Source organism: Apodemus sylvaticus, chromosome 23 (genome assembly GCF_947179515.1).
Source record: "Apodemus sylvaticus chromosome 23, mApoSyl1.1, whole genome shotgun sequence".
NCBI classification, from domain to species: Eukaryota; Metazoa; Chordata; class Mammalia; order Rodentia; family Muridae; genus Apodemus; species Apodemus sylvaticus.
Window position 1 is genome coordinate 12507546 of NC_067494.1, and position 144179 is coordinate 12651724.

General features: G+C 41.8%; 1 protein-coding gene across 7 annotated transcripts; it reads right to left on the bottom strand.

Annotated features, from left to right (window-relative positions):
- Positions 1–3677: 3677 nt before the first annotated feature.
- On the bottom strand, positions 3678–119753 carry Ahi1 (Abelson helper integration site 1). 7 transcript variants are annotated; one of them, XM_052169201.1, is made up of 24 exons: positions 119630–119753; positions 113976–114420; positions 112018–112157; positions 111369–111588; positions 109300–109492; positions 108993–109088; positions 106854–107039; positions 105258–105410; positions 104072–104204; positions 101114–101237; positions 99256–99485; positions 97807–97913; positions 94835–94953; positions 92548–92678; positions 90957–91097; positions 79526–79725; positions 72804–72830; positions 62848–62968; positions 42329–42375; positions 31266–31428; positions 27995–28092; positions 14290–14345; positions 10019–10103; positions 3678–5108 (listed from the first exon to the last, which is right to left on the bottom strand). In XM_052169201.1, exons 2-24 carry the CDS (start codon positions 114284–114286, stop codon positions 5106–5108), a joined length of 3084 nt encoding a protein of 1027 aa, XP_052025161.1. In that variant the 5' UTR covers positions 114287–114420; positions 119630–119753; the 3' UTR covers positions 3678–5105. The 7 variants fall into 7 exon arrangements, 6 of the variants coding, with proteins under 6 accessions (XP_052025161.1, XP_052025162.1, XP_052025167.1 ...); XM_052169202.1 differs by lacking the exon at positions 72804–72830; XR_007975198.1 differs by lacking the exons at positions 3678–5108; positions 10019–10103 and adding an exon at positions 16579–16734.
- Between the last annotated feature and the right edge of the window lie 24426 nt (positions 119754–144179).

The following is a 144179-nucleotide window of genomic DNA, read 5'->3' on the forward strand; positions in this document are numbered from 1 at the left end:
TTATATTTCGAGGCATGCTGCCTCACTCAATCTGGAGCATGTCAGCTCCTCTGACCAGCCAGCAAGTCTGTGGGATCTACCCGATGGGGTGCTGGGGTCTTTGGTGTGTGTGTGTGTGTGTGTGTGTGTGTGAGTGTCTACATTCAGGCTTTTGAAGCAAGCCCTTCACCTACTGAGCCATCTCCACTTTTGGGCTCATTCCTAACAACCATCATGATACCACAGGTATCAAATCAGGCAGAGACCATTCTTGAACCCTGTTAGAAAATGGAGAGGATCTCATTGTTAGGATCCATTGTAACAATAAAAAACAAAAAAACAACACACTTCTGGGTAGTTTCACATTTCAGAAGAGAGTGTTATACAAATAGAGGTGGCTATGTGAACCTTATAACCAAATAGCGGTGGTTATGTGAACCTCTTAGAAAGGAGCTTTCTAAGAGGCTTTCAAACCTGATTTCAAATCTCCCATAAGATAATCGCAGTTGGAAGCATATTTATAGGAAGGGTTGTATGAATGGCACCGCTTCCCTGCTAGGGAGCTATCCCTCTCAGGAAGATTGACACACACAGCCAAAAGGAAACCAGGTTCATTTCTTGAGTCCAGATCCTTTCTAAATTCCAGATATTTTTGAGACTGAAAGGGGGCAAAATGATCCCGGATACGGGGTACACCGAAGTCATGTTTGGGAAGAAAAACTACCTTCCCTTGGCCTGCGTGTGGGTCAGCGACCACTGTAGTGTTTTAACAGTCTGTTGCAAGCTCTGCGAATGTTTCAGTTTGCCAGACCTGTCACGATAAATTAATTACAGGATGTTGCAGAAATGGCCTGGCTCCAGCAGCATCTTGCATGGTTTAATATAGACTCATTTCCCCATTTCAATGTATTTGTGGTTAGATAAATCCTCAGAAATTTACAGCTGCTATAGACTAGTTTATTATGGAGTCTGCCTGCACACATGATAAGTGGAGTACGAATTTGATGTTCTTAAAGTGCGTACATTTGACTGACATCTCTTTACCACAGGAGATACTTAGCTGCATCAACACAGAGCCCTCAACATCATATTCTGTGCCGCAGTCGGGGTTGGGTAGCAGCGCCACGGCCTAGTCGTCCCTCACTTACCTTACATTAGTTCAGAAAAAATTATGTGAGGCGTTTATATTTGTCCACATCCCTGTGAACAAATTTAGCACCCGCAAAAAAAGCCAACTGATTCTCTGCTAAAAACACCAAAAACTGAACTGAATCTACCAGGCTTTTCTCCAGGGAACCTGCTTCCCTCAGTCTTCTGCCTTGTTTTGTTTTGAAGCTTCAGTTGCTTTCTCTCTTCCTAGATGGTGTCTTGCTGCTTAGCCCCTTCCCACTCTTACTATTAAGTAATCCATCTCCATCCCAAGAAGATCTGAGAAATCGCCCCTTGATTGGCGGTTGTGAGTTTACACCCATAAGAATGTCACTCTTACCATATCTGTGTATGATGAGCCCTCTCCGTTCTGGAGAAGAACCAAATGATAAATCAAGAAATGACTTAGACTGCGCCAGCACTGCTGATCATTACTTGTGACTTTTACACGGAAGTATGCTAGGAGTTAAGCCATTTGGACCTAAGCAATGAGAGTTGGGAAGGGAATTACAAATTATGACACACACGTCTCCTTTTTTAGACTGGAGAAATAAAACTGTAGATTTTTGTTAGTGAACAGCTCTTCAACTTTTTGAGACAAGGTTAGAAAAGGGGGGTTGATTGCTCTCAGCCTGCCCTTAGATGTGAAGGGGATCCAAGACACAGTCTTTGCGTTTACAAAACAAGTGTTTTTTTATGTTCTCCAGTTCCCGCCTTAGCTTAAAGATTTCCCTATTCAGCTTAATAACTAGAGCGGAAGGAGAGATGAATGAAGGGCCTCATTACTGACTTTACTTCCTGTGCGCTCCTGCCTAGTTAGCCCATTGTTAGCCCTAAGTGATGCTGACCTCTGTTCTCCCTCAGATAATTGGGTCCATCCACAGACGGAGTTCTTGAGTCAAAGCGGCCCTGTGATTGACACTGCACTTGATGTTTGTATTATCTGGGACATGTCGGCTCTCTGTCTCATGAATACAATGTTACTGTACACGTAATTAGTTTGATTCTGCAGACCCTGTTTCTTCAGGAGGTCTAAGAACTGTGGTATGGAGTGAATTCCTAAGAATCATTATAGGACATACAAATGGCCAGTTTTAGAAACAGTTTTCACTTTGACATATACAAATTTCTAGACCTGGGTGGAGCGTGGTTTTAGTCACTCTTATGTATGTAGGGATTTACCACCTTTAAGCTCTGACTGGCTTTGTCCTTACAGCATGTGAGGATTTGTGATGGACTCCACTTCTTCGCTTTACAGCCAGCGTGGGCACGTGGACAAGCAACCCTAACTTTCAGAGCCTTGCCATGCTTACATGTAGAGCAGGGAAGTTTTGAGTAGCTCAAAGATCTGATGCAAAAATAAATGGGGCTTGCATAAAAAATAGAGATCTGGGAAATGTTTTCTGTAATCAAGCTCAATTGGGTAAAAATTGCTAATATAATGTTGATTAAAAATGTGTGTACTATTTCATTAACATGTGGGGACTTCAGATGGAAATTAATTAAAATATATAAAAAATCACTAATTTTTGCTAGCATTTTTATATTGTCCTTACCTTCTTAAAAATATTTAACATATGACAGAAGGATCGTATTTACCTATAACATGGTGACTTCTGGACACAGTTGTACTGAAATTCCTGAAGAGATGTCACAAATAAAATTTTACAATAACTTATACTTAAAGTCAAGAACATGATTTTTATGTGCCAGAAACCACGCATACAATTTTGTATGTAGCAAGTGTTAGCCCTTTAAAATACCAATTTCAGCTAAAAATGTACATTTTATGTCAGAACTTTGCATTTGTGTTACAAGATTTCATGACTGAAATCAAGTGGGTGTTTCAGCTGTACATAGGCGCATCCACACATGAGATCATGTATCAAACTGTTCATCTGAATAGTGTGATAGCATCCACTAATTTCATAATAATGTTAAAGAACAAATGATTACTAAAAAAACCCATCATCCAAGTGGACGTGGTGTCTTAGGTCCTGCAGGAGTGTAGTCAGGACCTATTTCTCCAGGGTATGCTAAAGACACTTCTCAGTATGTTCCTGAATGTAAGCTTAGACCTACACTCTCCTGGTACAAAGACACATCTGTGCCTCTTGTCTTCAGGAGGCGCAATACAGAAATAGACTTCTAACATTTCATGTGAACAGGAAGATCTAAGCAACAGCTCAGCTCCAATACGCTTTTACGGTCGCTTTGATTTGAATTTTGATTTGTTGAAATTCTTTTTGATGAATTTAAAACCAAAAATCAGAGAACTAATATCTACCTCAAATCATGTGACCTGGGTGAATGAGGGGCGGCTAAAGGGGGTTCCCTGTAACTCCAGGCTCAGAGGCACAGATGGGGGGGCCCTTGTTGGTAAGTGAGCTCTGGCTTTGCTGGGGGACCCTGCCTCGGGTGAAGTGGAAGAATGACGTCAACACAGGGCCCACACTCAGGCATGTGAACGCACACCACGCAAGCATTCACACAGCACACATGCACTCACACAGCACACACAGAAAAAAAAAACAACCCAGGAGCCGAAGTGGCAGGAACACACCTTTATTTTTTAATTGTTTCAAGAAGCACACTCACAAGACAGAAGGGAAGCAAGTTCAGGGTGACTGAGCAGCCAGCCCCAGTCACTGGGAGCGTGGACACGCAACCACAGCAAGGCCACTGGCATGGGCAGCAGAGCCTTCGGGGCTGAGGGCTGCGGGCTCAGCAATTTGCAGTGCCACCCTGTATGTGGTGGGAATCTCCTCAAAACAACAGTTCTCCAAAGGTCCCCCAGCAGGGTCATGTTTCCCACCATAAGCTTGTACAACACGTGCAGGGAGGAGGGCGACTGATCTGTCCTAGAAGCTATTTCACACTGGGCATCTGGGCACGGTTACCCCTCAGTGCTCGACACAGGGTTTCTCACTTCTTATTTCAAGGAGATCAATCGTTTACTTCAGCAAATAAGTTTTTCTAACTTTACCACACAACAGTTTGACCTTGTTGGGGTTAAATGCTTTACTGACAGACTTAATCATGCGGTTGAAGAAAGGGAGGAGTCAGAAAATCAAGATGGAGGAGTTTCACTGTTCTATCCAACTGTAACATACAGCCATATGGGAATGGCATGGTTATTCTAAAAATGAAGAAATAAATAATGCTGTGTAATAATTTAAAAACAAATATTCAGAATAAAATAAATAAAGACTTTATATCCATAAATTACTTATATTCTTAAATATGAACTCTGTTTAAAAAATAAAAATAAATTTCCTACACTGTTGTCAGTCCAGCCCAAATCATTCTTAGCTTAGGTGTTTTGTGTTACACATATAATTCACTCAAGGGCAACACGAACATTTAGTTCTTAAAAGCAAACTGTCTCTTTTACTGCTTTTGTTACTGGAGGTGTTTGAATACCAATACCCAGAAGCTACTTGGGTTTTACACACGGTTAACTTCAAAAGCAGAGTCTCTGCGTTCTGAGCAGAGCGTCACAGCCACAGGTACACGGGATGACGGCTTATGGCGCAGTCACGTCATGGCCATAGCCACATGGGATAATGGCTTACAGCACAAGCACACGGGATGATGACTTGCGGCAGAGCCACGTCACAGCCACACTGGGCGATGACTTAGAGACTGGCTAACACTGTGCACATGTTATTCACATTTACTGAGTAGCAGTTCTGGGGTTTTCTTTATTGGCTTCTCCAGCAGCAGCAATAGAATCTTGATGCAGTTACTAATAGCACAAGTACAATACTTTGACCAATAACACTCACAACGGTTTATAACAATTAAGCCCAAAGGCCACAGTGATTTTTTCTTTTTAGAGCTAACTTCACTTCACATTCTTCATAAGGTCAATAAATACTGCCTTCTTTTCACCCAAAGTCTAAAGAGAAATCCGTCTGGGGTAGATTTCGTGTCACGTGCACGCATCAGCCGCGTCTTCTTTCTTCTCCAGCTTTTTACTAGGGAGAAAGCACACAAGGTAATGAGTGAGGTTTCCCAGCACTGCCAGAGCAGCTATGAACTAAGAGACTCAGCGACACCCCACACACACTAGATGAAAGTGCTATGCTATAGCACTTTAATTATTAATTATTAATAATATATTAATCTCTCTTGCGGGGGGCATTCTTGTGGCGGGCATTTCAGTTTCATCATTATAAAGAAAGACACAGGCCATCTTCATCGTGATTCTCTCATCTGCTCCACGGCTGGGTCTAAATTTCAAACTGGGCTAATTACATTTTTCAAACTACATGAGCCAAGCGAGCCAAGGTGAGCCGTGCTTCCGACCCGCCGTGGACACCATCGTCAACGGCCGGCACTGCTGACCATGCATCTAGACAGAATCCTGGGATACAACAAATGAAATTATTACTCAAAATCAGGGCCAACATACAGATGTTGCTTTCTTACAATCCACAGTGGGCACAGACAGTCTGTGTGTGACAGACAGTGGGGTTGACCACTCAAGTGCCACAGCTGACTCTGTGGGCTTACACCTCTGGATTCCTCTAACCAGAGGTCAGAGCTCTGGACTGTCCTTAGAAGCAACCTGTAGCCTTGGGACAATGGCCATAGTTAGGTCAAGCCACCACCTTTGAGCAAAGCAATGGCTGACACACTGGCCAGCAGAGCAGAGGCCAGCCATGCCCCTCGGGCTTCCCTGGGAAGGCAAGCACTTGTGTTTTCCAGAACAGGCCTTACCTTAAGTATGTGGTTGCTATTACTCTTTTCCATATGAGAAAAAATTTACATCCAAGGGAAAATTCTGTTGTTAGTTCAGGTTTTCTGAATTTAAATTTGTTAAGTGCAATTATACAGATAAACTCCTGTTGTGTGCAGAATTGCAGAAACTGGTCCAAATGAAACTCATGAAAGCAACTGGTTAAGTGTGAAATGCAACAGACACAATGTGTTAAAATACTAGAGCAATAGTGGGAGGCGGAAAAAGTCATTTCTGGTATTATGTGTAACAAGTAAGAGGTAGAGGTAACACTTCCGGCCCAATTAGGGACGGCTAAGAGGGAAGGGTACAGTAGAGGCTCAGATGCATGAGTACGAGTCAAACAGAGACCCTAAAGCCTGCGAAACACATAGGAGAAGAGAGGTTAGCACAACACGGCAGACAGAAGGGGAGAACGCACGGTGGTGGCACGGGGAGGAAGACAGAAAGGGAAGGGCAACAGGCCACAGCTGGGAATCGGTGACGGCTCTGCAGGTGCACAAGATGGAGGCCAAGCTGTGAGAAGTAAACAGAGAAGCCAGGAGAAGCTCCAGAGCGGAGACCCCGAGGGAGGAAGTCGAGAGGAAGCAGAAGCAGCAGGGACCGTCTCTGAAGGAAACGATTCAGATGGCCGAGGGGACGGAACAGTGCAGGTACACTCAAGACTGCTTGTGAGCGGGAGGCAGGGTTAGGATGACAGGGACAGATGGACAGTCAAGACACAGAACGGGTCTGAGGGGTCAAAGGCAGCTGAGGCAGCCCAGCTTGGCTGAGAGCAGGGAAACATCCCCGAGTCCAAGCCCCCTCCTCTGAGGCATGCTCACAGAGCAGGCCCACAGCTAACAGGACAGCGGCCATAAGACAAAAAGAAAGGGAAATCTATACAGCGAGATTATGCAAATGAATATGAAACCTGATGTGTGTGTAAAGCAGACACTGAGGCGCAGGCTAGGCCTTCTGTCAGAAGGAACTGAACCCCATACAGGTTTGTTTCTGTGCTGAGCCCCGGCCTAAGTGCTGGGGTGCAGAAAAGGCCAGTGTGCTGTGCGGCCTGTAAGCACTGCGAGCACTTGCTATCCATCCAGGCAGAGCCCTCAACATGGAGGAGAAAAACACCCCACTTAGGGAGCTTTGTCTTAGGAGGCCTTGAGCCTTGGGTTCTTGTGTAGAGAGAACAGAATGTGCTAAACTTTTGAAATTATGTTCATTTTGAAGGGCATATTGAAGTAGTGTGAAAAAAGTAGAGTAGAAAAAAATCAGGAAATAAAGGGATACAAATGAAAAATAATTACCACAGCCTCAACACTTAGTGAACCCACACCTGCTGATGCACGCTGTTCAGGGGCACACAGAGATAGTGAACCCACACCTGCTGATGCACGCTGTTCATGGGCACACAGAGATAGTGAACTCACACCTGCTGATGCACGCTGTTCAGGGGCACACAGAGATAGTGAACCCACACCTGCTGATGCACGCTGTTCAGGGGCACACAGAGATAGTGAACTCACACCTGCTGATGCACGCTGTTCAGGGGCACACACATGCTGACTATTTATACCTGTCTTCTAGATTTACCAATTACATATTTCCACTCACATACAATATGACAGAAACATATGACAACAATTTGTCCTATGAATACCGAGTATCTGACAATCAATTATTTCAGTGTTTCACATTTAATAAATTCCTTTTAGAAGAACATCCATTGAAACAACAGTCCCCAACTGTCCTGTCACAGGTGAGCTTAACCAAATCAGCTGAACCAGCATATTGAGCCAGAGATAATTTAACCAATGCTTTCCTCATAAAGACTGAATTAATATTTCCTCTGAAACAGCTACTTGAAGACACAGTTTCTTAAGACTCTCCCGTCTCCTGGAATATCCCCTACTGCCCGTAAAGGTCATATTTGGGTTTGAGATGGAGACCCCTAGTTGGTCCAGGACAGCTCTGACCCTGGGGTTCCACCACTCTTCCAGCCTTGGACACGAGCAGCATGACAGACAATCTTCACCACATGTAAGAGTTTTGGAAACTGTACACTCACACGCTCTCTTTCTGGAAATAAGAACAAACTTACTAGCAAGCGAGCGTCCATGAAGAACGAGTGGATTGTGCGCAGGCACAAGAGCTTAACCTGCTTCTCTGTATTCTTATACAAATTATATTTCCTACATTTGGAAACTTGTCATTTTGTCCCGAAAAAGAAACTAATTTTGCTTTTTTATTTTTTAAACTTTTCATTTCATGATTTTGATCACTGTTAAACATTTTTCGTAACATCTCTTAGATGTTCTTCACCAGTTTTCTTAGTGGTTTGTTTCTTTCTCTGATGACCTCCTGGAGCTTTCTACACACTACAGGTACAAATCCTTTAGGGAGAAGTCTACGCTACAGGTACAAATCCTCTAGGGAGAAGTCTACGCTACAGGTACAAATCCTCTGTGGAGAAGTCTACACGCTACAGGAAAAAATCCTCTAGGGAGAAGTCTACACGCTATAGGTACAAATCCTCTAGGGAGAAGTCTACACGCTATAGGTACAAATCCTCTAGGGAGAAGTCTACACGCTATAGGTACAAATCCTCTAGGGAGAAGTCTACACGCTACAGGTACAAATCCTCTAGGGAGAAGTCTACACGCTACAGGTACAAATCCTCTAGGGAGAAGTCTATACACTACAGGTACAAATCCTCTAGGGAGAAGTCTATATGCTACAGGTACAAATCCTCTAGGGAGAAGTCTACACACTACAGGTACAAATCCTCTAGGGAGAAGTCTATACACTACAGGTACAAATCCTCTAGGGAGAAGTCTATATGCTACAGGTACAAATCCTCGAGGGAACATTCTTCTCCAGCCCAGCTATTATTTAAAAACTTTATTGGTCTATAGATTCTTTTTTAAAACAAATTTATCTTTATTTTATGGGTATGAGCATTTTGCCTGTACGCATGTACATACATACCTACATATGTATTTGTATGCATGTTCATATGTATGCATGCATGCATGTACACCGTGTAGTGTCCAAGGAAGAGAGACGAGGGCACTGGTCCTGGCCCTGGCCCTGGCCTTACAGACAGCGGCTCTCTGCCGTGTCTGCTGGGAACTGGCAGCAGGCGCTCTAGCTGTCGGGCCATCTCCCCCGCACCAATGTTTCCATCTCTGACACGCATGAATTTAAAGTTTCCATTCAAGAAATCCAAACATGCGTTTCAAAATGGTTCCTAGCTGGACACAGCAGCATGAAGCTACAGTCCTAGGTTCTTAGATGCTAAGGCAGAACTGCTTGAGCCCAAGAGTCTGAGGTCAGTCTAGGAAACAGGACCTGCCCTTCCCCTAAAAATCAAACCATCAGGATGACACAGCAAAAACCTAGAGAAAAACTTGAAATGTTTTCTAATTCTAACATCATCATTGTATAAAAAGCCCTTCCCAGGATTATTTAATTACTCATCTAGGTTCTTCTATACAGGTAGATTAACTTAATTTTTTTTCATTAAAAACACTATGGAAACTCAATTCTAGCATGTACCAAGTGTATGCAGGTGGGTACAGTTAGGGCTGGAACACTGAACAGTTTGTTTCAATAATTTCTACGTACAGAGAAGACAAGGTGCCCGGCAGGCCTCCCTCCCTTTCTTACGCCTGCCCTCTACCACCATGCCCCCAAGGGCCTATCTCAGAGGCAAGCACGATCCGCTATATATGACCCAGTTTATAGCATAAATCAGGCTTGTTTCCTCGGGACGCGGGCCCTTCCCACCCCTGGACGGCCTTTTAAGAGATGTCCACCTCTCGGTCCGCGGGTGTTCTTATCATTCTCGCTGTGTAAAGATCTCCACGGAGTTTTCTGATAGTTAGCGTACGGTCTGTTTCTCTGTTCACAGCCCAGGATTTGATTGAGAGAGAAAGACTATTCTGGTGGTCTTTTTCCTTCAGGCTGATGACAGTTTGACTTAACACTACTAGGCCTGCGTACCAAAGCTTCCCGCAGGCCACTAATAGCTCCTTGGCTGCGGTTCCCAAGGCGCCCCTTGCTGGTGCTCACACCAGAGGCCTCTGAGGCACCTGCCACTGCTGACCAGGATGCCTGACATCCTTCCTTCTCGCTGACTTCCTGCTGCCCTTCCCTTACCTCTATCAGGGTGACCTTTTTCTTCGGCTCCATAGCCACTCTGTGTCCTCGGTCCTCGATGTTTGGATCTCTGCCCTTCTCAGAGCTACAAGGAGGAGAGAGGACAAGTGAGAAGCGGGAGGCCAGAGGCTGGAGTGGGTCTAGGGAAGGGACAGGGATGGACACAGATGACAGGGAGGGGGAGGAAACCGCTGCGCAGAGCTCCATGTGGGGCTGTCCGGAGGAGAGGACGGTTCCTCCACCATGGGCACAGTGCAGGGACAGGAACTACACACAGTCTGCCTGTTTCTGAAAAACATTTAGGTGCATAAGGAAAGCCAGACAGTTTTATCAGCACAGAGGGCAAACATATTTTGCAGGGTTTTTCTTAACGACAGAGAAAGGAGGAGGCTCCTAAGTGAGTTTTCACACAGCAACTCCAGAAGGCAATGGGAACGCAATGAAAACAGCAGGACATATGCTGTGGTTTGTTATAGCACAACGTTACATGTAAGGAAAAAGAATACAGAAACACGAAGAGAGAAACCCAGGAACTAAGGATGAGTCTTTTCCCTAGAGCATGCATGATGGCAAGGATACCCTGAACGAGCTGTAAAGATGCAGGAATGACAAAGAGGGCGCACGCACTGCACAGGCACACGCCCGGTCAAGCTCTGGCTCTCACGTGAGCATCTGGACACAGGGGCTTTTAGGGAGGGTGAAGAAGTTCACATAATTTTATCCAGATAGAACCATACTGGTGCTTTAGAAGGAAAAGCTGTGAGCACCTGGTCCCTTGGGAGTGTGCGCACACGCGTGCGCGCACACACACACACACACACACACACACACACACACACACACACGGAGGGCATATGAAGCCAGAGCGGCAAGGCAGGAAGGAAGGCTGTATTTGGAAGACATGATATACCTATATTAAGTTTACTTCGCAAAGTGTTACAAATACACATGTATACACAAAACCAGACTTATAAAAATCTATGTATGTATATATGTGTATGTATCTCTGTGTGTTAATGTGTGTGTTGGCGTGTATGTAGTTATAGGAGCATGTGAACCCCAGAGGACAGCCTTGGGTGGCAGGCTGGCTAGTTTCATGTCAACTAGACACAGGCTAACGTCATCTGGCAGGAGAGAACCTCAATCGAAAAATGCCTCCATAAGATGGAGCTGCAGGCGAGCCAGCACGGCATTTTCTATTAGTGACTGATGGGGGGGACCCGTCTATTGTGGTGGGGCTACACTGCGTTGGCGTCCTGAATTCTATATGGAATCAGGCTGCCTCCAGGTTCCTGCCCTGCTTGAGCTCCTGTCCTGACTTCCTCCGATGGTGAACTGTGATGTGGAAGTGTAAGCCCAACAAACCCCTCCTCCCTAGTCGCTTTGGCCATGGTGTCTTCACAGCCACAGTAGTCACCCTGACAGGACAGGTGTCATGCTCAGGAACGTCTTCTTTGAGATGACAGTCTTTCACTGACCTGGTGCACACCACGTAGGCTGGACTGGCTGACCAGCAAACCCCAAGAACTTTCCCTCTCCACCTCACTGGGACGGGATTCCAGGCACATGCTACCATGCCTAGCACTGACTGGGGGCTCAAGCTCATGCTTCTGAGATAAGTACTCACCGAGGTATCCCCAGCCCCAGTTCGGACCTTTTCTCATTAACCTCATTGCTACCATACTTTCCTTAGGAATGGCCCAATCCATTTTGAATAATTTTAATATTATCTTAGCAAGTCTCTCTGGTTTCATCTTTCCCTACTAATGTGATCTTTCCCATGTTATGTGAGATGTTAGACACCAGAGCTGCTCCCTCTGTCTGATGACGTCCTTTCCCCTTACTAGAAGACTGTCACGCTTACGACTTACCCTGGTCTCATTCTCCCTCAGTGGCTTTCCCACAGACTCCAGCAGTTCCCTCAGGGCTGCACAGGGGAGCAGGCATGCTTCTGCACACACCCCTGCCTCAGGCCTCTGCATTTGTCCCTCTCAGCACTCAATTCCCTTTAGCCTTCTATTCTTCTCTGCAAGATCATCTCTGACAACTCAACTTAAGCCACAACAGACCCACGGTCGTGGCTCCTGTCTATAATGCCATCTTTTAGGTGGATAAAACAGGAGGATTACCCATGAGTTCAAGCCCAGCCTAGACCATAGAACATGACAGTTGCAAATAAAAACACTAACAACTCGAAACAAAGCTAAAAATCTGCAACAATTACAGCTATTTGTAGCTTCCGCCCATACTTATTCCTATCCACAGTGTAGCACACTCTGACACAGAAGTCTTACACATGAGAAAATAAAATGCTAACTCTTTGAGATGAGGATTTTTCTGGGTTTACTGTTGTATTCCCAGTGCCTAGGACATGAGGACATGCTGGGGCCTGACAGCTCTGTAAGTAGACAGTGATCTGCATTGTGTCTGCATTGACACACTTGCTACACTCGGCGGCACACACCATGTGCCGCTATCAGTGCACATCAGTGCCTAGAATAGCCCTTCCTGCAGAAAACAACCACCGGCATTTTCTCCTTTAGGGCTGACTCTGCCCTGGAAAGACAGCCACAGCGGGCAGAACAGAAGTAAGTTCTTGCTACAGACCAATGTTTGTGCTGGCTCACGTGAACCAAAAGGCACACGCAGCAAGCTGTGTCTCTTGGTCCCACCTTCCAATCCAATCCTCAAGGCTCCACTCTCTGAATGCTCAGCTGAGGGCTCAGTGGAAGCCTGCCCTGCCCCCTCTCCCTGCCCCCTACCCCAGGCCAGCTAGCTCCTCCCCTCTTGCGATGACCACCCTCTTCTCTTCATTTTGGATCTCATATGTAATCTGTATTATGAGTAACTAAAGTAACAGCCTAGAAGAGAGTTCTGAGAAACAGAACATTTTAGGAGAGAAAGGTGGGCTATAAACTGACTCCTTCGGGAGGGAGCAGAAAGACACTGTGGCCCACAACGATGCTGTGTTTATTACAAACATGCAGTCAGTTTCCAAGTATTTAAAAAGAATCCGACAGCACAGCAGATCACTGTGCCTTAGCCATGCAGGTTTGTAAGACTGTCTGCATTTGTGAAGAAAAGCGTAACTTCTCCTTTTCTTCTTTTTTACATCTATTTTTGAAGCAGCTTCCCTGCCTTCTGTCAAGTTTCCCTCCCTCCCTGCCCTGTGTCTGCTTGTCAGCCTGTGCTGCGAGCCCCTGCCGCCCTTCTTCCCTTTCCCCACTGTCCTCCGTGAAGCTGCTGAGAGAGATCTACAGTGTGACCGCCCTGGGCTTTCCTTTCAAACCCCAAGGACATTGTCTTTGACTTCTGTTCAAATCCATCCTTAAATTATTTTATTAATGAGGCTGAGGCCCCCAAGAGGGGCCCTGACTTCTCCTGTATTATTTGAAAATCACTCAGAAACCTCCCCTCACCCCCAATTCTGGTGACAATATCTCCCACGGCAACTGTGGTAGTGACTGTAGCTGAGAAAGGACAGGCGAGCCCAGTGGTGAGAGTCTGGAGACTGAGGTCTAATTTAGGCACTGACACCATGGCTCTATAGCGCCTGGCTAAACAGAGGAGGTATAGACAGAATTATAAGCTATCTTCCAGATGATGATTCCGTGACCTTTAAAGTCTATACATCTCTCATCTGTGGAGTAAAATATTGTCTTGTAGCATACTGCATGGTTTGATTTGGTAATCCTCATCATCTGAATGAGAACTTTAGAAGTGGAAGGGGTGAATTACTCTTCAGACTGTGGGAGCATGTAGTTTATCTTAACTTGACACCACACAACAGAAGGAAGCCCAGCAGGGGAGGTCTGTGTGTACACTTGCAGGACACGAAGGTGCTGGCACCCGCCAGTGCTGTTCGTGGATGATGTGTTTATGCTTTGCCGGTGACACAGAGCACATACGTTCCCTGGGGACATCTGGAGAACTGGCTGTTTCCCTGTAAAGCCTCAGAGTAGATGTTTCATAATTTAGTTTTACCTAACCATGCACTTGTATTCAGTTAATGTTATTTCAAAACATTATTCAAACAAAGTAAATGAAAGATAAAAACAAGTCTTCTGATGTTTAGTGTGTTGATACTTTATATAAAAGTATTTCTCTGGCTTCTTACACAGTCCTAGAGTCTTACAAAAATCAGCAATATGACATTTAATTTTTAGTGTGATCATTATGTTCTGAGAAAGGGATACAGATAATCAGAAAACAGAGGAAAACACAACACTGCTCTTTATCATTGCAAATTATCCCAAATGAGAAGTACTTACCGCCCTGCGGACTGTGAGCCCAGTCTGGAATCCAGGAACCGGTCCCTGAGCGACTGCTGTGGAGGAGAGAAAACCAAAGAGTAAATCAAACAGGAAAGAGGACTACAGAAGCATCATCCTCAGAGTCCCTGCCAGCTCTGAATGAAGACAGAAACCAATGTTTACGCTCCTCTTGAACTTGCACGTCTATCCCAGTAACTTACTCAGTCCCACGGAAACCAGGAGCTAGTGTACCGCATGGTACACACCTTCCAGGTCAGCTTTCAGAGACCGGCCCGGAAAAAAAAATAACTTCCCAAACAAACAGAATCATTAACAAGAACAAAAATCTCACAAAGAAAAACAAAGGGAGAGGTTGTGTGAGCCGACGTGTGCGGTCTGCTACTTAAGCTCACGCCTTTCCTCACTGATTTCCCCTCATCTTGTCAGCCCATCCATGTTTTTTAAGTGAGGCTCAACTGAATTGAATGCAGGATTCTGAGGCTGAGCCCTGTGAATTCTTTACACATTGGCTCAGTAAATCTTGCTTTGTTAATGGTGCCCTGAGAAAAGGATTGAATATGCACTTGCGGAGGAGGTACCAACTCATATTCCAAGTGCTAGGCACTTCTAGAATTGGGAGCATTCGCTCCAACCCAAAGTTCAGTGAGGAAATGGGCTTTCCTGTGACACAGTACTTTATAAATCCACCCAGTACTGCCATGAAACAGACTGAATCAAAAATAAATAAATAAATAAATAAATAAAGTTACAGCAAAGATCCATTTGCTGGGCAGTGGTGGCGCACGCCTGTAATCCCAGCACTCTGGGAGGCAGAGGCAGGTGGATTTCTGAGTTCGAGGCCAGCCTGGTCTATACAGAGAAACCCTGTCTCAAAAAAAAAAAAAAAAAAAAAAAAAAAAAAAAAAAACCAAATCCGAAAAACCAAAAAAAAAAAAAAAAAAATCAAAAAAAAGATCCATTTGACACTTGAAATAAGATAATAATTACTGAATAATATCCAGGTGAAAGACATCTGTACAGTTATTTAAATTAAAGTCCAAAGACAAAACAAAAAACCCAAACTAGATGAAAGAAAAGGACACATCTTTTCTTTCAGCCTTGCTCGAGAACCACTGTGTTCCTGCCTTCTCTCCACTGACACTCAGTTTGTCTCCACATTCTTCCTTCATAATCAGGTTTCTGGAGATTGCGACTCGGCAAGCCTTGTCACCAAGTATCTTCCAACAGGCAGTGCTTCTTATAAAAGACTCAGTTACACCTCACTGAGAAAAAAGTACCCACTCACAGTCAGTTTCAATTCTAAGACTAGTTCAAATAAATTGTTAAGTCACTAGCCTGTCCTCACCCCTTAGCAACAGAAAGGATGGAGGCCAAAGCCAGCGTCAATCTTCACAATTCCCCTCGCTTCCCCATGAGCACATGGGCTCCAAACACACCAACTCAATTAAATGGGAGGTTTGAATTTTAAAAATTCTTTACAAGGTTTAAGTGTAATTTCTAACTCTTTGTCTAAGAAAGGCCAGCATTTTACAAAAAAAAAAAAAAAGAAAAAAAAAGAAAAGAAAAAAGAAAAAAAAGTATGCTTCTAAAACACGGCAAAACCACTGCAGACACCCAGCTCTGATCTGATTCCCATCACCTGCATCTATTCTGCAGCTGGCCAGAGAAAAAAAGCCATCTCCCTGTTAGGCCGGGGGCGCCCTGTGCCTTAGGTCTTAGGAGTCCTGCTCATCAGAGTCTGCTCCCAGGAATGGGTACTAGGATGATACCCTCAGGTTTATGTCTGTAGACATCAGATAGAGTGAGGGCGACAGTAATAGTCAGAACACAGTGTGTGCAGTGAGTCAAAAAGAAATTTAATACAAGATAGGAACCAGATTAAATATTGTCATGTTTCCCGTTGTGTTCTTCCGTACCCACCACGGGGGGCGTCGTTCTTTTATAACGTCCACTGGCATACCCCGTTCTTTTTCCCATGATGCACTGCGGCTTGGGCTATGTTCAAGGCCGTCATGGTATTGCACTGATCGTAAGAACTCTTACTTGGGACTCACGCTTCCCTCTAAAACCTTTACTCACTCAATCCTTGGTCTCAGCAGCAGCAGCCATATGGGAAGTGCTCATGGAGGCAGTAGGAAGGGGAAGAAGGAGGTGTCTCTGTCAGCTGTTTTAGTTTATCTTTCAACAAAAGCCCCCACGACTGGAAAGCAGTCAGCCCACAAGAGCCCCCCACCACAGCGAGGCCAAGGAGCAGGCGGCCCTTCCTTCCCTCCTTTCCACACACACCTCTCAGTTGTTTTGTGACTTCGTGTCCTCTTCAGGCACCCTTGGTTTGGAGAGGAGGGATGGAGAGAGGAGGATGAGCAAAGCAAGGATGAGAGTGGCAGGGCGAGCCTACGGACGCCTCAGCCTCGGGTGATGCTCAGCTAGGATGCAATGATGCTTACACAGGAAATGAATGATAAATAGAGTGATTATGTGGAGCTTTACCAGGAAGAAAACGACTTCAAACAGCTTTGCAAAAGAGAACCGGGCATGCAAACCACTCACCGGAATAGACCCTTGTGAAAACTTGAGGAATGGACGTAAAATCATATGGCTATTCAATCAGTATGCATTGTAACCAGATAAGGCAGACGTGTGAGACAGTATAGCTTTATTTTACATGCTGTTATGCCCCCACTGATACAGTTACCACCTCAAACGGTTCATTTCTACTTTGTGCCAATTTTTTTCTTTTAGGACATAGATACAAAAGAGGGGTGGCTGGTTCTGTTATTACCGTGTGTGGCCCACCTCTCCTGAGGCTTTGCTAACCAGAACTGGGCTCAGCGTAAGCGCACACGCTCCCACAGCACCGCACTGATTTCTACAGATGAGGAAATGGAGGCCCAGAGTCACCAAGGACACAGGAGCAGCTGGAGGCCTACGCCAGGTTTTCTAAAACCGACTTCACAGTCAAAGTAATTTTCAGTAGGATTTTGTTTGAAGCATCAAGTGCGAACATGCATATAAAGTAGAATCATTGTGGGTAAAAACTAGGTTTGTATGGTGTGGTACACCCCTGCCAATGGTGTAGATCCCAGAGTTTTAAACTGTAGGTCATAGCCCTGTAACTAAATGTGGATTTTATATATATACATATATTTTTCTTTTATATATATAAACATATATTTATAAAATAAATAATATAATATAAAATAAATATATATAAAAGAATATAAAAATATATTCATTCATATATATATGTATATATACATATATTTACATACATATATATGTATGTGTATACATATATGTGTATGTGTATATATATATACATATATATATATATCAATCAGAAAAAAGGGAACAGGAAAAGGTTCAGTTGTGGAATGGCAAAAACTAAACTAAAAGTCAAATGGGAGCCGAGTCTGAGGCCTTCCTGTCGGTGTACACTGTGCTGTGCCTGCGCACTCCTGAGTGCCGTTCCGTGCACCCTCTACCAAGCAGCCTTGGTGCTAAGACCCATAGCATACACACTCTGTATGCTACACTGTTCACTGTTTTTGCCACACAGTGCCAGGAAATGTCTGAGCATGGCTCAGGTATGCAGTGATTGTGTCATAAATTGTGTTTTTACTATATACATACACATTTTTTTCTCACTTGTAAAACCAAAACATTTCCATTATGGAATGAAAAGAAGCAAACAACATCTTCTTTGTGTTGGTTTTTAGCGTGTGACAAGTTATTCTGTCTTTGGGATGTTGTGCTAAAAGGTTGGCTTTTAAAAGTTGCTGTTGGAATTTCATAAAAAAAATAATAAAGTTAACTGAAGCTGTTTGGGATTAGGACAGATTTGCCAATCATGTTTGACATGGCCTCAATAGTTCTGCTGCCATGCCAAGGGCTGATATGGGGACTTATTCTAACAGAGGAGACCTGTCCACTCCCCTCTGGCTGTGTCAAGGGCTGATGTGGGGACTTATTCTAACAGAGGAGACCTGTCCACTTCCCTCTGGCTACCAAGCCATTACCCTTTTACTTGTAAAGTCAGAATGTCTACTGAGTTCACAGGAGTCAAGTCTGAAGCCAACCTCCATACAAGGGCCTCTCACCCCACAGATGGTCCTTAGGACAAGGAACTCTACCAGCCAGGGATGGGTCTCACCCCCTTTCCTAGTCTTTTCTCTTAAACAAATAACTCAGGGCATCTTTAGGATTCTCCTTCCATCTACAGACTTAAACAAGAAGCTGTGAACCACAACACAGGCAAGGGAAGAGACCTGCGATCTCTCGTCTCACAGTTATTTACACACATCTGGTTTTGGTTTCCTGGATATTTACATACTGTCAGATGGCCACAGGCACCTAGATATCCTTCTCCTCTCTGTTTTGGCCAAAGTGTAAATAAATCAACGTTCCTTTACCAATGTCCATGTCCTGATTTCTCTGGCATGCAGGGAAACAGGTAGTGGGTTATGGACCTAAGTACTCTGTAGCCCTCCAGTCTCACCCGAGATTCTAGAGTGAGCTTTTGTTGATGGTTTATTTGCTATAGTTAGGGTACAAAAATGCTTCCCACTGGAGGATTAATATGATGATTGACACAAAATTTAATGGCATCATTGTGATCAGTATGGCAGAGTCTTGGCAGAGGATGGCCATCTGGGCCACTCCTTGGAAGGGTATGCCCCATTTCTAGCACCTTTCTCATTCCGTCTTTGCTTCCATGCCTGCCAGGAGGTGAGCAGCTCTGATCTATCATGGCTTCCCTGTCAGAATGCTCCACTGTACCACAGGCCCCCAAACACTGGAAGCTGCAGATCGCTGACTGAAACCCAGGAACTGTGAGCCAGGATACATCTTTCATCCTTTAAAATACTTTCTTTCAGGGATTTTGACACAACAGAATCTAACTCAGCCTGAGTTCAGAGGTATGCATCTCTGGCCCAAGGCTAAGCCCAGGGTCTACTACCTCGCACCTCCACCTCTGCCTTAGAATGGGATTGCCATTTGCCTTTCTTACTCTTCTTCTGGTGTAGTTGTTGGGGACCAGGCCCAGGGCTAGCCAATGCTTTACCCCTGAGCTCCTCCAGCCAGAGAGCGAGCTTTTGAAATAGGCTTCCGGGATTCTGCTGACTTATTTGTCTTTTTCCCTTTATCTCTTCCTCCTACCATGATGCTGTGCTGGGCCATGTTAGGGCCATCACAGGCTGGTTCTCCTGTCTCAAAGGCATTTCCCAGTGATAATGTCTGGTTTTCACAAATGACCCTACAGTTTCCTGTCACTCTCTTTTATTGCTTATGTTTAATTCTGTGACGTTATGACTAATGTCACTTCCATTCTTTAGGCTATAATGCAGCAACTATTTCTGATTTATTGGTCATCGCCATTCATACTCCACTCCCCTGCAGTATCTGAGAAAAGAACAGGCTTTCTCAAAAGTATTAAATGGGAAGATGCCACAGCAGGTGTGCGAGTGAGAACAGGAGGCCTCAAGGAGGGCCCAAGGACCAGGAGCATCAAAGCACAACGTAACCAAAGACTTTTAAGGAAAGTATATAAGGAAATACTGGTCTCTCAAAATAGCCACAGAAAGGATGAACTTACAGAACTACAGAGAGAACCAGAATGAAAACTTGAGAGATGCATGTTTCCTTGCAGAAAGCAGGAGCCAGAATCACCTTGGAGGAGTAGAGTGGCAGGTTGAGAAATGCAGTATTGTTTTCTTTGATGAGGTGTTAGGGAATGTGGTAATGAGTCAAAAGGAACCAACAAAAAGATGTCAAGACACTGTGCCCCACTGAGGCAGGTGGCCGTAGCCTGGCACTCCACAACAATGAATAAACACAGAACAGACATGGCTAAAATGGACAAGTGGTTTACTCCAGGGTTGGAGCCCGATGAGACAAACTACAGACTCCAAGTGCTATTTATTTACGCTAAATAATGGTGCTTGTGTGAACTGACTGCCTGGGGACTAAGTGACTTGGCATGGGCAGCACAGACATGGATTGTCGGCAAGCCAGATGGTAGAAACACCAAAGTAGCCCTCCACTGAAAATCACATATCAAGTACTTGTGTGTGCAAGTGTGCACACAGCTGTGAGGATGTGTGTGTATTACAGAGTGAGTGTGGAGATCTGAGGACGAGTTGTGGGAACCAGCTGCCTGCTTTGACTCTGTGGGACCCAGGGACTGAGCTCAGGGAGTCAGGCTCGGCAGAAACTGCCTTTATCAGCAGAGCCATCTTGTCCCACTCACCGCCTCCCCTTGTCAATTCCTGCAAACAGAAGGGTGACTGCGTCTCTTCTTCCTCTTTTGAGCATGAGCTATTTCCTAATCTCCCATCATGAGGGGACAATTCTTCCCAAGTCAGGTCACAGGGGCTATCAGGAAATTCTCTTCATTAAGCTATGAAGCTTGTAGGTGGTGGCTGCTTAGACAGACCTACCAGAACAGGGAAACAAGCCAGGAAACAGAGAAGGCTCACTCCGTGCCAAACGTCTAAGGCACGGTGTTGTTCCAATATGCTGAGAAAAACATTTTATAAATAAAAAAATAAAAAAGACCCTTAAATAAGAAAAGGCTCATTCCCCTTTATGTCTCCTAAAAAACAAAACAAAACTACTCAAAACTGTCAAAATCAGTACAACCCATTGATTGCATCACTGTGATCGCTAAGTAATCACCATACATGAGCATGTAGTCAATTTTCCATGGTTTCTGCTAAAACTGACATGACTTCCTCAAGCACAGGAAACAAGCAGCAGTTGACAGGGTTAAGAGACATTTTATAAAGCAGGTCTGGGGGCTTACGGGATAGAGGGTTGGCTGGGTCCAGGCCAGATACCAAAGTTCCCCCTTCATAAGGTTTAAACAACAACAACAATGACAATCACAATGACAACAACAATGACAACAACCACCACCAGACCCCGACAATGTACAGCATATCTTCAGGAGAATGCATTGTCATCCTGAAATGCCTACAGTGTTGAGGGTGAGAATCTTTTCCATAGAAAGGCTCTCAGATAAGCACACAGTAGTCAGGTGCCAGAGCGCTTCTAAGGAATGGCCAGGGTGCTTGTAAGAAAGACAGTGTGGATACTAATTATAATCATCCTGACACTATCTAAGGCCATTTCCGACAGACTGACTGGCAGGGAGTTCCTGAAATCATATCTTTCCACTTTAGATCTCTGACAGGTTTTCAGAGAAATGTTACTGATGTTCGGATTACCCCTGAAGACATCACTTTGAAGAGTATGCTGTGCCCCTCTGCCTTGTCAGAGTCCTGGGCCCTGTGCACCACAGACAGCAGCGGAGAAGAGCGTGACATCATTTTCTATACTTCCGTATAGTCACTGGGATAAATGCCCTAGACATACTTTGTGTGTCCCACTTTAAAAAAAGTTTTCACTGGGCATCTGTAATATGCTATAACCTGAGTTTCTAGTGGGAGTTCAGCACAATGAAGGGGAATGTGGAAAATGCCAAGTTCAGGCTCACATTAGGAGTTGCTGAATGGGGAAAAATTCACATTCTTTTTAAATATAAATGTAATTAGTGGAATTAAGAAACGCATCAGGGAGTGAGTATTTCCTAGACCTACTTTTGGGGTCAAACTACAGAGGGACTATCTCATGGACTCTTTATCCCAGAGCTCCTAGCAACTGTCTCAAGCCTACCCTTGGTTACATAATCTGAAACAGGCCGCAGCATGCATGGTTTCATCCTGTGGAGGCCAGAGGCTCCTGGATCCATTGGAGAGAAAAGGGCAGGCTGAGGTAAAGAAGCCGACATGGTGGGGCTCAGGTGCAGAGGAGATGCAGCTGCGGACTGCCTTGTTACAGGACAGGAGAAGGCCCTGCTCCTCCTCTGCAGCTCTGCCTGCCCCTGAGGCTGGGGCTGGGGCTGCTCCTGTGTGTATGGCTGGCCCAGTGTGGAGGGTGGAGTCAGGGTCTACTCTGGTTCTGCCGTCCCATCATCGGGGTTCCGTGTATCTGCACTATGGAAGTGCTGCTTATGCACTAGCAGGTACTCTGGCACTATGGAATGACTGCATTTTTTTTACAGTATTGTTGGAGTCAGCATCACAAGTGGTGGAGATGCCAAGGAAAACATCAGTCCTGGATGCACTGCACTTCCCCATGGAGTTCAGGAACAAATATATATATATATGCCATGAGGGAAAATTTCAGCCCAAGTTTATGAATTTCCTATCATATTTTTAGTTAGTTCTTTCAAGATAAAAGATATAAAATATTCTTGAAACTTTGGAGCAGGTTCTGTAGAGATACACCATTACATTTTCTCTCTCAGAATTACTAAAGTAAAAGCAAAATGGTATTATTCTTTAGTAATATAAAGGAGGCAATAATTAAAACTGTATTTTCAATAATTTAGTGTTCCAGAATTCTATGTATTTAGATACCATATCAAAAATTACTACTGTAAAAGTATCTTTGTTGGGTACTTGACATAAAAACCAAATATTATTCTTATGGTTTAAGAATAATAATTCCAATTTAGCCTGGTATAGGACCAAAATGTTTATTTGCTATATAAAGTGATTTTTGAAAATAATGTCATATAGCACAATTATAAGCTTCTCAGAAGACTAAGAGATACAAATAAAAATTGAGAGCACTACTGGTTTTATAAGAAGCGGATAGGATTTCTAGTGTAAAATTGTGTGTGTGTGTCTATGTGTATGGTGTGTGTGTAGTGTGTGTGGTGTGCAGTATGTATGTGTGACTGATGTGGGTGTGAGTGTGTGTGAGTGAGTGTGTGTGTGTGTAGAGTAACTACCATGGAATTATCTGTTGCACTGCGATTCTCTGGTCTTACTTTGGACTATACCAAAAAAAAAAAAAAAAAAAAAAAAAAAAAAAACCCTAGATGTCACTGAATATCTCTATATCTCTATATCTCTATATCTCTATCTATCTATCTATCTATCTATCTATCTATCTATCTATCTATCTATCTGTCTGTCTGTCTGTCTGTCTATCTATCTATCTATCTATCTATCTATCTATCTATCTATCTATCTATCTATCTATCTAGACTGTGCACTCTGGTTTAGAACCTGGACATTTTTAATTAAGCCAGATTGCTCTTTCTGACTCTACAAGCCAGGAAAACACTGAAAATAAGCTACAGGAAGATAAGCTACAATGTATATTTTTAGAATTATTTTGGAGCAGCAAAACTAATGATTATTATTTGTCTAGTGAGTTTTTACAAGTCATGCCCAAAGTGTGACAGTGTATTTTCAGAGGTAGCCAGCCAGGTATTTCTGTGTATAGTGATTGTGATTGTGCTGTATTTTCAGAGGTAGCCTGGTATTTCTGTGTATAGTTTCACTAACTTTGGCAGCTATACAAAAAGAAATCTGTACTGTCAATGCTGAACCACTCAGAGAAGATAAATGGTCCTTTCCAATTCTGAGTACTGTTTTTTAAATTTCTAAAGAGAAATGAAAGCTAAGCATTTACCAGAAATCAACAACAGCACAACACAGCACTGTATGAATTAAGAATATTCTGAGTGTTTTAGTAATTCTAAAGGTTTAAAAATAGAATTTTCCATATTAATAGAAAATATGTCCAATACTTACTAGTTGGAGAAAAAAGAACGTTAAGTTTAATGCAGTTTCATTAAGTTAAATCAACACGAATGAAGTCGTGCATGCTCACGGGCAGAGAGCACTTTAGGAGACCGTGAAAAATTTAGGATTAACAGGATTACAAGTGTACAAGACTTATTTTTAATCCTATATTATTTTTATAAGAATAGGGACATATTACTTTTATAGTGTAACTAATTAAAAATGTCTAAAAACAAATGAAAAATAAGAGCAAGGTGTCAGAATCATTTTTCCAAAGCTTCTGAGTTTCTTTACTCCCAGACGGCCCCCTCTCTTTTGGGCCAGATGCGAATTGGCAGCACATCCTGGTGCTGAGTCCTAGGTGAGCCTGGGAGCGCGCCCATCGCCATGTGGGCAACAAGTGCGGCTGGGGCTCTGGCCAGCGGCCACGGCCACCGCCATCTCCATCTCCACACGCCCCGGGAAGGGCTGGGAGGAGGAGCAGCTGCCAAGCCGTAGGAAGGCACACTGGTGCTTTTTATTGTATAGTTTCAACAGAAGTGAACTTAACACAGGAAAGCCTTTCAGGTTTCTTTGCCCCTTTCCTTAAAAGCAGAGAATAAAGCAGAGTGTGCTGGTATATGGCTGCAGTCCCAGCCACAGGAGGCTGAGCAGGGAGAATCCTTCAACCCAGCAGTTCATGGCCAGTCTGGGCAATACAGCAAGTCCACCGTCTCAAAACCAGAAACAAAACCCAAATTAAAATTTGCAGAATGCAGTTCTTGCACACTCCATGTGAGGAAGCACAGCGAAATGAACATTAAACAGAGCCATAAAAACAAACAAAACCACAGTTCCGTATGGGTCTGCTTCCTTCATGAGCATGCTGCAGCAGCCAGGCAAGAGTCACAGCCCCACTCCTGCTCCCGTGCCACAGTGCCAGGAGCCACAGTGCCAGGAGCACAGACCTCCCACAAACCAGTCACCGCTCCTGTTCTGTCAAAGGCTTATCTTATATCTGATGAGGAGGAAAGGCTTGCATAGGAAATTAAGTCTTGGATGCATTTTATGGTGTGTTTATAACACCGAATCTTCATGGACCAAGCCTTATGCTTTTTGATAAAGAACTAATTAAGATATACAGCTAACCAGGTGTGCTGGAAGCTCTGTTGTGCATTTCTCAAGGTTGATCAGCCTCCAGAATCAGAGCATTCAAGGCATTTCAGTGCCTGGGGCGACATCATGTTTATCAGGAACTCCCTTTTTATATCAGCACAGTTCATTTCATACACACTCTCTCCCCAGGAATCATCATAGTGTCTAATACTCATGCGACAAATTCCTCAGAGGGGATATATATATATATATATATGTATATATGTATATACATATATATACATACATACATATAACACATATATCACATATACATATGTAATATATGATTTATGTGTGTATATGAGTATATATGTGTGTATATATGTATATATATATGTATATGCATACATATACACACATACACATACCTAATTTTTCAAAAAGCTGGAAAATGAACTAGTGTCTTATATAGCTAGAAAAATACTCTACCACTGAATTACATCCCTGATCCCTTGTAGGGCTTTAGTCTACACACAGATTCATATCTGACAGACCGCCTTAACTTTACAGTCTGATCTGCACCCCACCATCTCTATAGGGTGCTCCATTTCCTGTCCCAAGCAGATCCGTACCCCATGCAGTACTTGCCCCATGTGTCAGTGTTGCTGGTCATCCTTGCTTCTGCAGGGATCCAATCCAAGGCTCTGTATGCTGGACAAGTGTTCTCCAACTAAAAGCTACATCCTCAGCCTGATTATATTTTTAAAAGTTTTAATTTGCATACTGTATGTTTCCTTGGGCTCTATCAGAATTAGGGTTTGGATGCTAGCGTGGTGAGCCTGGTGTGAACACACTCTCGGCTAAGCTGGTTGTCTTAGAGCTAGTATGATGAACATCTACTGGGAGGTAGATGTTATTTGTTATAATAGCCCTGAACTAAGACAAGCATTTACTTGATTTCATAAGTCTAATGTCGAATAGCAAAATGGGTTTCTTCCTGTGGCCTTGCGGCGAACCTGGCTTTCTAAGTCTGCCAGCTTCTCCTCTTCTCTCTTTTCTTGCATCTGGTAAATCCTGCAGGAACTCTCTCACTCTTTATTTCTAGACTGGCTTTATCAATGTTTCTGCGCCCCCCCCGCCCCGCCCCCTCCATTTGAAAGGGACGCTGCTCTCAGTGTGACCGTGGCTTATTCTGTTAGTCAGTTCTCTCTTGTGTCGCAGAAGGCTAGAGCTGTGAGAAGCCAGGAGCATCCTGCCCTGTCCTTAGGGCTGATATAACACAATCTGCAGACATTGCCAAACGGGAGGTGAAATCACTATCACTGAGAAGTCCCGGCCTAGGCCAGGATTCAGCTATAATCAAACGCCCCTTCTGCATCTTTCATAATCTATCGTGTCCTGAATTTGCCTCCACAGCTTATCAGTCTGTGTCTCTTCAGTAGTTGAAAAATAACCCGATACCTGGTTTTCCTCCAGCAACTGTTCCCTCCTGAAACTCCCTTCTCTGAAGTGGCACTCTGAGAGTGGCTTACACTTGCTTGTTACTTTGATCCCAGTGCAAATCTATCAGAGTCCTCCCGACTACCAAATGCTCAGTAGCACCAAATACTCCAACTGCCCGCCTAGCGGATGTGTACCACCCTCACCCTGTAGCTCAGTATCCAAGGGCAGCTATGAGGGTAGTCTAATACAGGACTGTAAACTTATTTAAATAAAACATTAGAGGTTTGTTTGTGTTTTCTTTTTGTAACCTGACTGCATGGGTTTCAGCAGGAATTCTGTAGACAGCAAGGTAGTGTCACAATGTCAAACAGCTGGACATGCCTTCACCTGAGCTGTGGGCATGTCCTTTGTCTGGGGTTCCAGTCTTTGACTCCCTTAGTATTAGTGTCAGTAGCAAACTGAAATAGCCAAACTGAGCTAATCAGCCCTTACTGCCCACCCTGCCTCACCTCTGTTCCCCACTCTTCCTACCTCATCTATTTGGTAGTTCTTGTCGCCTGCTTACTTACATAGTAACCCAGCGACCTCAGCATTATCCTCGGTTCTAACGCCACTAATTCACTGAGTCAGGGAACTGAACTAAAGGTCTGGCTTGCCTCCCAACCTTCTAGTTCAGTCTTATGTATTTCATTTCTGTGCATCCCTCTGTAGTTGCCTCGACTTTACCCCATGCTAGCCCTATGATTATCTTTCTAACATGGAAACCCTTTCATATCACTTTCCAGATCACCTCCTCCAAGAATTTCTTGTCTGGAGGATAAAATCTCAGCATGTTAGCAAAGGGCACTAGGCTGCTTGTAGCCCCGTGTCTGCGTTTCTTCTCTAACTTTTCCCCTTTAGCCTCTATTCCCCAGACACAATCATAATATACCACACCTTATCCAAGCTCCCTCCTGTCTTTGGGAATGTTTTATCCTAACTTCATGTAGCACGGTTTTTTAAATCCTAGATTTGAATGCATGGCCTTAAGCGCTCCCCCCGCCTCCCCCCCGCCCCCCGCAACTATTCCTGACCTCGCCAGGACAGAATAAAAGGCAATACCCATATGAATTCCCACTCTCAGAAGAAAGATCCTGATCACTATTTCTAATGACACAGGCTTTAAAAGGTGATGGCGTTTCTCTGACTAATAATGTCTTCAGTTACTGTCGGGTGAATGGAACGGCCTTGCAGAGACAGAGCATCTGTGTCCTGTGGACTCCTGGGACCTCTGGCATCAACGGGTACCTTCTAGATGCAGCCATAAAGCAGATAGCAGCTGCTACAGTCACAGCTCCACTTCTGGGCTGTGCCATCACAGGCTGTGGGTTGGGGGTTTAGGATTTTACCCTCTCTGAGCCTCCTTGGTTTCCTTATCTGGAAATGGCTGTAATGTTCACTTTATGTGTTTCTCATTGGTGCCCAGACCAAAAGAAGTAACAATGTAAACAATGGAAGATCATAAGCATGAAAAATAAAGATTATACAGACTGAAAAATCAAAGCGCCATACACACAGCCCCCGTTCTTGACGGTACATACCTTTTGAGAAGCTGGAGGCTTTCCTGGTTTAGTTTTCTCCTTGGGAGTTAAAGGAGGGGACCGATCCTTCACCTTTGGGGGTCTGTCCCGATACAGTGCTGGAATTAAAGAACGAATTCAGTTACTTAAACCCAGGAGCAGTTCTTCCATCCAAGAACAAGCTACAACAGAGGGCAGACACAGATGTGTAGAGCCACTGACATTCTTTGATGTAACAGCAGGGAATATGGCACTCATTGCGAAGGCGGGTTGTAGTCTGACCCACTGGTTATGACTGGAAAGCATCAGCTGTGAAGATTTTAGACACACAGAAGGCATCACTCCCTTACTGCGCGGCCACATAGATGCTTACCTTGGGGGCTCTCAGTACACAGTCACAGGAACCTAATGTGGGCGAGGCAATGCTAGGTAGCATCACCATCACTCTTCTCAAGGGACTCTTGTCTGCCCAGCGCAGACGTTCTCAACCCTCCTGTGCTGTGACCTTTAATACAGTTGCTCACAATGTGGTGACCCACAACTCTGATGGTATTATGTTACTACTTCATAAGGGTGATTTTGCTGCTGTTATGAATTGTAACCAAGTGTCTGTGTCTTCTGAAGATCTTAGGGGATGAGAGCAACAGGTTGAGAAGCTTTGGCCTATGAAAGGCAGCTAATAACAAGGAAGGTGATCTGGGGACTGAAGTCCTGATGGAGGAAGGGGCCTCAGGCCCTAAGCAACATGTGGGACTGTGCCTGGGAGGGTAACTGGGGAACAGAATAAAAGAACATGGAGTTAGGATTATATCTAAAACCCCTTTAATCTATGATGATAATCTACATTTGAATCTACACGAAGTACATGTATATAAAAGGCCACATGGGAATCTTCAAGGTCTAAAATGAAAATCTATTTTAATTAAGAATAATTTGGAATTGAGAAATTCCAATGATGTATTTAATTGAAATTGTACAAGGTTCTGAGACATCCGTGCATATGGATATGGGCTGGTGTTACTCTTAGGTTTCTGTCTATCATAAAGGGTGTCCACTGTGACTAAAGAAACGGACAGCACTTTCTTTCTAGAGGCTCATAGCGCAGAATCAGACTATAGCAAGAGACTACTGTCTTTGTTTATTTTGCTGGTCCAGCTGAACACTGGGAACAGACTCTGTTCACATATAAACTCCCTTACATTTGCTTCACATACGTGGCTTTAGATGAAGAGCAAGGACAATTCCTCACACTATTTTTAGAATGGAATATGTTGCTCAGAGTCATTTTAATGCTAAAATGCAGGTGAACTTTTGTTAAATTCAGGGAACCAGCAGAATAAAGGGAGAGACAAGAACCCGCTGCACTTGAGGCCCTCTGTTTGTCCTCACCCACACAAGGCTCTCACAACACGGGCTGAGTCCAGACAGCGCTGACTCCTCTAGGACACAGTAAGAAATGGCGACTCAGATGGTCCTGACTTAAGGAAGGAATTCTGTAAATTCCATTGACCCCTGCAGGAGGGCTACTAGATGAGGAAAGTAAGTTTTCTTAGATTTTAACTCACTGTATATCAAGTGTTGTAGCCTCTAAAGGAGGCAAGTCTACGGGCCATTTCTGCAGGACGTGATCTTTCTATACTGTCAAGTAAAAGCAGCTCTGTCATGCTTTCACTGTATCCCTGGGAGCAGGCTGGAACTCTAGTCCCTCCCAGAAACCCTCCAGCAGGAGCCACTGTATGGAGGCCCAGCTGTGGCCTGAACCAGAGCTGGCTCAGGGAGCAGCTGAGGGGCTTTTCGATGTTGATGCCAGTCAGGAAGTTACAAGGGAGCCTGAGAGGACTTTAAAGCAGTCTTAGGTCTACCTGGGAGTTACCTTTCCTAAAACAACTTCCTTTCACACTGCCTAAAGCCTTCTCCAGTATGCATTTTCTTTAGCCAAAAAAATGCACCTTGAGGAGAGTTTACAAGCTACTAGTTTCTTAGAGAATTCACCAACCAAGGACAATTAGAAAACTAAAAATTGTGTTATAGGAGAGCGAAGTGGGTACTTTTTGCACTCCTTGGAACTTTTAAGGGGCAGAGTTTTGCTGAGGCCACAGACACCTGAGGGGAGCTCCAGCAGGACAGACACCAGAGCAGAGCTTTGGGGGACCAGGGGGAGTAAGGGGACAGTGAAGGGAGTCCTGCATCTCGGTGCAGCCTAGCATGGCGATGACAGTGAAGGGAGTCCTGCATCTCGGTGCAGCCTAGCATGGCCATCAAGGAGGGCATTCTTCCTCCTCCTTCTAATTTCTTAAAAAAATACTCTTACTCTTAAATTCTGGAACAAAAGTCAGGAATAGTACATTTGTTCAGTCATAATGTTTTAAACAGGGCTTCAAAGATTGCATGACAATCAATTATTTGGAATAAATAATTGTTTTCGGAAACAAAAGGCATTAAATATTCAAAACAGTGTTCCTACTGAATGAAACAGTGGTTCATTTTAAATCAGACCCACGTCAATGTCTGTGTAAGAAGCTTGGCTGATCAGCTCAATGTCCTTACTGCAAAGGCGAAGCAGTCCCACAGGTCAGTATAAGCTGGGCGCGGGCTGGAGGTTCCCTAGCTAGACAGCTGGGCTTTCCCAGCAGGCCACCAGGCCACCAGAGGCCAATTGGGACAAGTTCTGAAGAGCAGCACTGTGTGCCCTCCTCCAGGACAGTTCACCTCACCCTCAGGCTCTCTGGGTAGCTCTAGTTTCAGCTCTCAAATGGAAGGTCTGCCTCATTAGAACCTGTCTGTGCTGTGCTCTCTTCTTTTCATTTAATGAACTTATTAGGAAGCAGCCCCTATGACCCCTGTGCAGCGGAACGGCCAGAGCTGAGGTGTGCACAGGGAGAGTGGGAGCTGGGGGAGCTGGGGTTCTTATGATGCCAGGCAACCAGCAGTCTCTGTGGCAGGAGCAGAGCTGATGGACTGCAGTACGTGCGTGTGTGCGTGCGTGCGTGCGTGCATGCGTGCAGGAGGTGGGAGGGTACAGGGCCTGGAGGAAGCCGCAGCTGCTGCAGGCTCCCCAGCCAGGCCAGGGGCAGTCAGCAGACATTCCAATCTCAGAGCTGACCAGTGCATCACCTTTCCAGTTTTTCCCATGAGGAGGAGGAAAACTGTTCCAGGCTAAACGTAAGCAATGATCACATAGACAATACATATTAAATATTAAATACATATTAAATATTAAAGGGTAGTGAGCGATCAAATCTTGGGCCGAGTTATATCATCTCAGTGTACCAGGAAGACAGCGTGCACTTACTTTCGCTGGCCACGTGATTAGCTGGAAAGAACCCTTCCTGCCCCTTTCCTAAGCTGCCGTACCACCAGTCCTCATTATCTTTGAAAAACACTCGGATGATGTCTCCACGGTGGATGCTTAGTTCATCTGCTCGGATGGCCGTGTAGTCATAAAGAGCCACTACCTACGAGGGAGATAAGACCACCACAGCTTTATCACAACCGTGCCACAGAAAAAGCCCCAGCACTCACTTCCTCTTGCAGAAGAGCAGCTGAAACCAAAGCAGGACTTTGGCAAGTCTGAGGCTGTCTCAGGGGTTGCTAATAGGACCAGGGGTAGTGGGAACACAGCAGGAGAAGCGAGATAAAAGACTGCGGCATTGAGAAATGGCGAAGAACACTCACACACCAAGATTAGCTTCAAAATACCAGATGGTAGACTTTGAAAGTGTGAAGCAAACTAACAAACAAAACAAAACCCATAACACACCATTCCCTTAAGCACTTTATAATACTCCTTTAGGTCCAGGTCTCTGTGCTAAGCAGATGCATCTGAAAGAAAAAAATGCAGGTTATCAATGTTACAAAGGAAAAGCTCAATGAGACGACTCGATCATATAATTCTGTCATCATCGCTGAGTTTACTGCTCAAGTCTCTTTTTTGAGAGAAACTTTTCTTGAAAAACAGCTTTTGATATTTTTATACCAACAACCTAAATCTCCTGGCTTACCTTTAAAGGCTGACCTTTGCTAGCCGGGAATTAAGAGGAAAAGTCCTACAACCACCCTCTCCTTTGTTTTATCACACTACTCCTTATATTTGATTTGTTTTTCTTTAAAGGAAAAAATAAACACAAGTCAAAGACAGTGCTGCTGCCTGGCAGAGGTGTAAGATGGCCTCCATGGCATCTCGAGGGAGCTCAGGCCACCCAGATCTGGGGCACTGTATAAAGCGGGGCATAGTGACATGGATGTATGTGCACGGCATGGATGTGCACAACATGAGCTTACTTGACCATTTTTCCTAAACAAGGCTTCAAAGTATATACGTTACATAACTGTATCATGAAAACATCGCACAGCAGCCCTTTGTAACTAGGTTGATGGATTTGTTCACTGAATAACTAGTTAAATCCTAATGCGCACGGTGTTCCACCAGTGGTGGTTAACAAAATCATTTCTAGAAGAGGTACCTCATGTAGGCTCTGTAGAATAGAGAATAATTAAAAAGTTAGCTAGACAAAGCCTATGGCTGTGAGTCTCGGCCCGATTCTCTATCGAGTGTTTAAGTTCAGGAAGGAGGACCCCCAAGTAGATCACTACGGTGAAGTCCAGCATCGTGAGCGCCAGCCAAAAGCAAGGAAAGCTGAAGCTGGGGTCTGATGACATGTGTCACAGGACTACAGAAGGACAGCTGGGACTAAGTCTTAGGTACATGTGTCATTTACAAAGTCTCACATCAGGTTTATGTCATCATGTGAACCACTCACAATTAGAATTCACAAACTGATAATATGTATGCTACATTAACACATATCATTAATACATTATTACTATATCAATAACTGACATTAATATATCAATAACTAATACTAATAGATATATTAATAGTGGATATTTAGCTTTCACTAAATTGTCATAAGCATCCATTGATGAAAGAGTCTCTTGAGAGACAGGGCTCATAAGATGGGCCTGGATTGAGACTGCCCACTCTACCTCTAATGGTAGAGCGGGCAGCCTCAAGCCCACTGTTTCTGTATATAAACAAGGTGGATTTTACAAAGCCTTTCATTTCCCAGACCTTACATTACCAACCTGAACACAGCAGCATATCTTTAACATTTGTTATAGAAAGATTTCATAACTACTCTTTCAGCTGAAGAACCAAATCACATTGCAGAAAACAATTCTACCCTACATACACATGGGACACACACACACACACACACACACACACACACACACAGTGTCCTACATGCACGTGGGACACACACACACACACACACACACACACAAACACACACAGTGTCCTACATGCACGTGGGGGACATAAATGTAGTGTCCTGCATACAAGCAGGACACACACACACACACACAGTGTCCTACATCCTACATGCACGCATTGTGGTTATTTGCCAAGTGGAGTGTTACAGAAGACAGAACCTTCCAAACAGACTGTGTATACGGAAGCCTGCTGGAACAAGAGAATGGGTCAGATGCTGTTCACTGGGGACAAACCTCTTATTGGGATTTTGCCTACTGTTGTTTGTTTGATTGGTTTTTGTTGTTGTTGCTATTGTTGTTTGTAGTTTTGCTTGTTTATATACAGATGGTCTTTGACCTGTATATTGAACTATCATTAACTGGAAAGTGCATTTAATATAGCCGATGTATCTAGTAGCATGGCTTATCCTGACATACTACAAATATACCTTAAGAATTCTTATTAAGCCTACACTTGGAAAAATTTATTTAACATTAGTCTATTCACAATAATGTATTGAATATTGCATACAATTAATTGAATATTATGCTAGAAAACAGAATATCTATATGGGTACCATTCTGTACCACCCTGAGTGAGGACTGTGAATATTTGAAACAGAATTTTGTCTCTTCTCAGAGCCAAGTTGATTGAACTTTAGAATTTTACTACATGTTTCAAGTAATTATTCCAAATAAAGAACATTCATAGACTTAAGAGTAACTTAGAGCCATTAATATACAAGGTAATGATTTGGCCTTATTTGTGGTCACCTACAAGTTGTAAAATCTTCTGTTTGACGGGTGTAATTTTTACAGCAGAAAAGCCCTTAATAAAACATAACAATGAGAGCCCCCTTAGGAGTTTACCATTTTGGGAATTCTCTAACAAGCAAGTGGAAATGGAGGCTAATGAATTTTACTTTGCAGTTCAAAAATAAAGCGCTTCATTTGTGAAAGTTTCTTTTTACTCAATGACTAAAGCTATCCTATGGACTTCTCTGTCCATCCAAATCAATGTTTTGAAACCTAATGTGAAAAGTTAAAATCATCAGATGCAGTCTGTGGAAAGTAACTGGGCATGAATGCAAAGGCTGCCCCAGTCTGTGATACTACCGGGCCATGGAGCGTCTAACAAGGGAAATGCAATAGCGGTTTCCCTCGAAATGAATTCTGGGATACTAGTCTCTTTTCTCATCTCTTTGCTTCCCAGCTGCATTGATGTGAGTGGCTCAGCTCAGACACACACACACACACACACACACACACACACACACACATACACACAAATGTATAAGAGACTAAATTTTATGCAATGGAAAGCATATCAAAATGAAGCTATTATCAAAAATTATAGTTATAGCTCAAATAATTGCTATGAGATAAAGTTGCTTATGATAAGCAAAGTAACAGTAGCCTTGCTTCTGTCCAGGAAGTAAATACGAGAGGTTAGATGGTACAATACAGCGGGCAGAGAAAGCAACATGTGTGGGACACCAGGAAACTACACACGCCTAACGATCTCCAAGAGTTTATCTGCAGGGACGAACTGGCTCTTAGTCTGGGATGGAAAAAGGAGCGAATGGGAAGGCCCGAGAAACAGGAGTATTGAGCAAGACTTACTTTAGTTTTGTTCTGCAGGTTCTCAAATGAGAACACCCTAAATATCAATTATGAAGATTTTTTTTCTTGAGTAGAAGGCAAACAATAGTTAAGATCAGAATACCAAGGAAGAGTGCAGGCGGCCAATCCCCTCTCCCTCACTGGAGATACTCATAACTACCTTCTCATTCCCCCACGCATCTTCAAACAGCTGTCTGTGGCATGTGGGGAGCAGAGCTACGGGGCAGCAGGTGTCTGCAATTTCCTTTCTCAAGGTCACAGGTGACTGTGCCTATGCACTAGAAAAACCACAGCTTCTGGGCCCCGTTCTTCCCACCAAACCCCAAGATCCCCTTCTCACATCCAGGTTACTCTGACTTGGTGTCTCTCACCCCTCAGCTACTGCAAAACTCAAGGCCACTTTTCCTAGGAAATCACCTAGATTATATCCACTAATCTCAAATCATCATCTGCTTGAAACTTCTTGGTGGGTTGACAGAAGGCTTTACGAGAAATATTTCAGAAAATGGCTCTTAAGGGAGCTTCCCAAGAAGGTGCTTGAACTGGGCTACGTTCCAAATCCTCACAACCCTTCTCCAGTGTGGCGATTTCTGTTCAGTGTTCATGGTGCTCAGTGGCCTTGCTTGCTACCACAGCTCCCCGCCTACCTCAGAAGTGTTACAGTGATGTTATGCAGGCCAGAAAAGATGACAGACACTATGTGACAGATTTTAAAAAGATTTTCAAATGTTCTGCAGGATTAACTGCTGTTGTTATCTGAGTAACTCATGATTTTCATAAAATCTGCCTTGTGCTATGGAGTGCCATAGGAATTTAGTTATTTATTGATGAAGATGGATTCTGCTTTTTAGAGTCAATGTTACTGGCTTTATAATGGCGGCTATAATGCATTGCCATGTTAAAGTGTTTCTAGGTGATCTTAAAACACTGCTTCAATATCTCCTTTGGCAAATAATGATGTTAATGAGAATACCCTTATTTTATAAAATTATGATAGAAAAATGAAATACCTTAAAAGAAACACCGTATACAGTGTTTGGTACACAGGAAGTGCCCAGTATGTTGGAGATAAGCATTGTTATTCAACTTTTCAAAAACTCTCCAAATCATAGAGGAATATTATTTCAAGTAAAATATTTCTGTAGAACCACCCACCCAAAGTCATAAAGATGAACTTATATATGGATCTGTTAACTCCAACTACATATTTTAAATAATCATGCTTTATTTACATGTTTGGTAAAAACATGCTCTAAATTCCTAGGGAAGCCTGCCTCCTATAACTGAAGTGTCAGCAGTCGGAGACATGGTGACCAGAAAGCTTTCTGATGTCCAGTGTCCAATACAATCACAGAATTAGCTATTCTATTTTTAAAGGAGCTTGTCATGATCTCGAAGCATCTAGCGAATCTACTGTGTGTAGCGTGTGTAAAATCTACCAAAGTGTGCCATGTCCTTACGGCCATGCGGCCATCTCTGCTGCTGACAAGGGTGGCAGGGTAAACAGCACCCAAAACATCGGAACCTGGTCAGCTCGCATTTGCCAAAAGGAAAAAGAAAAAAGCGAACCTACTGTCTGAGCATCAGCCCTGGCAGACACTACAGTACTAACGTGATAGGCCTTATTTATTTACTTCCCCAGGCTGGGGAACAAATCACGAATACTAGGTTCTATCACTAAAGCTGGGTCCTCTGTCTGTCTCTATTTGATACCCTTTGATTACATTTATCCTAAAATAAATATTTCATGTTAATTGTTTTCCTTTCATGTCCTTTCTTCAAGACAGGGTTTCTCTGTGGAGCCCTGGACTCCAACTCACAGAGATCCTCTTGCCTCTGCTTCTGAAGTGCTGGGGTTAAAGGTGTGCACCACAACTTCCAGGCAATCTGTTTCCTTTCTAAAGAGCGTTCTCTTCACTTTAACAACATGGTCTACTCTTGTTTGGTTTCTGTTGTAGAATATTTTGATACTTCTTTTTAAAAGATCAAATTTAATTTTGCATTTTATAAAAGATAAATTTTAACTAACCACTAAATACTGTTTCAAAAGATAAGCAATTACAATTTTGTTAAACATAAAATAAAACTGCAAATGCCATTCAATAATAACCTCAAACAAAAGACTGAAATACGCTAAGTTGCCCAAAACCAAAGCAGTAGCCACCGCCTGTTTCATGTCTTCCTAATGTTTTGAACAGAATTCATAAAGCGACACTGTGAAACGTGCCAACTCCACAGAGATGCACAAAGCAGACTTAGAGCCAATATCAAGGACAGAACAATTAAAATGTAAAGCTAAGTAGGTAAAAAAAGCAGGCGAATGACATTCAGCAGGGGCAAACAACAACTCTGCCATCCTGTCTCTCTCCTTTGGACTTATACCGCGGCTGTGAGGCTGTGAGCTGGAGTTGTCTCACACTCACACCCTTCCTACTCCCAGCCGGCTGCTTTGATTTCAAAGCTGTGCAAGTGTGACCCTCTCAGAATGGTGTGCTCTCAAACACTTACCCTCAGTGCAGTGCTTTATGTGATTGGTTAGCCTAGACCCAATGACCTTTAGACTCATTTCCACAGCACTTTCCCCATCCCCACCAGACCATGTGTGTGAAGCACACATGCTTCCTCCTGTAATCTCTGCTCGCACTGCTACCCTGCTCTAGAACATCTCTTACTTATTAAATTCTCTCTCTCTCCCCCTTGCAAGATCTAGTTTAGCACATACTTACTTTAACCAGAGTTTGCAAGTGACTCAGTCCTGGGAGTTCTCACAGCATTCAGGCCTGTTCTGTGCTCTGCCTGTGTGCACACTGCCCTGGTGCCATGGGGCTCTCCAGGCATTGCTCTGAGCCCAGCTGGAGTCTAGTATTGACACCGCCGTACACGGGTCACCTCTCTTATGGGTGTAAGAAACAGTCAATGGCATGCTCCTAGCTTACGACGTGTGTTTGTTTGTTTGGTTTTTGGTATTTGAACAGTGCTTGCCATGCTGATACTTTAGAATTCAGTTCATGCCACTGTTAACTTTACAGTGCTCCAGAGCCAGGAAAATTTTAGAATGAGTGTGATAGACTAAAAACAGTAAAGCACAATAAAGAGAGAAATCTTCGAAAACCGTAAATGTCAATGAAGTGACAATGGGAAAATTCACACAGGTTTTATAATTCACAATGTTCAGAGGAGAGAGTGAAGGTACTTAATGAAAATGGTCACGATGTACAGCCATCCATGGTTTTAAAAGAGATCCTATTTTCATGTGTATTTGATTTTCAACAGAAACTTTAGCAGAGCTGCTTTGAATTGCGACTTCATTGATAGATGAAAACAGGAGTTTTATAACAAGTTATAAAAGCTTATGGTTTCCACGCCCCCCCTCCACCCTGCAATTACCTAAGGAAGGGATCAGCCACAGGTCCCAGTTTATGAGTTTTTCAGGGCATGTTCGCCTCAGTTTACATACTATGAATTCCTGGAAAATGCTATTCATTGGAGAAGATAACGTGTGCCTTTTGAATCAATACATTTCACTTAAATCGTACTTTTATCTAGAAATAATACATTGCATGTGAAACAGTTGTATTTTGCATAAGTATACAAATAAGGACTATTGCACAAAGTGCAATAATACAATATGTAGGAATTTTGTCTACATAAAGGGCTAAAGAATGATATCAATATAGCAATAGTGACTTAAAATGTTGCAGAATAAGAGAGATCATAAAAATCCCAGAGACACAATAAAATTTACTTTGTGTGATGCAATCAGTAGATTTACAAAAAAATTTAGTGTTTGTGGCCAAGCAACACCACTGTCATCTTAAATATTTCAAAAATAACAAAATAAGTAAAAAATATTATGGTTTATCACAAAAATCTATTGGTTAAGCCAATAAAAATTCAACGCTAAACTAAAGGAGTGTAAGAACAACAACTGAGTTAAGATGTAAATGTCAAGTCAAGTTGGGATATTTTAAATCCTGCTGATGAAAGGGCCACTGTGAACAAATGTGACACAAATGGAAAGTATTTCTCAAGAGCAGAAGACCAAGGAGACAGACTGCTCTGTCGGAACATGCTGTGACAGATGCGTGAACACAAACTTCTTAGAAAATATAAGCTGTAATTTTATATACTACTCCAAATCCGGATGTTAGAAGAAAACGTGTTCTCAGTAATAGGATGACTGAACACATTAAGAGCAATGCATCTTAGTAATTGTTACAGATTTGAAAAGCAGAACTTTGCAAAACTTTAAGTCATTAATCAGAATAGGTCAACTAATATTTGCATTTTGCATTATCATTTTATTGAGGAGATTAAAAATAAACCTTCAGTCGTCAAGAAGCATGAACATCTGGCATAGCTCACTATGTTTTAATGTCTTCTGTAAAGGTAATACTCGGCCACAAAATATACAATGCTATGCATATGATAACATATTAAAAAGCAGGTATAGTTCACTGTGTTCCTGAGGAACATTTACTTACACTAGTAGGTGTTTCTTTTTGATTTGCAAATAAGCCCTTCTTTTAAAGCAAATAAAGGACTCACGCCTCTGCTGACTTAACTATTAACTAACTTTTACATCTGCCACTTGGAGTTCAGACAAAGGCCTCTGAAAGACCTGAGGCTGATGATTTATCCTTAACTTGCCACCGGCTCTCAGTAGGCGGGAGACTAATCTTTAAGGGGCAAGAATTCTTTTCATATGATCTACTAATGTAACCAACTTGCTCCTTGTTGCTTTTCAGGACAGTGTTTAAGTGAATACTGTTCATGAGAGCAGTCAACAAGAAGAAAGTTACAGTGTTAATCATCACATCAGACCTAGGATACTAGGTACAAATGAAATAAAATTTATGATGGACAAGCAGGCCTAACAGGTTAGTTATACAAACAAATGTTAGGCTAGCTGCTAGGAGGCAGAAGTGATCACTTTCTATCACATCTTTAAAAGTGAAAAGGTTGTTATACTCCCAAACAAAACTGACTAGGCAAAGTCAACTGAGGGACAGTTTAGATATGCACACCTAAGTCATTCATCTCCGTTCTGTTTCTTCATCTCTTGACAAACTAACCTGGAAATGCACTCTTAGGTGTGTACAAAACTAAGAACTCAGCACGAACAGTGGCTGAGCACTTGCCTAGCCTGTGCGGCCACAGAGTCAACCCTGAGTTCTAGAACAAGAAAAAACACCAGGTCAGCACACAAAATAAAAAGGGAGGTCTGAGTCACTTCGATGGAAGGCATCACGCCATTCCTTCAGCCATAGCCTTCAATTTGTATTAAAGGCAGTGCAGAAACGGGGTGCTATGTGTGCCGGAGACAGACAACCCCCACCCCACACAAAGAAGGGACATGTAACTAATAAAGACAGACAAGTAAGCAAGCTGGGAAGGGGCTGGTAATGCAGAGAAAGGGGCAAGTGGTCTGCTCTTCAGACTACTCTGTAGTTACTTATGTGACTCAACAATAAAAGCAAACAAGAAGCAAAGTCTCCCCGTAACACACATTTAACCGAAAGCTCTATGTAGAATTCCAGCTGAGGAAACACATCCTTTCAGGGTCAGAGCCTGAGAACACTCAGCGCCTCACAGGGGCATCCAGCGCTCTGCAGGGCACTGGCTGGAGCACGACCAGTGAGAAGAAGGAGTGACAGGTAGGCATCATGGCTCTGATGCTTTCAGCCAAGGTCAAGAAGTCACTTAGGGCCGGCCTAGCACCCGCCGCTCTCAAATCTTGGGTGATCTCTTTTTATTTATTTTGACTTAGGCACAAAAGAGTGGCCTAATGCACTGGCTTGCTTCAGGCCAGAGGAATACAAGATTTGGATTTACAAATATTTCATCTTGATTAAAGATGACTGAAGATTAAAGGACTAATTGATTACTTCATATTTTGTATAATATGCTGGTCTCTTAAACAACGTTAAGCGCTCAAGGACAAAGGTTATGCAGAACTATGTTTCTGTGAAAATCAGAGTTAATCTGTCCCCAGGACCCCTGGGTATCAGGTAATGAACAGATCTGTGATCCTGTGGGGAAGTACCAACACCATCTGCAGGCTGAAGGACTGCAGGAGTGGGCGAAACATCCCTTAGTCTGTAGCAGAGGAGCATCACAGGAGCTGGTCCTATCTTAGAAAACCTTCGAAAGGCAAGCTGCGGGTTTGGGAAGTCTCCGTACAGAGCGGGCATGTGAAAGTGTATTGACTACACAGGGTAAACATGGCGCAACTACTCAGGAGCTTCCGTTTCACGACCATCCAGGAGAGAAGACGCCTAAGACAACAGCATGAGAACATCAGAGTGTTCTGGGGTCATGGTCAGGTTACTGTCCCATGAATACCACAACTGCTCCTGAGCTCCCGTGGATTAGGCTCTGAGAGTCAACCAGTTAATAGCATGGACTGAAGCAGAAATGAGAACACTGGTGCTGGAGGAATGCTTTAAGGTTAAAATAACAGTATGCACATCATCTAAGGACTGAGTACTTTATTCAGATACATTAAAATAACAAATTTCCCAAATTAAGCTTCTAATTTTACCAATGAATAAAATGTACACAACACTGTGGCTAGTTTCAGCATACATACTAAAGGAGGCTGGAACAGTCCTACAGTTGAATACCTTTAATGATTATATTGGTGACTGCCATCTCATATACACCATATCTTAACTCATAAAATACATTACTCAAGTAAAAAACTGAAGTCAATTTTCTAGGAAGCAACTATTAAGAAAATATTAAAATACAGTTCAATATTGTCTTTATTTCATTTAGACTCATTTCTCACAATAGAAATGGTGAGTTATGTGAGGAGCTTGGAAATTATGTAAGGGCCAAGAAAATTACGTTCAAGGGAAAACAGAGGTAGTACAGATTACATCTTATGAAAATCTCAACTGGAAACTAGTTAGTTAGGTATATTTCATATCAGCACATTATAAAACTAAAAGGAATGCCATTTTATGTATGTTACTGTAGTAAATACTATAATTAAATGCCTTTTGTTGTCTAGTACTAATAGAAAAGGGATAAAAGGTAAAATTTCACTTCACTTCCATAATAATAAAGCACAATAACCTTTAAGAGAAGTGACGAATTAAGGGTATCCATTCTAAACAACACCATTCCAGAAAATAATTCATTTTAAGTACAAATATTATATACTTACTTTATTAAAAGTATAAATTATTTTAGGTTAAAAAATGAATAAGTGGCTGTAAGAGATTGTCGCTTATTTTCCTATGTTTTGGCAAAAATTAGTTTTGTTTGTTTTTAAATGGAAGACATGAAGTTGATTTTCTTGTAGGGCTATAACTTTGGAATAGAGAAGTTAAGAGTTTTCAACATGGCGCTTTATGTTGTCAGCCAGTACTATGCTCTATGTTCTTAGTAGTTTTAACAACTGAGAAAGAGAGAGAGAGAGAGAGAGAGAGAGAGAGAGAGAGAGAGAGAGAGAGAGAGAATGCATCTTACCATTGGTGGTGGATCAACACGACGCCCTCTTTCCATTAAATATGCTGCTGTGGGAGGGAAAGAACCACATTTGGTTATTATGGCCATTTTTTAAAACATTACATCAACATGATATGCCTCGTAGAGTTTATAAGAAAGAAGCGCTCTTTAATGGCAGGGGTCTACCAAACTGTCACCAATTCTTTGACCAGGAAGAGCTGGTGAGTTCAGCTAAGATACCCAGTTTAGGGTTCGCTAGGCCAGTTCTCCCATCGAGTGGCATCTAGCAATGGTTTAAGATGTATTTTGAGTCTCCTCTCAGCACAAAAGTTCGACCATTCTTCCCACAAAGGTTTATTTCTGACTAGAGGTCACTGGATTTAAGCTGTGAAAGAACCATGCTCCCTTATTCTCTCAAAAGAATAAACAAATCCCTTTGACCTCTCCAACATATCCTACTGTGATATGTTCTATTGCTTATTCAGTCACCATCCAATGACAGAAAGTAGGTTCTGAGTCTCCTCTTTACCATGGTAACAATGGGGACTAATCCTGAGACACATCCTTTTACCGCATGTGGATTTACATATTTGTTCCTAGTGTTCTTTATTGCATTTCGTTGTGACGAACACTCTGTAAAGTACATGCTATCTGCATCTGGTAAGACACTAGCTCAAAGTCAGGCTCAGACTTAACGTGAACACAGGTGCTGGTCTCATTCTCTCTCTAATGTCCGTACATTGCAGACTAACGTGGGCTGGACTACTGCAACAGTTAACTAGAATGGGTTGGTTCGGATATCGCTAATGGCTGGCACACAGGCTTTGGAGATAAGAGCTATAAAGTCTACTAGTAGCAATTAGCAAAACTCCCACTTTAAGCAAAAGGCTATGTACATAGACTATGTAAGTCTTTATTTGACTCTCCTTAAAGAAAATGGATGAAATGAAGAAAACCTACAGCTTTATATCACTTTCAAATAATATCTTTAAAATAATGCATCTTATAGTCAAGAATACAGCTTCACTTCCTTTAAACTTTTTTTTTCCTTAAGAGCTTGGTATGGTGACACACACCACTGATCCAGTCCCAGGATGCTGAGTATGGCTGCATTAGCCCTCCACAGGTCGAACTACAAAACGGACGCAGCCCCAACCATTCAGTGAACCCCAGGTATGAAACAAGCCTTCAAACAATACGAAAGCAACATTTTGGTACCTATTGTTTGCAATATCATAAGAAGCACTATATAGCTTTGGTACAACCAAGGCTAATACTTTTTGAATAGCTAGTTAGGAGTCAGATAAAAGATAAACTAGTATAATAAAATAGAAATGTTCTGTAGTGAAAAAAAATATGGAGCAAATGAAGCAGGTTTTTTTCCCTTACATATAAAGTCTTTAATTTTGAGAAAAAGATATTCATTCACAGATTAATCTTACTTCTGAGTGAAAAAAGACATAAAAAACCTGCAAAATATTTAAACAATTTTGGTTCTTGTCAATTTCTGCAATGTCTATCACTGTCACCTCTTCTAACTTCTGTAGCTGCGACCCATGAGGAGAGTGCATGGCCCATCTGCTTTCAAATGAAAGTGGTATTGTTTAGTCAGAAATAAAATGTAATTTAAAATGATAAAAACAAAACTTTCCCCCAATTTATATCATTAGAGTTTGAAAACCAATTACAGTAATAATAAAAAAATAAACCTTCTAGATTTCAGTTTTCAATTTCAAGAGTAGAAAATGTTAAAAACTACATTTTCTGGCAAGTGTGCACATGCGTCTGTGTGTGTGTGCGCGCACATGCGTGTATGTGTGTGTGCACCCACGCATGTGTAAGGCCAGATGTTGGCATTTGTCAGTTTCCTCCATTGCTTGCTACCTTATATAGAGCAGGGTCGTTCACTTTAAGCTGGAGTTTACAGACTACCAATGACTAACGCAGCTTGCTCTATGACCTGCCTCTACTGCTTGGGTTCTGAGGTCACTAGCAGGGTGACGTACTCCTCTGGCATAAGCTTGGGTGCTGGAAATCTGCACCAGAGTTCTTGGTGGCTTGCGCCACGAGTTCTCTAACCCCACTTCTCAGACCCCCAAAAAACAAATTTTAGAAATAGATTACATAAATAAGCTTAGCTTTACATTTCAATTGAGTATAGAAATAACAGTTTGAAAAAACAGTAGTACAAATTTGTTGAAGACTGAAGTTAAAAACATACACAAAGAAATGGTCATAGAGGAAATCTGAATCAGCTTCCTCTTCTGAGTAGATCTAGCTTTAAAGGTCTACATTTCAACCGGCTTTATATTTATCAGCATACAACAACTGACCACACACACATGGTTTACTGTGCTACATATGACCTTACCCGTCAATTTGGCTAAGCCATGGTATCCAGATACTTAGTCAAACATTATTCTTGACGTTTCTTTGAAGGTATTTTATTGGATAGTAGCAATATTTAAGTTAGAGGAACCAGAGTAAGGTAAGCTACTCCCACTGTGTAAGTGGGCCTCAAGTAATCGTTTGAAGGCCTAAGAGCATTATTGACCTTTCCGGAGAGGAAGAAATACCGCCAACAGATTTCCACCAGACTACAGAGCAGGCACAGTAGGTTGAGAATAAATGACTTATGGTTTGGAACTTGCTGTGATGGTTTGAATGAAAATGGCCCCACAGGTTCACAGGGAGGTGTGGCCTTGTTGGAGGATGTGTGTCATTAGGAGTGGGCTTTGAGGTCTCAGCTCAAGCCAGGCCCAGTGTTATTTGTTCTTTGTGTTGTGTGCCAATCCAGATGTGGGCCTCTCAGCTGCCACTCCAGCACCACGTCTACCTGCGGCCGCCACGCTTCCCTGTGATGATAATGATCTGAACCTCTGCACGCTAGGCCAGATCCAATGAAACCTTTTCCTTTTTAAGAGTCGCCTTGTATTCTATATGTCACACTCTGTACTAATATGATATATTCTAGTCTTTACAATCTATACCTATATAAAATATTCTATAAGTCATACTCTATACCAATACAATATATTCTAATCTTCACAATCTATGCAAATATAATATATTCTAATACATCAGATAATTACTAAAAATGAGGGCATCCAATTTAGATGAGCACAGGTAACTGTGATGTGGGTATACCCAGGTATAGGGAAATCTCTTCTCCTTTTTTTCTTTTTGTCCTTTGCATTAGGCCTATCTCTTAAAAAATATTTTATTTATTTATGGGGGAACCTCTTCTAAACAAGGCTTTTTTTCAATTTCAAAGTTAAATGGAAAAGTAGAGAAAATATTTGTAACCTTTGTTTTTGATAAATCACAAGTTCATGTTATAAAAAGCCAAAGCAGACAAATATGAATGTAATTTAAACTTGAAGTGGCAGTTTCACTATAAAGTCATTTTTAGAATCCTTCCTGCCTCGCTATGTTTCTGCAGTGAAAGGGCCTAAAAGTACTTTCTCACCAACAGCAGCCAGTGTGCTGAGTGCTACAATGTAGTTTCTGAATTCCATTATCCATTTGTAGCATCAAAACTATTTTTTAAAAACGGAAAGATCTGTGGGGCAGGAGAGAGTGAGCCTTGAGGATCACAAGCAAGGGAACGCTCAGAGGCCAAGTGGTAGGACACACCAGCAGGCACAGCTCTCTAGCCACTCCTGTCTGACACGGACCCGAGTCATAGCTGGAGTAGCCAGACAAGTGGAAGGAAAGGTTGAAGTATCTTTATTATGGATGATCTCATTCTATATGTAAACTATCCTAAAGATGGAGCCTGCAAATGTCTACAACTGATAAACACATCCAGCAATGCAAGAGAAAGCAAAATTAGCACACAAAAGTCAATAGTTTTCATATATGCAAAGGACAAACAGCAGGAAAGAAATCAAGGGGCAACACTATTCACAATGCTTCAACAACAGGAACAGCAGCCACCACCATCATCATCACCGCCACCATCATCATCATCAACAACAAAAATGCAGACAAAATCTAACCAAAGAAGTGACAGATTTATATAGTGAAAATTTTAAGACACAGAAGAAAGCAATTGAAGATAATATCAGAAGATCAGTCCATGCTCATGGACTGATAGGATAGGATTAGTACTGTGAAAATGGGCATCCTTCCAGAAGCATTCTACAGATTCAGTGTAATCCTCATCAATATTCCAATCGAATTCTCCACATAAACTAAAACTCTTCCATTGGCACCTACAAAGGCCACCACCCTGGTTCTCAGAGAGGAGGAACTGGACTGTGCTTGAACTCATGGGAGCAGAGTCTTCTAAACAGGACCCTGTCGGTCCAGGAGCTACAACCAACAACTAACAAGCAGGGCCGCTGAAATCAAAATGTCTATGTGGCCAAGGATACCATTATTCAATTACAGACTCAGACTACAGATCCACTGAAAATCTTTACCAGCAACACAGAGGGTTAGTAAAATATAAAATGAACTTGGGGGCGGGGGGGGGGGGGGCAGAGAAGAACACCCCATTAAAAAATGCAACACAGATCTAAACAGTGTTTTCAAAAAATGAGATACAAACCACCGAGAAACACTGAAAAGTGTTCATCGTCCTTAGACATCAGGGAATTACAAATGAAAACTTTTTTCAGATTTTTATCTCACCAAAGTCAGAATGGCAAAGGAGGAGGGGGGATGATGAAGAAGAGGTGGGAAGGAGGAAGAGGAGAAGGAGGAGGAGGAAGAGGAGGAGGAGGAAGAGGAGAAGGAGGAAGAGGAGGAGGAGGAAGAGGAGAAGGAGGAGAAGGAGGAAGAGGAGGAAGAGGAGGAGGAGGAGGCTTGGGTGTGGGAAGAGAACACTCACTGCTGCTGAGAGTGTAAATCATGTGAAGGTCTCTCGTACGTCTACCTAGGATGCAGTTAATCTTTCCTGGGAACACACCTACACACTCCATCTCCTCTGAGACACACCTTCTCACCCATGCCTCCTGCTGCTTTACCCACAAGAGCCAGGGAACTGAAACAGCCTGAACATGGTATATTTACACAACAGAACCCCACTCAGCTATTAAGAGGAACAAAATGGGAACATTTTAAGTCAATGGATAAAAATTGTGCACATTTCAGGTAAACGGGAGAAGCTTGAGACAACTGTCCCGAGAGCTGTGCCCCAGAAAGACAAGCATCACATTTTCTCTTATCTGTGGATATTAGCTTCGAAACTTCAAATGTGTGTGTAATTCAGAATATCCATTGAGACCAGAAAATTCCTAAGGGGCCCTGAGGGAGGGGCCTTCGAGGAAAAGGAGAGCGAGTCCACTGTTATAAAGGGCAGAGGACGGTAAGGGACAGGAAGAGTTATACTGGAGTTTGGGAATGTGGTGTAGGGAGGACGGAGGGTGGAAAAGGGCTTGTAACACCAAAGACTTCAAAAAATACATATGCAAATCCTCGACTGTACAAGCTTACAGGAGCACATGTGTGTGTGCACACGTGCGTGGGGTGGTGGTGGTGGTGGTGGTGATGGGGGTGGGGAGGAGAGAGGAGAGACAATGAGTTCAGCATGACCCTACCAGCTATCCCAGTGTAACACACAGGAAGCCCAGAGCTGGAACCAGTCATTTCTTCTGAAGCTGCTGCCCAGCAAGGTCCTCTAGACCCCTAACATGACGGACCATTGCCATTGTTCCTGGTTACCCTCTAGAGTCTCTGGTGAGACTCGATTGCTCAAGACACCACATATTTGTGTCACAGACGTGAACTAAAGCTGGTACTGACACGGAAGCTCCCTTCTTACCAACAGGTTTTCACAGTGCTGGAAGGTGATAAGGAGCTGCCAGAGACACCTGGAATCACCAGTCACGTCCAGCTGTGAAGACCGGGCTACACTGACTCTGGCAAGACATGTCCACCACAACAGTGGCACAAACGTCCTGGGAATTAAGTTTCTCTTCACAGGAATATACCCATTCCTGGCACCACTGTCAGACTAAGAACCTAGACAGATCATAGGCCCTAGGGGAGAAGCTACTACTATTACAGTGCTAAAAGGACAGAGTCTTACACCGGCTCCTAATGACTTCTCATTCCACCCATAGACCAAGCATCTCTGAACCATCGCAGAGCAGCTTATATTTGCAGTGGGTGGCTGTGGTGACAAATGAGAATGGTCCCACAGTCTCATTTGCTTGAATACCTGGTTTCCAGTTGATGAACTGTTCAGGAAGTCTTAGGAGGTGTGGCCTTATTGGAGGAGGTGTGTCACAGGGGATGGGGGACAGGCTTTGAGGTTCTATAAGTCCATGTCAAAATTCTCAGGGTTTGTCTCTCTGCCTTGCAGTTGTGTCTCGAGACATGTGCTCTCAACCGCTGCCCCAGTGCCATGCCTGCCTGCTGCCATGTTCCCACCACGGTGGTCATGGACTCTAACTGTGCTCAGCCCTAAAGTGGGAGGGAATGGCTACATTTTACATTCCTTTCACCAGGAAAACTGAGGAAAGTTACCCACGGACGCTGACCCTCCTCAGCAAGCCTACTGGGAAAAGAACATTCACACGACCAGAGAAGGCAGCAGCTGAAGCAGGAGCACTGTATTCTCATAACAGAGAGATCTGATGTCCACCTCCCTCACCAAAGACTAAACTTACCAGCAGCAGTAGTGGGACATCCTGACAACACATGACACTTGATAAGATGTGTACAAGTGATTATCACTCATACTATGGCCACAAGTTTTGCCTGAATGAAACCACAATGAAACAGATAAATTTAAAACACTGACATTTTATAAAACAATTAGCCCAGGCACTTTTTCTTTCTAGGTTAACTGAAACTGACACTAATTCAATTGGTATGAATAATGTAACCACCAATAAAAATAAGAATTTTGGACGGGTGCTGGAAATATAAAGCTTATTTAAGGCATAATTAGGGATATTTAAATGTGAATATTCTTTAGATGGTTTTCTATTATCTTTATGACTTTTCATATATGATAATGGTACTGTATAAAGTACATTTACACAGTAAAGTCATTAGTTTTATCAAATGTATGGTGAAGTTTCCAGAAAGAAGAGTTGATACCTTAAACTTATTTTAGTTTTAGTCTCAACATTGGATTTATCAACCACAGGCCTATAATGACAAACATGTTGAATATGCATGGATGAGTAATTGTTATAGTATATATTCATATTTACATTCTGATTGATTTGCTAAGAAGTAATATTTGGGGCTTGTGATATGGTTCAGTGGTTATGATCCCTGACTGATCATCCAGAAAACAGGTTTAATTTCCAGAACCCACAGGACACTCAACTGTGTGTAACTGGAGTTCCATGGACTTTGATGCCCTCTCCTGGACTCCATGGGCAATGCACACACACGGTGCACAGACATATACATATGCAGGCAAGACATTCATACCCGAAACATACAAAATAAAATGAAAAAAGTAATTCCTACTGAGGAGTGGTAATTTTTACCCAGTCAGAGAGATGAAGATCTTATAATCATCAGCTTTTCCCTTCATAATTAGTAAAACTGTATCTGAAGGATGGAGAGGCTGGCCTGCTGCCTGACGACCCCGGCTGCCCCAGAGGCTTTGATTCTCAGCACCACAGCATGGCTCACAATCGCCTGCAACTCCAGCTCCACGGATCAAACGCCCTCTGAAAGCATGGCACACATATGTAGGGCAGACAAAGCATTCACAACAAAATAAAAACAAACACCGTTGGAGGGACAAATTATTCATATTCAAATAAATTGGAAGGATTGCTGAGTCTGAGGACAGCTCATTATAATACATCAAGACTGTCTCAAATACACACACACACACACATACACACACACACACACACACACACACACACACACACACACACGAGATAGGCATCTACCACTAATCCTATGAATATATAAAGTCAGTAGATATTTTACTATTTTTTTAAATTACTGCCCAAATAATTTAATTATGCTAATAGTTAATTACACATTGATCTAATTTCTATGTAGAAAACAAAACAAAACTAGGGGCATCGATTTCCAACATTTGCTAAATCTCCTCTACATCTGCATGAAGAGGCTCAAGTTTGCCTATGCTAGTACATGCTAGCACATGCCATAGATATCAATCTAGGACAGTTAGGTGTGCGTCTAACAAAACATACTACATGTGTTACATTGGCAAGGCCAAAAGTGAATGAATGCATGTGCATGCTCTCTCTCACACACACATTCACATGTACACACACATGTATGCACACGTGCATATACAGAGCATGTGTGCACAAAGCACTCCTGCCTTGGCTCTTGTTTGGAGACCCTATTATCTTCCTTATGTAAAACTCTGCTCAAGTCTTAGATTCTTTGTGGCACGTTCCTTGGCTAATCTATTTAAATACCGACTGTTGGGTCAGCGAGAGCTTGTGGGGTTCAGGCACTGGCTACACAAACCTGGGGACCCGAGTTCAATGCCCAGAATCCCTGTAAATTTGTTGTCTGACCACCACACCCCCACCCCCAACCATGCACACAAACACATTCAATAATAAAGTTAAGAATATCAATAAGAGTAGCGCCCATCCCTACTCTGCATGTGACTCTACCCCTCCCACTCTACTCTGCATGTGACTCTACCCCTCCCACTCTACTCTGCATGTGACTCTACCCCTCCCACTCTAGTTCGGATCTTAAATTTGTCCACACACACCGTGGACTGAAAGCTTGAGGGATGGCTGAGGAGGAGGGCCCAGTGGTGTGCCAGTGGTGACTGTGGGAAGGCCCGATAGGGTTCGAGGCCTTTCTGCTTCCTGGATACTTCAAGGGAGCACTTGTACTCTACTACCTACCACATACCGTGTTAGTGTGCTGTGTCACGGGTCCAAAGCCAGGGGCCAGTGGGTCACAGCCTCTGAGAACGGAGTCAAGGTAAACCTTTGTTCGTTATCTACTGGTATCTCAAAGCAGTTTGTCACCTAGTGAGGTGCTGACTAGGTCATCTTCTCCTCATCACTTGTCACTTAATCTGTGCTTAGTTTTTAGTCACTGTCTTCTTCATCAGAAGACCAACACACAGAGAACATCTATCTACGCAGGATTAGCTACAACACACAGAGAACATCTATCTACGCAGGATTAGCTACAACACACAGAGAACATCTATCTACGCAGGATTAGCTACAACACACAGAGAACATCTATCTACGCAGGATTAGCTACAACACTCATGGCCCCTTCATTCTGTTACCTGGCAGCTCCTGTCCAGTTCCCCACTGCTGGGTGGCTCTGACTTCTGCTGGGCTGGGCGAGCCCGGGGGCTGACGGTCATGTCTGTTCTCTGTGCCATGTGCTGGGCTGAGCCTCTGCACAGAGCAGCCCCCTCCTAAGCACGGCCTAGTTATTTGCATGGAATCATTTTTAGGCATAAGAAAAGTATTTATTTTTACAAAGCGAGGAACAGTTTTCATTAGAGTATTTCTGCCAAAAATGCTTATCAATCTATTTTCAAAAAAGGTAAGAACTGTTCAAAAGCATTCTTAGGTTCACTTCTTTCGAAATGTTTTTCAGAGAGCCAAGCACACCACACTGAGCACACAGCCGACCCGCTGGACGTTTCTAACAGAGCCTTCGCCAGGACTTTAAAATGCTGACAGGCGCCTCGTGCACTCAGTTGTCAGTTTCTGAATGTGTCATCGCCGTGGCTCTGAGACGGGCAGGCAAGGTGCTGACTAAGAACAACATAAAGAGGGATTCTTTACATTTCATTCAGTTTTCATTCAAGGAAAAAGCTTCCTGAAAATGCACACTTTGAATTCTGGAAGGTACAAATCAACACTTTCTTGATCTTGAGGTGCCTGTCGTTACCAGAAGGCCTGGCTCCTAAACCTCATTTCCATTTTTAGTTGTCTACTTTCAATAAGTGATGGATATTCATTTTCAGAAAACATTACCAGTAACTTTTAAGGTATCATAGATACTCACTACTCACACCAAACTGACTAAACCACAATATGCAAAAGCTCTGAAGTTCTCTCAGGGAAGCCCTGGGACTATTTCAGTACAGACACTCTCCTCGGCCTGAGGGGAGTGAATGAGAAAGTGGAGGCAGCTCGTTCCCTACCAAAGCTTGTAGTAGACACAACGTGGGATGCTTCAAACCAAGCTTTATTCTGTAACAGATTTAATGAAGAATTACCCCAAGTCATAGGAATTTATAAAGGAAACAAGAATTATTATTTATGCCATACAGATTACATTTCATTTTCTTTTTGTTAAGGAAGGAGACATGAAGACCTGCTTACTGAGTTACAGAGGTGCCCACTCTAAATAGGATCAGAATGGTTGTTACAAACACTGGTGTGAACTGTGGGAAATGCTGTCTGCACACAGCTGGGAGGGGAAGGTTCATGCACGGGCTCTAGCTGGAGATACATTGTGGGAGCTGGGCGCAGTGAGAGAGTGACCAGAGGACGCACTGAGGCTGTACTCACTTTCTCTAGAATACACACAGTAGGTTTATCATCAGAAAAGAAAGTAAAGAAAAATTTGGTCTAGATTTAAGTACTTTGAAATGAATTCTAATATTACTTTATATGCCCGATTATGTGAAAATATGCAAAGTTGTCAACCTCAGCTTAAAACTATGAAGACAGTAAATGCAGTCGGTTGACAGAAAGCATAGTGAGACAGTGACAGTCTTGTTCTCCTGTCAACAGTTTACCAGCACCGCCTCTCCTCACCCCACCCCACCCCCTCACCTCCACCTTGAGTGAACCACAGCCCCTGTCTTCCTCCCTGGAGGCCCAGCGCTAACTTACAGACACAGGGTACTCTGGCCATGCCATGATTATCACTTTTCTGCTTTGGAATGGCAGAACAGAGAAAGTTTTGTCACCTAAATGTTTCAGTCAGTGCTCCGCCAAACTCGCTTTTGAAATAATGCCCAGGTACCATTTGAGAATTAAGACTTTAATAGAAGAGATTTCTGGAGTGTAAGTCACTGAACACAGGGGTTTGTTTCTCCTTTCTAAAATCTAGTGGAAAATCAGAGAACTTGAAAACAAGGCTCACTCAGAATAATTCTGAATACAGTTATGCAATGTACTTTTGTAACTTCTACTGTATTGGAAGCCACAGATATTTTGGCATTTAAATATTTGTTACTTGTATGAACACTACAAGTAAACATTACTTTTCATCACTAATGTGAAAATGGTTACTCAAGGCCATAGCATATATATTTTCTTTGCTAACCACTACTAGACTCTCATGCTCTGACCTAACAGAGAAGTAAGAGACAAACACAATTTCTGTGAAAGTCACTGGCCAGAGCCCAGGCTAGTCTCAAACGCCCTGGGTAGCCAATCTTCAACTCCTGATCCTCCCGCCTCAGCCTCCTGAGTGTAGAATTCACACACTTTATTTTAGTAATAGTGTCAAAGTCATATTGATAAAAGATCCTAAACTCTTAACTAAGGAAATCTGTTATTGAGAGCGTTACTCACATCTAATTAAAAACCAACAATTCTTTACCCAATGATTTCCTTGGGATCAGATACAGACTTAAGCAGAAGTAGACAGAAGAGAACTGAACTCTACACGGTACCCACAGGCCATGCACAGTTTTAAAATTAAGGTTCCTAAGTCACACGAGTGACATTTCATACACTTAACAGTCACATGAGGCTCAGGGGCTACAATAATGGACTGTGCACAACTGAGGCTCAGGGAAGATGCCTAGGATAAGGATAGGACATCAGACAGTCACTGCTACCTGGGTTTTCTTTAAAGTCATGCGGTTACCAAAGATGTCAGCATATAAGAAAAGCTGAAGCTGTGGAGGAATAGTCTATTAAGACATGTCAGTAACCAGGAAGCATCTAACACAAGGAAAGAAAGAGGACTGACTCACAAGATAAGGAAAAAGCCAAGAGAGTGTGGTGTCCCGGAAACCGTGCATTAGGAAGTAACCAGATACATTCAAAGCTGGTGATCTGTCAAGTAAGATAAGGAGAAGAACTGGCCACTGGCATCAGCAGCACCAGGGCCACTGGTGAGCTTGAAAAGAATATATTAGAAATGCTAAACTTTCATACAATAGAAAATGACTAGAAACATCTGGAACAGACATACCTTGGGAGTGTGTGAGGTTGTCTGTGTGGGTGCCCTCCTTGCTATGTTTAAAGCTATGAACATAACCAGCACATCTGGTGGAAGTCAAACTGAAAGAACTCTGGGATAAATAAAGATTTGAATGTAAAAAAAAATTAAGCCAAAATAGGCTGCAAGCCCTAAATAACAGGGGTTTGCCCAGCACTAACACAGGCCAGGAGAAGAAGAAAAAGAAGAAGCAGTCTCTAAAAGAAACACTGTTGAGCGAAGGCTGCTGGTGTACAGCCCCCGTCCCAGCTGTTTCAGCCTGGCAAGGATCCTGACATATTCTCCTGTTTATCCTCAATATGAACTGCATGTTGTCTGTCCTAGGCACACATGTAAAGTTGTAGCAAGTACTCATGGGCAAATGAATTAGTGAGAGCACAGTTATCCACACAATAGAAGAGGAAAGTCATACAAGCAGTCCTTCATCTTTAAGAGATTTATAGCAAATAAAGAAAAGCCATTGGCATAAAGAGAAACACAGAAGCGAATAAAAACAACGGAAGACAGGGAGCCTCTGAACATAAACTCTGGAAGACTTAGAAGATGTAATGGCACCCACAGCACAGGACTGTGAGAAGTTATCAGAGAGCATGGGGCCCACCAGCTGAGATGCAGAGCACAGGAGGAGAGGACTCTGAGGAAGACTAACAACAGAAAGGCTGGGAGATGTTGAAGGTGAACCGAAAGTCCATAGCGTGAGTCCCAGAAGCGCTGAGGGCCTGACACTGCTCACAGCAACACTGTCACACTCAGGGAAATCAGTATCCCGTTGCACAGCTGTGAGACCCAACATCACCTGTCAGATTAGATGATCTATTTATTCCCACCACACACATAATTGCTCTGTTCTACCTGTCCTAGTCTTCCAGTTTTACATTTTAACTTCCTGTTCAAGATGTTATAGGCAGATAATTCCACAAATCTTCAGAATATAAATATATAAATAGGACAAACTGAGAAATAATTAACCATCAACTAGAAAGCTTCACATAAGATAGGTACCAGAGTATCACGAAGTTTGAATTCACTACTCCTTATATATCCTAGTATTTTGGAACCCTCAACCAGAGATCAGCATGGTTCCTACCTCTGTGTTCTCAGCCAGGGTTCCCAGCAAGATTGTTGAGGACAATCCAGGCAGGCTGGGGCGCCAGGGATGCTGTCATGCTCTGTGGGATGTTTCCCGGTGTCCTGATCAGCTACCCCTCATGCTGATAGCATCCCCAAACAGCTCCAGAGAGCTTTAAATGTCCTGGGGCAAGATAGCTGACCTCCTGCTGAGAATCACTAATATTTAGTTTTCTAGTCCTCTTTCTCTGTTTTAGTAGAGAAGTTCAAAAGCAGAGTTCTAAGACATATGTGATAAAAAATATATGTTGCAATTATGTATACTTCTAAAAAATTGAATTCACACTTTTATGTAGGGTTACAAAGTTTTCATATTCATTAGTCAATTAGACCTTATTTAAAGTTTTCCTACAGCTTAAAACTTTTAGTCACATTCTTTTATTGTTTGGCTGCATACTACTGGGCAAATACTGCACCATACTTTGAAAGTTCTTGAAGAGAAGAAACACCGCCATACAAAGAAGTGGCTGAGACAGAAGAGTTTAGAGTAAATTTCCTATTCTGAAGAGATGGGAAGGTTCAAAGTTGTAAGGCTGAAACCATATGTACCCTACAACATTGGATAAAATGACTTTTCTTAGAACATAACTGGCTAGGAAACAATGGGCAGAGCCAACACTCATTTGAATCTGCTGACTTAGATAAGAAAGGTTAGCATTCATAATCTAAAACACCGGGATGAATTTAACGATTCATGGGAATTACCATGCATAGGTTGGCAAAAAATGTTATTAAGTCTAAGAAATGACATATACAATATATTTTAAATTATCAGCAGTTAAAATAATTAATGAATTCTAATACCATTATCAAAATTAATCACTATTATAAATGGAGGCTAAATCTGAATACTTAACTGGTAGATTAACACCAATCCCTGGATACTTACTTAAATGCTTTTGTGGGAAGTGAAACAGTAACTCACATTCTTAGCATACAGCTCAAGCTCAAGTTTCAGAGATTCCAAATACAAAGGAAAATCTACCAAGTGAAGCCTCGGGACTTAGGGAAGGGAATGCAATGACCCATTGGAGGACAAATCTAAGCACCTAAGATCAGTGATCAGAAAAAGCCACGTATGAAATCTGTCATTCTTAGGCCTCCCTCTAGTGCTGTCTGCTGATCAGAAACAGGAAAAGAACAATGTGAACATTAGCTTTGGAGGCGTTTCTTGATCTCTGCTAGATTTGAGAGATGACAGAATTTAAACAGTTAAATTCACTTAATTATTAGATTAGACGGCATGACCAGCTGTCTTACACATCCCGATTTCATTTTTATAACTTAAAAAATACTGCTAGTTATTTATGAGCTGCTATTGTTATATTAATGCTAGAGAATTAAAATAGTATCCCCTACATTTACGCAATCATTTTATGGTTGATTTCACCTTGCGTGCTACAATAGTGGATCTCAGAATCATCACTGAGCAGCAAGGAAGCCAGGTTTGCTAGGCTCTGCTTCCTGCACGGACATCTTCACATGCTGTCCCAGGGTTTCTCAGAGTTAAGCTCTTCTCTTTTAATATGCACTAACTTTAAAAAAACTCATTTCAGAAATCACTGAATATTTAAACATTTCTTGTCTTTTTCTAACAACAACAAAAAAACCTGCTGATTCTCTGGAGGTAAGCTCCAAAATCTAATTATTTCAAGGCATGGAGGATCAGCCCCGGGGCCTCAAGCATGTCACCCCGCCAGCCATGCATGGTCAGCTACCACGTCACCCCAGATTTTTAGGTTTTTTTATTAATGGTTGCATTTTTATTATTATTTACCCTTTTATTGATTCTTCATGAATTTATCATCATGCACCCCAATCCACTCACCTCTCTGTCCACTGATATCTGCCTTCCATCCTTGCAACTCACCCCCCAAACCAAAACTAAAAGGGAAGAAGTTGTACCGTGTCTGTGTGCCCTACAGATGTGTGCCTTTTGTCCACACATCTTTACTTGCAAACATTTATCACTGTCTGGTTCGAGGCCCCTGGCTGCTGCTACACTATCAATCCTGGATCCTCACCAGCCTTCTCTCTGATATCTTGTTGCCCCGTGTCTTGGAGATCCTGCAGCTTTGGAGCTGCAGGACCAGTTCCTTCATACAGAACAGGATGGCATGGGCCAACTCAAAGCCCTGGATCTTGGCTTGGGTGGTAGCTAGCTAGGCTGGTCAGCTCGCCAGCTCTCCCACACCCACATGACCACAGCCAGCTCTCCAGCACTGCCTGGACGATCTCACCCAATGCCAAAGCCGGCAGACGGGCAGGGCCAGCTCTCTTGCTCTCACACCCTCAGGCCGGCTCACCTGCGCTCGCACCGCCAGGGCAGCTCCACTGTGCTGGCCAGGCTAGAGCAGGGCAAGGGTTCCTTAGTGCTGCGGCCAGCAAAGGGTAGGGATGGCAGGGTGGCATCTCTCTCCCTTGCCTGTCCCGCCACATGGCAGGCAGGGGGCTTCAGATTTTAATTTCAACCACAGCACCAACATACTGTTTGGCTAACTGTGAGCTGTTTAGAAGAAGGTAAAATAGTTTAGTAACTTTCTGAGCTATACAGGCATTATTAGGAAAGTGATACTAATTCCTAATTTGGATCTGTCTCTTCCACACATCACTGCCTCCATTGGCCAACAAAAGTACCAAAATGTTTAATGATAACCAAATGTTCTCCTCCTGTTCTGATGCTACCCATTACAGAAGGACACTTTCCTACACGGCTACCGAGTTGGGTTAGGAGAAGCACCTTGCATTCTTCATGCTTCTTGAGCTGTGGTTTCTGAAGACAGTGAACCTGAGAAAAGCCAGCAAAATTTTGTTGGGTGGTTGTTTCGCCATCTGAGGGGCAAAGCGTGGTCCTGCCAGCCCGTGTACTCTTAACACAGATTTGGACATGCTACCGTGGTTTTTAAGTATGTTTTGGTCTTAATGCCACATTCCAAAGATGACCTCAAGTTGGCGCTTAGATAGAAAGCTAACGTCTCAATAGTCCAGTGAGCTCTATTGGGTGTCCTTCCCACAGGGGACACTGGTGCCCTCCACGGCTTCTCAACAGCGTGTGTTCACTGTTTGTCCTTCACACCCTTTCTCTCCGTAACAGCCTACTGAGCCAGGTCTTAAACAAGATTTCCTCCATTGCTTTGGCCACAATTTCAAAATCAGGATGGGGAAGTCTCAAATAACCTCGTGTTGTTTAATCTCAAGACATTTTGCATACTTCAAAGGCAAAAGTATTTTTGTGACCCAAACAATGGTCTGAAGTGAGAAATTCAGGCAGTCCTAGCTGGAGAGAGGAAGCCAGCCACCCGGTGAAGTGAGAAATTCAGGCAGTCCTAGCTGGAGAGAGGAAGCCAGCCACCCGGCGGCGGAGGGAAACTAGTAATCAGATCAAACACGCCGAAGACCGAGGCGCTGCCACTATGAGGTAGGCGCTCATGTTTTTAAAAAATAAAGTCTTTCTTTCAAAAAAACCATACATTAAAAGCATTTGATTCTTTTAATACACTAAAGTGCAATTAAAGATATCTGCTTACAGAAAAAAAACCTAGTTAATTCTGGAGATTATCTTTGATCTATGACAATTAACTAATTTTTTTTTTCATTTATCTCACCACTGAATTGAAATTTTGGAATTTTGAAAAGTCTGAAATCAGAATTCAATAGACACTCTTTTTCAATTAACAGTTTAACGTTTGTTAAGTAACACTAGAGAAGGCTGTGCCAACTCTGCTGGGCTGAGGGAATTCTTTGAAGCTTAATTTACTTTCCTTACAATGGAAACCCCCTTTTAAACATCAGCTGTGTTTATTGAGTCGTTCTATTTCCTAATTTTTGCCAAAATGTATTTTTCCTTTGAAACACAAGAATCATCATGTTTCCAGCTTAGATGTAATACAAACTCAAGTTTATAATTAAAAAGATATGAAGATTAAATGAATAAAGTTACTTTATCTTGCTTGACCTATCTATTTAATCTGAATTACATTTAATTTAGAGAAATGATATGAAAAGTACACAATACATGAGACAGTCTCTTTGAACAATAACTTGTAAAGAGGATACAAACACCGCCCTGCCAGCAGTGAAAAATGTTGCTATTTTTGCCCCATCTACTCATAAGAGCGAATAGATTACTAAATAATCTATTATTAAATAATCAACAATAGAGTCTAGCTATGTGGTCCAGCCTTGTCTTGAAGTTGTGGGCTTGGGCATGCATTCTCCCTGCCTCCGTCTTTGGGGTGAGTGGGACCATGGATGGAGCACCGTGTCTGGTGTCCTACTTTAAAATCCAGCTCTAGAGAAAAGACTTATGGAGGTTCCTGGATGGGACCCAGGCTTAGATCAAAGAGCACAGAAGACAATTTCACAGAAGACAATTTCTCTCCGGGAGCCTGCTGATTTCACTAGAGATCAAATACCTCATTACACTAGAATGTGGGCTTAAAAAAAACCCCAAACCTAATAAATGACAAGCACAAATCTATATAAGACCAAAGAAAGTGTGAGGTCACCGACAATCAAGAATTAAGATGTCTTGCTTGACACCTCGGTTTCAGATACCACACTTTCCCAACTTTGAGTTACTATTAGGTAAGCCTGGCAAAGGATTTGACTGGGAGCCATGGGCAGAGAAGCAGCTCCAAGCCAGCCTCTCCGAGACCCTGGACAAAGACCATTTGGCCTCCAAACCCCTCCTTAGGGCTTGGGGTCTGAACGGCGAGCATTCCGCACTATGTCTCCCGTAGCCTCCTGGCCAGTGCCCTGGCTTCTCAGACTCACTGTTAGTTCACTGAACGATGGAGGAGTTAAGCTCTTGGCAGATTTAAGTGCTTTTATTCAACGTGATTCATGCATAACTGCTATAGAGTTGTTGTGAGCAAATGAAGATATATATGAAACACTTATGTGCTTATGGAAACACGAGTGGGTATCACTTGGCATTTCCTCACTAGACTAAAGAGTGGGATTTCCTAGCTTAGGTCTGTGACTCTCTGGGTCTCCGCAGTGTCCACTGTTATGTCCTCTTCCCCAAACTCCTCACCAATATCTTCCTAGATACACCCTAGAATTACAAAATTTTCAGACAGAAACCAAATGCTTCAATTGTCTGCAGGGTTGAAAAAACTAAAGTGTGAAGAAATTGCCTACTGTAAGTGGGGCTACATTTTAGCAGTAGTTCACCTGCCGGGAGTGAGGATTTCTTCCACAAACATTAACTCTTTAATGAAATATAACTAGTGGTCAATTTACAACTAATCACATTTTTATCTTGTAATATGCATATATATATATATATATATATATATATATATATATATATATATATATATATATATATATATATATATAAATACACACACACTTTGTATGAAGGAGCTGACCTAAAATAAAGTCAAGCACATCACTGACCAAAGCAGAATCAGGTGCAGCCACATTGCCTGTGTCATGAAAGTGTTTTACAGTATCTATCTTACTGGTTGACAGATATTATACTTCTCAAATTGATAATAATTAAGATAATATAATAATACAACTAGACACTCAAGTTCTATGTCTTTGAAACAACCGAAAAGTTTCTTCCCAGAAACTCAGCAGAGAAATGACAAGACATGGTAGACACACGCAGCCCCTTCCTTTCTAGTCACTGAAGGTGACCTCTAGAGTCCAGCCAAGTTGGTCTAGCTTCAGAAAATAAGTCCGCTGGGCACACATGGCACACATTCCAGAAGCGACAGCGATTGCTGCTAGTGTGACAAATTCTGCTGCACATCTGCACTGTTAGAAATGTAAAGTCTCTGAGATGCGGGACAGCGTAGTTACTACCGTGATTTGACATTACAACTCCAGGTATTTTCAAACTTTGCACACAAGCATGTTTATAATGTAAATGTCAAATTTAGATCATACTTTACTCTTGTAAAATATTTTCATGTCACCTCAACTTTAGAGCTACCTCAACAAACATCATTTCCATTTCTGAAATAAAAATTAATGAAGGTACAACTAGGAGTTATATAAGATTTCTAAATCCAAGCATCTCCTTACTAAGGTACACAATTAATACAGAGATAAACATAACTGCTACAGCAGTGAATCTCAAATCCTTTCACAGCAGAAAAGTGATATGGATCCCATATTTCAAAGTGAAGTGTGCTGACCTCTTCAAGCTAAGACTCTTTGCAATAGTCTCTTTATCACAGATAAGTATTTTGTGATTTTCTAGTCCTTGATTAAATAATTTGGGAGTATGTAGGCTATTGTAAAAGGTAGTGAATGAACAAGAAAGGTCATCTTTCTTTCTTTCATTAATTGGTTATTTTATTTATTTACGTTGCAAATGTTATCTCCATTCTCAGTTTCTCCTTTACAAACCCCTCCCCCACCCCCTGCTTCTATAAGGGTGCCCCCCTCCCACCTACCCACTCCCACCTCACCGCCCTAGCATTCCCCTACACTGAAGCATGGAGCCTCCACAGGACCAAGGGCCTCTCCTCTCATTGATGTCTGGCCAGGCCATCTTCTGCTACATATGCAACTGGAGTCATGGGTCCCCCTCCATATATACTCTGTAGTTGGGGTTTAGTCCCTGGAGCTCTGGGGGGGGCTCTGGTTGGTTGATGATGTTGTTCTTCCTATGGGGTTGGAATCCCTTTAGGTGCTTCAATCCTTCCCCTAACTCCATTGTCATCTTTCAATATAACGATTATCATTTCTCATAGCTATTTTAACTTAAATATCCTTTGAAAACCTTGTTCCAGCACATTTAAAATATTAGTCTAAAATTTACAACTGTACAGTTTATTTCAATTCAGTGATTAATGCAGATTTTTAAAGTAAACTTTTTGTATTTTCTCTTAACTCACTAGCTTGAAGGACTGGGATATCACCTTAGGTTGTAGTCCTTTTTAATCCACCAAAAGCCATACTGTTTTGGCTTTAGATAAAATTTAAAAATAGTTAAGAATACAATCACCCATGAGCCATGGTTCCTTTATTCATCTGAAAAACTATTTCATATTGTCCTTGCTTAGATTCTCTCTAGTTTTGAGGTTGTCAGTGACCTCTTTAGCAGGATGTAAACTCAAGGTAAGTAATGTTACGTCACCGAATCTGAACCTCCACATCACTTTAACGCCTTAAGAAGAGACGCTAGGAAGACTTGGTCAGGAGAGAAGACCCAGTATTACGTCAGCACTGTGTGATTTCTGAAGAGAAATAGGTACATCCCTAAAATTAGCATTAGACACTTCGAACAACGTTCAGCACTGCGAGCTGCTCACCAGTCTCAGGGAGTCCGAAATGGTTTATAATCTCATCGGTGGACAGCAGGAACGTCTGCTTCACCCTGGGCTTCTTGGCAGGGCCTGGTGGTGGCGAAGTCATTGAGAGATTTTTGTTGACCTGCAATAAAAAAGGCAAATCAGAAAGCACCACAGACTTCCCGAGTTGCTGACACAAGAACTGGATGAGAACTATCTGCTGACTATCCAAACCAGGACACGTGACAGGTCAAGGGAAATGGTAGTGATTCAGGTGGTTAGTCTCTACGGTTGGAAGACAGGACAAGCTTTTGATTAAATATACAATCAATGGCTATCAAAGTTTCTAAACTACTTATTTTTGGAATTAATACTATGTAATGATTTTAGATTCAAAGAAATGTAAATACGTAAGTGACCCCTTGATTGTTTTTAATAAAGAACGTCAAATGTCTCCTACCCACATTTCCTTGTATTTAAGACAGCAGCAAAGTCAAGTTAGAGATGAAAACACATGTGCTGCTCATGTGTCTGTGTGTCCTGCTGATAAATGGAACACATGACAATCTCACTTGCCATGGGGAAAAAACTGCCATGGCATAAAAAATATTTTTCTTGAAGACTAAACACAGAATGACTATTTAAAAATGATAAACATAAGCAAAATTTCTATAGGTAAATATAATATTCTGTAACATGTGAAACATACCATCAGTGATTTGAGCATAATAGTTCCAAGAAGTGAAATGTATAATAGGTATATTTTCATTAGAAATAGCTCACTAAAAAGCGTTAAAAAGATTATTAGTAAATTTATCTTAGAAATTAGAATTTCAGGAAAAAAATCTAGTCTTGTGCATTATGAATATTTCATTCAATCTTTTTCTTCTTTGAAAAATCATAAAATATGACCTTTTTTATTCTTACAAATTGATAGCCTGATTTTAAATTTTTACTGCAAATAGTCCTTTAATTAAAGATAACATATATTATAAATATTAGCACATGAAAATGCCATTTTTTTAAAATTTTACTTTCATTCTTTCATTTATTTTGCTTTAAATAATCAAAACCATAAAGAACTTCACTCGGAGTTCCAATGCATTCACATTTGAAACTTATGTGCTCTGTAAAGAACAGTGGGTGCTGTAGCTATCTGTTCTTCATCTTTCTAACTAGTTACACATTTATAAATGCTTCTGGTTCTCAAATGATGATTACTTATGATGATTATGTATCTTAGATTCACTTCTTTTCTTGGACCAAAGAGCTTTAGCAGATTTGGAGGAAAGGTAATTAAGACCATACAGTAATACACTTCTAAAATACCAATTATTATGCTATCTCATAAAACATAAAAACCATACCTCTTCGTGGGTATAATTATGGGAATCAAACCTGGGATTTACACATGCTAGGCAAGTGCCTGCTCCACAGCTATATTCCCAGCCAAAAAATTCTTCAAAATAATTAGAAGGAGTTAAAACCACATCAGTGTTAACTTATTACCAAACCTGAAAATTTCTCAGGATCTATTATTAAGCTCTGGCCAAAATTAATATAGTATAACTATATGTTACTAAAATAACAAAGAAAACCGTTGGGCCTCATCAATCATCCATAAATGGGGATCTCAATAAAGGTTCTAACAATGCTTTATCAAGAATGTGCCAATAAAGATGATACCAAGTTTTAATATTCTCTTTACATGTTAACTATCAAGTACTGGACCATGTAGTAAAGATATTAAATAGTGCTGGTGGTATTGTTCAATGACAGGGCTTTTGTCTGTATTATAAAATAATCCAAATATCTCTGATTGCAAAAATCAACTATAAAGAGTAATAGCAATGTAGCATTAGGTATTAGCGTTATCTATCAGAAAATCGGGCAAACCTAATGTAGATGATACAGTAAGTAGTCTCTGCTTTTAGCAGATACTGCAATACAAAAGACACATTATCACTTGGCTCTTGTTAGAGCCTTTGTCAGTTTTGCTTTTGTAATCTTGAAAATTATTTTCTAAGATGTTAAACAACATGTTTAAAGTGTGGTGTAAACGAACAGGCATATACTCGGATATAATTACATGAGTCTATGCCTTTATCTACACCACGGTTATACCTGTTTTTCAAATCTTCCTCTTTACAGCTTTATCTATGCTAAAACAAAAACAAATAGCAGACAATTACAATAGGGCTTAAATGCCTCTGTTCTAACAGAAGACTCATCATTCTTCTTAAAACGAGTTCATGTTGTGTGAAGGGAGGAGATCAATAATTCCATGTTTTCCCTTAGCAACTGCTCTGCCTCTGTCTCTCCTGACATCTTTTTTGGATACTATTCAAATGTCGATGAGGTCAGGAGTGACATCGGTACAGAGTAGGTAACAAGCCTTCTACGATCTGACATAACTATCAGTTATTATCAGCGGGGATTGGAAATTAGAAGTAAAATGATTTTCAAAATGATCAGACATATATTTAGAATTTCATTTAGAGGAAGAAAAATGATAATAACCATTAAATAGAGTGGAGCAATGTGTGTTTTTGAAATATACGCTGTGGAGAAGGATTGCCTAATAACTTCACAACAACAGAACGTTGGCTAAGGTAGTCTGCCCCACACCAATCTACCCTCTTTTCACAACACATTTTTCTGCTTGCTTCATGCAAAAAACCACAGTTTGCTAAGGTCAGTTTAATACTTCCATACTGGAGGAACCTAAGAGCATAGAAATTTGAATGAAATTTATAATAAGGAAAAAGAAAAAAATTACCAAGAACTTCTGCTGAGTTGATTACAAAACTGTTTCCTGTTCTTTCTGGCTATAAGCAGCATCATGCAGTCCTAATTTCCTGGGACTGGGTTAATTTTCTTGTTAAAACTCTTACTGCCCTGAATATTAAATTGAATGTGAAAGATTAAACAAGCTAATAATTAATTTCTCTTTTAGTAATTAAAATAAAAAAACCTCTGGGGGAGAGATCACACTCGCTTTCATTCATATTTACAAGTCTAATCATGGCAGCTGACTGTAAATCAGATGGTACTCCCACCATAACGAGGCGCTTAAGACTCTTCAGCTCCTGACTTTTTCCCAGACAACTGTCAGTCTTCTACCTCAGGTCATTTAGTCTGAGACTGTCCATGCTGCTCTGGTTTTCAGGAGCATAAGAGGAGTGAAATGAGTTTATGAGTTTGATCTAAGGACTCGGATGCTTTCTCTATAAGCCAGGCCAGAGAGGCGAGAAGTAGCAGTATTAAGTGTCAGGGATCCTTCCTCTGCAGCCTCTCAACCCTCTTTTTTCCCTGCCGTTCCCTGTGCCTGCCCATTCTTCACAGTGTCTTTCACTGGATGCATCTGCGGCCGCTTTCCTAGGCCTCATCTCACCTCCCAGGGTGCCATGGGCAGGCCCACCTCACCTCCCAGGGTGCCATGGGCAGGCCCACCTCACCTCCCAGGGTGCCATGGGCAGGGCCTCTCAAGCCCCCACCTCCTGTGCTAAGTCTCTGTTTCTTGAATCTACAAGCATCTGTAAGTACAGAGGTGACTCAGCCTTTCCCCAGGAAGTACAGGTACTCTCTTCTTAGTGGACCAGGCCAAAATGCTCAACTCACCCCAGACTGCTCCTGGCCAGGACATGGAGACCACCAACTACCATAGTAGGTCCTCCGCCCAAGCCAGCCTTCTACAGATCCTCAGATCAATAAGGATTAATCAGTTCTTATCTAGTTTCCCAAAGTCTGGAGGAAATTATATTTAAAGTTTTTCTATTCTCTTATTGTATATTTTCTTTATTTACATGTCAAATGTTATCCCCTTTCCTGGATTCTCCTCTGGAGCCTCCCTAGCTCCTCCCCTCCCCCTGCCTCCTGAGGGTGTTCCCCCCATACACACTCCAGCGTCCTTATCTTGGCATTCCTCTACACTGGGGCATCCAACCTTCACAGGACCAAGGGCCTCTCCTCCTTTTGATGCCTGACAAGGCCATCCTCTGCTACATATGCAGCTGGAGCCATGGGTCCCTCCATGTGTACTCCTTGGTTGGTGGTTTAGTCCCTGGGAGCTCTGGGAGTGGGGGTTCTGGTTGGTTGATATTGCTGTTCTTCCTATGGGATTGCAAACCTCTTCAGCTCCTTCAGTCCTTCCTCTAACTCCTCCACTGGGGACCCCGTGCTCAGGCCAATGGTTGGCTGTGAGCATCTGCCTCTGTTCTGGCAGAGCCTCTCAGGAGACAGCTGCATCATTTTTAAAGCCTTTGCAAATAACTGAATTCAATTCTTGAAATACTATTCTGCTCAAATCAATCTATCTTCTTACTGATGAACATATACAAATAGATACATATCACATTATTTTTAAATGTTTTTAGACAGGTTCTGATAGAGTCCAGGCCTTGAGGTTGTTATGCAGGTGAAGCTGGCTTTAAACTCCTGATCCTTATTGCCTCTACAGCTTGTGTATTACCAAGCTCAGCATGTATATGTGAATATATGTATATATTACACACACATGTATGCATATATAATGTTTTAAAAGGCTATAGTCACTGAATATTCTATTATTTAAATATTTGTAAAAGATGTTTTTGGTAAATAGTACATTTTGAGATAGTTCTGCTAAAATATACATTATGACTTTATAGCATTCTCTGGGTGTGGATGCGTGTGCATATGTGTGCCTGTATGTACACATTCATGTGGACAAGTATACATGCATGTGCAACAGTTGACAAGTATGATGGAGACAAAGGTAGACAGCAGGCATCTGCCTCAGCTGACCTCCACAGTGGTTTCTGAGACAGGACTTCTCCTGAGGTGTGGGCTCCAGCTTCCCCGCCTGCCTCTGCCTCACGCATTTGGTAAGCGCTGTGCATGTAACTCATGCCGTCAGCCTTTTGAGGCAGACATTTTACTGACTGAGTCTCCTCTCTAGCACTTTTAATTTTTTTCCATATTGTTGTATTAGCCACAATCTATGGCCACATCACTCCTAACATGCCCAATCTCAGCATATATTAAACAGAATAATTAAATTAAACTCAAATGCACTTTTATTAATATAAGCTATGAGTTGATACTATTTTTTGAAAAGATGAGGTTCCCCAGCTTCAAGAAGCTTACACAGGAATGTGAGGAGACAGACATGCAAGACCTGGAAGTGAAGAAGAGAAAACAATATTCTAAAGAACTTGGCACATATGCTGCTGTGATTTATAGGTTAGTGGAGGAAGAGGAGGGAGGTGAGAAGATTCTCTTGAAGTAAGTGGCGATCTAATGTAAGGCGTAGACAGCCAGGATTGATGACATGTGAAGACAGGGTGTGCCAGCTCTGAGTACGTCTGACAACATGAGTGGTGTGCTTCTGTTATGAGAGTCACAGACGACATTTAATGGAATGTATCTAGGTGAACCACTGCTGATGTGCTTCAACCCTGAGCAAAGCAGAGCACAAGGCAATGTGTAACTGCAAATTCATATGAAGAAATTCTCGTGCTATCCTAATTCAAGGGAGCCTAAGCCACTCTACCACATGGGAAGCCATCAGCTGGGAGTCGCTCATCCGCTGCTGTCAGGAGGGGACAACTCCCTTCTCTTACGCCCAGTTCTTCTGTGAGAATTTATCTTACATCTCATCTCCTCCCTTTCTATATGAACTTCATTCTGGTAATTACTACTTCCATGCTACATTACCGACGGCTAGATAACCACGAGAGAATTCAGAATAGCAAATACAGATGCTCTAATGCCCATCAAACGTTCCCATCAAGTTAGTCCCCAACCGACACACACTGTAAAGATTGCATTTCCTGTTCCATTCTCACCTCACTCCTAATGAATTTTGTGCCCATTTAAGGAGAGTAACATGAGGCCATTATCTTGCCAACTACAAAGGTCAATTCCGTTCTCTCTTTACCAATTCTCTCTACAGTGCCCATGTGCCAGATAAATACTCTTTTCAAAATGCTCTTCAGTAAAATCCCCTTGCCTTGCCCTCTCAGGTTCCACCTCAGTTGCACTATCTCCTCCCTTTGCCCTGCCCTCTCAGGTACCACCTCAGCTAGCTGTCTCCACTGGAGCCCTTATCAGGTTCTATAGTTCTTTACAAAGCACTTTGGCCCTGAACACAAGGCTCACGCACCTACCATCTACTGCGGTTTCCTGGTGCCCCAAATCTACTTCTCACTCCTGCTCCCTCTATCCCAGCATCCTTCATCCCATGAGAAACCAGGAGCAAGCAGCTGCACTGTGACCAAAAGTCCAAACCCAGGAGAGGTCATCTCTTTAACCACACTAGATATATCCAAAGGCCTATTTCCAAAATACAGGAAAATCAACAAACTACACAGTCTTCAGTCTGTTTACTACTCACAACTTCATGCTGTCTGTAAGGATCTCCCCAGAAGTTCTTCTAGGACCAGTAGACCTGTCTGCTGGTCACTGTGCTTGTAAGACCTTACCCTGCCAAAAGTCAAGTCTCTTATTTAACCTTAACTCCCGGTTGTGCTGACAAAATTCTTTAAAAAGCATGTACAATCTCCTTGACACCTTTCTTGTCCTGTCCTTTAACCTCATTTGCCTTTGGCCATCAATACTCAGTTAAGCAAAGTAACTTTTCTGATCCTTGAATAGCCTTATTCTTAGTTTAGTGCTGTGGGTCTTGATGAAATGTTTCTCTCCAGGAAATCTCCCATGATCCTCCTCAATACAACAGCTTCTCCTGCTCGCCTTATTCACCACCCCAAAAGCTTATTTTATTCTCTATCAGTTATTATCTGAAATTCCTTCATCCAGTGTATCGTCCCATATAAAACATGCTTTTGTGAATGTTCTATCCCAAGCATTTTGAAAAATATTGGTAGCCACTAAAATATTTGTATAAAGATCTTAGAAAACAAACTTTGGCTTGAAAACTATAATCATCAGGTTGAGATTTTGAAAGGAAAGAGACCCTTATTTTTGTCAAGCACTTGCCAGAAACTTCCTATACAGGGCGTAGTGTGTGAGGGGCTATACAAGCGCTCTGTGCTGACAGGGCTATGATGCATGTCAAGGTGAACAGGACGCCAGTCATGGGGCAGGAGCGGTGGGGCTGTGACAGCTATCAGACTATGTTATATTTAAAAAATTAACTCAAAAATAACCGCATAGCTAAAACATCTAAAACAATAAAAAACCCAAGAAGAAATCAAAGGAGTATATAAGACTTAGGGCTAGAGGTGGGTGGGAGGACAGGGGGAGAGAAGGGGGCTTACGGGACTTTTGGGGAGTGGGGGGCTAGAAAAGGGGAAATCATTTGAAATGTAAATAAAAATTATATCGAATAATAATAATAAAAAAGACTTAGGGCTATGTGACTTTGTGTTTGATACAAAAAAGATGGACAAAAGAAAAAAGATAAACTAAACCACAAAATATTACAATTTTTTTTCTTTTCAAAAGGCAACATCAAGAGAGTGGAAAGAGTATCTAAGAGGCATAAAACATTTGTAGAGAGTGCATCTGAAAGACAGTGGCACACTATGTATGTGTGCACATGTATATATCTGTGTGTACGAAGTATTACTAAAAGTGAATAATAAAGAGATTAAAGTTAAATGGGCAAATAATTTCAACATTTCCTCAGAGTAGACAGAAAAACCACATGTTGAAAATGCTCAACATCAGTGGCCATCAGGAAATGGCAAATCAAAAGACAGTGCCATGCCTCATACGCTGGGGGAGGGAAACTTTAAAAAATGCCAAGAATTCAAGTCTTGGTGAAGATAAGGAGAGATTAGAACCCTCAAATCTTTCTTGTCAGGTTCTAAAATGGCTTATCCATTTTGGAAATGAGTTTGAGAATTCCCCAAAATGTTAAAAAATAGTTATCACGCGATCCAAAAAAATTCCCACTCCCACACAAATCCCAGAGCCATAAAAACACTGGTTATACCAATACTGCCGTACCAGCACGTGGTCAACGGTGCTAGTCTTGAAGCTGAGAGGTAGAACAACCCTAACACTGATGAGCAACTACAACACAGGCACCACTGACAAAGGAGTCCCATGGATGCACAGTGCCCACAGGGAATCGGGAGACTCTACAGGAAAGACACCAGTCATGACCGGCTATATCCTGAAGCTGGGTGTGGTGGCTCACACCTGTGGTCCAAGCTCTAGGAGCCCGGACTACAGGGATCACAATGAGTCTGAGGCCAACCTAGGCCACTCAGAGAACATGAGGGAAGCCTGGATTACATAGTAAAATCCCCTATATAAATAAAATGAAAACCCTAATTTCTAAACCTAAAGTCAGCATATTATATGACTCTATTCAAAAAATTAGACATGCAAAAAGACCTATGGAAAACACATTAGCAGTTACTGTGAGTCTGTATGGATAAATGTTATGTTTATTAATTAACAAAGGCAGTTAACAGACACTGGGTTTCTAGTGGGGAACTTGCATAATGCTGAATAAAATTAAAAACAGTTAATATGCTTTATTTTGATTTATTATTATGCATGGTTTTCGTCTTATCGTGTACGATATATGACGGCATGTATGTGTCACCGTGTGCATGTGAAGGCCAGAGGACAGCCTGTCAGAGTTCTCTTCACATGTGTTCTGTGGCTCAGACTCAGGCTTTGGTAGCACGTGCCTTCATTCACTGAGTGCTCTTGTTCTCTCTATCTGTCATGCTGAGTTGCCTGGTATCCCTGTGAGGCCAACTTTTTGCTGAAGGGAAATGGAGGAGGAGTGGATCTGGGGGGGAGGGAATGCTGATGTAGTGAGGGGTTGGGAGGAGGGAAGGAGGGAGGGAGGGGAAACCACCACAGGGATGCATTGTATGAGACAAGAATAAATTACAAAAGGGCATTATGGTGTATGAATTACATCTCAATGAAAAGCTATTTAAAGTGGTATAAAAAGGCATTAATAATGTTAATCTTTCCTAAATTTAATTTTCAAATATGTAATTACAGTTTCGATGAGGGCTCATTCTACATGTATTAAGTGCTAGGGATGCAAAGATGAAAGTTGCCACTACCTACTCCCCTCGGGTAGTTTTCAGGTTAATAGGGCATTCTCCCTAATGACTGGGTAAATGCATACAGGGGAGCTGACTCAACTGACATTTAAACAGCACTGGCAGAGAAGGATACTGCACACATTAGGGACAGGGAGAAGGAGAGGGAAAGAGTGGAAGTGTGTGTGTGTGTGTGTGTACACATTACACACTTGGGGTATTTGGTAATCCCGGAGCTGTAATCACTACAACAGTTACTGCTATCAGGACAAGCTTCCTGGACAGCTGCAGCCAAGGCAGAATACAGCTTCTCCTCTTTCTCCTCCCCATCTTCCTTCCCCTTGTCTATACGCTATCCGGTTGATTTGCGATAATTAGGTAAACTGTGGTGGGTCCTGATGATAGTGAATAGCTCGGCGCCGGGGTAAGCCTGGTGCTTTCTGGCCTGCCTGTCTCTCCCCTCGGTTCTGCATACAGCTGCAGATGCCCACTCAACACTGAAGGCGTCTTCCAACCATCCTAATTCTTCCTCTTCTGATGTCTCATCTTTTACTATGTGATATATACTTCTCTTTGGTAAATGATAAAATGCCAGAAGAGGGAACAATGTAAGGAACTACACTGTGACTCTTTAACTGCTGAAGTAGTGATCACACGTTAAGACGGGGTGCTCGCAAAAACAGAGTGCCCATTGTGTGCTGGCCCTGCACTGAAATTACATCCTACTTGCTAGGACTTTAAAACTTAAAACTTTGAATCTGCTTGACTAATACTCATCTTAATGAACTCTGGGGGTCCAGTGTTATAATTCTGGTAAAATGGAAGCTCAAGAAGAAAAGCACACATCAGCAAGTTTACAGGAGCTGTTGTTACCTCTGTATTAGTACAATCCAATTTGTTCATATATCACAATAGAAACTTAATTTTAAAGTTGTCTTCCTGGTAATAACAACTACTTACTTTTGCAGCACAGGATCGTATCACCTCCTAAAAGAAATACAGTACAATAAACAAATATTCATAATTTTCTTTAAATAAAGTATTGCTCATTCTAAAACATTCAGATGTCAATCTTCTAATGACCCAAACTAGCATTTGAGAGCTTCCTTGTCACCCTGTATTGCCAGTCTGCATTGTTTCCATTGACCTACACATAGGATAAGTTTAAGAGACTTAAGACCAACTTGCTAATGCCCAAACTTCCAAGGGCCCAGTTTTGGTTTTCCTAGAGGAGATTTGTCTCCCCAATAAGCCTGACATAAATCCTGTCCTACAACAGAAACAGGCCTAGAAAGATAAGCTCTCAATTGCCGAAAGGATAAAGTTATTAATATGACTGACATCAATGCCTATAATTCCACATTAGCAATATTTATCTAATAATCTCATCAATACCATAAATGATAATGAATGTGACAAGTTGTTTTAAAAAGCAGAAACAGAAAAGCAAAAGTATAAATCACAGGATAAAGCCACAATGATCATCTTTGAAAAGTACTAGATAGCAATGAATAATGGACAAGTTGAAAATTTGCTTCTATGGAGACAACAAAAATATTGAACTCCAGCTGGAATTAACTAGTATTTATCATCAGCATGGTATACTAAAAAACCAATAACCAGCCTCCACTCTAGAACAAACACATGAACAAGAAAACAAGGGTGAAAGAAGAACACTGGGTTTTTCCTGTAACAATGTAAAAGCAGACACTGTTTAACGAAGATGGTAATTCAGTTGCCAAAAGGAGACCTGGGGATCCTGCTTGCCAGGCTGAGTCTGAGATCCAACCCTTGGTTGGACTGTACCTCTAGTCTATAGGCTTCAAGCTCCTCTCAGGAAAGCGAGGGCACTAATACTCTACTATCCTAAAGTATTATTGGAGGACAAACTTTAACTAAGCACAGAAAGCACTTACAAAAGTACCAGAAATACCTCATAATGAGAATTACTAACAATGAAGAACATTGCTTATCATCAATCTCTATAAGATGAATTGCCTATGTGATGGAAATTCACCATTTCTGAAAATGGACATAAATAATTCTTGGAGTCATTTCACTCTTGCTTCTAAGGTTCTAGCTGACAAGCACCCTGAGACGATTAAGCTGGACACAGGCTAATGTGTAAACTGGGGCAGTCCTTAGTGGTCCGGCCACTGAAGAGATAGGGTCCTGTCGTCAGAAGACATTCGCTAATAGATTCAGTTTTACAGATCAACTACTTGTTGGACTGGTTACTCCTGACAGGTACCCAAGATTCTAAGCAACTATGGATGTAGTCAAGATGGCAAATCTCTCGATCTAAAGACTGAGAAGGAGCTGTGTCCCCAGTGGGATTTACTGTGGGACCAGTAGGCAGGCCTGCAGACCATGGAACAATGATTTATATTATGACTGGAAGACAATGCTCTCAGAACCAGATCATCACTTGAGATTATATCCTTTCCTAAAGAATAAACACCCATGAAGTGCCTGATAAGTTTAATTTATTAAGTAATTTAAATATATACAAACCATGCCTTAAACCTGAGCTCTCTTGGGAAATATTCCTAGTTTAGTAACAGAAGGCTCTGCCGAGTGTTCTACCGTCTATAACTAGAAGGACTCATGAGGAAAATGGGGTTCTAAAATATAATTACAAGAAACAAGGGAAGAGTCATTGTGACAAAAGGTGAGATAAGAATATTTTGTTTCTATATTACTCTATATTAGAATGATACAAAAATGGATCATACATAACATGAAAAAACTTTAGCAAAATCTCTTTACACAGGAATAATAATGTGTTTTGTTGTTGTTGTTGCTTTGTTTTTAAGCTACAAACACTGGGCAAAGATTTGTTTCCAAAGACAATTTTCATATCAATCCAAGGCATATGTATTCTCTAATTTAAAATGGAAATATGTTAAAAGCTGAATAACTAAAGAGATATAAATTCTCTTTCATAAAAATTGTTAATTTATTTCTTGTCTTTGATTTAATTTAGTAAAAGTACCTTTTAACATTAGTTTTCTTTTACGTTTAATTTTGCTTTATTTTTATTTATCTGAAGACATAAAGTAATATCAAAAGACATGTTAAGAAACCTTGGTGTGTCAGGGTATCGACTGTCATCTGAGGAGTGAGGTCAGTCCCAGGATGCAGTAGTTCTTGTGTCCACAGAAAACCTTGTCATACAGACTAGTGGACAAGGAGTCCTTTATCTTCTACTGGGGATGCTTTTTTTTTCTCTATTTTTTTTTTTAAAAGCAACATATCTATTACAATTCTGACATTAAAAAAATACATAAACCTCTACTTTGCAAGAAAATCTAACCCCAGTGAGCAGGGAGCTTCCTACCCTAGCGCAGCTTCCGGGGCAGGAGAAGAGGGGGGAAAGCATGGTCTGTGTCAGGGAGGAGCAGGGAGCACCGCCGGGCAGGCGGGCGCAGTGCAGACTGATGGGGACAGCGGCAACCTATGAGCAGGGCCAGGAAGCCCATCCCTCAGAGTCCTGCGCAAAGGCCATCTGAATGGCTACAGCAAGGAAGATACATACTGCAAGGATGGCTAGAATAAAAAGAGAGCGTCTACCGATCTATACCAAAGACCCAGCACACGAACAAAGCGCCCCTCACTGTTTTCCAGTTGATACCTAGCATCCCTGGTACTTAGTGGTGAGAATGAAATCATATGTTACAAGCTCTTTTACCCATTTTTTGAGGTTATATTATTTTTCTTTAATGTTAACTGTTTTTATTTTTCACAAGTTAATGAGACCGTGTCTTTAACACATCTTGTGGTGACATTTTTGCCTGTTGGTTTTTGTTACATATGTGTGTATATCATATTATAGATACACATATATACATTTATATTTATTAGACAGAAATTTAAGATTTATTAATATTTGGGGGAAATTACTTACAAATTTTATTTGAGTAAGTCTTTTATCCACTTACATAAGAGACATATTTGGCAGCACATAGTCCTAGGTTTGGCGTGTGTGTGGTGTAGTGTGGACTGAGCCCTGGGCTGTGGGCTCCGAAGACAAGCGGTCTTTCCTTGAACTTTATGCCCATCTCAGTAGTTATTCACCACACACTTAACATCTGCTCAGTGAGATTCTATTTACAAGTGTGACCTAACACGTAGATTTTTCAGCAAATTTATGTGTTTTGACTACTTTAAATTACAGTTCTTATTTTTCTCTTCTTAAATATCTAGCTTTATGAACTTGCATTATATTATCTATATTATTTCGGCTTTATGACACATTTAAATATCTGGTAAGATAAGGCTGTCCTCATGATCATCTTATTTTTTCCCAGCTCACCTGGAGAAGGCTGAGGGTAGCTAAAATATTTCTCAGCCGATAGCTACCATTTCTATCTCAGACAGCCTATGAGAAATCCTATTTACATTTAGGATCTCACTGAAGCTTTAAAATTCAGTAAGGTGAGTCCTCACTCTCAGAGATGAGGAACACGGGCTTCCTGAATGCACTCTTGAACCCCTGTGCCTACGCCTGTGCCTATGCCCTCAGTCCTAGAGTGACTTACACTGCATTCTTACTCTACATGCGTCTCAAACGTGCCGATGAGCTAGTTTCCCACCCTATCCACATTACCATTGCAATGCAGAGCTTTAAAATTTGTCTGTGGAGGTTTTTTTTTTTTGTTTTTTGTTTTTGGTTTTTTTTTTTGTTTTTTACTTTTACCTTAGCCCGGAAGTCTTTTCTTTTTTTTAAAATAAAATTATCAGACTACTTTTTGATTTCATTAATGAAAATTCTGATATTCTATTTCACAAAACAATCTAAATTATTGTTTCTAATATATTTTGCCTGTATTGCCCTTTCTTGTTAATGCACACAATCATGTGTTATGTGTGTGTGTATTGTCTCTCTGTGTGTGTGTGAGTGCATGTGTGTATGTGTGCACACCTGTGTGTGCATCTGGAGTTCAGAGGTCAGTGTCAGGTATCTGCCTCTCCGGCTCTCCATCTTCTTTTCTGAGACAGGGTGTTCACTGAACCTGGAATTTACTGATTGGCTCAGCCGGGTGGTCAGCGGTTGCTAGGGCCCCTCTGGTTTCTGCTTATTCAGTGCTGGGATTATAGACACATACCACTATGCCAGATTTCCTGTGGGCGTTAAGAACTGAACTTATGTCCTCGTGACTGTGCAGTAAACACTTTAGCCATGGAGTCCTGTAATTCACAACATCTATTTAATGGTGCTCTCGCTTTAAATGAGATTATCACGTCTCCATGAATGCCAATCCATTTTAATGTTCTGATTTTGGTTTGTCCAGCAGGTTTTACACAGCTCTAGGGTTGAGTTCCATTTAGAATACCAGCAGAGGTTAGGTGGATAGTAATGGACTGGGGAGGTCTTTTGAGGAAATAGAATATGGAGTAAAATGGGATAAAGGAGAAATCAGAAGAGGGGTTAGGTGGGGTGGGGGATGGGAGGGCAAGGTGGAGGGGGTAAGATGGAGAGGGATAACTAATGCTAAGGCCTTTTAAAAAGCCCTAAGTAATCCTATTATTGTAGAAACTTTCTAAAATGCATACATATATATCAATGGACTTTCCAAATCAAACTTCCAGTACCAACAATGAGTTACATTTTTTGAGTCATGACCCAAACATTTCTAATAAAACACCACTGTTATTCTGTGCTTCTACTGAACTGTCTGGAATCTGGTGTCCCTCTGTCTAGTTTGTATTGACTCTAAGGGTGCTTTATCCTGACACACTCCACATTCTTGACTATACTTTTTTTCCATTAAAGTCTGTATAAGTTTGGGCAGTACTTCTTCTGATTCTCCCTTTAAATGACTTCTTGGTCTTGTGCAATAGTTTATATACAAAACTATACCACAGCACTTAATAGAAGTAAAAAGTTACCAGTTACACACAGAAAAAAAGCTACTGTATTTCTTTATATAGAAATCCTTTCAAAATAGCAAGAGATTTTGTACATTATCTATACTTGCAAAATCATGAAACCTTGTCCTTTAAACATAAATAGTTGCTTTGTTTATAAACCAAGGATACCGGCCACTCTACACGCCTGTTACAATAAAAAAGTTAATGTGAATGCTTTATAAGTATGTTAAAACTTTCTTATACTCTGTGTGTGTGTGTGTGTGTGTGTGTGTGTGTGTTTGTGTGTGAAAGAGAGAGAGAGAGAGAGAGAGTGAGTTTACTATTTGTGGTTGTTCAGCACTCCCTACAAAGGAAGCACACACATGTAGAGGATAGGCGCACTGCCACAGGCAGAAGCCACTGGCATGTTATTAATACAAGGCGGCAACAGTGTAATCCCAGTCAGAGAACAGGAAGATAAAGGGTAATGGAACATGTCAAAATGGGAAAACTGGAGAGAAAATTAAGGGTATTGATTTATCCTCTAAAAAAGGAATATAGAAAAGAATGGACAGAAACAAAATAATCAACAGATTTTCTATAGAAGCGAAATTTAGGAATTCAAAATTTCCCTTGATGGTCCACTTCTGTTGAATTGTGAAAATCAGGCGAGCTGACCCAAGTTATAAATACACTAAAAATGATCAGAACTGCCTTCAGGAAGCTGACTGTATGGACGAGGGAACAAAATGGTTGATCTGTGACGTTCTATGTGCCAGGGACTGAGCCAAGATAGCTGTCCTAAACAGAGTGCCCTGACCACTGTGTGACATTCTATATGCTAGGGACTGAGCCAGGCTAGCCGTCCTAAACAGAGTGCTCTGACCACTGTGTGACATTCTATGTGCTAGGGACTGAGCCAGGCTAGCTGTCGCAAACAGAGTGCCCTGACCACTGTGTGACATTCTATGTGCTAGGGACTGAGCCAGGCTAGCCATCCTAAACAGAGTGCCCTGACCACTGTGTGACGTTCTATGTGCTAGGGACTGAGCCAGGCTAGCCGTCCTAAACAGAGTGCTCTGACCACTGTGTGACATTCTATGTGCTAGGGACTGAGCCAGGCTAGCCATCCTAAACAGAGTGCCCTGACCACTGTGTGACGTTCTATGTGCTAGGGACTGAGCCAGGCTAGCTGTCGCAAACAGAGTGCTGTGACTGGCACCTGGAAACTTGCCAGGAAGGAAAACTCACAGAGTAAGCCAGATATAAGGAATCAAAATCTGTAGGAACAGAGCCCGACAGCGAGTGGCCTAAGAAGGTTGGCTAGGTGACACTGACGCACACAGAAGCTCATGAAACACTCAGACTTTTGCTTTTAGAAAGACTTTATAAGACTTCGAATGCATGGGCAGAAATACCTTGTTTGAACATTACCTAATCTTTTAAGGAGCAGTCTCTGGAAATGCTGGCAGTGAGGACCAGACTCTACATGAGGGCAGACAGCCTGCCCTTGATGATCCTACCATGACTTGCTGACAGGCTGCCTCAAGGATGGGGACACAATTTCTCATTCTGTTCATGTGACATTTGCTAAACGAGATTACTTGCTTCAGAACACTTCATTATTAAGACTTGAGCTGGTCTTTAAGGTAGTCAAAATTTAGCTTGTATGCTGTGAATAAGGGCTTCAAAATTAGTATTTGGAAAGAACTATAAAAGAAAACCTTGCTTTAAGAAATTAAGTAACTTCCTTATGCTAATATTTATTGAATGATAAGGCTTTTAAATTTTCAACTACCAAAAATTTTAAATAAATAAAATAAACATACTGTGACAGTTTCGAGTCTCTGTTTCACAAGCTGAATCTTTCTTGATGGGTTATGTTCGGTGTTGACCAGTTCATCAATCTGAAAAGAGCCCTGCTGGGGCAGTTTAGGACAGGTGCATAAATCATCCTCATTCTGATGTATCCCAGGCAACGGGAGTGCCCCGCTGTAGCGTTTCAACATTTCAACCTCCTGCTGGGCTACTACAAAGAAAAAAGAATCTAAAATTAGTTCAAATTATCACAGGGACAAGATAATTAAATACTAAGGCCATGAAATGATAACAAACAGACAGTCAGAAACTCAACAGTACATTTTCACTGATAGGCAACATGACTGGCAAGATGAAAAATTATAGGCGATATGAAAGCATGGAAAATTGGTAATTCTACAATCAGCTATTTTATAATTGAGCTTTGAAGGCAATGCAAATTGAGATATAATCTTAATAAATATTTATATACATACACATAATATTTTAAATGCCCGGTAATGATACTGAAAGAACAAAAATAACTACTCACAAACCCATGTACCTAAGCCTTTTTAATATTTCCATCTTTTCAAACTTTATACATATATCTATTCCACGCAAAACACTGAAATGTGAGAATTTTAAAATTTCCCAATTTAAATACAAATTAAATCCAAATTGCTATAACTATCATGATAAATGTTTTATAATATCTAAGAATCATGAATTTTAAAGTGTCTTTCTCTGTCACTAAATATTTATAGTATTTTGTCTTTCTGTGTTGTAGATGTTGTATGAAAAAGTACTTTTCGTAGCCGGTTTTGTTTCTTAACATGATTTTTGTTTGGGATTAAATACCTAGACAACACACAGGCTTCAATGGTGTTGATTTTAACAATGGTGCTAACCAGTGGTAACCAGTGCATCCTCACTGCTCTTTACTAGTCAGCCAGAAGATACTCAAATACATTTGTGAACTTGACTGGATAAAGAAATATGAAAAAAATTAACCCCAGGAGAAAATACATAGTTATTATTTTAAAACTATTTCCTAAATTATACAATATTGAAATGGAGGGCTTTCTAAAAATGACACAAAAAAGAAAATTAAAGCTGGAATTAATGAACAAGCCATCATAGTCTGTGTTCTCTTACAAACGGAAACATGAGGTGAGGTGTGTGTGTGTGTGTGTGTGTGTGTGTGTGATTCAGACATTTGTTATATTTCATACACTATTCATTGTAAGGATATGTGAATCAGAAAAGGTCGAGAATTAAGAAAACTTTTTTATGAAAAAATAGGATCGATTTTGTTTCAGGAACACTTAGATCTTTATTTAAACAAATGAAGCCCTATAATGATATAAATTAAAAAGCAAATGTCAGGCAATGAGTTTTCATATTTCTGGGTAAAAAGATAATAAAAGGAACCAGATTTACTTTCTTGGTCAAAAACTACCAAATAATGAACAAAATATAGAAAAGGGGGAAAAGGGAACATTTTGGGGGGGCAAGGAGGCAACTAGGGAATAGAACTTAAGGCCAGAGACCCCAAAGTACTAGCTGCATCTCTGTAAAAAAAAAAATAACTGAATGAAATAAAAGCAAACAAACAAGCAGAAAAAATACCTTATAAGCCACTAGAACTAGGAACTGACTTCAGTTAGGTTACAGACCATGAAAGGAATACACAAAAATTAACTGGATGGCTATACAGTTAGCTGTCTGCATAAGTGGTAAAGAGACCGACAGAACAGAACACCCAGCACACATACAGCCAAGGAACAAGAACACATATTTCATTAAATGCTGCTGGGACGGTTGGACATTCCGATGAACTTTGATCCATACTTCACGCCCTGTGGCGAGATGCCAATATAAAACAGAGTTTTGAAAGTCAAGAATGAGACACGGGCACACAATTCTGGGAGCATGGAGTAAGCAAAGGTTTCTTAGATACAAAACTAAAACCCAGGACATAACAAACTGATAATTTGTACTTCAAAAATTTAACGTTCTGTTCTTTAATGTGTTAAAGTAATCAGAAGACAGAGAGAACACTGGGAGGAACGTCTGTAACTCAGGCTCCTGAGTACACTGCATGCAGAACTCTCGCATCAAAATAAAGAAAACAAGCCAACTTAAATAACAACAACGACAACGAGCCAAAAATACAGTCCAATTGTAAACAGGCTCTGAAGAGGCTCCAAAGACGCAGGTGCCTAGGAAAGCCCCCAGCATTTCCAGTCAGCAGGGATGAACGAATCAGACCCAGGGCAGAGCAGCAAGTCTGTCTGTTAGAATGGCTAACAGAAAAACGTCTTGCCATGTCAGATTTGCCAAGGATATGAAGAAAGTGGAACACTTGAGGGGAAAGGCTACTTTTGTGTTTTTGTGAGACAGTCTCTGTAGAGTGCATGCTGGCTTCAAGCACTCCCCCTCCCTAAGTAGTGAGAGTGCAGGTATACTACCATCCTAACTTGGCTTAAAAAAAATACACTGGCGCCGGGCAGTGGTGGCGCACGCCTTTAATCCCAGCACTTGGGAGGCAGAGGCAAGTGGATTTCTGAGTTCGAGGCCAGCCTGGTCTACAGAGTGTGTTCCAGGACAGCCAGGGCTACAGAGAAACCCTGTCTCAAAAAAGCCAAAAAAAAAAAAAATACACTGGCATAAAAGTATTCCTAAGTTGATTGAAAGTGGAATTATGAACATTTTCTGATAAAGCTGAAGATTTACATGGAAAATATTTCTGATAAAATTGAAGAGATATATAGAAAAACATGTCAAAATTAAAGATTATCATGAAAAATTATACAGATAAAATGGTAGGCATAAAAATAATTCTAAGTTGATTGAAAGTAGAATTATAACCATTTTCAGGTAAAGCTGAAGATTTACATGGAAAATATTTCTGATGAAATTCAAGAAATATATAGAAAATCCGTTAAATTTGACTATTTCATGAAAAATTATACAGATAAAATGGTGGACATAAAAAACCTTTCTAAATTAATTAAAGGTGGAATTAAAAACATTTTGTGATAAGAGATTTACATGGAAAACATTTCTGATAAAAAAGAATATAGAGAGAAACATGTTAAAATTGAAGATTATCATAAAAAATAAAGCAGATAAAATGGTGGACATAAAAAATTACTAAATTAATTGAAAGAGGAATTACAAACATTTTCTGATAAAATTGAAGGTTTACATGAAAAATATTTCTGTTAGTCTATGTCTTTTTATTGGGGAATTGAGTCCACTGATGTTAAGAGATACTAAGGAATAGAAAGGAGGACGGTACAATTAAAATGGGGCATAAAGTGACGGGGGTGGGGGTGGAGGGTGGGGGGGTGGGAGTGGTTGCTGCTGTGGCTTGAGGCAATGCTCTTGCAAGTAGGTAACTTATCAAAGTGTATATTTAAAATTCATAGTTTATTGTATGTAAATGACCCCAAGAGAGCTGTGTACACAAACAAAGCGGGTGACAAGGGTGACAGAATTTATTCTTGATATGCAAACAGGACCCACAAAATCATCTAGAAGATCAAAGTAGCAGGAAACCCAGAGCTACTCTAGAAAAGGCACAAAAGAACTGTGTAGCTGGCGGCAAACAAGGAAGAAAACAAGTAAAGATGCAAATAAAATCATGATGCTGTTTTTGCTGTCTAACTGACAGGCAAACTCCAAGACAGGCTTTCCTAACAAACAAAATGAGTAAGACAGATGTGTACTTAATCATATACAACAGTTATTCTATAAAGTTATTTAAATTATCTCTGTGTATGTGAGAGGAGGGGGGTCAGAGGGAGAGAGAGAGGGAAGAGAGAGACAGAGACAGAGACAGAGAGACAGAGAGCATCTATGTAGCCTCGTTGTCCTGGAAACTATCTGTACAGGCCAGGGGGCTCTCGAAGTCAGATCTGCCAGCTTCTCGGATGCTGGAATTAAAGGCACGACATATCACACCAAGCTCTAAATATTTAATAGGCATAAAATATTGGGCTTTTAAAAGTAATAAATCATGTATGTGATATACCACCTGCAAAAATGATAGGTTTTTGGTATTCACATACAACTTCATCTATGTAAACCGAAGATCCAGCTAATACCCAGCATTCTCTGCAGACGATGCTGCTAGCTGAGTCCAGAGACAGCTCTCTGCTGACAGAGCCCTGAGAGGAGGCCACAGACTACAGCATGCCAACGGCAGGCATTTCTCCATACCAATTATCCATTTCAGTGCAAAAGTCACCACTCCCTATAGGTTGTGGTGTGTGTGTGTGTGTGTGTGTGTGCGCGCGCGCGTAAAAACAAGAATATTTACTTTACCTTTAATTATTCAAAGATAGCTTTAGAAAAGAAGCATGAAAAGCTGTATAAAAACACTAAAATAAAGCATCCCACGTGCTGGGACCGGGAAGATCTGCCTGTGGCTGTGGTGTGGGGCAGCGTTCAGGTTGAGAATTCAACAGAAAAATATGGTCATGATTTCTGTATTCTTCATGTTGAAAACTGTGCTACCAACCTTCAGCTGCTTCCTTGCTGTGTGCGAAGGTGCATCTAAGGATGGTCTGGCACACTAACTTGTTAAGAGTCTCTGAGCTTTGTATTTGCAAACTACAACTGCATCCAAGTGAGTGAATGGGCAGTCACAAGGATAGCCGGGGACCACACGGACTACCCCTCAGTAACAAGTTCACAGGACTTAACAACTTTTTCTCTTATAGTTGTGGTTAAACTGTATTTTTAAAGTATTATAATACATTAAAAATGTATTATATTTTCTCTTTCAAAGAATTTTTAATTCTTCAGTGGTAAAAACAGAAAAAGGCAGTGACTAAGTATGTTTTTAAGTTATTAAGTATGTTTCAAGGTATTAAGATATATTTTGCATTGTACTGTGAATTATAATTATGAATTAAAATATTCTAAATAGAGTAAAATAACAAAACTGCAAATGCTGGTATTTGTTTCTATGGTGTTCTGTTAACATTTTACACAACACTTGGACTTGAAGCAGTCAAATCAGCATCCTACAATACTGCTAGCACCTCTAGGTTTATGAGGAGGACAATCGCAGTCTGCAGACATTCACAAACTGTACTAGACGACACTGGAAACAGACACTGCTCGTAAGTTCTTCAGTTCTCCCCCACCCCTACCAGTAGATCCGCAGAAGACACACGCCTTTCTCGTTGTAAACTAGTTGGTGACAGATGATTTTGGATTATCCTCCAAGCTGTATGCTTGTAACCATCTGGAGGTTACCGAGTTACTTTTAGGTTCTGGTTAGAGACCATGTTGTGATTAGACAGCCCTATTTCTGCATTGTATTATTTTTCTTCTTTGTACCAATGTAATTTGTATGTTTAAAACTTAGAGCTGATCTAACATGCTATGTTTAAAGCTCAGAATTTTAACATTCTTATCTACACCTTTCATCTCTTCTTATGACATCCATCCTTACATGCCATGCATTAAAAGGCTTGGAAAATACCAAGTCTCCTTTTGTGGTTCCGACCTCTTGGAGCTGACCAGTTACTGCAGGGAGCTAAGCTGCCCCAGAGGGATGGACAAGATAGCAAGAACCTGCAGGTGGCAACTGTATTTGTTTTAAGGAACTTTTAGACACCAAAATGTTTTGAAGCCTATTCCTCCAGGCTGTCTGCAACTCCCCTGCAGGAAGTGCAGGGCCCTTCTTGCTGCCCTCCTATCCACATGAACATGTGTGGCATGCATTGCTATAGAAAAACCACTAGTGTGCTCTGCTGCAGCCTGGCTCATGGACTCTACTAATATCCAGTCATCACATCTTGTTTTATGGTTTTATTTTATCATTACAGAAAATATGGAGGCATACTAAATAAAGCATGTATAATTTTTATTTCACAGATCAAAAAGTAGATGCATATAAAATTAGAAACTCTGTGTTGAGGGTTGGACAGACTGTTTGTTGGGAGGCCCAGGCCCTCTGCAGATGCTCCTGCCACACTGCTGTCTGCTCTGGGCCACATTGTTCCTTTACACTGTACTTTAGAAAGCACACATGTAAGCACACAGAGGCCCTGGGGAGGGGCTCATGGGTCTTTCTTACACTCAAGGTCATCACGTGCATGAAGATTTTCCTATCTCCTTAGTCATTTAATGATCTGGGCTTTGAAGGTCAAAATCTATTATGTGAGAAACAGTAAGTACTTCAGAATTCAGGAAAGCAGTTTTGTCAGGCCTTCGTCATCATGGTAACTTAACTTTACAATTTCTTATACTAGGGTAAAAGTCAATATTTAAAACTCCAACCTACAATACCTGTTATGGTATAATTTCATGAAAGGATGACAATTATACTATCTGAATTGGACTTTTAACCATACATGGAAAACATTAAATGATACATATGCCGTGGGTATTAAATTTTTATCACCTAGGCATTATCCTGTGAAGACATTAGTCAGACAGCCTGAAGACAAATGGTAGCTTTACCCACAGCTCTGTCACCTTAGGACAGTTACTTCACTCTGTGGTGCCTTGCTTTCATCATCCACTAATAGTGACAATAATGGTATTTTTCTCAAGTGTTTTGGAAGTATTCTATAAGAAAGTACTTGATCTTAGCTATGACTGCCGCTGTTCTTAATAATCCCAAATTTACTAGTGATGCCATCTTATATTTTTATAAAATTTAAGAAATAACTCTATTCTGTAAGAATTTTAATTCTTAATACAAACATGTACTGCACAAGAACTATGATAAACATTGTACTTTACACTATAGGAAATTAGCAACTTAAGAGGCAGGGCCTCTTCTAGCACAGGCTAGCCTTGGAAGCTCTATGTACCTAAGGAAAACCTAGACGTCATGATCTTCCTGTCTCTACCTTCCAAATACTGGAATTTCATGCATGTGCCCCACGCTCGGCTGTAACCGAGTTTTATGAACTTAAAGGTGTAGACGGCCCTGCACTACAGGAGACTGTGTCACAGTGTGACAAATAAAGCTAGCACCGTGACAAAGCAGATCACCCATCTGTTTCTGAATAGATCTTTTCCAGATCGCTGAATTCTAGTTCTAAAATCCTGTCACTGTGGAATCGGCCTTTTAGTTTGACTAAGGGTGGTCTGGTGCTGTAATCACCTCTGTAAACAGCATGAAGGACTGGCAGTGAGCAGGTAAACTGAGTCAGACCTCTGAGTTTACTGCTCAAGTGAGTCTGGTGCACACACACAGTACTTCGCAAGGTCTATACTGTCACAGAAAGGGACACTGCCACCTAGTGAAAACTCGGGCTCATTACCCGGGGTGAGCAATATTAAGAAGTTGCCAAACAGACTGGATTCTACTTAATATACTACATACACAATCATATATGTCAGCATTTGGGCTAGGTGCTAGTAATAAAAAAATGAACAAGCCTACATTGTTGCTTCCTACAAGGTATAAAAATACCAGAGAAATTACATATTCCAGAAAAACTGATGCTATAGAGAAAAGTTTACCTAACACAGCAGGTCATTTGTTAATAAATTTAGAAGGCAAATAAGAGTATAAATTTTGGCTGAGTGGTGGTGCTGCATGCCTTTAATCTTAGACAGAAGCAGGTGGATCCCTGAGTTTGAGGCTAGCCTGATCTATGGAGTGAGTTCCAAGATAGCCAGGGCTACAAAGAAAAACCCTGCCTCAAATAAACAAAACAAAACACAAACACAAGACCAACAACAACCAAACCAAACAGAAAACAGTCTATTGTGATTCACCTCCTAGATCCTGTAAAATTGTGAAAACATTTATGTCATAAACCATAGTGAAAAAATTTTAAACAGATAAATTTATAGTGTTAATACATAGTACTATTAGGTACTATAATTATTCTTAAATGTACAAAAACATAAGAGACAAAGTAGAGACATAAGTAGACAAACACTGCTTAATAACAAAATATTTATTGCTCAAGCCTGGCTTCACAGAGTTAATTCAGCAGAAACCGTTTCTCTGAGTCGTACTTTGTTGTGGGAACCCTCGATGCACATTATTTGTGGTATGCTGTGACTAAACTTTGTATTACTAGATGATTAACCCTTTCAAAATCAGGCAAATAAAACTGCCTTCTGAAAGTAAAAATTACACTTCTTACAAAAAAAAAGTCAAAATTCAGTACAATGACGGACTCAAAGACCACAAGCTAAGCATCCGCTTAGGAGGAGGGCCACTTGCTGACTCTCACAGAGCCTGCTGGAACGGAAAGAGGGCTGAGACATTTAGCTACCACTGTGGTCTCACTTGTAGCTGATTTAACTTACAAAAAAAAAGAACTTGCTTCTATTTCCTTGAATATTTCAGAAGCTATTTTAAAAGTAACTTAGCTGTTCTGTTTCTTTTGAACTTTATATCATTAAAACTCAGCAGGGCCACAAGTGAACTTCATTCGCAGAAAACAAGAATCTGAGCAAAATATCCCTGTGTTAAAAAATAAAATATGGGGAAAACTGTAATAGGTCAATTAAACATTAAAAATTTTAATAAAAAATTAATGATTATTTGAACCACTGACCATGGCCCATATTCAATGAGCAAAACACTCAGAGACTGAAATGACTCTCATTGGTTTTGTACCTATACCATTAAAAAGAGTCGTGCTGAATCTTAGATGGCTTGAAGTTATTTTACTTCTTCCTAAGCTTCCCCTTTTTAAAAATAGGCAACAAAGTGTCTGGAAAATATTTTTGAAACATTTGAGCTTTAAAAACATTTTTGGCAAGGTATGTGCATTGTATCAAAAATGTTTTAAATGTGTTGCATAAAATACATAATTTCATGTTCTGTTACTCGCATCTCATCATTTCTGAGATGCTCAGCCAGATCCACGCTCCTGCATCTAAGACGATGTGGCTCTACCACGAGTTAACCGTATGCATTAAATGCTGCAATACAGTTGGCCTGGTGTGGCAGCCTGGGTTAGCAGATAAATGGAAAAGAATGAGGAACGGAGTAAAGGGAGAAACGTCATCTTCTCAATGCCACAGACAAGTGCGTGTGAGCACGGTAAAGCATGAATTCCTGTAACGTGATTGGCTACTGGTAGATGTGCTTTATAAACACAAGTGCTAATTCTGGATCATCTATGAGAGCGCCTATAACGTTATAAGGCTCCTTTACAGCCACTGCCTCAGCCCTTGGAGCACTCTGACAGGGCGGGCACTATTCCTGAAGTACCTTTCAAAAGATAAAAGACTGGAGGGTCAGAGGGCAGGGGGTATTAGCCAGGGTCCCTGACGGGAGCACAACACAACGGAACCTGAGCTCCACCACTGTCCAGCTAAAGCAACGTGCTTTCTCTGAGCCAAGGAGCCCGAGCAACAGGAAGCAACCACAGGACAAAAGACAGAGCGGAACTTAACTAATCTTTGCAGTGACAATGTCAAAAGTCTAAAAGAAAGCAAATTATAAACTGAATGAAGATGGTTGTGAAATCTCCTAAGAGTCTGAGGCAATAACTGTGCTCTCTTTTCCTGGAGAATAGATCCAATGGTACAGTATGGGCCATAATTCTCCTTGTCTGTGGGAAAACTAGAGTGGGACAAAGAACTGCTTCAGGGTGCTTGTCACGCTGAGGCAGGACCGGCGCGGCCTGAGGAACTCACCACTTCTTCCCTAACACATGGAGCAGCGTTGTTCTGAATGGAAACTGTGCTCACTGCCTGGAGATTCCATCACTAGCAACAGCATTTCATAAATTTGAGTATAAGTTGAAGAAATCATTTCTTTTCTATAAGGATCATTAAGATAAATCTTTTTTTGCATTCTTTAAGATAATTCATTGGGAAATGTGTGATATATTCTGTACCAAGAACAAAACTTTCAGGTTTATGATAGCTCAATTGTCTAATCACATCTATCAGAGCATTAGATAAGCCCACATGTAGTGATTTAATAAATTTAGCTTTGTTATTTCTCTAAAGTATTTGTTCATAACTATATTACTATCACATATGATTGTATGCTTACATGTACATAAATATCATGCATGTGTATTACCCTAAGCTTACAAAAACACTGAATCATGTTATGTCATAATCAGCCAAAGCATGGAAACTAATAACGACCTTTCATTTTTGTACAATTAATATATGAAGGTTATAAAATATTGTTTTTGAGAAAGACTGAACAACTAGAAAAGAAAAATTCTAATTTCAGAATAGAAAATAAATATTTAAGAAACAAGATAAACCCAAATTCTCAGAATGCATCTTAATCCTAAAATGTAGATCCAAAGTTTTATCATCCTTATCATTTTTAGAATGGTAGGCACATGTAATCTTTAGAGTTGAAAACATTAGATTTCCTTGCCAGATCCCATTTACATCGACATTTAAAAATGGGTCCATCTTTTATATTAAAAATTTCCTAACTACAATTTACCAAAGATATTTGCTTAAAAAAAATAAAATTACAGAATAAGAAATTAGGTTAAAGCGCATGCCTTTAATCCCAGTGCTCAGGAGGCAGAGGCAGTCGGATCTCTGAGTTCAAGGCCAGCCTGGTCTACAGACTGAGTCCCAGGATAGCCAAGGCAACAGAGAAATCCTGTCTTGAAAAAACAACAACAAAAAAAAAAGAAAAAAAAAGAAAAGAAAAAAGAAAGAAATGAGGTTAAGTCAGTTTGCTGCCTCACACTTGCAATCCTAAAACTCAGGAGCCAGAAACAAGAGGGCTGCTGTAAGTTCAAGGCTCCCAAACTTACAAAATGCATTCAGAGCTAGCCTGAGCTACAAAGACACTGTCTCAAAACAAAACCAAACAAAATGCCAAAACACATAAATAAAAACCTCTAAACCAAACAAATTCCCTAGCATACAAATAAGACCCAAATAATAAAATAACTCACTATGCAACTAAAACATTTTTAAATCCATATTTCGTGCAACATTTACCACTTAAGTTGATATAGTCCTAATTTTATATGGATTTCATTTACTTATTTGTGATTCCAATGCAGCACATGTGTTTTCTTTTTAAGACAGGCTTTTATACAGCCTAAGGTTGGCCTCACACCACAGACAACAGAGGATAATGTAACCGTCTGGCCCTCCTGTCTCCACTATAGCCCCAGGAGCAGGCTTTCACCCTAGGTTTACCCTAGGTTTGCCCTAGGTATGCACCGCCGTATCCATTCACGTGGCGAAGGTCATCAAAGGCGGGCTCCATGCTGCTAGCTGTCTCCAGGGCAGCCTCAGTATGTGCGCTTTTGTTGACATCTAAGTCCCATGCTCGTGACGCACAGAGAATAACAACACGTTCAAACAGCCCACCAACAACCACTGCCATCTTTCCAGCTCTTTCATGTGTTTATTCAAAGACATTGTGTCACCTGAAACCATTATTAGCAGATCTTATAATGCTCCTGATTCCTGGTCCATCATAAATGTAAACATTACTTCATTTACATTAGGTAGTAGACTTACCTTGGTAATCATAAATATACAGAAGAATCGGCTCACTCTGTCCAAAGGCACAGAATGCGACCATGTTCTCAAATGGGTGGTAAGAGATGTCTCGGATGGTTGACTTGAACGGCAGGTCAGAGTACATTGCCACTTGTTCTCCTGCACAAAAGAACGGAGCCACTGTACCACAGCACGCTCTTCTCCTCCCAAGGCTGCTCTGTGCCTCATGTGAAGATATTGGAGCCATGGTGAGGCTCACCATTATGTACATGACACAAATACTGCTCGGCCTTTGAGACAGCTTCTAGGTTACATGAAACAAGGATCCACTGTGGTGGATGATGAGCTGTGCTTTGCATTCAGTCGGCTTCTCTGGGGGTTCTAGCCCAACCTCTCCAGTGCTTTGTGGAACAAAAGGCAGAGAAAGTGTTCTGATGGCAAGGGAGAGGTGTGTATGACCGAGACCTGAGAGAAGTGTGCAAATTGTAACTAACAAAGAATTTGGCACGACTGGGGAGGGATCACAAAACTTGGTAGTTGAGGGTTCAATTTTTCTATTTAATTTTTTCCCTGGAGGCTGAGGAGCTAACCGCTTGAGAAGCAGTGTGCAGATGCCACCAGCAGAAGTCCTCAGAAGAAGTCTGAGGCATCAGAGACTTTCACGGGGACATTTCATTACCAATCAAACACGATCATCTGTGTTGGCCATGTATCTGCATAGCTACAGCTCAGCTTATAATTTTCTATAGCTTGTGTTCCAGTATTCATAAGGTACTTTTCAAGCATTCTCACTATCTCACAGGCTTTGAGAGAATAAATCTTGATTTATAATGTGAAATTCTAAATTCACAACAGTACTCAAATCATCAAGAACAAATATAAGACATATTTAGAATATGGCTGAATTTATCAAAAGCTATCTGTTAGGGTCTGGTGTAAACATCCCGCATGTGTTTGCCCACTTCGTCTCCAGCTGGCCTTAGGATGTGGATCCTTCCTGGGGGTGGAGGAGTGGTCACTGAAGGTGGGCCTTGACGTTTTCTAGTGGTCCTCCTATGCCTGCTGACTAGTGAGCTTCTGTGTGCGTGCGTGCGTGCGTGCGTGCGTGCATGTGCATCTCTGCAGACTCTAAGAGTTCCTGGTGCTCTTCTTCCTCTGCCCCCTATTCTGCCACAGTCATGTGGGACAAAGTGGGTGTCACTGCTTCTTGGCATTCATGTTTCTGGAGGTTCAAACTCACATCCCCACACTTACAAGGCAAACAGTTATTTTATCGCCTACGCTGTCTCCTCAGCCCCACTCTCTGCTTTCAAACTGCCGGTACGACATGAGCAGCAGCGTCTTGCTACGGCCATTATGCGGCCCTTGCCACGATGGACGACATCCCTGGAACTCTAAGAAAAAAGTCCACCCTTCCTTAAACTGCATCCTGTCAAGCATTTTGTCAGGGTAACGAGGACAGTGACTAATACCCTACCTGATTTTAAAACACGTAGTTAAAACCACAAAGTCAGAGTTCTTCTAAAAATGGCAAAAGCTGTAGTTGTCACATATTTTGAACTTTCCAACCCATTCACCCCAGCACTTTGCAAGCTCCGTGAGCACTTGCCTGTCTCTGGGTTCCACACGTACACCATGCCGTCCTCGCTCCCGGAGAACAGCAGGCTCCCGCACGGCGTCAGAGTACTGTGGATCTTCTCCCGGTAATTGGCTGCACCCACAAATTTCCTGGCTGCCAATCTATAAACAAACCAAAAGACAATGCAGATACAACCCAACCTAACTATTTAAAGGACTAGAGGGAAAGAAATGATATTTGTAAATATTGAATTTTAGTTGGTAACTATAGTTTTGAGACTATATCAGATGGTAAACACTCTGTGATGGATAGTCAACAAACCAGAGTTGATTCTATGCTTCTTTCTAATTTATGTGATACACTTCTTTCCTCTGCTGAACTATAAAATAACAATAACAATAATAATAGGTAATATGAAATTAATATATAGACTTTCTCATTTAGCAACAGCTGACATTGTCTCAGCTCACAAACTTTAAGAGACCAGATACACTGCTCTGTAACCTGCTTTCTCACTCAACCAAAAAGTCTTCAGCAATGAGTCAGATAACACAGAATACATTTTTATTTCAATGGAATGTCATTGTCTATCTGTATCTTATGAAGTATTCTATTGTTGGACAACATTAGTGTATACCTTGCTTTCTCCTACCCATCTTGGTGCGTGCGTGCGTGCGTGCGTGCGTGTGCGTGTGTGTGTGCGTGCGCTCACACACGCATGTATTAACATTTGTGCTTTAGATTTCCGGACTTTGAGTCACTGAGCAAAACATTTATGGAGTCCCTTTCTGTGAGCTTTTATTGTTGTAGGCATTCTGTTTATTCCTCCACAAACCCCTTATGGATACGGTGTATTATTTCTCCCCTCCGTGGAAAGGGGAAGGGTAGAAAACGCAGCATTTGACTGTCTAAGCAGGCCTCTCTGGAGCCCAGGTATGATCTTATAGGGCGTAGAAAGGGAATAACTCGGCCACCTTTCGTAGTCTTAGTTTCCGTTGTAAAAACCTCCCTCTTGGTAGTCTGTGTCTAGAAACCTATGCTCAGCTGGGCGGTGGCGGCACACGCCTATAATCCCAGCGCTTGGGAGGCAGAGGCAGGCGGATTTCTGAGTTCGAGGCCAGCCTGGTCTACAGAGTGAGTTCCAACACAGAGAAACCCTGTTTCAGAAAAAAAAAAGAAACAGAAAAAAGAAAGAAAGAAGGGAGGGAAAAAAAGGAAGGAAGGAAGGAAGGAAGGAAGGAAGGAAGGAAGGAAGGAAGGAAGGAAGGAAGAGGGAAAGAGACCTATGCTCAGCTCAGGCTGCCTATCTGTCTTGAACACTTATCCCACTTAGAATTTTATTTCATCTTTCACACTACTTGAAACCTCTATCTTATCTAAAGTCTATCCATCCTTCAAGACGGATTCAAATGCCAGCATTTCAATAGACCCTTTAATGGAGTTCTAACTGTCACCTTTCCCATTGCTGTAATGTATATAGTAATTGTAGCATACATTTATATATATATTAAGATACACATACTGAGTGCTGGCTTATCTACCTGGCATGCCACAGATACTATGAACAGAAAAGCGAATATTCAGACTCTAATACTACATCTCATGCTTTCAGCTAAATGTTTGTTGTTGTTGTGTGAGAGGCAATGATGAGATTACAAACTTCAGATGCGGGAATCCTCTATCGCTGTTCTGGCACACATGCTAGGGGAGTGGAGCTGTTAGCTGAGCTATTATGGACACCCTGAAGGGCTAATGGTACAGAACAGGTACGCCCAGGGTCAGCTAGACAGACCGATGTGTGCATTTCTAAACACAATGGGAAACCCAGGAGAAAGTTTCTCTTGTTTGTTTCACATGGAACCGTAACACCAACAGAAAGTACACGCGAGCAGTGCACCCTGCCTTTGTCAGATTCTGCTTGCCTTCTATAGGAAGGAATTTCCCATCCTTCCTTTTGTTCAAGTAGAAGTCAAAGATGCATTAGCCAAGAGAGACGCCTCCTTCAGTTATACAGACTGTAGTCTAGGCCAGGACCAAAGTATGAGTGCCTGTTTTTCATTGTGAAAATAGAAACCACTGATTCATTTCAGCCTCAGAGCTACTCAAACAGTGTCAAGTCTTCCTCTGCTGTGGGGGCTGTCCTAGCCCCCACACTGCATGCACCCTAGGTCATCACTCATCAGATCTAAGCAGCAAAAGAATGATCTCTACAGATGGTGTGCCTAGGGCCACACTGCCTACTCAAAAACACGGCCTCATTTCATACACGTAGAAGAACCAACTGAAGTTCCCATCCTGTTAGTCCTGAGATACTCACATCCGCAGATCCATGATCCTCAGCGTACTGTCTTTGGTGTGGATTAATAAACGCTTCCCATTGGGATGAACCTCCAGGTAACTGATTGGCACTCCTCTGAACTCAGTCTCCTTAATTTCCTAAAATGGTGAGGTAAAACAAAAAGGTCAAACTGTTGCCTCTGACGTGTTCGATGTTACACCTTACACCATTTATAGAGCACAAATTAATTTTAAAATGTCACTTCTGGCTGAGGACAGGACCTTACCTATAGAATACCAGCATGTGGGAGGTTGTAGCAGGATTGCTATGAAGTTCAGGTTACCAAGGACAACAATGTGCCAGAATTTCTCAGCAAAATAAAATAAAAATTAAAAATGATCCAAAATCTCAATTCTACTACACTGAATATTTTAACATTATTAGCAACAAGGATTTTTAGCAACTTCGATTTAGATATAAAAATTAAAAATGGCAAATTGTATTTTTGTGTTATTTAGTGTTGTATTTAATTATTGTGTGTTTTCTATATTATTCACTTTCTCAAAATATGACAATTCTGAAAAAGAAGGACTTCACATATATCTTCTCACATTGCCTTGTCCATTTATATCATGTAAGAAAACCTTTAATACTTTATAAACTCAAAATTGGCTCATCAAGTTTTAGTTAGAGTTGATTCCTTCCTCATAAACTTCCACTTGCCTTCAGAATGAATGCTCCAGGCATAATATTTGCATTATACTACTTGGATTATAATTATTTTCGGAAAGTTTGACTCCACTCCTTCCTGCTGCCTTTTTACAGTTTTTTGCAGCAGCTAGTAAGTATTAGTAAGTAACTCACAGTGTCATTTAAGATAGCAGCACTGAGAGCCCGGCTGCGGGGGCCTCGAGTATAACCACCCTTACACAACGCAAGAAAATCAGATTATAGTGGATAAAACACATATAGGCAAGATTAGAAACTATTCAGCTGTTAGCAACAGAGCGGACACTGCTGAGCATCGCCCTTCACAATATTTGGGGAAGAGGAGTCAATACTAAAAACTCAGGCCACAAAAATATGCATAAAGTGGAGTCCATAAAAATAAAAGGCGGCTGTACTATACAGCCTAGGCACCAGCTCAACAGACTACAGTGGGTTTGTTTGGAAAGAAATCTGCACAGTGGCCTCCAGGGGGCGCACTGCGAACGTAATCTGCACGTCATCTACCCAATAAGAAGCCAAACCCTGAACACAGGAGCTCAGTACTATTAAAACAAATAATTTGGCTAAAAAAATGGGGCAAAGACTGAATAGCTTACTCCACAAAGGACAATAAAGTGGCCGAAGATACAGGAGCAGTTGTCCAACATCACTAGGCTATAAGGAATGCATTCCTCCACCCCCATCTCTTCTCTTTCCTCTCTAATACTACTCATGCCCTCAAACAAAAGGAGTTTCCTTTGCCACAGCAGGGATGGTCCTGGAAGACCTGTTAAACGCTTGTATGTGGAATCCGAGAGTTAAATGCATAAGAAACTCTGAGTTGTTGGGGAAACAGGAAGCTTTAGGTCAGAGCACACCATGAACAGCTAGCTCTTAAGTATGTACTACGACGTCTACATGTAATGAAATTGTGCTGAATCATGCCAAATGTAGAGTTTAGCTTCTCTAGTCACAAGCGGCCCCGGGCGAGCCAGGCGGCCTCCGCAGCCCCCGGCGGGTGGGCAATCCACCTAGGCTGCGGGCGATAAGCGAAATGCGGCCGCGGGCGAGTGTGTGTGAGTGTGTGTGAGTGTGTGTGTGTGTGTGTGTGTGTGTGTGTGTGTGTGTGTGTGATGGACGAGCTGCGGCCGCGGGGGTGGGGTGGGGTGGGGGCAATGGGCAAGCTGTGGCCGCCGGGATGGGGGGGTTGGGGGGGGTGGGGGAAGGGTGCAGTGAGCTGACAATCCTCAGCCGCAGGGGGGGGGAGTGGTGGAGAGGGAATGGACGAGCCGAGGCCGCAGGGGTGGGGGTAGGGTGGGGGTGGGAGTGGGAGTGGGGTGGGGGGGAGGGTGCAGGCAATCTGCGGCAGCAAGCTGGCAATCCGCGGCAGTGAAGGGGGGAGGGCAATGGGCGAGCAGCGGCCGCGGGGGTGGTGGTGGCGGTGTGGGCAATCCGCGGCAGCAAGCGGGCAATCCACGGCTGCGGGGTGGGGGGGGTGGGGGGGTGGGGGTCCGGGCAGTCCGCGGCTGCGGGGGAGGGGGGAGGGGGAGGGCAATGGGCGAGTTGCGGCCGCGGGGTGTAGGCGTGTGGGGTAGGGGGGGTGTGGTGGAGGGGGGTGGGGGGTGCGGGCAATCCGCAGCAATAAGTGGGCAATCCGGGGTGGGGGGTAGGGGGGTGGGGGGATGGGGGGATGGGGGAGTGGAGGGGGCGGAGGGGCGGGGGGGGTGGGAGGTAGGGGGGTGGGGGGTGGTGGTGTGGTGCGGGCAGTCCGCGGCCGCAGGGTAGGGGGTAGGGGGGAGGGCAATGGGCGAGCTTCGGCCGTAGGGTGGGGGTGGGGTGGGGGGAGGGGTGTGGGATGCGGGCAATCCGCGGTAATAAGTGGTGCCGGCAATCCGCGGCCGGGGAGGGCGAGCCAACCTGGGCCTAGGCTGACGGAGGCCCGCGCGGCAGCGGGCAAGCCCACCTGCTAGGTCACCATGCTGGTAGACACTACAGCTGTTGTGATTGAAAATCCCCACCAATATCTACATGATGCTCAAACAGCACGAATGCTGTTTTTAGTGACTGTACTAGGCTGAGGAGAACACACAGGATACAAATAACAGAAAATCAGCTGTCAGTTACAGGTGGTATTAGGATATATGTGTTATTTTTAATTTCAGCTACTGCCAAAGTGTGGCCACACTGGGAAAGGTGAGCGGACCCCAGTCCCTCTCAGAAAGACAAGATGTCACTAACTCCCACCGCAGTAAGCAGGTGCGCTTCCTCCGTGAAGCCTCGCGTTAGGAAACGCGGCTTCCTACCTTATTTAAGGCCCAGTGGCGCACGGAGTGCTGCGGGTCAGTCACTTTGACGTACGTATCCCAGACACAGATGACCCCAATGCAGTCTCCGGAGTACATGTGGTGTCCTGTTAACGACAGCAAGGGCTCACTTGAGAACGGCACCGAAGTTATCTATACACATACACACACACACACATATACACACATATATACACACACATATAACAGGCATGGCACTGGGGGAAGCCACGACCTAGGCAGCCAAAGCACTGAATTGTCAATGGAGGGTTTTTCAATTTAAAAGTTAAAATGTAAAATGTACACTATATCCCAATTATCTTTAAGTTAAATTCTCCACTTTAAAAAGCATTTTGGATAACTTCCATTTGTCATTTATCTGCATGCAAAAAGCAATGAGCAATGCAGTCTGCATGTCCGACCCCCACACACTCAGATTCTAACTTATTTGGAGTACCCAACGCATATCTGTATCTATTTATTATTTGCCTCTGTGATTGTTTATACTCCTAGAAAAAATTCATGTTCTCATATATGTTGTAAACACAGTCATACTGACTATTAAATTTGAAATGATCAGAGAATTTAAAAAAACCATAAGTAACAAGTATTTAAACCTGAGTGGGACCCAGAACACATATAGGGTCAACATCATGGCCATATAAGAATACATTATACATCAATGCTCACAAATATGGCTTTTAGAACTGTGAATTTAATAGTTTACAAATTAGCTTATTCAACTGGTGAATACTGTCATATATTAGAATACTCTTTCTAATTCAGAGCAAAGACAAAAGAAAAGTATATTTTAAATTTGTTAGAATCTCTAAAGTTGAACTAAGTATATTGCAGTATTATTATTTTTTTCTAAATATTATTTTAGATACTTATAGCTGTAGCTGTCATATCTAATCCATGAGATATAAAATAACAAGTTAATAGATAAATTTCTTTATTTTCTTACCCAATAGAAGCCTGTTTTATTTTAAAATGTGACTTATATTATTTAAATGCTAAGGTCCTTTAATTATTTGCAAATTTCTTCTATATGTATTTTTAAAACTCCTGTCACTATATCCAGCATGTATATTTACATTCTTTTGGGATTTTCCTCATCTCTTTTATTTTTGTACATCGTAATATAAAATGTCCGTAAAGGAAATTACTAAAAATAATATCATTGCAAATAAATATATTTATGAAATGCAATAATATATCAAGAGGTTTTTACAATAAAGGATGATAACTGAAAACAAATACCAGGAACTTAAAAGCTTTAAAGTTATTAACAGAGTACTTTCACTGTCAGATCTATCCCATTACTTGAAACAACGAGTAAGTTTAAATATGCGCAAATATGAATACAGCAAATTCCTCCCAAGCCCCAGCTCTAGAGAATCGATTCTTCAGGCGAGTACTCCCAATCTGAACACACGTGGGATGTACCTTCGTCATCAAAGCAGATGGCGTTGACAAAGCTTTTGTGCACGTCCAACTGGCGCAATAATATGGAGATGTTCTCCCTCGCTTCAACTTTCCAAACCCTTATTATAGAGTCGTAGCAGCCTGTCACCACCAGCTCTCGTGTGGCCGGGTGGAACTTAGCCGTGTAGACAAAGGAAGGGTGAGGCAGGACTCGGAAGGTGCTCGTGCAGTTGACCTCATTCTTCCAGACCCTGGAAGGAGTGAAGAGCGCACTGCAAGTTCACAACGCTCGCTCTCTAGCCACTTTTAGGAGAATACAGCCCAAACCTCGTGGGTAAGCAAATGCCAAGTAAGCTACTATAAATCCATCTTTAGAAAAGCCATTGTGATGATCACACACGAGATGGTATTAGATCATTTCACTTTTCTTTTACAAAACCATTTCTCATGAAATATATTTTTATCTATAACTGTAATCTATACTATAAAACTAAAACTTCTTTGTATTTGGACATAATCCACTTTTAAAACTATCTTTGATATTGAGCAAATATACAGTGAATAGTTGGTAAAATATTATTTAGCATAGTCTATATTAAAAAGTAGGGATGGGAGCTGGAGAGATGGCTGGGTTACGAGCACTGGCTGCTCTGCAGGAGACCCAGGTCAGGTTCTCAGAGCCCACGTGGACACTCAGAACTAGCTCTAATTCTAGTTCCATGGATCGAAGAAACCTTCTCTGACCTCTGCAGGCACCAGGCCTGCATGTGGTGACCATACACACACTCAAACACATAATCAAACACACTCTTACATAAATAAATAGCTTTAAAAGACATGGCGAAACTTTTAATGATTTTTCTACTAGGTTGTATGGACTGGTTCTGAAAATGTTTCCTAGTGGAGGCCAAGAGGATTAGACAGCCTAACAACTTTGTATTTGTATTTCAAAGTCTAAATAATTAATATACATGTAGGTCCTAAACACTTAAACATCATAATTAAACAACTGATTTCCTTTTTAAAAATCGTATGTGTTGCCCATGTGCACACGCGTGGAGACTGAAGCATGGCACTGATCCCCTCCGCAATCTTTGAACTTTGTTTTGACACCAAAGCTCACTGATGGTCTAGACAGGTTGTCCAGAAAACTCCAGACGTCCTGCTGTCCTTTGTGTCTGCAGTGTGGGCGGCTGTGCCTGGCTTCTGTGGACAGGTTGGGGCTCTGAACTCAGAACCTTGTGTCTGTGCTTCCGTGCAGACCCTTCTCTATTGGATTAAAGGGATTATGGTGTTTTGGCAGAGAACAAGTTTTCTCATATGTTAAGTACTGTCATTCTGTTTATCACTCCATTTCTTTTTCAAATGTCTGTGTGTATGTGTAAAACGAGTGAAATCAGGCAAAAAAAGAAACCCTGAATAATCAGACAATAAATAAAATGTTGTATTGTGAAACACATTAAAAGGAGAGAGTTTAACCCTGACTTTGTGAAAATGCAAATATTTATAATGTATAATGCTCTAGGGTGAAAATCTGAGCATCAACTTGGTTTACTCTGACCAATGGATTCAAGCCCCTATGTCAAGCCTACAATGAAGACATGTCAATCCTCACATACACATTGGACAAATCTCAAACATTTAACCTTCTTGTAAGATATTAATTAGCAGTTTACATGTAATCGTTTAAAACCAGCAAGAGCCAGAAATGACTACACAAATAAAAGATACGACTTGTCATAAGTTTTACTGCTGATAACCAGTCAGTCTGCACGGTGCACAGCTATCATGTCAGGGGCACATGTGTCTCTTTCTATTCTCGTACCTTTCCTTGATGCACACGGCATCTGCGGTAAGTTCTTCCTGAACGGATACTCACCGGGCAGTGCCATCAGAGGATGAAGTGACGAGATAACGATCGTCTTTTGACCAGTCGACATCATAGATGATGTTGAGGTGGCCACACAGTTCTCTCATAAAACGTCCAGAAGGAATTTCATACACTAGTAAAAAATATTTAGAAATTAAATTTCTAGATCTTTAATTCAACAAATATATAAACACACACAACTTATAGTAATTTAAATTAAAATTAAGTACTATCTGTAAAATTAAAACCAAAAGTATTTGTAATATTAACACAATTTCAAAATATACCCAAGAACTGTTTTTCATTTGCTTCAATCCCAGGTTTACACAAGATTTTATATGTACTAAATGTTGACAATATTCTTTAATGTGTTCTCAGATGCTTGCATTGTGAAACTCATAATTCATAATTTATTAGTAAAAAGTAAAGAAAAATTTACATTGCACTTCATTTTAAGTACTTAACAACTTAAATGTTGGCAGTTCATGAATAAGGTATTACTTTCTTCTAAAAAAAGACAAATTCCAAAAAGTTTTGAGACCGAGAAATATATGTAATGAGAAATATAACCATTCCATTGTGAGGGAGAGCACAGTGGGATATGCAGCGAGTGAACTTGACAGACAGACAGACAGACAGACAGACATGGTGAACACTATTAGGACTCAAGGATGGCTAATAAGAACAGGGACAAGTCTCTACTCCCACCTAGTGGTAAAATCGGTGGCGCTTTAACAAAGTGAGGACTCTGGGACTCTAATCCCCTGTAAAATGGAAGGACACCTAGTGCCACAGAACTCTGGGAATCACCTGGCAAAGCTTGGGAGAGCTGGGGAGAGAAAAGGGCTGACTGTCAATAAGGACATCAGCTTTGTGTTGTTACAACTATCCAGTTCCTCCTCCCTACACACTCACACAACCTAACACACAATGAACCTCAGGAGCCCAGAAACTACTTAATGAGGCAGGACAGGTCTAGAGCGCTGACTCCCTGAAAACTCGGGTTCTAAAGACTTTTCCTGATTTCATGACCTGTCAGATATAAAATCCGACCCAAGGCTTACTTAGCATGGCTTTGTGTAGGCTGCAAACCACACCCTGACTTTAAAGTGCATGTGAAGCAGGCAGAGGCACCATTTGACACTGGCTGCCTGAGGGCTTGACCTTACATCAGAAGCTTACTCAAAGAACACAAAATACAAACCAGGCTCAGAATATCGCTGAGAATCTAGGTTCCCCACACATCTACGTAAAGGCTATGTGCATAACCAAGACAAACCTGGAGGACTTTGTAGAGGCTCACCACAAAGAGGAAGAGATGGCTCTGAGAACTGAACAACTGAGACAATAGCCCAGGATAGCGCCCCCTGGTGACGAGGATTAGCAGACACATGCAAAGTGCTAATACTAACTGACTGGCTGACTGGGTACAGTCTAAGTACAATCAAAAGATTGACAACGCAGCAGACCATAAAGAATTTATGGAATTTATCTAGGAGATTCACTGCACAACCAGAGCAGTAACTAAACTCAGGTGGCTGATGGGAGGACACAGGAAACAGAGCTATACTGTACCTCATCATTTTAAATACCCAGTTTTCAACATAAAGTTGTGCCATGGAAAGAGACAAACAACCAGGAAAGTACGGCTTCCCACAGAAAGGAAAAGCAGATGTCGGAGAGCATCCATACAGAAACCATGGCAGCCCAGTTCTCCTCTTGGTCCACACGATCATTAACCTACCGTTATCGGTATACACGGTCAAAGACCTAAAGAAACCTCAAGGGTAAAGCAGAAGCACGACTCCTCCCCAAGAGAGAAAGCATCTGTAAATAAATGAGAACAAACCCAAAGGACGCCTCAGAGAGGGAGAGCGAAACTGCTGAACTACAGAAGCCAGGAGAGGGGCTCGGCAGCAGCCTGAGCGGCCGGAGGAGGAAGCACTGAACTTGACAGCTGGTCAACTGAGACCAACTGTCCGGTTTGAGGGACAAAGAGAGGATGAAGACAAACAGGCAAGGGACAGAGATCCACAGGACAGGATCACACCACGGAGGGGTGTGATGGCGGCCCTAGGAGACAACGGGAGCAAACGGCATCTGAGAAGGTGAAAAGTGAAATTCCTGAAGTTTATAAGGGCTTCAATCTGCACACTGAGCAGGCTGGGTGGAGGCTCAGTCAGACGTGCCGTGTTCAAACAGTGGAAAGCCAGAGACAATGGCTCTGCTTGTAGTTTCTGAGGGCTACCTAGTAAGCAGATCTAAGTCTCTGATTACTTAGCATGTAATAACATTTATCATAGACAAATTGGAACCAGAGTAGTCTGTTCATTACTCTGAAGCAAACACTGAGTACTGACTTCTGGGGACTTGTCCTGAACACCATGGGCTGTGTGAGGTGGGGGAAGGGCAGCATGGCCTAGCACTCAGGGCAGACTCCCTGAGGGGCTGGCTGCTTCATGCCCAGAAGAGTCCATTTAATTACTGGGATAAAAGGAATCATTAAGTCCAGAATAGTACGGCAGTGCTTTTAAGCTCTCCAAAGCTACAGAAAACATCTTGGCCTTTCTGCTGGCTCCCCTGTCACCATGGGAACTGTCTTTGAAGGACTTCAGGGCCTCATTACAATTCTAGTATATGACAAATGCTACATTTTATAACTCAGATTATCACAACTATCCACTAAAATAATATGGACTAAAAGTTTCCTATGAGATTTACTCTTCCTTCTTGTACTAAATGTGTATATTTAAAAATAGATGTTTACAAAATTCCACCTATATGTTAAAAAATAACATCTTCCAGTCAAGCAGTCTAATTCTGAATAGATTCTACACAGTAACTGTCCCTTTATTTAACTGATTAACTTACTTGGGAATTCTTAAATTAAGACTTTAAAATAATTCAAAGCTCAATATTTGACTATATAGAGTACAACCAGGTTAAATAGGTAGCATTATTTCTCACGTATAACTGGATATCCGTCTCGGCTGGCACAGGCTGCTGCTAAGATCCTTCCATTGTGAGAGAAATCAAGACAAAAACAACCTCGTTCTCCACCGTTTAGTGAGAAGAGATGCTTGTTTGGGATACGACAGGCCTGAAAAGAATATATTTAAACTACATGAATCAAAGAATAAAAAACCTGATAATTTAATTTCCATTACCATAATTTCCCCCTAAAGTTCTTTTACTATTACATATAAGAAAAGAAATACATGTACACAGAATGATGGAAACGACAGAAAATTATCTTTTCATTACAGAATTGGTTTTCCATGAAATGTATGTCTAATTAGCACCTGGTCAATCTAAAACACAGAGAAAGAATGCCAATGGCTGCTGCTGAAACCCTGTCACTGCTGTGTTGCTTTTATACAGCCACACAAAGAATGACTGCCACCTGCTTACTCCACGACAGGAGCCACTTTTCCTAAGGTCAGAAACATCTGAGAACTACATGACGTCATAGCCTAAACTCAGGATTCATAAACGGTTGTTCTCAGGGTCTCTCTCCTCCATCAACAACCCACCGCTGCTGTCTCTAAGACAGGGCACAGTTCTCTGACTTTCCTCAGTTTTGATTTCTGTGGTTTTGAGTATTTATGATCAGTATGGTCTAAAAATATTATGTGGGAAATTCCGGGAATAAATGATTCCTCAGTTTTAAAACATGCTGGACTTCTGCGATCCTACCTCCTACCCTGGACACAAATGTTCTCTTTGTTCATGTAATGTTATGTGTTTTACTGGCCCATTAGTACTTAGCAGTTGACAAGTTATCAGGCTGACTATCACGATACCGCAGAGCCTGGGTTCACCTGACCCAATTAATTTCATTAATGGTGGCACAAGGCAGGGAAGCAATGGTACTGTACACGGCTTCCTCTGAGTGCAAAGGCGAGAAGGCCTAGCTCCTGACTTACTCGAGCACACACTGGGTCCACAGTGCTTCACTCCAAAGGTCTTTAAACATGTTCATCGCAATAGCCCTGTGAACAGTTACTATCAGGAGACAGTAAAGATCGTTAACTGAACAGAGCCAATAAAGATTATTCAGAAGGGGGTTTGTGCCAAGCAGGCCTTCCCTTCCTTTCACTGCTTTCCTCTCACATCTGTCACAGCGATGATTAAACCAGCAAGTGCAGCTCACCTGGCCCGGCAGACGCTTCCACTTTACTTCCTCCTTTGAGTCTTGTAGCCCAGGGTCCGTGTCCACAGAACTTGTGTCACGGTGACGTTCACAGTACACTGGTGTGCCCCTTTCTTCCTGGAGAGCCATCATAGAGCGGTACGATGGCTTTATCTAAGTGTATAGAAAGCGAGAAAGTGGAGGTCGCGAGGCTTGTCCACAGCTGAGTCCCCTTCTTACTGTTTTTCTAATACTGTGACACCCTGGTGTGGTGGCACACACCTTCATCCCAGCACTCAGAAGCTGGTGGCAGGGGGGTGTCTCTGACAGTTTGAGGCCAGCCTGGTTTGGTCTACAGAATGAGTTACAGGACAGCTAGACTACATAGTGAAACTCTGTCTTGGACAAAACAAAACAAAACAAAACAAATAAAATACAATAAAATGAAATGAAAATACTGAAAAAAATGGCATGGAAACCTTTCGAAACACAAGCCAGATTTTGTTTTCATTTGTGTAATACTTTAAATAAATAAAAGCTATTTGAACTATGCTTCTATGATTACAAAGCTTTGAAAGTTTGGAAAAAATCGTAGTCTCCAATGGTATAAATGGAGCTACTTAGTATTTTTATTAGCTTCTTTGTTTTAGCTTTTGAGCCAGGGCACGGAAGTTCAGGCTGCCTCAACCTTGCACGGGATAAAGTGGGCTTTGTGTCTCTATCCCTCTTCCCACGTGCTGGGGTGACCGGCTTGCACCCACACCCGGACGCACAAAATGGTTTTGACAGCTCTGTTCCCTGTGTGTACCTCTTCAGAAATACCTACCTAGTTCTATGACATGCCTCTGATATAACATGATATTGCTGACTTAAAAACAATGACAAAAGTAATGTAAAAAATCTGAGATTAAAAAAAATCTATCCCCTGATATATTTTATTTAATTCCACTTAGACCAATGCAAATCAACTCTGTGCTCATAGCATATTAAATCAGCTGTGGAATGTGAAACTCACCTGAAAGATTAATATTAAAAAGATAAAAGCTTCATTTTAGGATCATTTATGATGAGATAGTTAATAATGTATTTCTGTAGGTGATAGTAGTACAAATGCTAGTGGTGGTTATCTGAAAGACTCCAGTGTGAAATGTGTAAATCAGAAGTCTGCAAAGTACAGCCATGAATAAAATCTGTTTTACTACTCGTCACAAATTAAGATACGCTGAACCCAGGAGGGCATTTTGTCTTCGGGTGTCTCCGCCCGCTCTCTCACCTCAGGGTGAGTAGCTGTGACACGCAGAACCTGGCTCAAGGCCTAAAGCTCTTTATTTCTTGTCCTTTATAATAAAAAGTTTCCCAGTACCACCTTTTCACCCTTTTACTTTTAACTACAAAATATGAAAGTATGCCAGAAGAGTTTTTTTTTTAACAATGAAGTCTACTCTTTTTAAAACTTTAAGTTCCCCTATCAACTATTATATACTTAATGTGTAGTCTTTGCAAGCATCTAAAAATCTGTTAGAATCATTCTCAGACCTTCGATTTTTACACATGGACAATACATTGTCATCCTTAATTTTAATTGAGGACATACATTCCTATATACTATTAACTTACACAGTCCGGGACTTTCAACCCCCGTACGGTCACATACAATGTTGACGGGTAACGATTCCTTGGACACTTGGACCACCATTCAAAAACCTCAACGACATTTAGGTGGGATCGCGGCTTAGTAGGTGGGTAGTAGAGCTGGAGACGAAGTTTCGAGTTGATGTTTGCATTTCCATTGGCTCCCAGAAGCTTAAAGTAAGAAGTTGTATAAATTATTCACTTTTCTGAAACCACACATCCAAGAAAGCAACAGCAGAGTCAGGAGCTCAGTTTTAAAAGAATAAAACAAGGTTGAAATTTGCTAGGCTTATGAAGAAAGAGGCAGATCAACCAAGGGGTTAGGTACTTTGGGCTTGTTTTTGACAAATGACTTTGAAAACATTTCCTATAAACACTCTTTTCAGCATTCAGCGACTGCAGATTGCTGTGCACGCATTTACGTCATGGCACCTACCAGGAGGCCCGTTACAGAAACAAAGTGGGCAACACACGCTTGTTTGAACTAATAATGGTCAAGAGGAAAGCACACATCACTGAACACAAACACGCTTTCTGCTTGTCGGCCATTTCTCTTACCAGACTAAAGATTAAGTCTACTGCGTTCTTCCATATGCCCACCCCACCCCACCCCAGTGTCTCCCACTGAAGCTCTGCCCCTATCCCCCTCTTCCTTTCCATTTGAAAGCAAGCTACCCAGGCTGGACGCTGGAACTCAAGCAGGTCTGGAACTTGTGCCGACCGTGGAACGCCAGGGCTACAGTCATAGTTTTAACATTAACATGATATGTTTTAGGTTCTTGAAGACTCCAAGTCATTTTAAGATAAATTAATTCCAACTGTCCACTTCCTTTTTCAATATTTTAGCCTACCTCCTTGAAAGGTCTATTGGAAAAGCCAATTAAGCAAAAAACCAAGATAAGCAGATAGATGGAGATTCTTAGGAAAGAGCTGAAAATCTTAGCAGTTCAGATAAAACTTTCTCTTCCTACTTAACGAGTGAAGAGGAAATGTTGCAGAGTGCTAGCACTGTGCACACTGTGAATTTGGAGCAGAAAGTGACGTCCCTTTGCAGCTTTACAGGACAAAATGACATTCCTGGGGCAGCTCAGCGATTATGGGCGGGGCAGCCGGAAGCAGAAGCACAGGCAGTAAGTGCAAGGCACTCAGTAGCTCCAGTTGAGTGACACGACTTGGAAAGACAGGGAAAAAAAGCGCCAAGGGAGACTCAGTGCAGAGCTGTCCCAAAGATGTGACGATGGGGTGCTTTCCACTCTTGTCAGGAAACCCTTCAGTAGACACTCACCCCTCTGTGTGTCTGTGTGCTGGGAGACAGTGACCTTGAGAAAGCCCAAGGAAATTATGTAATACCTCTAATACAACTGTGTGTGTGTGTGTGTGTGTGTGTGTGTGTGTGTGTGTTTGTATCTGTCTATATGCTGGGACACAGAGACCTTGTGAAAATGTAAGGGAATTATGTAATACATCTAATACAACTGTGTGTGTGTATGTGTGTGCACATAAATAAAACAAAAACTAAAACTGTTCAAAAATTAATCCAAACAAAATTACTGTTAACTTTGTAAAGCTTATAGTAAAATGAAGGAAAAGACACATGGTATTAAAAATGGAAAACACAGAACCCATTCCCCTTTATGGAGACAGGGATAGACTCCAGAACTAAGTTTTTCTGACAGTGGCTCAATATAGATGAATTAAAATCCACATGATCTTGACAAGTAAAGAATAAAATGCCGTGCTGTCTGTGAGGTTGTAGCTCTGGCTCGGGGCCCACACAGCAGGTCTGTACAGACCACAATGCAGGGTAAACAAGCGGCTCCTAATAGACTGCTTCTCATTCAAAACACTATTATACTCTGCAGTGCTCTTTGTGCGGTCCAGGGCTTCAGGGCTGCTGACTGACACTGACCACCAGATGGCAGGATGCACCTGTCTCTGAGCATGATATCCCCAGAGTCAAAAAGTGTAATAGTGCACTCTTGGTAATCAATAAGTATTTCAGACTTTTAATAGCTTTATGAAGAGTTAACAAACTCCTAGAGACTGGAACGACTTGGTGGAGAACTGCAATCAAATTTAGAAGAGATTATTTCAAATGTGTCTAAAGGAAGAGGCGAGATGTACCTTTAGGAATGCCCAGGCAATTTTCCGAAAGCCACATTCTTGGTTTTGAACCTCAGAGTTATTCTTGATTTCATCCATGCTTAAAAAGTCAAGAATCTGTAGATACATTTAAAAAAATTATTTCACAGAATAACAGACTGTCTAAATTGTAACAGTCTCCATTGACACATTAACATCTGGCATCCACAGAACATACTGCAACATCAAATTCTCTGTATTAAATTCTCATATACCACCAAAACTAATAAAATCACCAACTCACACTTGTATGCTTAAATATTTACTCAAAGTATTTTTAAACTCATACCTCGAAGAACAGAATGACTTTTGGACATTCGTCAAACTCTCGAAGCAGATAGGGAAAATTTTCATTAAAAATCACTTGTTCCTCCCACTCCGGAAGCCTTGACTTTAGCTTTTTAAAGTCATATGGCTGCGTCATGATAGGGAGAATATAGTCCACGTTGTCTTTCTCGTAGTAAGATGAAACAGAACGCTCACTGTTCAGAGACAAAGTTTCCATTATCACAACGTATTACATATTGTTAATCAGAGGGTAACACTGAGGGCAAAAATTACATAGCCCATAAAGTACAAATAATAGCTATAATGGCATGGAAAAAATAATGTTCTTTTTTTAAATATTTTTATTTACATTTCAAATGATTTCCCCTTTTCTGGTTCCCCACTCCCCAAAAGTCACATAAGTCCCCTTCCCTCCCCTGTTCTGGTTTTGTCTTATACTGCTACACTGGGTCTTAATAATGTTCTTTAACATCTAAAAATCATAAATTTTATAAAACATTAGAAGTAATGGTGTCTTCTTACAATCTTGCATTCTGTTTTGGTTCTCTGGGTCAGATAAACAATTTATTATAAAAGTAGGAAGTGAAAGACATAATTAACCTTCAATGTGCAGAGCTAACATGCAGCAACGCCTTCAGAAGTTTAAGTGAGATTATGATAAAAGTCCAAATAACAATGTAAAAGAACTTTCACACCGCCCTGTTTTCGTTATATGTTCCAACACAACTAAGCAGATGCCGTCTCTCTGTAATAATTTTAAGGTTCTGAATTAGTATAATCTAGTATAATGTGTAGAGAATTTAATCTAGCAACAGAGCTACTCTCAACATATCCAATGACCTTGCAGGACTTTGTGATCTGGCTGGAATGCAGACAAGCCTTTAGTACACACCTTTAATCTCAAACAATGATGTCCAACTGAGGGACAGACAAAGCGATGGATCAGAGAAAGATTTGACATTATAGGATACGCCCAACTTTCAACAAGAACAGCACAGGAAAGAGAAGCTATTTAAGAGGAGCACAGGAAGAGAGCTAGGTCAGTTGGGGGTCAGTTCTGGTCCCAGTTGAGTTCAGTGGGTCAGTGAGTCAGTAGGTCAGTGGGTGCAGGCAGAAGCGTTGAGCTCCTTGTTGGCGAGTTTCTGCAGTTCTGTGCAGGACAGCAGAGGCAGTCCTTATTAGGTCAGTTTTACAGAGACAGGTTGAAGAGAGAACAAGCTAGACACAGGTGAAGATAGAATGAGCCAGAAAATGGGAAGGAGCCAGAGGATTAGAACACATTACTAGACTTAGTTTGAGGCCAAGCAGAGCAATTCAGTCAGAATCTAACAGAAGCCCAGTTGAGCAAATCATCTTGGAGAGGAGTTTCAGCCAGAACAGCTGAGTTGAACCAGCCATCCAGAGTTCAGAAAGAACTAGAAAGGGTGAGCTTATTGAGGAGTAAGCCTCCAAGATGACAATTATATCTGCCATATAAAAGCTACTTTTACAATAACAATTTATTTTATTGACTTTTAAACCTACGTATGTGTATTCTCTTATTATATACATTATATCCTATGGATTCAAATATGGCTTCTCTTTAGATACAACCTTAGGGGAAAAGATATTCAAGATACATTCACAGCACCCAGACCCAGGCAACACACTAATTCCGATGGAGAAGAGGAGGCTAACAATGAGAACACTCACAATTTTTTTTCGAGACAGGGTTTCTCTGTGTAGCCCTGGCTGTCCTGAAACTCACTCTGTAGACCAGGCTGCCTGCCTCTGCCTCTGCCTCCCAAGTGCTGGGATTAAAGGCATGTGCCACCACTGTCTGGTCACAAAATTTACAATGCAAATTTATGACCTAGTTAGTAAGCTTGGTAGACTCTATATTTAAGATGGTGCATTGCCTCCATTTCCTCTGTAAAGTTTTCTGTTCGAACAGAGGAACACCTACAACCTCAGGACTATTCTCTGACATCAGCCTACAGTTCCCAGCCTACTAGCTTTTGGCCACGAAAGGCAGAGCAAAGGACTCTACTGGACAGTTTCAGCCTAAAGGGGGTTCCGTTTTAAAATCACCTGTCATCTTTCTTGACGTACTGGCCGGTGTGTTCATCAACCACATGGATCTTTACCATCGGGTGAGAGATCATGAAGTCAGCTTTAAGCCGATCGGTTCGGTGGATGTGGACCCCCATGACGAGGTCATCGTCCAGCAGACACTTGGGATGAATTGGACTGTCGCGGCTTGTTATCTCATGAACACCATCTCCATTAGTGTCTTCATTAGCATCCGGAACTAAGGCAGGAAGAAGAGTCAGTAACAATGCTTCTCAGACTCAGGGGTTACACATATAGCCAATCTTACAGTCCATTGTCTTACTCTTTTAACAGAAGAACTTCAAGGGAAAAGAAAGGCCATTGCTAGCTTCCATTCACCAAGATAACCATTTGCAATTCTAAAATCAGGTGTTTAAAAATAAAATTTTTTTATGCCACAATGCAGACTACAAATCATTTCCTTGTACAGTTAAATAAAAACCTATAAACTCACATATAATTGTGAATAATTCATTATTAGCAAATGAACTCCTTGTTCTGATGAATAAAGATTCACAGTGTATTCTGACTTATTTTAAATTATATCCTTCGGTTTTAAGAACTAAAGTTTCTAGACTCCCATCAGCCCACAGAGGCACATAATTTGTACTTAGTTTGGGTAACAAACCTGCTTTAGTCTTCTTCTTTGTCTTCTTGGGTTTGGGCTTTGTGGTCTCGGTGGAGCACGCGCCCTCGAGTGGAGCGCCCCCAGTGGCACCTTCTACCTCTTGTTCACCGTCAGCTGCACTGTCACAGACATCTGAGGGACTGAAGCACAGCCCAAGAAGGAATCACTACAAATGATTTTGATAGCTGTTGTTCAAGGGAGAGCGGACTGAGTGGTGAATAGGAGCAAGGAAAATACATCAGACCCTGTAAAAATGCCACCTCCTTCCAATAGGATATAGGAAAAATACATGCTATTTGAAAAAGATTCACGTCTGCCTTCCTATCACTCTCTCAGAACTTTGATCTGGGGAAGAAGGTTGCCCCCTGGATGAGGAGTTTCCATGTGGCTTAGAGCCTGTATCTCTGACTGGAAGCCAGCAGGACCTGAGGCCTGCCTGCAGCCTCGTGATGATGCCCAGGAGGTGGGTGTCGTTTGTTACACCTATCCCTGGCTAGCGTCCTGACTGAAGCCTGTGAGAGAGAGCATGTGAAAGCCAGGGGTGCCTTCTGTACAGCAGCAAGTGTGGGGCAAGTGCAATAAGTTCTTATGTTCTGGGCAAGTCTTTACAGTGCCAACAGATGGGTAATTCTTTTGTAACATAGCCTTGAAGCACCGATCTTCTTGATTATAGGATCTCTTTTTAGCTGAGAGCCTAAGGGAAAATAACCTAGGCTGCCACAGGCTAGTCACATAAAGACTGATACAGAAAGTAGCCAAGGACAAGTTGCTTATGTAAATGATGATTGCAGGGCAATAGAGGGTTATGCCACTTGGAAGACAGTTTAAAAATCTCACCACTTCTGACAGAGAACTTATACGTGTGAATATAGTCTCAGAAACACTTAAATATATATAAGCATCATACATAAAATAGACCAAAATATTAAATTGGCAAGAGTTATTATCATTGATAATTATTCTACAGTGAAAAATACTATCTGTATAATAAGGAAGAAAAAAAATCTAGATTAACATAACTAACTTCAAATAAAAGGCGCGAAGGGCCTTTTATTTTTATTATTATTATTATTTTTTTTTTTTTGGTTTTTCGAGACAGGGTTTCTCTGTGTAGCCCTGGCTGTCCTGGAACTCACTCTGTAGACTAGACCAAGCTGGCCTCAAACTCAGAAATCCACCTGCCTCTGCTTCCCAAGTGCTGGGATTAAAGGCGTGCGCCACCACTGCCTGGTGTAAAGGGGCCTTCGGAGACAGGGTTTCACCACGGTGTTCTGGTAGGCCTCAACTCCACTATGTGATGCAGGCTGGCCTTAAACTCAGGCTTATTGTGCCTTAGTGCCCAAGTACTGAACTGTATGTATGAAACATCATATCCAGCAGGTCTGTTACTTCCCCAGCAGTTGTAAGCGGGTAAAGGTGGACATGCTGAAGGTGGACAGGCAGTGTTATGACTCAGCCTCTTACATCACTCGGCTTCTTAGAAGAAACAGGATAGCGCCATTACTGTCCCTCACAGGGCTGTTGTAAATAGTGTATTCTCATAAAGCTAGCACAGGCACTGCACAAGGGTTTCAGTTAGCACTTCAGTGGCAGTGTTTCTAAACACAGCACTAACTTTCTTAAATTATAGAGTGAGTCTGTGTGTCGACGTGAAGACACTAGAATGTGTTTCTGTGTCTGTGGATGTGAAGTTAGTAGAGTGCGTCTGTTTGTCAATGTGAAGACACTTGAGTGTGTCTGTGCGTGTTGATGTGAAAACACTAGAATGGGTCTGTGTGATTGTCTGTGTGTGTGTTGACATGAGGACACTACAGTGTGTCTATGTGAAGACACTAGAGTGTGTTTTTGTCAATGTGAAGACCCTAGAGTTTGTTTGCATGAAGACCCTAGAGCGCATCTGTGTGTGCTGAGGTGAAGAGACCTGAGCGCTTGTGAGGTCTTGTGTGTTCCAGAAGTACCTTGTCTCAGGCTTAGCTGGCCCTGGCACTTTCTTCTTCTTCTTCTTCCTTTTCTCACTGGCCAGCTTGTCGTCATGCAGTAGAGTGTCTGGAGGAAAGTAGGTCAGCTGCTCCTTTAGCTTCTTTCTTATTTTCTTCTTGATCTCCTTGGCCATCTCTTCAGCTACCTGCTGCTGATAGGCTTCGGCCGCGTCGCCTGTCTCCTCTAGCTTAGCCTTTTCTAGGCTGTCTTCGGGCTCTTCTGCTGGCTGGGGCTTGCCTTTGCCTTTCTCCTGCGCAGACTCCACGATCTCCGGAGTTTCTGGTTCCATGTCTGGTGTGATCTGGGTAGGGCTTACTTGGCTTTTCTTGTTTGCCTGGCTCTACACTAACATTGCCGTCTGAGTCCTCACTTCTCTAGGTTATTAGTGTCAATTTTAGTTCCAAGGTAGCCAGAAGTAACAGGCTGGGAAAAGAACACATAACAACAAATGTCAGTCCAGGACAGTTTAAGACTTCAAGGTAAATACAATGACTGAGGCCAAACACTACTAAGACAACTAGATTTTTCTAGGATGAAATGATACTTCTCTAGAACTTTTGGTGAGCCCTCTCAAATTATACTTGTAAATTTAGATTAAAAATCTCTTGAAAGTTATTTACGATCAACAGAGTTAGTTAATAACAGTACTTACGGGTTTTTCGGGAACAAATTAATTGCCCAGTTACTATTTTGTTACTAGTAGAGGGATCCAAATGTTAATTTGACTAAATTATGTTTTAGAAAACTCATCAAAAAGCCATGGAGTATAAAACATTTCAAATTTCTTTCCTTCCTATTCTCAAAGAATAAACAGGCTGAGAAAGAAATTAGGGAAATATCACCCTTTACAATAGCAACAAACAATATAAAGTATCTTGGTGTGACTCTAACCAAACTAGTGAAAAGTCTATATGACAAGAACTTCAAGTCTCTGAAGAAAAAAAATCAAAGAAGACCTCAAAAGATGGAAAAAATCTCCCATGCTCGGATTGGCAGGATTAATATAGTAAAAAAAGGCCATCTTGCCAAAAGCAATATACAGATTCAACACAATACCCATCAAAATCCCAACTCAATTCTTCATAGAGTTAGGAAGAGCAATTCTCAAATTCATCTGGAATAACAAAAAACCCAAGATAGCTAAAACTATTCTCAACAGTAAAAGAACTTCTGGGGGAATCAATATCCCAGACCTCAAGCAGTACTACAGAGCAATAGTGTTAAAAACTACATGGTATTGGTACAGTGACAGGTAAGTGGATCAATGGAACAGGATTGAAGACCCAGAAATGAACCCACACACCTATGGTCACTTGATCTTTGACAAAGGAGCTAAAAACATCCAGTGGGAAAAAGATAGCCTTTTCAACAAATGGTGCTGGATCAACTGGAGGTCAGCATTCAGGAGAATGCAAATTGATCCATCCTTGTCTCCTTGTACTAAGCTCAACTCCAAGTGGATCAAGGACCTCCACATGAAGCCAGACACACTGAAACTAATAGAAAAGAAACTGGGGAGATGTTTGAGGTAATGGGCACAGTAGGAAAGTTCCTGAACAGAATACCGATAGCTTATGCTCTAAGATCAAGAACTGACAAATGGGACCTCATAAAATTACAAAGTTTCTGTAAGGCACAGGGCACTGTCAATAGGACAAAACGGTAACCAACAAATTGGGAAAAGATCTTCACCAACCCTATATCAGATAGAGGGCTAATATCCAATACATACAAAGAACTCAACAAGTTAGAGTCCAGAGAGTCAAATACCCCTATTTAAAAATGGGGTACAGAGCTAAACAAAGGATTTTCACCTGAGGAATATCGAATGGCCAAGAAGCACCTAAAGAAATGTTCAACATCCTTAGTCATCAGGAAAATGCAAATCAAAACAACCCTGAGATTTTACCTCATGCCAGTCAGAATGGCTAAGATCAAAAGCTCAGGAGACACCAGGCAGTGGTGTCACACGCCTTTAATCCCAGCACTTGGGACGTAGAGGCAGGCGGATTTCTGAGTTCGAGGCCAGTCTGGTCTACAAAGTGAGTTCCAGGACAGCCAGGGCTACACAGAGAAAGCCTGCCTCACAAAACCAAAACCAAAACAAACAAACAAAAAACAAAAACACAAACCCCAAGAGACAGTAGGTACTGGCAAGAATGTGGAGAAAGGGGAACACTCCTCCATTGCTGATGGGATTGCAAGCTGGTACAACCACTCAACCACTATGGAAATCAGTCTGGTGGTTCCTCAGGAAACTGGGCATGATATTACCAGAGGACCCCGTTATACCACTCCTGGGCATATACCCAGAGAATTCCCCAGCATGTAATAAGGACACATGTTCCACTATGTTCATAGCAGCCCTATTTATAATAGCCAGAATCTGGAAAGACCCCAGGTGTCCCTCAATGGAGGACTGGATACAGAAAATGTGGTGTATTTACACTATAGAATACTATTAAAAATTAATGGATTCATGAAATTCTTAGGCAAATGGGTGCAACTGGAAAATATCCTAAGTGAGGTAACCCAATCACAAAAGAACACACATGGTTCACACTCACTGATAAGTGATTATTAGCCCAGAAGCTCGGAATACCCAAGACACAATTCATATATCAATTGTGATGCCCAAGAAAAAGGAAAGAGAGGCCCCTGGTCCTGGAAAGGCTCAATGCAGCAGTGTAGGGAAATACCAGGACAGGGAAGTGGGAGGGGGCTGACTGAGTAACAGGGGGAGGGAAGAGGGCTTATGGGAAATGGGAGGGGTCATCCAGGAGAGGGGAAATCATTTGAAATGTAAATAAAGGACCCCTCCCCCTCCCCCAGGACACAAGCTGTCATGGCTGCCAGTCTGTTAAGCTTGTATGCTCATGCCAGTCAGCAATGGTGGCGGTATGAGGGCTTCCGACTGGTAGCAAAACCAATGGTCTCCCCATCATGGAATCCAACTACTTCGATCCTAGCAAGATTCGGTTACCCGAAGCTGACTGATGAATTTCTGTGCAGGACTTAAGTATTACTCGTCCACTGTGTTATTTTCCTGGTTCCTCAGAACACCTTATTAAAGGAATTGAAAGTGAAAACAAAATGTAAATAATGTATCTAATTAAAAACCATGAAAGAACTTAAGAAAGAAACAAAGAAAAAGAAAGATAAAAAATTGACAAATGGGTCCTCATAAAACTGCGAAGCTTCTGTAAGGCAAAAGACACTGTCAATAGGACAAAAACGGCAAGCAACAGATCTCGACCACTCCTACATTCTATAGAGGGCTAAAATCCAATATGTAAAGGATCCTTATGGGCTGAGCCCCAAGTGCTATTTCTCTGATTTTAATCTACATTTTTGCGAACTAGAACAATGCAAGTACAAGCATATTAGCTGTTGAGTACTGTGAGTCCTAGCTTGAAGCTGGGAGCCTGAATAGACACATACAGGCGTGCGCGCGCGCGTGCACGCGCGCGTACGCGTGTGCGCGCATACACTCCCCGCCTCACAAGCTCCGGCGTTCGCGCACTCGCGCGATTGAGCGCGTGACACAGTCACATGCACACGCGAGCTTGAGCACCCCCACGCCTCCCCCTCCCCACAAGTTCGCGGGTGCTTGAATGCCTGCGTGATTGCGCGCATGAACATACCACATACAAGGGCAAGCACACCTACTTCCCCCATCCCCGGCCACCCACACCTACATGCACACCCACACACACATGTTCTTACATGCTTGGGTGCTTGTGTGATTGCATGCATGTACACACCACACACAGACCCCTACATACGCGCAGCCCCCCCCCACAAGCGAGCATGTTCTTATGCGCATGCGCGCACACCACATACAGCCCCTTACATACGCGCACCCCCCACATGCGAGCATGTTCTTATGCGCATGCGCGCACACCACATACAGACCCCCTATATATGCGCACCCCCCAGGTGAGCACACCCTTATGCGCATGCGCGCACCCCCACAGACCCAACCCCCCCACAGACCCAACCCCCCCACAGACCCGACCCATGCGTATCCATGTGAGCACGTCCTTATGCGCTTGCGCGCATCCCCCCCACAGAACCCCCACCCACGCGCACCACCCCCCATGTGAGCAGGTCCTATGCGCTTGCGCGCATCTCCCCACTGGCCCCCACCCACGCGCACCCCCCATGTGAGCAGGTCCTAGGCGCTTGCGCGCACCGCCCCCCCCACCCGACCCACGAGCACCCCTCCCACATGTGAACATGTCCTATGCGCTTGCGCGCATCCCCCCACAGACCCCACTCACGCGCACCCCCCATGTGAGCACGTCCTTATGTCTTTATGCGGCTGCGCGCACACCACACACAGACCCCACACACACACCCCTCCCCCCCACAAGCTCAGGCGTTCTCGTGGCGCAAGCGCGATTGCGCGCATGCACACACCCACACACCCACACACCCACACACACACTGCATTGCTAGAGGGCGGGGTCTCTGCCTCAGTTCATAAAAGGATAGTTAAAAATTCTAGTACTGTTATATTGATAAATGGCTGCCTTGTTTTTTATGCCTGAGGGGCAACAATAAGTGATATTTAATGAACGGAGAAGGAAACTGAAAAAGGTAATAATCATATCACTGGTGTTCAGTAAAATTACCTTATGACCACTTAACAAATAAAAAATTAAGAAATATAAGATTAAACGTATATTTAAATTAGCTCATATTTGATATTTTGAGGCATAACTGAATAAAGCAGTAATAGTTAATAATGTCGCAATTACAGAAATAATCATTTTAATATTAATGTATGCTACAAAAACACAGATAATAACTTATATTTGATTAATATCATCACCCTAATTTATTTTTATAATATAGACTTACATTTAGATTATATTTAATAAAACATCCCGAATTTTGTAGATGTCGTTTTATAAAACAATTTTTTAAATTAGCGTACACGATATTAGATATCATTGTATCATTATTTTAAGTCTTTCCCATTCAGAGATGGGCGCTTCTATGTAGAAGCTTCTAGGAGAAACTACGCAGTAAAAAATGACTGCATTACGTATCCTCTCTCGCTTCTGAAAAACATGGAGGATGCGTCAATGAAAAAAAGGGGGGAGGGGCACATTTGGACCATGGCTCTGTAGCAAAATTTCATAGCAAAAGAGAACAAAAAATTATGAATTTATATTTCCTTCGAATATTCTTTTGAAAATTCCCTTATTTTCCCCATAACAATCTCCTCCTGGGCGCTCACGCAATTGTTTACATAGGCAACAGGTGAAATACCTGTTACCATCCAAAAGATGTTTGCTTTAACGCAACAAGACAAAATCACCGAGGAGACATTTTTACAGATGTTTACGCAGTTAGCATAAAAACAGATCACCCATCTGGGAGATTCCCGGACAGCCTCCGTTTTAGGGGTGTTTTACGCATTAAGACGACCCCATAACCGGACTATTACAATAGATCCATCTCTCGGATGTAATTTAGAGAGCCTATTATTGAGCGCCCAGCCATCATGTCCTAGGAAAGAGACTCAACGGCTTGGGGGGCATTTAAGCCTAAACTGGGGGTCGGGAAGGCGAAGGCTGAGTCCGTCTGTCTGTCAACCACAGAGCACCAGAGGGATACTCACCAGACAGGAGCAACAGGCCAGCGGTGCCACAGCTCCCAGCGCCCAGGCAAGGACGAGGGAGACAGCAGCTTGTCCGCTCGACGACGACGCCCGCTGTCCAGCCAGCCCAGTGCCGCAGTGCAGAGGCGCGAGACGCCAGTGACGTCAGGCCCGCCTCTGCCTGTTACCAAGGTAACTCAGACTAGGGACCAGCGCCTGGAGCTAGACCATGGCCACGCCCTCTACCCCCCCACGCGCGCTTCCGGTGTCTGGCGCGTGCCCTCGCAGGCGCGTGCACCCAGCCCCGAGCTGAGGTTCCGCCCTGGAAGCGAGCCAAGGTGGAAGCCGACCGGTCGGGCGTAGATGTGTGAACGAGTGACTGAATAAAAATGAATGCATGAGCGAGTGAATGAGGCAGCACAGCCAAGAAAGACTCGTCACCCCACAAAAAATGAAACACATTTAAGTGTGAAGGGGGAGCTCAGGCGCCGAGTTCACTGCGTTGAAACAAGAATTACGCCTCGTTTTCTTTCCGACGCCCCCTCACTTCCGCTTCGGGCGCCATCTTGGGCCGTGAGTCACCAGGAGCGGAAAAATACTAGCTGCATCATTCCCTCAGCTAGAATTAGACGCCATTTTCTGCAGCTGCCCGCCCGCACAACCCGTGGCTTTGTATTGCGATGGTTGTTCGGAGGCCATCTTTGCTGTTCTGTCTGGTATCAGACCTAACAAAACACATCTCTTCAGGGTCTCAAAATGCAGTGAGAGTCCTTGGGAAATGTCTCCAATGTTAAACCTTGCCATGTTGAGCTGCTGTGTTTTCCACTCAAGATCTACTGCCCTGAATCTATCGTGATTTAAGCTATCACCATCCCTGCATTGTTTTGCCAGACCTATCTTTATTACTGTCCCCAGTGTATAGCCTTTGATTACCATTACCTAAGGCAAGCAGCCTTTGTGTCGTACGGGAAAATGGCCTGATTACCTGTGTCCTGACTCCAGTTCTGACTACGAATTTTCTTTCACAGCACAACCAGACTAACCCTACTAATGCAACGCTACCGGTGCCCTCTTTTAAAAATTACTTGAAAGGAGAAAAGTCTCATCACTATGCCAAGGATACACATGCTCCATCTCGCTGGGTTTTCTCTCCCACTACCTTTTTTTTTTTCAGTTTTACACAATTTTTTTTTAAATTATGTGCATCATAAAATAAGCAATCGAATTGTATGTTGCACGTAATTTGATACAATATTGAATTATGTATACAATGCCAATTTTCACCTTTTTCTGCCGCGATCCTTCCGTCCCAAGTCGTATCCCTTCTGTGAATCTTAGTAAGTTACCTGTTAAATGCTATTAAATGCTCTGAGCGTTCCCAGTATGCTCACATCACTAGACTGTGTGCTGAGTTCTAAACATTGTCATTGGATTTTAATAATTTCATCCACAGCATGTTAGGAAGTATCAAATAGTACCTAATGAACAGTTATTAGATGAATTATGAACTCCTAGCGCTGTTCATTATGTCTTCTGCATTTTTCATATGTACTCTTAACATTCGAATTGCCAATTTCACAGTTATAATGTTGGTTGTTTATTCTAGATCTGGTATTATTTTCAGGACACAACTGGCTGACATCCATGCCAGTGACCATTTTGGTTACTAATTTTGTAACAGCATAGATATAGATATAGATATAGATATGTGAATTAGAGGGGTATTTGTAGAGGTATATTGTGAGATAAGGCAACTTTCTAGTAGAAGTGGCATTTAAAGCCTAACAGCATTAGGTATTTTGGTTGCAAAGAATTTCTGCATAAAATGATCTATGTGTCTACTGCTCTGTGGTTTCCCCTTAGTTTTGTCGCAGAGATCTAGAAGTGGACTGCTAGGAGCGATGAGCACATAGTACTTACAAGACCTTGGTTTCTTGACCACCATTCTCCTTTAAAAGAACTAGGGCCCCTCGGAGAAATGCTTGATTCTAGAACAGGAACAGGTCATGTACAAAATGGAATTGAAAAAATATTGTGGGAAATTAAGGGTGTTCTTATAGAATGATGAAACATAACAGAGATCCCCAGAAATCATCCAGAAAAGGCCATAGCTGACTAGAGATGGCTCAAACTAAACATATTATAATCATGTTAGAGTGCAGTAAATAAGAATACTTAAAGTCCTAGTGAAATAAAAGAATATTTTGAAAACTTAAAAGATAAAGTTCTCCCTTACCTTAAAATTCCAACTAATATAGAAGGAATGATATGTTCAGAAATATCACCTTATGACAACTATTATAATAATCACTCATTTAGAAAAATTACTGCATGAAAAGCCAGAGGGTAAGCATTTAAGAAGCTTATAATGTTATTAATATACACATACTAAGTAGCCCATTAAGTGTACTTTTGTTATAAAGGGGAAAAAGACTTGACACTGTAGAAATCTGCCAGTGGTGATAAAAATTACTACTAGTAGTCAAGCAAATATCAACATCAAACCCCACCTGGAAAAGGCATCATAATTAACGCATCACATATGGAGTGACTTAAAAAATAGGAAAATGTTTTTTCGCTTTCGGAAGTTAGAAGTTCCGAATGAGTGTGTCCGCAGGGTTTCTCTCCTTGGCTCTAAGATAGCTGTTTTTTGCATGTCTTCACATAGTCTGCCACCATTCCACCTGATTGTGTCCAAATGTCCTCTAAGGGTACAGCCATACTAGTTTAGGACCTATCCTAATGGCCTTCGTTTGACTCAGACTCTCTCTTCCAAAACAGCCACATTCTAAAGTAGTGAACTCAGGACTTAAATGAATTTGGTAGTGAGTATAACTCAGCACATAACAACTATGATTTATAGAAACAATAGTTCTCTTGAGTGGTGGATTTCTGGTTCAAATGAAATAGCTGTATAAAGATATATATTAAGCAATCAAATTTTATTGTGGTCTATGTATTAGATGCTATTAAAGATTTGTAGATGTATAAGTATATTAAGTGTGTGTATGTGTGCTTGTGTGTGTATGTGTGCATGTGTGTGTGTGTGTTTGCCTGAAAATTTCCTTTGCCATTCTTCAAAGCCATTGATAGGATTATGCCAGGATTCTGAAATAATTTTCAATTTCCCTTTTAGAGTAACTCTTTGAGATACTGAACAAAATAGTTATATTTTTTTAATTCTGCATGTTAATGAAAACTTGTTTGTAGTAGTAATTTTCATTCAGACTTAGAAAACGACTTCTTGAAATAATTTTCTTTCTGACACATGTTATTTGGAGTGTAATTCTGAGAAAACCATATTTGCCTGCAGATACAGACTTGGCCAGGATCCTCTCAGCTTCCCACGGTCCCAGGAGTTGTCTGTAGATTCATCGCCTACATGTGAACAGCACTGTGTTAGGAAACATTTAGATTTCCCAGAGTCCTTCATGGAAAAGAGAAACTTCTGCAGAGACTACAAGAAAAAAAATCAAATGACTGTCTCGTTCGTCCTCCATCTTCTTCACCTAGACCATCCTGTGCTCATTCTAACATTCTGTGGTAACCGGCACTAGAGGGCAGAAGAACAGCACATATCCATACTAAGAATGTATTACATAATATGCACCAGCCAGTACCCCCAGAGCTCCCAGGGACTAAACCACCAACCAAAGAGTACACATGGAGGGACCCATGGCTCCAGTCACATATGTAGCAGAAGATGACCATGTCAGACATCAGTGAGAGGAGAGGCCATTGGTCCTGTGAAGGCTTGATGCTCCAGAGTAGGGGAAAGCCAGTCAGGAAAGAAGAAAGTGTGTGTGTGTGGGGGGGGGGGTGAGCTTCTTTCTTTTAATCAATAATATTTTCTTTCTCTCCATCTTTCTCTTTTTTTGAGATAGGGTTTCTCTGTGTAGCCCTGGCTGTCCTCGTTCTGTAGACCAGGCTGACCTCCAACTCAGAGATAGGCCTGCCTGTGCCTCCCACGTGCTGAGATTAAAGGCGTGTCCTTATATATTATTTCCTGACACATGACCTCATAAGATAAAGAAATCCACATCATTACATTGATCTTTAGTCTTCTTCCCCATCACGGTCTCACTCCCAAAGTCTTCTAATGCTGGTGGGCTTACTTTATATGCTGGGAGGATTAATTAATTAATCTTCTAACCATCTGATATATATGTTTTATGGTAATTAAAAAATGCATAAATTCTAAGAGTTTGATCTGATCTCTAATGTTCAGTTTTTCAGCATTTTAAAGACACAATTTCATACAGAGTATCATACCAGGCAAGGTTCAGTCGGAAAGCAAAAATCATATTACTGATTGAATAGGGAAAATAGTTGTGAATTTAATAAGTAATAAGCGAAGCAGAAGGTGTATTGATTACTAAAGGGGGAACCTGTGGTACTCAGGAAGAGTGGCTGCAGAAAGCCCACACTCCTAGGATAGAAGGAATAGTGCAGGAGGAAGGGACAGAGACTGAAAAGAAGGAAGCCTACAGAAGGCCCGGTTGCCACGGAGACACACAGGCTGTTGCTATGACAACTGAAGTGACCCTTGCGTGTGAGATGAGAGAGGAATCACACTCGAATGAAAAGCGCCAGCCCCTCTTGTCCGCAGTGTATTATCCTCTAAATGAGAGGTCGTGTTTGCTGTGCGAGTGTTCCGCTGAGAACGCCGCATCCATTTTCATCAGGGATATTAGCCTGTAATTTTCTTTCCTTGTCATTGTTTAGCTTTGGTATCAGAGCCGTGCTGTCCTTGTAAAAATGTCCATAGAAGTGTTGTGGAGGGGGCTGGGGAGTTGGCCCTGGTACCAATGAGGATCTGTGACTAAGCCTTCTTTGGGGGCTGTGGTTAATTACTGTTCTAATCTTCTTACTCACTATTGACCTGTGCAATTGTTTTTAAATAATTCATCATGATCTGGTGTTGTTTTAGTATGTTTATAGAAGTGTATTCATTTCTTTGAGATTATCAAATTTGAGAAATAATGCTCACAGTAGCCTCTACAGATTTCTTCTTTGTATTTCTATGAGGCCTACTTCAGTTCATTCCTTTCTGTCTACGGTTTTATTTACTTGAATTTCTTTCTTTTTGTTTTAATCTAGCTAAATGTTTATCAACATTGTGTTCCCAAAATGCAAATTAGTTTTAGTGATCGTTTTATACTTTGTTTCATTCATTTTTGCTCTAATCTTTGTTATCTCTTTCCTTTTGCTAGTTTTAGACCACAATTTACTCTTTTTCTACTAAGTTGGTACAAAGGAAATTGAATTTTTAGACCATGAATTTTACAAAATAATACCTAGGCCCAAGCAAATCTTTATTAATCCAAATCAGAACCATTACAATGTACATTTATTTCTGCCAATGTTTTCCTGTAACATAAAACTCCATGACTTGGGGTTCAATTTACTTTTGGAAAACATATTCTGTACCTGCTGGCGGTGGTTTTCCTGTGAAAAGTTGTTGAGATGCTCAAAGGAGTGCTAGTCTGTTGGTGAGAGGCCAGAGGCATGTAGTGGTCAGGTCAACTGCGTGTAGTGGTTAGGTCAGCTGCGTGTCGTGGTTAGGTCAGGGCATGTAGTGGATAGGACACATCTCGGAGCACAATTATTTCAGAGTTTGAAGTGCAGCTTGAGTTCAGCCACCGCTCTGGAGAAGGAGTGGCCTTTTCTCTTGACAGAGGCCATCTGCAGGTTTCAGTCTCTTCAACCTGCTGAACATGCTGCTCAGATATGATAGCTCCATGGGGACTCGGAAAGCTGTGGTGGATCTGACCAGGAGCAGACAATAGAATCATGACCCTGACATTTATTTTCTGGTATAAGTTTGGCTTTGGGAACTGCCTTAGAACTCCCTTTAAACCCCACCACTAGGCTGGTCGTTGGTGGAGACTGTATACAATCCAGTTTCAATCTAGTCAAGAAACAGTTCACCCTGGGGCTGGAGAGATGCTTATCTGTCAACAGAGCTTGCTTGTTCTTTTTCCAGAAGACACAAGTTTGATTTCCAGCACCCATATTAAGTGGTTCACAACATCCTGTAACTTCAGTTCCAAAGTATTTGACTTTCTCTTCTGGCCTCCATGGGTACCAGCACACACGCGCGCACACACACACACACACACACTCACGTGCGCGTGCGGACATACTTCCACACACGCACACACACTCATGCACACACATGTACACACATTCACACACACACACACACACACACACACACTGGAAAAATTGTAATAAATAGTTCAATGTTGGATAGAATAAGAGTAAACAATAGTTTAAACCATTTTTAAAATTCTTTTCTGTTCGCACATCCAACACCTACTTACTGAGCATTTTTACATTTCCAGTTTGCGTCAAATGACCAAGGACAAATGCATGTTCCTTGTCTTAATTACTGTTCTATTTCTGAGAGGAGAATAAGGCACTCTTATAAAAGAAAGCCCTTGAAATGTCAAGGCGTTAGTCCACTATTACCATGACACCGAGTGAGTGTGGCAAGAGACAGGCGTGGTGCTGGAGAAGCAGCTGAGAGCTTGCATCCAATCTTCAAATTATGAAGAGAGAAACTGGGCCTGGCATGGCCTTTGGAAACCTCAAAGCCCACCCTCAGTGACACACCCCCAACAAAAAACATCACATTTTATCCCACACACTGAACACCAAGCACTCAGACAGGAGACTACAGCACCATTCTCCTTTAAACCACCACAGTCTACTCTCTGGCTACCTCAGGTTTGTAGCCTTATCATAATGAAAAATGACCCCTAAGGGGTCTCAAACCACAGGTTGAGAAACAAGGCCTTAACCTTTTCCTCTTTAAACTTGAGGGATTATCTGGGTGGGGTCCTGCCCTGAAGGTACCACTCCCTTTATTATTTAGCATCAGACCTCTCTGTAAACTTCTAAGCTCCTTGAGCACAAGACTTGGCAAGACTTGAACATTACACTCCCTCATGCTTCTTTCTCCTCACACCATACGTTTTATATTTCTCTTTGCCCTTCTTGCTTCTTTTCATTGTAGATCTGTTTATTGATCACTAATAACCATGCCACACTAGCCAGGTGGTGGTGGCGCACGCCTGTAATCCCAGCACTCTGGGAGGCAGAGGCAGGCAGATTTCTGAGTTCGAGGCCAGCCTGGTCTACAGAGTGAGTTCCAGGACAGCTAGGGCTATACAAAGAAACCCTGTCTCGAAAAAACCAAATCCAAAAAACCAAAAAAAAAAAAAAAAAAAAAAACCAACCCATGCCACACACAACCCTAGGCTATTTTAAGGTATCACCTGCTAATGGTGTTAGTTTACATCTCTTCAGTTTAGCCTGTGGTAGATTTTTAAAACAGGGGCAAGAAGTAGCCTTTTTCCCCCCAAAATGTCACTAGAACAGTTTCCCCATATTACTCTTCTTTGGAACCTATTGAGCTGGGCCACTGTATTCCACATTACTCTTAGCATTACTGTCTTGCATGTTCCTACTATGGTGGCCATTGAATCCTGCTTGAAGATTTAATGCTTTTCTAATCTAAAGTCCGAAAGTCTTCCATATTTCTCCAACAAACAGTATAGTCAGGTCTCTCACATTAACACCCCATTCTTGGTACATATTCCTGTCTTAGTTATTGTTCTGTTGCCGTGGAGAGACATCATGACTAAGACAATTCATAAAATAAAGCACTTGATTGGCTTCCAGTTTCAGAGCATTAGTTTATTATCATCATGGTGGAGAGTGTGGCATCAGGAAGGCACAGTGCTTGAAAAGCAGCTGAGAGTTGACATCTCTTCTGCAAGAGGGTCACTGGGTCTGGCAGAGGCTTTTGGGACCCAAGTACTCTCCCACAGTGATACATCCCCTACAAAGCTGCACCTTCTAATCCTTTCCAAACAGCCCCACTAACTGGGGACCCAATATTGAAGCATGAAAGCCTATGGGGGTGGGGGGTGGGGGCATTGTCATTAAAAGAGCTGACATGTCATTTTCTCACATAGTTGTAAGAAATCAGTTTCAATGATCATTCTCAATTGGTTGGCCATTACCAACTTTCAATGGCCAGCTACTACATTGCATTTTATTTTCAAAGCTCTCCTTTGCAAAACTTCTTTAACCGTGGCTTCACTGTCTGTCAGAAATTTCTGGGCCAAAGAATGTTATTGACGATGCAGGTTGTCTCCATTGCTTTAGGACCCATGTTAAACTTGAATAAAAAGTTTTCTCGAAATTGCTTTTGGTTTAATGTCATTTAAATGGTATGAAATGAACACTAAGTAGTAATTTATCAGCAAGAAAAGCACAAAGTGGGGGAATGATCATTAAAATGATGTGCAAAATAGCCACATTCATTAAGAATGTATTCCAATGGTCAGATGACAAATTTCAGCAATGTGAAACCAAAATTACATTTTCATCCACATAATAGCTCCATAAAGCACAGAAAGAACTTCTTTATTTGATATTGTTCTTTTTTCCTACATATTTTACTGCTATAAATAAACTTCATACTAGAATTTTTTCTACTCCCATGAGTTTTGGTATGTTGTCTTTCTGTATTTGCCTTAATATTTTTTAAATGTCCCCTTTTCTTTGTTTCTTCATCCAAGGATTGTGTATGATTATTATTAACCTAATGTCCATCACCAGTGGGGCATAAGAGAAAGCCTGGTCTATATCTACAAGAGGTGGCTCCTTCCCCTTGAAAAGGAAAATCTTCCTATTTTTGACAACATGGATGGATCTGAAAGATCTTGTGTTAAGTGAAATAACTCAAATATAGAAAGACAAATGTGTATGATTCCACAAAATCATGAAGTGGGAGTAGGAGGCTGAGGCCCAGGAGCTAAGGAGGAAAATAAGTGTAGAGATGAATAATGCTTAAAGAACACAAAGGTTGGGGGTACAGGAGAAATCCACCTTACTGCACAACACCTAGAGATGCAATGCTGCACTCCAGTCACAAAATGTTCTTGTTTGTTTGTTTTGTTTTTATTTTGATTTTATTTTTTGTTTGTTTGGGGTTTTTTGTCTTGTTAGTTTTCAGTTTTTGTTTTGTTGTTGTTGTTGTTGTTGTTGTTGTTTTTGAGACAGGGTTTCTCTGTTTAGCCCTGGCTGTCCTGGAACTCACTCTGTAGACCAGGCTGGCCTTGAACTCAGAAATCCACCTGCCTCTGTCTCCCAAGCGCTGGGATTAAAGGAGTGTGCCACCACCGCCTGGCTTTTTTTTTTTTTCAAGTCAGGGTGTCTCTCTGTAGCCTTGTCTGTCCTGGAACTTACTCCGTCGACCAGGCTGATGGTGAACTCGCAGAGATCCTCCTGCCTCTGCCTCCTGAGTGCTAGGGCTTCAGGCATGTGCCATTATCTCCTAGCTGACAAGTAGATTTTTTATATCAGATGTTGCAGCCATAAAGGACAAAGGCAGAAGGAGATGACATTTTTATGGCTTTGATGAATCACAAGTGAATATTTACTTCCAGACCAATCAAGTCATATCATTAAATACACTTTAGTCATCCTTCAATAGAGTGGGTTAAAATAAAAAATAAAATATGGCGAAGTATGTCCCCCCTATGGACACAGCCAATTTTACCTCTAGTGCTCTTATTTCTGTCAAAGACTGCATTAACCCGGCCTCCAAGGACCAGATGTCCAGTTGCAGCATCTCAAGCAGAGAAGAGGAAAGAGCTTGGGCTTATGCAATAAACAGCCTAGCTTTTTATTTAATTGCTGTTTTCTCCTTTTCTTTGAAATATTAAAGCTTTCTTTCCAGACCTTATTGTTTTCCATTAAAAAAACAAACAACAAGCCTCTCTTGGCTACTCTTTTCAGTCTGGCTCTAATAAAATATCTGAGGTTCTTCAGTTATCTGTTAAGAAACAAAGAATCCAATCACCAGACACATTGACAGCTGAGTTCATCTGTGCTTCATCCTTGCTTTAGCATCTGGAGATTCACCCCCTGCCTCTTCACTAAATGGCGCAGTCTCTGTGGTGAACACTATGTGAAAATAGTGCTGATATTTTAAATGTCTGGCTGTGGTTAAAACCATCCCTCGTTTGAGGGGTGAAATACTGGGGAAAGTACTCACAGTTTATGGTTGTTTTCGGTTTTCTTCCCAGTTGAACTCTACATTCTACCATCCCCTTTTTTATTTATTTACTTATTTATTTACTTACTTGTTTATTTATTATTTATTTATTGGTTTGGTTTGGTTTGGTTTTTCGAGACAGGGCTTCTCTGTGTAGCCCTGGCTGTCCTGGAACTCATTCTGTAGACCAGGCTGGCCTTGAACTCAGAAATCCACCTGCCTCTGCCTCCCAGAGTGTTGGGATTACAGGTGTGCGCCACCACGGCCGGCCTCTACCATCCCTTTAATTGGTGTTTTCTGAACTTATATATTTTTTTGCAGTTTCTTGTCACTGTGTGTGTTAGTTTCTTGTGGTCATCATAAGAAATCCTTAGTCAGCCGGGTGGTGGTGGCACACTCCTGTAATCCCAGCACTCTGGGAGGTAGAGGCAGGCGGATTTCTGAGTTTGAGGCCAACCTGGTCTACAGAGTGAGTTCCAGGTCAGCCAGGGCTACACAGAGAAACCCTGTCTTGAAAAAAACCAAATCCAAAAAAAAACAAAAACAAAAACAAAACAAAAAAAAGAAAAAGAAAAAGAAATCCTTAGTAACACAGTACTTACAGCAGTTTCAAATAACAACAAAAATTTATCCTTTCATGAGTCTGGAGGCCAGATTTTTTTAATGAAACCTAGGTCCCATCAGAAGCTCCAGGGAGCGTATGGTCTCGATCCCATGGTGCTCCGGGTGAGGGGCCTTCCTAAGCTTGTAGTCTTATCACTCCAGCCTGTGTGTCTGTCTTCACAGGGTCATATAACCTGGTGGCTGTATAATTTGATTCCCTCTGCCAACTCCTAATAGAGTTGTTTATCATTGTATTTAGAGTCTGTCCAGAAAAATTCAGATGTATATCCACACCTTTAGCCTTCCTTACCTGTGCAAATATTGGTTCTCCACAAAAGGTGACGTTTATGGGCACCGCCCTTCAGCTGACTATGCCATAATCCCTACTTCCTCATCCCTAAGGATGAGCCTGAGCCTGGCTCTAAGAGCTGGCTCTCCGGACTCACCATCCTTTCTTAGTTTGACAGATGGGTTTTCATCCTCTCTCTCTCTGTCATTTATAATGTTGGTTTGTATGTAGATGTATATATTTGTGCCCAATACATATGTGTTGGTTTCTTTCACAAACATTTGCCTGGTTATTAGGAAACAGAAACAATAAATGTGTGTGGTCAGTCTACGACCGGAAGTTGGCATATATTCAAAAGAATATTTAGAAGGTGGTATTTGGATATATCAAATGAAGCTACAAAAACTGCAAAAGTGAAGGACAAACCAGGTTACGTAAAAATGTTCAGCAAACATTTCCTCTCCTTTTGATATTTTTCTCCCTGCTTCACCACGAGCCACCAAATATGCAAGGTCTTCAGGTTTCCATGGAAACAATAAGACTTCAGCAGTTCATCTGACATCTCTCATTGAGGGCAGGGATTACATAATAGAAAGGAAATGTCATTAACTTATGCAACGCTGGTCATTATGACATTTTGGATATGTATCTTACCTCTGAAATATTTTTTATTTCTTTTGCATGGGTGACACTGAAAATTGCTGGCTGTTGGTAGAAATAAATGGCCCATATACTCTACCATGCTGTTGCCATAATTGTTAATCTGTTGTATCATTTCTTCACAAGAAGCCAGTCTGTGAATTCAGAATTATTTTCAGTGGAGTCTCAGTGAACCTTTACTAATTTACTGGTACCATCTCTGTTCCTAACTCCCTTCCTTACAGAGCTCATGACTTTAATATAGCCTAACACTGTAAGTCAGTCATACAGTTGTGACCTTTTTCTACTCTGCCTAAGATTTTTGAGAGGCCGGCACAGTTGGGTCTTCTTCATGAGGATGTAGTCTGTCCCTTCCTCCATGTAAGAACCTATCAGCTCATTACCATTGTTGAAGCAGAGACTCGACTCCCAACAGACAACAGAATTCTCAGCTACTGTCATCTTAGGATCTTCCCAAGCTGTGGTTGGTGAGCTAGGGACCCAGAAGAGTCTCTGGTATAGTCCCAGTCCCAAGGCAGGCTGCTCCAACAACCCATGTTGCAGACAGAATCCAAAGCCAAGGAAAAAGTCAGTCAGTCAAATGCAATGAAATGGAAGGAATTTCTGCTTGTTCAAAAAATGGCAGCCGGGCCGTGGTGGCACATGCCTGTAATCCCAGCACTCTGGGAGGCAGAGACAGGCAGATTTCTGAGTTCGAGGCCAGCCTGGTCTACACAGTGAGTTCCAGGACAGCCAGAGCTACACAGAGAAACCCTGTCTCTAAGAAACCAAAATCCAAAAATCAAAAAAACAAACAAACAAAAAAAGGCAAGTATTTTTGTTGTGTTTAGTTCTAGGCTGGTCTAGTTTTGTCAACCTGATGTAAATCTAGACATAGCTTGGAAGAAGGAATCTTAATTGGGGGGGGGGGTAAGCCTCCATTTGATTACCCTGTAGGCAAGTCTGTAGGACATTTGCCTGGCTAATCTTTGATGTGGAGTAGTTAACCAGTCATTGATGTGGGAGGGTCCAGTGCCTTGGGGATGGTACCACTCCCAGGCAGGTGGCCTTGGAGGATCTAAGAAATCAGGCTGAGCAAACCATGGGAAGCAAGGCAGTAGGCGTCACTCTTCCCTCAGTCCCTGATTCCAGGCTCCTGCCTCAGCTGCCTGATGGTGGAACCAGGGAGCCAAATAAACCCTTTCCTCCCCAAGTTGCTTTTGGCCATGATGTTATCGCAGCAACTGAAGCACAACTAAGACAAGGTCTTTGGATGAGTTCTTAAGATCCATAATTGGCCAGTTGTCATGGCGCACGCTGGTAGGATTTTCTGAAGGAGACAGAAGCAGGAGAATCAGGAGTTCGAGGCCAGCCTGGGCTGGAGAGATGGCTCAGCAGTGACAAGCACTGACTGCTCTTCCAGAGGTCCTGAGTTCAATTCCCAGCAACCTCATGGTGGCTCACAATCATCTGTAATGAGATCTGATGCCCTCTTGTGGTGTGTCTGAAGACGGTTACAGTGTACTCACAGAAACAAACAAACAAACAAACAAATAAATAAATAAATAAATATTTTTTTAAAAAAAGATTCATAATTGTAGCAAGGTCAAACTAGTTGATGTGGTCCGTTTATTCCAAAGTTCAACTCAAAGCTACCTTAACAGAAACATCAGCATAACTTTAGACCAATTATGGAGCCACATTAATCAGTTGAATGTATATGTATATATGTATGTGTGTGCTTACGTATGTATGTGTGTATATATGCTTTCTTGATAAAATCCAACAAAACACTAAATTTCGCTTTTTTCATGGGATGAAGACATAGAAAGTGCTTTGACCCCTCTCTGTTTATAGTTGATATGAAATTGCAGCTGATATGGAAAAGAAATGGGGTAAAAACTATTAGAAAAGGGCTTCTCGAAGTGGTGGTGCAAGTCTTTAATCCCAGCACTCAGGAAGCAGAGGTGGGTAGAGTTCCGAGTCCGAGGCCATCCTGATCTACAGAGTGAGTGCCAGGGCAGGAAAGGCTACACAGAGAAACTCTGTCTCAAAGAAAAGAGGTGTGGGGGGGGCAGGAGATTATTGCCAAGTTTTGCCAAACTGTGGCAATTATGTTTGGTGAGCCCTTATCAAAATGTATATATAATGTATATACTTTATATTCATTTTATATAAAATGTATATGCCAGCTAAATATATAGGATACTTAAGGGGGGATTCATTTTTGAAGGGCTGGTATATTATTCATTATTACAGAAATGAGTTAAGAGTGTTAGAGTAGAAGCCAGGCGGTGGTGGCGCACGCCTTTAATCCCAGCACTTGGGAGACAGAGGCAGGCAGATTTCTGAGTTCGAGGTCAGCCTAGTCTATAAAGTGAGTTCCAAGACAACCAGGGCTACACAGAGAAACCCTGTATCGAAAAAAAACAAAACAAAACAAAACAACAACAACAAAAAAGAGTGTTAACGTAGTTTTAGATTTTTCAAGTTCCTTTCAGGATTAAAAGAATGCCAAAACCAGCTCTTGTTTAGCAATGCCTAAAAGCAGACGATTCAAGAAGTGTTCCATTTCTATCAATAAACCGAGTCTGGGATTCATCTGCGGCCCTAGGTCTGGTACTGAGTGAGTCCAGTATAACATCTATTGCTACCACCAATAGCAAGCCTGCACTCCTGACCCTAACCCCACAGTGTACCTAGACTATTGTCTCTGCTCTGCGTATGCGTATTACTCTCTGCTGGAAACGATTCCAGCCTTGAGCCCCAGCCAGATCGTCTGGGTCTGAGAAGCCAACGAGTCTTTTCAACGTCTTCTTTCCAGGGGACTTGGACCTTTTCCCAGTGTCCTTCCCTCTGCAGCCCACTGCTGAAAGTCTTACTCCAGGCCAAACAACTCCTCCCACTCCAAGCATAAAGCCGTCATCTTCAGATAGCGAGCGTCCGGCATCCGTGGTGCAGCGTCCCTCCTGGCTCAGTCTAGATGATGACTACCAACCTTAATTTGTCTGTGTGTCGTCTGTCAGATGTAAAACTGGGAGTGCTATAGTCATACCCGCAGGGCTGACCCTCCCCCACCATTGCTGGCTTGCTTCCCTCCTACAGAGAGCCACAGTTGCAGCTCTTTTCTGGTTCTGCCAAAACCAATCAGATCACAATATTGAAGAGTAAGAATTTCCAGCAGTCTGTACGATCTGATTTTCTGAACAAGCCTTTCGATTACGATGCATCTTAATCATGCTTGTAAGTAACATTTTACCCTTTGTGTAGAATATTAGGCTTCCTACAAAACTGTCATTTTCAAAAATTGCCCGAGATTCAAATATTGCTTTTCGCAAATAATGCGGTCCTAACCCAACATATCCATCAGGGTTCAGATCGATAGTTCTTCTAACTTCAACAATAGTAAATATTTGTTAAGCTTCTGCTGTGTTCATGGCACCAGACAAGAGCCTATTATATTGACTTTTTTCCTTTCCAGAAAAAATAAATTCAAATATGGGACAGAAAGTCTAAACTCATGAAACTGGACTGACTTTGTGTCTTAGAAATTCAACACGCCACAGCTGTGTGCTTAAGCCTGGTTCAAACAAGATGACAAAATAAAACATTGTTATGGCTGGGCATATATTATTGTTTGAATAAATAGCCACAGTGAAAACTGCTTTTAAAACGCCTAGCATATGTGCTCGCAGGCCGTAATTGAGTTATACGCTCCCCAGCGATTCTGTGGCGTGGCCAGTTGGGAGTGCCCTTTCATTCATCTCAACGTTATTTAAGATGTTCTGTTTTCCAAGTCTCTCCCTTTGAAAGTATACGTGAACTTTATTTGCAATAAAAAAGAAACTCATAACATTTTATTACTTTTTGATGTGCTGTTTCTATTGAATGATGCCTGTAGTAAATATATATATATATATATTCCGGTAACAAATGCTCTTTTATAGTAGTGGTCATTTTAGAACACAATTGTATCTTATTTATATATATAATATATTTTTTTTGCTATAGAAGATAGAGATTTATGTGTGTGAGTCAGACAAAAAAAAATGAGGTTGACAGAGTCACCATTAAATGTCTTCCAGAACCTTCTGGTGCAGAAGTTTAATTATACTCTTGAACAATGTCAGATGGGTCAGCAAATAAAGGCACTTGCTGCCAAATATGACCACCTGAATGCAGTCCTTGAGACCCACATGGTGGAAGGAGAGAGCTAACTCCAGCCTGCTGTCCTCTGATCTCCATATACATACCAGGTATGATGGGTTGAATCATCCCTGGCCCAGGGAGTGGCACTATTTGGAGGTGTGGCCTTGTTGCAATAGGTGTGGCCTTGTTGGAGTAGGTGTGGCCTTGTTGGAGTAGGTGTGTCACTATGGGTATGGACTTTCAGACCCTACTCCTCACTATCTGGAAGTCAGTATTCTGCTAGCAGCCTTCAAATGAAGGTGTAGAACTCTCAGCTCCTCCTGCACCATGCCTGCCTGGATGCTGCTATACTCTTACCTTGATGATAATGGACTGAACTTCTGACCTGTAAGCCAGCTTCAGTTAAATGTCCTCTAAGAGTTGCCTTGGTCATGGTGTCTGTTCGCAGCAATAAAACCCCAAGACATGATGGCATGTACCTTCACACAGAAACAAACACAAACACAGACACACAGACACACACATATGCCTGAATAAAAGAAAATATATTAAATACATATTTTAATTAGCTTTGTTTTAATGTTGCTGGTGCTTTGTGGAAAGCTATGTTCCTAAGAAGCATAACTTCCTTTGATTCAAAAGCATCTTTTCATATTAATGAAGCTTTTCTTTGACAATGTACACGTGTGTATAATGAATTCTGATCACTCTCTCCTCCTGCTTTCTTAGATCCATCCTCTATTAATAGAGTTTCCTTCTTCCTTCCAGTCTTTCTCCTGTCGATGACTTTTGGTTTTATTCTGTGACCCCTTTTATTTAACCAGGGATCTGTGTGATGATCAGATTGGACTATCCATTGGAAACTCAGACAGCAGGAGGAGAGACCAGTGGTCACACAATCAAGGCAGTGGCTCACCAGTAACCATTCTGGCCAACACCACTGTAGTAGGATTTTGTTCATATGTCTTTTATATGAATATCTCTTGTCTTGCAAACTTGTCAAGAGAAAAACCATCTCTTTTTAATTTTCATTGCCTTGGGCACAGCAGGAGTGGGCATTTCTTTAGTACTAATACTTCATTAAAATGTAGTAAAAAATAGCACTCCAAAATGCAGTAATACCTTTGAACATCTTTCAGGGTTAAATAAGGATACTTTAGAATTAAATCACCTCATTGTTTTTTAATGTGTCTGTGGGTCTGATATATCAGATGTCCTTTTATACTGCCAGTTTTCCTCAAATTAAGTCATTTGTATTGATGTAAACAAAATTACTCATAAATCCTTTTATTGCTGGCTCTTTATGAGGTTTTGGGACAAGCATAACTGTGGCTTCATAGAATGAGTTGGGTAGTGTTCCTTCTTTTTCTACTTTGTGGAATAGTTTGAAGCGTATTGGTATTAGGTCTTCTTTGAAGGTCTGATAGAATTTTGCTCTAAACCCATCTGGTCCTGGACTTTTTTCTTTTTTTCTTTTTTTTTTGGTTTGAGACTTTTAATGACTGCTTCTATTTCTTTAGGGATTATAGGCCTGTTTAGATGGTTTATCTGATCCTGATTTAACTTTGGTATTTGGTATCTGTCTAGGAAATTGTCCATTTCATCCAGATTTTCTAGTCATGTTGAGTATAGGCTTTTGTAGTAGGATCTGATGATTTTTTGAATTTCCTCAGATTTTGTTGTTATATCCCTCTTTTCATTTCTGATTTTAATTTGGATAGTTTCTCTGTGCCCTCTGGTTAGTCTGGCTAATGTTTTATCTATCTTTTTGATTTTCTCAAAGAAGCAGGTCCTGGTTTGGTTGATTCATTGTATACTTTGTTTGTTTGTTTGTTTCTACAATTTGATTTCGGCCCTGAATTTGATTATTTCCTGCCATCTATTCCTCTTGGGTGTTTTTGCTTCTTTTTGCTCTAGAGCTTTCAGGTGCAGTGTCAAGCTGCTAGTGTAAGCTCTCTCCAGTTTCTTTTTGGAGGCATTGAGAGCTATCAGTTTTCCTCTTAGCACTGCTTTCATTATGTCCCATAAATTTGGGTATGTTGTACCTTCATTTTCATTAAATTCCAAAAAGTCTTTAATTTATTTCTTCCTTGACCAAGTTATCATTGAAGATATTTACTGGCCCTTTAAGTTGGGAATCTTCACTCTCTTCTATACCAATTATCCGTAGGTTTCTCATTGTGTCTTGGATTCCCTGGATGTTTTAGGTCAGGAGCTTTTTGCAATTTGCGTTTTCTTTGACTGTTGTATCAATGTTTTCTATGGTATATTCTGCACCTGAGATTCTCTCTTCTACCTCTTGTATTCTGTTGGTGATACTTGCATCTATGAATCCTGATTTCTTTCCTAAGTTTTCTATCTCCAGGGTGGTCTCCTTTGTGATTTCTTTATTCTTTCTATTTCCATTTTTAGATCCTGGATGGTTTTGTCCAATTGCTTCACCTGTTTGTTTGTGTTTTCCTGTAATTCTTTAAGGGATTTTTGTGTTTACTTTGAGAGCCTCTACCTGTTTATCTGTGTTCTCCTGTATTTCTTTAAGGGAGTTATTTATATCCTTCTTAAAGTCCTCTATCAGCATCATTAGATATGATTTTTAAATCAGAGTCCTGCTTTTCTGGTGTGTTGGGTTATCCAGAACTCACTGTGGTGGAAGAACTGGGTTCTGATGATGCCAAGTAGCCTCGGTTTCTGTTGCTAATGTTCTTACCCTTGCCTTTTGTCATCTGGTTATCTCTGGTGTTAGCTGGTCTTGCTGTCTTTGACTGTGGATTTTCCCTCCTGTAAACCTCTGTGTCAGTACTCCTGGGAGACAGTTCTCTCAGAGAAGAATTTAGATTTGAAGGGCTGTGGTGCAGGGTCAGCTCTGGGGTGCAGACAGAAACCAGAAGGATCCTGTCCCCAGCTGTTCCTTGGTTCCTGTGTCCTGATGGCTCTGGGAGGGTCCCTTTGGAGCCAGGAATTTGAACAGAAGTGGTGGTCTCACCTGTGCTTGCAGGTGTGACAGCTCTCCTGGGAGACCTGCTCTCTCCTGGTGTTTTTTTTATAAGTAGTGCTGTGGCCCAGGATCAGCTCCGACCACAGACAGAAATCAGAACGCTCCTGACCCAGGCTGCTCCTTGGTCTCTGTGTCCTCAGGATTCCAGGAGGGTCTCTCTGAGCATCAGGGGTGGTTTTACCTGCGCTTACAGCCTTGTCCGCACTCCTAGGAGACTAGCTCTCTCCCTGCGCAATTTGGGTATGGGGCCCTGTGGCAGAGGATCTCGTGAGCATTTATTAACTGCCAGGTGATACTGCAGCAGCTGAAGATGCAGAGGCAAATAAAAGGAAAACATAGAAACAGTGGTTTCTGTTCCTGTGAAGGTAAATTCTAGCGCCAATAAATAGTAGAGGCGACACGGAAAATAAAACTCAGGAGAGGGATCACGGTTGTAGGAGAGTCTCTGCTTCAACGTGCGGAGTTGGGAAGTCACCATCATAAAGTAAAAGGTTAGCAGAGACGGAGGAGCAGCAGGGCCGTGAGTGTGACCAGCTTAAGTAGGATGGAAATGTGGGTTTGCTGGAGCACAGTGGAACAGCTTATTTCTTAAAGCTGCCTGAAAGAAGGGCAGGGATTCCCCGGGCCTCGCCATTCCAGACTTGCTTGATGCTTATGAGACAAATAATTCCTAGTAAAAACTTCATGTGCTTGAATCATGAACACCAAAGTTCCTTTCAAAACATTTTAGGAAAATTTCAAACCCTCTCCTCTTGTCACTTAGGTGACTAGTTGAGATATTAATTCTTCGGTGACATTCTTTTCTCTTTGTTTTGGGGAGGGGTAGGCAATCCCAGGGTCTTACATGTGCTATGGAATCACTAAGTCATTGAGATATAATGTGGCCTTTTCATATATTCATTTGAGACGGGGTCTTACTGGCTCGTGTGAGGTTCGTGCTGTAACTAAGAGGGCCTTGAAGTTGTGATCCCCCTGCCTCAGTATCCAAAGCAGATTGGATCTCAAGCCTGTTCTACTAGGCAAAGTTTTCTATCTTGTTTTTATATTTCTGTGTAGCTCTGGCTGTCCTGGAACTCCCTCTGTAGACCAGGCTGGCCTCGAACTCAGAGATCTGACTGCCTCCACCTCCCAAGTACTGCCCAGCTGACAAGATGTTTCTAAAGGATTCTTTGCAAATGGTAAAGACTGGATACCATTTACACACCTGCAGCATATGGCGCTACTAACATCTGAAAGCTTGATATTTAAGCAACAGAAAAGAAACAACATTGCCAGTATGCTTCATCTGCACATTAGAGATATGTCTACCTAAAAGATAAAGAACCCACAGAAAACACTTTTTCCAACTGAGTCTTTTCTGCATAGCTTTGCAGTAGCAAATCTAAACCAGCAAGCTCTTTATTTATTGCTAACAGTTAAGTAGAAGCAGCTTTAGAAATCGCATCGAATGTCATTTGATGCATTATTTATTTATTTTTTTATTTATTGTGAATATTATAGATATTTGAAAAGAGTTTAAAGTGCAAAGACTTCCTTGAACGTCAACGTTCATCTCAGCACTCAAACATTCCAGAGCAAACCCCTTCTTTTTTCAGTTCATATAACTAAAGATTTCTTCCCCTGGTTTTCCAGATACATTTGCTTCTCCAGACACTTTACTCACTCAAGAACTATATGTCAAAGTCCTCGCAGCAGAGAAAACAGACAAACTTATTACTTTCAAGGAGCCGCCTTGTGTGGTGATGTCATAAATATGTCAAAGGTGAAAGAAAAGAGAAAGAAAGCAGGAGAGGAGGCAGAGTCTGAACAAATATGTAAACACTTTAACGTTGTTCTTACATTCTTTAAAAAAAATTTTATTGATTCTTTGAGAATTTCACCTCACGCACTGCAATCCCACTCATCTCCTCGTCCCTCCACGCATATCATCTCTGCCCTAGCAACCCCCAAAGAACACAAACAAAAACAAACAAACAAAAAGCAACAACAAAAAACAAGAATTAAAAACAAAGAAAAAAAATAAGAAAAAACAAAACGAAAATCATCTCACCGTGGAGGCCGCCGTGTGTCTGAGGCGTCACACGGGACACCCGTCTGCCCAAACGGCTTTGCTGTGAATTGCAAGGAGTCATTGGTCTGGCTCTAGGCCTCTGGCTTCTGCAACAACTGTCAACTACTTAAATTGTTACATTAATAAAACATAGGGCTTCTGGACTAGTTATTATCTACCACTCCACCCCCGACGCAAATTCCCTGTCTCTGCTCTAAGAGGCTCTCCCCCCACTGTGGCCTTCGCCTTTCCAGATTTCCTTCCCTTTTGTCCACTGGTTGGGGACATGGCGCAGTTCGGAGTGGCAGCATGGCGTCCATCCTTCCCAACGTGTGCACAGTTCCAGCAATGGCTGTGTTCCTCCACAGCCCGAGCTCAGGCGGTCCTCTCCCTGTGCTCGGCCTCGGCCTCGGCAGCAGCCACGCTCTGCACTTCCCGTTCCATGGATTGGTAGTGTGGCCTCTGTCTCCCCATGCTCTGTGTTCTGTGATCTTCACCTATCCTGTCGGTAAATCTCTCATTAAATTCCAAATAAATGGGGGGTCTTTTTTCTCTCTTTCTCTTCCTTCCTTCCTTCCTTCCTTCCTTCCTTCCTTCCTTCCTTCCTTCCTTCCTTCCTTCCTTCCTTCCTTTCTTCCTTCCTCTCTCTCTCTCTCTCTCTCTCTCTCTCTCTTTCTCTCTCTCCCCTCCCTCCCTCCCCCTTCCTCTCTACCTCCCTTCCCCTCTCTCTTCCTTCCTTCTTTTCTTCCTTCCTTCTTTTCTCCCTCCCTGCCTCCCTCCCTCTCTCCCTCCCTCTCTTTCCTTCCTTCCTTCCTTCCTTTATTTCTTTTTCTGAATATGTCATCTCTTAATTCTGACCCAGACAACTATTTTCAAAAGAGATGAAACAAAAATCATTGGCTTTAATAAAGCTATCTTAAAACTTTTATAAGAAGACACTCACTGAAGCATCACAGTTAACTGCAAGCTGAAAACAATTTGCATACAAATGCTGTCACATTGAAATGATAAAATATTTTCATCTCCAAGGTGAGACATAGGAAGAGTAGAAAACATGGGACTAGAAGTAACAGTCACAACATAAGACCCGCCTTTATTGTAACCATGTAAAACTGCAAATATATTTGGATGACGGTTAGAACAAATACGGGGATAATTGTGTTTGGGTATAGATTGCCTGATTTAAAAAAATATTTAAAAGCTCATGTAATTAAAATTTAACTTTTTAAGTGCTTTATCATCATCAGTGTTATATTATAAGTATTGCACTTAATATAGATTAAGATAAATGCTCCAAGCAATGGAGGGAAAAATAGTAAATATTAATATTTCTCTTCTTACGTGCTTAATTGTAAACCCAGACATGAATCTGAATAATATACCTGGTCTCCGAGGTTGAGCTACAAGTCTTGTAAGCTGGAAATATTATTTTATGGATAATTTTTGTTTATAATAAAAGCATAAGCTCTTAAAACTAGCTTTTGAATGACCTGTAAGCAAAGGAAAATGCGTTAGTATTCAAAGCTATTCAATGCTAGATGACTCTGAGCTTTGCAGTGGGCATTCAGCACCCTTTAGTTTTATGTGCCTGTTTTTCAAAATATCTGTTTCATATTTTACCTTAATATATTCAAAGGCATAAAGCTGACCATGTGTCAGCTTTCAAGGAGACAGAAACCAAGAGGGCATAAATTGTTTAGCAGAACCACCTTACATTTATTTTAGATTTCTTAGTAAATAAAAAGTAAATGCATTTGGTCATTAAAGAAGTGCTTTTGTGAAGTGCATGCTCATCTATAGAGTTCTGAAAATTCTATTGCAGAGCACACGGAAATAGTGACATTCAGTGAAACGCAGTGACACAAACCCACGCAGTGATGCCAAAGCTCCCACAGGCTGGATCTGGTTGCTGGGCATTTCCATTCAGTCCACTTTGGGCTTCTCCCCTTATCCAGTAGCAAAGCACTCAGATTCATTTCATGCATGAATAGACATTCTTAAGTTGAGATTGGAGTTTGGCTCTTAAGAAGACACTATCACTGAATTCCTATAGCACAAAGAAAACTTTTCTGAACTCTATGTCTAGAAATGTTTAATTATGGACTGCTAGCAAATTATCCACAAGAGGTCACTAAAACGCTAGTGCCTTGTGTGTGTTTTTTCTGAATTTGGTCCTTCCTTCCAACCGATGGAGACAGATTATACATTTCCTGGTTCTTGTTTTCTTTTGGAATTTGTGAGACAGTCTCAGTTTTGTAGCCCAAGCTGTCTTCAAATTCAGAGCAATCCTGATGTCCCATTCTCTCTAGTGTTGAGAGTGTAGGCGTGAGCCTTCTGACTTTGTTTCCTGGGTCTCTCCCTCAGATAAGCAACAGAGAATCATTGTTTATTTCGGACCAAATCAGCTTATAGAAGTCTGTGGCTCTCTAGGTCATGCCTATACCACGGGTTTCAGAGAAGTCCTTATTACAGAGTACTGTTTTTATATTTTATTTTCTCCCTGGAGAAGTCTGTCTCTCCTGCTCTCAGCTTCCCTAAGTTGCCTACAGCTCTTTGGATAGCGTTGAGGTCTTATGGGTTCTTCTCCACCTACTTTGGCCGTCTCCGTGCGGTTCACAATTGGACAGTCATGCTGTTGAGACTTTCTCAAAGCAAATTTCCAGATCCTCTGGCCCGCGTGATCATCCTCCCCCTCTCCCACAATGTTCCCTAAGCACACGTCGGTGTGTCCATTGGGACTGAGCTTGACCTCTGTATTTGACTGCTTGTGGCTTTCTGTGGGTAGAAGCACACATGCTCATGGATTGTTGTTGTTATGCTAGCTTGACAAATGAGTGATTGTAGATTCTCCTTCAATAACCACGACTTCACTAGAACTGAGCAGTTAGCTAGGTTTTCAGGACTGGGAATGGCCTTCCTCTTGCCGAGGGTGTCTTAGGTCCAATTAGAGAGCTGATAGTTACCGGAGGAGTTATGTACCTCTACTTCACACTTAGGGTTAATGTGCCATGATGATTGTTTCTGTGGTTTATTGGCATCATAACCAGGTAGAACTGCTGGGCGCCTCACTCTTTGGATGTTTGCCTGGTAGCATTTCTTTAATCCTTATCATTTTTTCCGTCTCTCTTCTTCTCATCTCCAAAGATCTCCCTTTCCCATTTCTCCTATCAGAACTCTTATCTACTGACATATTTTACACTTTGTAGAGAGCCTTATTGAGGTGCCATGCCACCTGGCAAGAACTTGACATTGACCAAGGTGAAGTTCCTCTCCCAGCCTTTGCGCAGGAGGAACTCCTATGTCAGCCATAATCCCCTCCACCTAGGGTGGAGTGCTCAGACCAAGGTGAAACCCATTGTTCTTCAAGGACCTGCAGCTTCCTGAGAAGCACTGGCCAGCTGAGGAGCAACTGAACCAGTTCTGAAGATGAGTTTCCAGCCTTTGGGAGAAGGGTTTCACCCCACCTATATCTATCTGGAGACCCCCATTAAACTTTGAACCTTGATCAGAAAACCTCTTTGTCTTGGCTTCATATTCTCTCTTGCAACCCTGTTCTATCCCCAGCTTTCCTTCCAAGTAACCAGGTAACCCATTCGATGTCACTTCAGGTTGCAATTGATGATAATTTTTAAAACTCAATGACTATTTTAAAACACTTATTGTTCATCTTACATGTGTGAATGGGATTGCATGTCAATTACATGTCAACAAGTGTTGAAAGAAGGAAGAAGGAGAACTGGCCAGATTCATTAGCTGATCATATTTACTGCC

What these genes read in the sequence shown, in the direction of transcription:
- Ahi1 (XM_052169201.1), bottom strand. Translation starts at nt 114,286, where the DNA reads ATGGAACCAGAAACTCCGGAGATCGTGGAGTCTGCGCAGGAGAAAGGC. An exon ending in CATCTGCTTTGATGACGAAG is followed by an intron (nt 97,914 to 99,255) that starts GTACATCCCACG and finishes TGTCGTTAACAG; the next exon opens with GACACCACATGTACTCCGGA. An exon ending in GTATATTTATGATTACCAAG is followed by an intron (nt 79,726 to 90,956) that starts GTAAGTCTACTA and finishes TTTTCTTTGTAG; the next exon opens with TAGCCCAGCAGGAGGTTGAA.